This window comes from Bradysia coprophila (genome assembly GCF_014529535.1).
Source record: "Bradysia coprophila strain Holo2 chromosome X unlocalized genomic scaffold, BU_Bcop_v1 contig_12, whole genome shotgun sequence".
Taxonomy (NCBI): Eukaryota; Metazoa; Arthropoda; class Insecta; order Diptera; family Sciaridae; genus Bradysia; species Bradysia coprophila.
Genome location: NW_023503293.1, coordinates 8,098,106 through 8,242,284, shown reverse-complemented (window position 1 = coordinate 8,242,284; position 144,179 = coordinate 8,098,106). Strand labels below are relative to the sequence as shown.

General features: G+C 35.2%; 3 protein-coding genes and 3 long non-coding RNA genes across 7 annotated transcripts in view; 3 read left to right on the top strand and 3 right to left on the bottom strand.

Annotated features, from left to right (window-relative positions):
* The window catches only part of LOC119067176, a 4,431-nt gene extending 1,871 nt beyond the window's left edge, over nucleotides 1-2,560 (top strand). The window contains exons 2-3 of the long non-coding RNA XR_005085883.1: nucleotides 267-270; nucleotides 2,550-2,560. This is a non-coding gene — a long non-coding RNA (uncharacterized LOC119067176). The remainder of the gene's footprint in view (nucleotides 1-266; nucleotides 271-2,549) is intronic.
* Nucleotides 2,561-47,145: 44,585 nt separating this feature from the next.
* LOC119067453 lies at nucleotides 47,146-74,878 on the bottom strand. Its single transcript, XR_005085944.1, has 5 exons — nucleotides 74,867-74,878; nucleotides 56,766-56,772; nucleotides 48,145-48,151; nucleotides 47,533-47,538; nucleotides 47,146-47,246 (listed from the first exon to the last, which is right to left on the bottom strand). It is a non-coding gene; the product is annotated as an uncharacterized LOC119067453 (long non-coding RNA).
* A 1,297-nt stretch (nucleotides 74,879-76,175) lies between these two features.
* On the bottom strand, nucleotides 76,176-79,082 carry LOC119067450 (sodium-coupled monocarboxylate transporter 2-like). Its single transcript, XM_037170434.1, has 8 exons — nucleotides 78,716-79,082; nucleotides 78,358-78,635; nucleotides 77,878-77,956; nucleotides 77,670-77,813; nucleotides 77,460-77,600; nucleotides 77,123-77,404; nucleotides 76,628-76,963; nucleotides 76,176-76,564 (listed from the first exon to the last, which is right to left on the bottom strand). Exons 1-8 carry the CDS (start codon nucleotides 78,913-78,915, stop codon nucleotides 76,336-76,338), a joined length of 1,689 nt encoding a protein of 562 aa, XP_037026329.1. The 5' UTR covers nucleotides 78,916-79,082; the 3' UTR covers nucleotides 76,176-76,335.
* Nucleotides 79,083-92,315: 13,233 nt separating this feature from the next.
* LOC119067452 (phenazine biosynthesis-like domain-containing protein 1) lies at nucleotides 92,316-94,273 on the bottom strand. The gene is made up of 5 exons (XM_037170437.1): nucleotides 93,937-94,273; nucleotides 93,152-93,692; nucleotides 92,984-93,087; nucleotides 92,765-92,920; nucleotides 92,316-92,693 (listed from the first exon to the last, which is right to left on the bottom strand). Exons 1-5 carry the CDS (start codon nucleotides 94,030-94,032, stop codon nucleotides 92,667-92,669), a joined length of 924 nt encoding a protein of 307 aa, XP_037026332.1. The 5' UTR covers nucleotides 94,033-94,273; the 3' UTR covers nucleotides 92,316-92,666.
* A 1,657-nt stretch (nucleotides 94,274-95,930) lies between these two features.
* LOC119067451 (CLIP domain-containing serine protease 2-like) lies at nucleotides 95,931-101,647 on the top strand. 2 transcript variants are annotated; one of them, XM_037170436.1, is made up of 6 exons: nucleotides 95,931-95,942; nucleotides 100,493-100,565; nucleotides 100,619-100,703; nucleotides 100,888-101,153; nucleotides 101,209-101,356; nucleotides 101,424-101,647. In XM_037170436.1, exons 2-6 carry the CDS (start codon nucleotides 100,541-100,543, stop codon nucleotides 101,590-101,592), a joined length of 693 nt encoding a protein of 230 aa, XP_037026331.1. In that variant the 5' UTR covers nucleotides 95,931-95,942; nucleotides 100,493-100,540; the 3' UTR covers nucleotides 101,593-101,647. The 2 variants fall into 2 exon arrangements, with proteins under 2 accessions (XP_037026331.1, XP_037026330.1); XM_037170435.1 differs by lacking the exon at nucleotides 95,931-95,942 and adding an exon at nucleotides 96,426-96,575 and having other exon boundaries at nucleotides 100,284-100,565.
* A 6,327-nt stretch (nucleotides 101,648-107,974) lies between these two features.
* Nucleotides 107,975-120,585, top strand: LOC119067454. Its single transcript, XR_005085945.1, has 3 exons — nucleotides 107,975-108,227; nucleotides 113,746-113,755; nucleotides 120,573-120,585. It is a non-coding gene; the product is annotated as an uncharacterized LOC119067454 (long non-coding RNA).
* Nucleotides 120,586-144,179: the final 23,594 nt, after the last annotated feature.

Sequence of the window (144,179 nt, the reverse complement as noted above, 5' to 3'; positions counted from 1 at the left end):
AATTAAAATGGTGTGGAACTTGAAGAACAAAAGCCAGACGGATTGCAAGCTTCCGCCGACTGTCTGTGTCTTGGAGAGTATAGTTTCTAGCTTTTTAAACGGATCGAATTTTTTTACCGATTTCGATACACTTTGCTTTAATGTACGCTGGTTGCGTTCCGATAAATTTAGAGTCAGTTTCTACAGTTGATTTCGTTGATAAATCACTATAAGTCATGTGTTCGGGTGCACTTCACATAGACAGAAATTTAAGACTAAAATTTTAGGTCCGTGTGGGATTACTTTCGATTTGCTGGGAACGGTTAGGGATTAAGAACGTAATGGCTCACAACATTCAAACACTTCGCATTTTAGATATACAAAAAAAATGCCTCTCTACATACACACATCAGAAACAATTAACTTTACCAATTCGGAGTTTAATGAAAGTAACTCCTGAGAGATTAAATTTTAATTCAAAAAAAGGTTGATCTCCTCGTTGATCTCTAAAAAATTGAAATCTAGTTGAATATTTCCATCTGTGAGCTATGGGATGAATTAAAATGTTTCTATCATCCATCACAATCAGATCAGCTTTCATCTGTTATCGACAACGACAGCAATAATAAACGACAAGGTCTAATTAATGAGGTCTGATATAGCGTGTTCAAAACAAATGAAGTAAAAGATTTCTGAAATCAATCTCTGAAAATCTTCGATTCAGTGAAGAAATAGTAAAACTATTAGTATGCTTGCCGTTTGCGACAGGTTAAAGATCGTTATTTTAATGCCCTGACTCTACAAGAAGGACATCCTTACACGTTACACGCCCTAGCACAAATTCATGGACTGTGTTCAGTTTAATGCTTCAGTGTCAAAACTGTAGGCGATGATTTCGTTCTTCATTTCTGTTTCGTTATATTTTGTAGCTCGCGTTCCGGGCTACCCAAAACGAAGACGGATAAGGCGATGATGTTCGAAACATTTTATTTTTCTTTTCTTCCGTTTCACAAATGAGAACTCATTTTTTTCACCAATATCGTGAAGAAATTTATATTTATTTTTGCATCAAAAGCTTAGCCTTTCGTAATAATGTTGAGAGAAGCTTTACCAGGCATAAAAGAAAGGAATCATTTGGAGGTTTTACGGAACACACAGTCGCATACTTAAACACACGCATACATGAAAGGCGCGTCTATAAAAAAAAGTAAAATAAATAAAAATAAATAGAAGCGAATATGTATGTAGATGACTGAGTGTTCAACTTATATGGAGAAAAAAAAAATCCGAAAATTTTTTTCAATTTTATGTTGCCTGAGCATATAAAAAAGTGACTTTGATGAGAACAAATCATTTTGAAATGGTTTAACATAAGGCAGCTGGTTTGTGTAGATGTACCGTAGATTATACTTGTATGTATGCGAAATGTGTGATGTTTGACGTTTTTATGGGATCATTCAAGATAATGATGTCGAAATAATAAAAGAGCTCAATTTTATGGGGCATGAGAGGTTATACCAAATAAACAGCGTTTCGAATATTGATTTTCTTCCATTCCGTTCACTTCAGGTTTTGTGTTGAAGACGATTTTTATTTATCATATAGACAGCAAATATATACACATTCTTCCCAATAATATCATGGGAAACGGATGAAATATGCAGACCGCATGAAGAACGAGCTTTACATTTCCTTTAAACTAAATAATGGAACGAAAGTCGGATGAAATAGCAATTGATGATTTTAAGCTTATTTCCAGAACACACATAATCTGACATATAACTAATTTTCTGTATCATTCTTGCGAGCAGACAGTTTTTCTATTCGTGAGAAATCTTCTATTTGAACAGAGGATAGCTTATGGCGAAGTAAATTGTGTCACAGGGGACATGAAACGACAGGTTAATACCGTGTAAATGTGGGTAAATTAAGGAAATGGAACTATAGGAAATGTTGGGCAGATGCTGAGAAAATTTCGGTAAATATTGCCGAAATGCAGTGCAGATAATAGAGGAATGGATAATGGAGTAAAAACAGTAAAAGAAAAACAATGGGTGTGAATGTTGTTCCTTGATTTATGGCAGTGTACGCCACGTTATGAATGCGCTTTTGTAGTCTATGTTTGGGCGTTGAGACTGTTTTCGATGAGTTCGTTACAGTTACAAAAGTAGTAAAGTAAGTCAGGCAGGTAGAATGAACATAATGCACTTCATGTAAAAGAAAATTCAAACTTTTGGAGCTTGCCAATCTTCAACTATTGAACTCTGTGTACAAATATCTAAGTCTATACCAACAAAAACACGTACGAGTGTTGCGCAAGAGCGAACGAATAATGAAACTTCCAACGCTCACACATGTACATGTGAGTGTTTGGTTCTAATGTAGAAACACCGAAATATTTTCATTTTGATTATGATTCGCTAGACTTGTACATGCAACAGCGTATGACTAGCCACTTGTGATTAGTTGTTTCCTTGCCACTGTCGCCATAGCCTGATGAGATGTTGGCAAAAATACCTCTTTAAAACTTTTGAGGAATTATGAAATTGCACTGCACTGTCGACTCTCAGATCGAAACAGTGGCAGAAACCATTTCTCTAATTCTAAATCTAACTTTAGGTAGATATGATTATCAGAAGACAAAAGAAGTCCTAAAGGGTTGCCAAGAGCGTAGTTCAGAATTCACGTGAAGCATGAAGACGACTCAAAAACCCGTAATAGTTTTAAGGCTAAATGCGCTCCATTGGGTCTACGTATCGTGCGTGTGCCTGCACAGTTTTATGTCTCGTTAATTTCTATTCAACGCCTACAGACATTGTCTCAGAGACAAAGTCCCTGGGAAAGTCTAGTCTCAGAATAGCTTCCAAACAAATGTTAACACTCCAACGCAAGGAGTTTCGTCTAAACTTAAATCATTTGATCCACAGTATACATCGGCTGTACTTTAAAAAAGGTGCCGTACAGCAGACGAATTGTAACTTCCATCGTTCCCGTAATCGTTGTGTAACTGTTAGTAATATCAAATGAATACAAATTGAAGTCAGAAATAATGATGACAGTTTTAAGTTTTATTTGCTGTACTTTAACGCAGCGGACCATATGTGAATAAATGTCTGAAACAAATTTAATTTCTGATCTATTTAGCTCGCCGTATATACGGTGTATACAATATCGCATAACGAAAAAAATGGAATTAAAAAAACGGAAATAAAATTTGAGATAACCAACAACCTACACACACACACCGTAAAAAAACTCAATTCCGTTTGAAATGTTAAATTGTTTTAATTGGTTTTGTCGTCTGAATAAAATCTACCCGACTATACAACGCTCCACGCTGCCACATGCATTTCCATAAATAATTGTTCACTTTGATCGAGGGGGAAACTACGCGAGCGAATACCGGGACAGGTACTATTTGCTATTGGTGACCAATAGATGGAAATAGTGCGCCAATAGAAGGATATGGCACTCCAACAAATGCGCCAATAGACGCAAGGAAGTCGATGTGGGAAGAGCTTGGTCGCGTAGTTTCCCCCTCGACTTTGATGCATTAAATAAATATTAATTTGTGGTAATCCATTTAGTTTTTCGTTTCAAAAATCATAATACATTTTCTGCAAAAACCGGAGGTTTAAAACTGCAAACCATAATGCAAACCGTTTTAATAAAATTCGTACATGCAATTTGCGAGGGAAAATGTGAAGTTGAAGAAGCAACAACCGTTTCATTTCAATTTTCTGTTTGCATTTTCCTTACCGAGCTTAATTGTTTAGCACAACGAAAATCATTTCTATATTTTGCTACATTTTTGTGTGGTTTTTGCTGGGAAAGAAAATAAAAATAGCGAAAAGGCCGAGTTTGTTTATTTATTTATTTAGTTTAGGATTCAGATTTTATTGAAATATGAACGTCACTCTTGGTACGTTGAACGGAGAAGGGTCGTTGATGATGTGACGACATACCATGTTTTAAGTAAAGAAAGCAGTAGGGGTCGAAATCTATTTATGCACGAGCTACATCTATCAAACCTATTTGGCAGCTTTGGAATGGTTTTGGTTTACGGGTGATATCTGCTTCAATTAGTTCATTACTAAGAAGAAAAAATCGAACTTTTCCTATTCCCTTTCCTTAAGTCATGACCTAACGCAACACTTACAAATGCAGGGCATATTTTTGGGAAATCATTTTCGCATATTTTCTTGAACTATCCCACAGTTTCCTCGATTTTTCCATGAAAATTTGAAAAATTTTCACAAAAAGAGTCCATGTCTGTAGACTGAAATTTTGTCTTTTTACTATCATACAAGTAATTCCTATCAAATTTACTACATGTTATGTAGTAGGTATATATGAGCACTTGGAGTCAATTGTCAGAAAAATTCGATTAGAAATTTTAACATCATTGAAAATATTAATTTATTTTATAAAAAATGTGTAGAGAAATAAAATCACTCCACAAGCAGTCTAAACCAGTCATTACGAAATTAAATGATCCACTTCCAAGACCTGCATTAAATAGCAATGCAAAAGTCACCTAATGCATAATTTCCAATAAAAGATTTTTTTTCTGTGCTTCGGTGCAGGTGCAGACAGAAAATATTATTTGGAATTCGAAATTCGTGTTTTTGCAATGCTATATAAATCCACTGTACTAACATTCTGTCTAAAAAACCTATAGTTACTCTGCAGCGTTTTTCTTTTCTTCATAAATTTAAATTTTCGTTTCGATTGAGGATGCGGAGCAATGGTTTTTTCAACTAATCGTATAGAGGAACATGTTTCGTTTTATGTGTATTTTTACTCAACTTTTACATTAGTTTCCTAGCGTTTCCTCCTCAATCGGAGCGAGAATCGGATATTTTGAAGAAAAAGAAGTCAACAATCAGTCAGGTGTGTTCGGATTAACTTAACCAATATTTTCATCAAATTGGTACAAATTTCGATTTTATTCCCTTGACTGAAAGTCGTGGGTCTTACGGATGATAAACCTTCACTACTATGATTGAAAATGCATGAATGTCTGACAAAAACTTTAAATACATGAAAATGTTTGTCACACTTTGTTCATTTCTGATTTCCAAATGAAATTTCTGAGGATAAGATGGGCAATAATGGAACAATGATCTTAGAGATATACCCAAAAGAATGTTTGTCTTGTCGCTTGATAACACGATAACTTGAGTAATTCTCAACGGATTTCCATAATTTTTTTTTTTATCGACGAGGACTGTAATAACTGAGGCTAAGTTCTTAATGGAAAGTAAATAATTTTTTTTAGTGATTTCGTTGTTTGTATAAAAAAAATTGAACGAGTGTGAAACCACACGAGTTTCATTTTTATTCAATACAAGGGAATGAAGAAAATCTTTTCAGCGCCTTTTATAGCAGACAATACGACTTACGATAGTTTGAAAACGTAAGACACAGTTCGAGTTGGAGTTACAAATATTTGGAGTTACGATCGTGCGAGAAGCCATAATCTATATTATTTTTGTAAAAATCACAAAAATTGATTGAGAAAATCAGTCAGTCAAGGGACATGACCCACCCACATAGTAACGGTAAAGTGATCTAAAATATTTCTAAAATCTAGAGACCGGGAAACCCATTATAATTTCTCGTTAACTATTTCAAGGGCATGTTCCTCATCAGATCGGAAATGTGGAGTGGAAGTGGATTATTTCGAATTCTGACCTAATAGAGTGGTATATGAATTTTGTTTTTCAAGACAATTTAAGAGTAATTGACCCTTTGTAAATTTATAGTCTACATTTAGGCGAAAAAATATTCGTTTTTGATGATTTCTCTGAACCATTTTTTTTTATTAAAAGTGCAGCCCCTTGAAATCACGCAAAAATGTGTTACTTTTAAAGAAAAATTGGTTTGTGAGTGATACTTTATCCCACTTGAAGAAACCTGTGCAAATTACATAAATTTACACAATCAGGAAATGTTTCTCCAAGTGGGATAAGTTATCACCCACAAACCAATTTTTCCTTTAAAAGTAACACATTTTTGTGTCATAGTGGTTTTTCAAAAAAAAAAAGGTTTTGGTTCAGATAAATCATCAAAAACAATTTTTTTTCCGCCTAAATATATGCTAACAATTTACCAAGGTTCCATTTCTCTTAAGAAAAAACAACTGACCAGTATAACATTCTACTTCGGTAAAAAATTAAAGAAAACAGTTTTTGGAAAAATCACGAAACTATTTTCTGAAATAGGTGGCGTTGCACCGAAGGGTCCAGCTAGGCTAAGTCCACATGCATTCGATAAGGTAGAGAATAGTTTACATTTACGGCCACAATGTCCGTTCTGAAATGAGACCACTGAATAGCGTTGGTGAAAATTTCAATGATATACACGGCGATGTCTCTAATTTCAGTATTCACACACATTATTAAGTGTATTTCATCCCCATTTAATATTTAAATTGTTACTTCTTACGATAAATTATCATAATACCATCCAATTTTTTCGATAGATGTTTTACATATTTGTATGTATTTATATCCGTTATTTCTCTGGCGGAGGGTATCAATGATATTTATATTTCCACCATAAATCCATATACATCCGAATCTAGAATCTAATTTTCACTTTTCTTTAAATTTCGTTTCACAAAATTTCTTTCTTTTTTACGTTTTTTTTCTTTTTGTCGGATATTATTTATTCAATCCCAGTGTATAAGTACTTTCGACACACCGACACTCATACAAAAAATAAATAAATTATTTTTTATTTTATTTTTAGTGTTAAAACCATTCAATTGTGATTCATTTTTCGAAGAACACGTGATGTTACGTTTCACACAAAAATGTATCAAATCCTTTCACACATTCACGGGAATTAATTTTCGAAACCAATAATGTCAGTCATTAATTCTCTTTCAAATGGAAACGGATGCGTACACACAATCGCTGTATGATACATTTGATCGGTACAGACAATGCATTCAATAGAGAATAATAATTTTTGTTTGATAATCCGACAGGTATGCCAAAAAAACGTGCATCAATACAACTAACCAAACTACCGTCCGAATCAAATAAAAGTTCGGATCAAACTAAACAACCCCCATAGATTTAGGATGCCTAGTGTATCATCCCCTCATATCATATATCATATATAACGTGCGCATAACACCATCTCACTGTAGTATCAATAATGACGAGTGTGCGTTTACCCAAGTCACGAAAAGCGAACGAGAAATCTGTGTGCAGTTGTGTGTTGTGTGTCGAGTTTTTTTTTCTATCGTTGGGGTAAAAAGGAGTTTTTTCCGATCGCATGTAGTATAGACAATCTATCTAACGACCTTTTTTGTTGAAAAAAAAAAAACAGAATAAAAAAAACTAAATTTTGCTCAACTACCTCGTCGCTGGCTGTATAAGGAACTTGGCACGTTGTTTTTTTTTTATTTGTTTCTTTCGTCACTGCGTTTTGAATTTTCAGGAGAAATGCATTGTCGCTGTGTGGGGAAAATGCTTTGCGTATGTCGTCCGAATGAAGGGGTATACGTTGAGGGAAAATAGAATGGAAATTCATTTGAAAACTTAATAATGCGCACTTAGTAGCCCAGGTTATTCAGGGGGGGGTAGTCGGAGACGTTTAAACGTTCATTTCGTTTCTTTTTCCATTTTTGGGTTAATAGCGTATTCAAATGTAGTTTATTGTATGGAACATATTTGAAAAATAGATCGACATTATCTTGATCTGAGGAAGAACACATGCATGCATAAAAAGGAGGTAAGAAAATATTCGATTGTTCTCAACTTTGCTTGTTACACGTTCAAGTTGAATGGTTGTTTTTAATGTTTCGAACCGAAGGTTTAAAACGATTCAGATTAATACTAGAACGTGTGCATCTTATTGGTATTTGGTGGGTTCTTGGTGGGCAGAACCGGCCTTTCAGTTAAACTTTATTAAATAACATTTGTCTCGTTCGTCATTTGACACCAATACCTTCATTTTGACAACAATTTGCATTTTCATTCGCTGTGTGACGCTAGTAGACACTAGTCCTACACTCGTAAGGGTCTCGTTTTCGTGTGTTTATTGACCTGGGCGCCAGACTGGAGAGCCGCCAAATTTCAGCCGCCGAAAAACGGCGGCTAGGCCCAAAACGACCCGCCGCCGCCGCCGGAGATTTTGGTCGGCTAATTGCAGCTAGCCGCCGTAAGCCGCCGCCAGAGGTTTAGGTCGGCTAACTCGGCGGCTCGTGCATATTTTATCCATAAAAGACAAAAAGATGACACAAACCAACAAAATTAAATTAATTTTTTGGGACAATACCGTTACTTGAGAATACACCCGTACTTTTAATGTCCATTGCGATGCCTATCTTTAAGATATTTTCTACTTTGATTTTCGTATTTTTTTTATTTTTTCTTCAAAACGACATTCCAAGCAAATTGAGAAATTTAAGAAAATTTTCAAGAATTTGTAGAAAATCTTGTCTATGGACATGGTCATTTGTTTGTGAAAATCCCAAATTTTATGAAAATCGTAACAGATGTGAAATTTCATGAAAAGCGCAAAAATTCGTTAAAACCGCGAAAACTTGTGAACAGAGCGAAAATTCGTAAAAAGCTAGAAAATTCGTAAAAAATCGCAAAAATTCGTGAAAATTACAAAAATTTGACATCCAGCCGCCGCCAGCCGACCTTTTTGGTCGGCGGCTAGGCCTAGTCGCCGCCTGAACTTTTTTAACGGCTAAGCCGTACTTAGCCGGCGCCGCCACCGCTTCTTTGGACGGCTAGACGCCGCCGGCGTTTATTTTTCGGCTCTCCACTCTGCTGGGCGCTCGGCTCCATCATATTCACACGAAAACTCTTCTTTTCATCTTTTTATCCCAAGTTATGTAAAAGATTAACTGCTGCACTTCCGGAAAGAGAGTCATTACTTCAACAACACGAGCTGTAATAGTATATTACAGTCTATGCTGTGGAAAAAATTCATTAATGAGGCAAACAGGTGATAAAAACAAACAAGTGTCGTTTTCGAACCAATGAATTCTGATTTGTTGTATTCTTCATTTTGATAGGGATCAAATTGACATGTAACAGTCAACTTTCGCATGGGACAGATAATAGTAGATTACATTTTTGAAGTGGAAATTATTTATTTATATTGATGCGACAAAAAAGACTGCTCACAATAGTGGCGCAGCCAGTAAAAAATCGATCTTTTCATATAAAAAAAAAAATTACAATAAATAAAAATCATCAATTTTCTTCTTCCCTAATGTTCCCAAAATGCAAGCGGCATTTCCACGTTGTATCGCGATTGATAATCTTTGTAAAAGATAATCTTTCGATTTAGCTTCACCAGTTGCTTTTTTCATTAAAGAACCCAATTTGTCTATGAATTTCTTTGTTTCTGGGCCCATACAACCTAGCGTCTCGAAAGCGAGTGGTGTTAGTAAATAATTTTGTTTTAGAGAAATATAATGGTTATGCTTATGTCTCTCAGCTTTGTCTGCTATTGTGCGAGCTTTCTTTGAAGAATCATTAATATAAGAAGCAGCCATAGTATCCCTCACAGTCACATCCCACAAGAGTGATTTACCATGACTCCACGGTATCAACGTCATGCCGTCTGGTCTTTTACCATCATCTCTTGACACACCTGGGGGCTGTATAATATTTGGGACACCTGCACTAGAGAAAGCATGAGCGAAGATGTTATTCATAGTATCATGTCTAGCAAATTTTCCTTCTGCGCATTTAGCGCAAGATAGACCATGTAAACCATCTCTTTCTACCATTTTACCGCAAATACATTTGTGTTCCTCACATAATTTTGAACCTACTCTAAGTCCAACAGCAATTCTGGCAGAGTTGTTATCCAATAACAATCCCAATTGACTCGATGGGATCACTTGCAGCCACTTTGAAGATTCTTTAGTTGATGACGCAAGTAATCGTGCACGAGTCCTAAGATCACCATTTTCAAACAACTCATCGAATTGATGTTTGATCTTCGGAAGATCCCAATTCCTTTGTTCTTTTTTAAGCGTATCGGTTTCTGGAACAAAATTGCGTGGAATTTCATCGATTAATTGTAAAATCTGATCATTAATTATTTTTAAGTTAAACTTTTGGAGTATGACATCACACAATTCTGACGATGAATAAACAGATGATAAATAGGCCGGTATTGCCAAATCCTCAACTCTCCTAATACCTATACCACCATAAGACAAAGGAAGAGATGCCTGATCCCATGACAAACCTTCTAATCTCACATTCGCAATAGCCTCCAATGTCGACCGAAACATCTCATCAACAGATCTAAGATGATCGGGTAACAAGTAGGCTCTAGAAGTACGCATCAAGTAATTAAATCTACAACCACTCAACGACTTCCTGAAAACACACAAAGCAGGATGGACATCCATCAGTTTAAGTCGGTCACACATCAACTTAACTGATTCGGTCTTAGAAGAAAACATCCTCTTTAAACCTGTCTCAAAGATTGGCGTACCTAACAACTCTAAAGAAGATTCATCAACCTTCTTAATACCTGGTAACAAAGCTGATATTTCAGCGTACATATGCGCTTCTTCATCAGGGGTCGCATTTATAAAGAAAACCTCACATTTCTTCGTATTCAGGCGTAGTCCTGAAACGTCATAAAACGATAATACTTTCTGAATATCAACTAAAACAGTTGATAATTCATCACCTATAGTACCATCGTCCAAATACCAGCCATTAAATCGCGACAAAAGGGAATGCGTCATTCGCATTATACCTATACAGAAACCTGTAGGACCTAATGGGTCTCCCTGCTGATAGCCTCTTTGAGACAACAAAGGATTATCGGCGAAATACAGATTTGAAACAAGTCGATATGCTTGCTGTAGCAAGGGAAACAACTCTGGGCAAACATCTTTTACCTCTCCTAACATAAACTTCCTAAAAAGCATATTAAATGCATTCTCAAAGTCAAACTTAACAAGAGCCATCGGCTTATCATGCCTAGTCTTACAAAATTCACGCACAGCGTGAACTAAAGCTTCAGCTCCCCCTTTAATTCCGAATCCAAACTGAAAAGGTTTCAGTTTCCTCACCAACTGTTCCCTAATCTTATAATTTGAAATCTTCCCTGCAACACGTCTCCAAACTAAACCTACAGCAATTGGTCTTACATCGTTCTCTCCTTTATTAAGAGCAGTTAACGATGCACCAAAGAAAACCTTCAAAACATCCTTTTGCACTAGACCTGATCTAATAATATCTATCAAGGAAGACACAGCTTTAAGCAATTCATTAGCTGAATCACCACAAGTGAAAGATGTCAAATCTTTCAAGTGTCTCGGTCTTAAACCCCCTATCCCTCCTGACGAACTTAAAGGGAAGCTCCTAATAGCCTTAACTACATCTCCTACCTCAGTCGGTGATATCTCGAAGTCTAATTTCACCTCTTCGAAAGTACCCCCTTCATCTACTGGGTGTTTAGTCTGAAGCTTAGCAGCAGTCTCAACAGTCTGCGGAGCCAATGACTCATTTGAGCACAAAACTCTCAAAGCACCCTTAACATCTCCCTCACTCACTTTTCTAGTCGCCGTCTTAATGACAGAACTCTCCTTATCCACAGCCTTAAAGCTAAAAGGCACTCCCTTAGTTTCTAAAACCTTAGACAGAGCCTGGTTAACATCAGTACACTCTACAAAAGCAACTAAATTCTTCCTGATAACATTTATGCCATCACTTCCTTTAGACTTACTACTAAGAACGATATATGGAAAAGCCATAAGCTTCATCCAAGAATCAAGGTCGTTCTTTCTAACTAGATCCCTAATAACCCGTGTGAGCTCCTGACAAACTACAGTCCTAACCGATTTCTGTATAACACGAGTCAACGGCACTGACAACCTACACTGATTGAGCAACAAACCAAATTCACCTAAAACATCTGAAACATTAACCTCAACAGAAGGATGAAGCACTTCATCTTCATCTTTCGAAGATACGTTGCTATCAACACTAGCACGCTCATGTATCCTCATATGGATTTTTAATCCACGACTATTTTTCGCTAAAAAACCACATATCTCACATGAAACCCTATCATCTATACTACTTCCAAATAAAAGGCCCGAAGGAAGTGTAACGTTCTCGTTTCTACATTTCCTTTTAGGGCCTCGTCTAACTAAACCTTCCTCATTACTCGCTACTAAGTTTGCCAATCCCTGACACTTTAAATTTGAACAATACCAATCATCTTTCTCACTGATTATTCTGTCATACTCCTCATCTGAAATAAAATTGCATATTTGATGAAATAAAATTTTACATCCCTTGCAAAGAATCCATTTTTCCATTTCCATGTTGCGGTCATTCATATCCACCAAACATAAGCAATATTTGTCCGTGTTTTCAGACATACCACCAGAAGCTTGTCCCATAACGTCCTATGACAAGCGAAAGTAAGTCTATGTGAACGATCAGCACGAAATATTCAATTGAAATCGTTTGTTTGCAATTTGATCAACTTATGGATGGCGATATATTATATTTTCAGCTCAAAATTCGTTCAAATATTAAAATTTTCTTAAAATTTTCGTGGAGCAAAATTTTTGCACGTCGTTTCTCTTGCAACGCCTACCACCATCTTTTGAAACTTTATATTCTGCCATTTATGACTTCGCTAAATAAGAAAAGGTTGAAACAAGAGCGTAAACTACTAATTACCGTTATTGTAAGATAATTTCACTTTATACATCGACGATGTATCGCTTGTCTTTCGACCAAAAATTGAAAACAATTGTTTGTTGATCTGACCAATACTCTCTCTAGCAACCAAACTCTCAGCTCTCTGTGTCAAATTCACACCTTTTTTCTTTGTATTCTACAAACACTATTCTACATTTTGACTGACTACGTTGTAATCTACATGTAAATTCAAAAGGCAACTATATTCTTTCCCCACCTTAATAAAAGTAGTTTGTTTGCTAGAGAGAGTATTGATCTGACTGTTCAATTTTACTGACCATAATCATGGCTGTAAATAAAAATAACAACAATCGTGAACAAGCGGATTTTGAAAAATATAAACAATCTTACGAGATGAACTACAAAAAATAACTAATCCAATGAATTGGCGAGTTTTTTTCAAACTTTTTCGCGATCAAAAATTGTGTTTTGTTCACGTTGAAATATTATCAGTGTTGACATTATTGATAACCAAGTTCATCTGCCAAAACAATTATTACGTACGATGTACGTTGAGGAGGGTTTACACTTGGTGGTTTCGAGTTATTTTTGATCAGAAATCATTTCTTTTCGATTTTAAATACGTCCTCGTTTGGAGATTATTTTTTTTCCGAGACGGAGGTTTGCAGTTTTCCCGATTGGTAAAATAACAATCCCCAAACATTTACAAAGGGCAGATTTTGCCAATAACGGTTGTTGTGTTACAATTTTCAAAAAGGCTGAAAACTCTCAAGAAAAAATGGCAGTTTCAGTTATTAGACTGATCCTTCCTCTATTGCCTCAAAGTGTTAAAAACTTGATCTGAGGCAACTGGTCATACAAAACTATTGCAATTGGCGGAGGTCTGCATTTTTAAACCCATATTCTGCGAAGATGTCCGCTATCAAAATATTTTCTCCGCCAATAACGGATTTGTTCCATAGTTTTTCACGCTCTATCGTCTCCAGCACGTTTTATTCGCTCACCATAGAAACTCAGGCGTCCGCTGATAGACTATTTTACATATTCTGACAATTTACCATCAGCGAATCGCCGAGTTATGTAAGAGGACAACCAAAACTTTCGGGGATGGAAAGAGCCGAAAAAACTATGGAACAAATCCGTTATTGGCGGAGAAAAAATTTTGATAACGAAGACAGGCCGAGGCTCTAAAGTACCAATTCAAAAAAATATACCCATCAACATCCACTAGGCCATTCCTAGAGGGTGTTTTAATGTTACACAATTTTGTAACGAACCAAACCACCAATATCACAAAACGTACAAGAAGCCTTCTGCAAAATAAGAACGAAAAGGGAAGAGAGGGAAGAAAACCAATAATCGGTCCATTGTAGCCATTTCCTTGACTCATCTTATATCCTTTCTTATCAGTGTATCGAAGTAAATTCAAATTCATTCTTGTAAAACTACGGTGAGTAGTCGTACTATTGTAATTTGTTCGTACACAACGGGTAATCGTAATAGGTGTGATAGCTGGATAGCTACTACACTAACTGTATAATAAGTTACGAAAGACGATGTTGGAGTGACTGCTTATATTGTAATAATATTTTATGATTGATATACGTAATGTTTCAGCCTTCCCATTATGTGAATGAATAATTTCAAACAATTACAAAAATTAAACTGTACAAACTACCTCGCATTTATGAAGTTGCATCATAATAATAATTGTAAATAAATGTGCGCCCAAGGAGCACATAACGGAAATAAAATTGCATAATGTAGTTTTGAAACATTGTGACCATAAGCCCCTTATATATATCAAACGTACACACATTAAACAATGAACATTCTAGCATGATTGTATAAAGTAATGTTTGTTCTTCCGTTTGTAAGCAGAACTGAATATATCAGTGCGTACATAGAGAGCAAAAAGCAGCGTTCAGTACTAGATAGATATGCATGGACGGGAAGATTAAAGATGATGCACCGGAATTGAATTTGAAATGTTTGAAGTCGTTGCAATTTATTGACATATTCAGTTCTTGTAGAGGGGTAAACCTATTGTAAGGCCTTTAATTTACCGAAAATGCTATTCGCACAAAGTATTATAAAGCGACTTCTCGTACAATGTGCGAATAGACTCTTCTTCGCTTTTCGCACACTGTAAGAGAAGTTGGTTGAGTTATACTCGAGAGGTGGCATGGTGGCGCTGTCGATCAAAGAAAACCACAAAAATATATGGGAAACCAGACATGTTTAAATAATGACAGCGCCACCTTGGCACCACTCCAGTGTAACTCTATGATTTAAAGTATCATTATGATGATTGTATTCGTATAAATACATGATCTGAAAATGATTGCACAAGGAAGGTATAGCCAAAGTATTATAAAGTAAATCAATGTTGCGAATCGAACTTACCTTAATTTAAGTGAGAAGATGCGTTTGTGTTGTGAATTTTCAAACTCGAATGCCCACCACTCATGTAATAAACTTTTATGTTTGCATTTAAACTCCACGGAACGATAGCCGGACAGTTTCTGTGAATTGAAACAACAGAAGGTTAATATTTTCACAAATTTTCATGAATTTTCACAATTTTCATGAAATATTTTTGCGAATATAGGCACTAATAAGGACTGCTCCCACTTTGTCACAAAAAAATTTTTGACACACTACCCCGAAATTCGTCCCAAGTACTTTTCAATAACCACAATCCTGATGTTTTATGATATGTTACTATATTAGAGAACTTTAGCAAATCACACAATAATGACAAAACCAATAATTTCCAACAATAACGAAAACGATATTGACACGGAAAAATTGTATCATTGTGAATGAGGCCAGTTGTTCACAAATCATGGTGTGTTACGTAGTGGTAGAATTCCAACTTTCTTGTGAAAGTACTTTAACAAAAATTAAATTCAAATAGAAAAATATAATCTTTCGGGTTGAACTTTTCTATACACTGCCGTATGGGATACCGGTAACTCTGATACGAAAATGCGTGTATCTTGGTTGGGATACCGGCATCAGTGATAAAAAATGCGTGTATCTCAGTTGGGATACCGGTCTCCCGGTATAACTAAAAGGAAAATCCACATTTTCTAGGTCGGGATACCGGTATCTCTGATACGAAAATGCGTGTATCTCAGTTGGGATACCGGCATCCGTGATACAAAATGCGTGTATCTCAGTTGGGATACCGGCATCTGTGATACAAAATGCGTGTATCTCAATTGGGATACCGGTATCCCGGTATAAGTCAGGAAAATCCACATTTTCTAGGTCGGGATATCGGTATCTCCGATACAAAATACGTGTATCTCAGTTGGGATACCGGCATCCGTGATACAAAATGTGTGTATCTCAATTGGTATACCGGTATCCCGGTATAAATAAAAGGAAAATCGACACTTTCCAGTTCGGGATACCGGTATCACTGATACAAAATGCGTGTATCTCAGTTGGGAGACCGGCATCTGTGATATACAAAATGCGTGTGTCTTAGTTGGGACACCAGCATCTGTGATACAAAATTCGTGTATCTCAATTGGGATACCGGTATCCCGGTATAAGTCAAAGGAAAATCGGCATTTTCTAGGTCGGGAAATCGGTATATATCTGATACGAAAATGCGTGTATCTCAGTTGGGATACCGGCATTTGTGATACAAAATGCGCGGCGCGAAATTACTAGCTATCGCATTGCCACAGTTTATATAGACACCCGAAAAAATATTTTTTCTTTTTGAATTTAATTTTTGGTAAAGTCTGAATTCTACCACCACATAACACACCATGATTTGTGAACATATTTACCCATCCCGCCTCATTCACAATGATAAAATTTTTCAGTGTCAATTTCGTTTTCGTTATTGTTGGAAATTATTGGTTTTGTCATTATTGTGTGATTTGCTAAAGTTCTCTATTAAAGACAACACACATTGTCAACGGGTTTTTCGCCTAACTGACTGGATGACATTTCCAACGAACAATAACATGTAACACAAAGCGACGTTATCGCTACTAAATCCAAGACGCAACCAAATAACCGATTCAATCAGATGTCATTACTGTGGCCAACAACCTGATGAAACGAATTATTTGTGTTGCGGCTGAGTTTCGAACCCGAACAGCTCGCAATTCAATAATTCAATGTGAAATGTCAACTTTACACACTGCACCATTGAGTCGTATCAGAAGGATTAATCTAGCTGCTGAACTTGCTACAATTGTAACTTTTCTATGTATGGAATAAAAAAAAAGAAAAAGACTTTGACGCAATGTTGCATACGTCTCATTATGCTTTGCATCTGATCTTGATAGAACATTAAATTTTCGCTTTAGGGTACGACGTTACGGAAAATGTTTAAGTTCGCAATATGTTTGCAAAATGACCGTCGTGAAATAGTAAGACCGTTGATTGATGTGAATCCTTCTCGATCATTAGTGATCATTAATAAATTACTTATTTCATTGCTGTCATTCAAATTAAATCTTAAATTGCTCGAGAGATACACGTTCTGCAAAGCTGAAATTATGTTCAACCCTCCCATTTAGAAGGGTAGAATATTGATTTGACTTCAAAGGGATTGTGTTGCTAGAGATTTTGATGACAGCACTGAACAAGCATTCCGTAATTTATGAATGATCCCTGATCCCTACACATAAATCTTTAATACAAATTAGATTGATTGATAGCTGTCGAATAGCCCGGCAGATATCACTCAATATCAACAATGCAAAGAAAAAAAATCAAAATTAGTCCAACAACTTCTTCAAAAAATCTTTCAAATTAACCTTTCCTATAAAAATCCGATTTAGATCGTAAAAGCGTTGCGTCTATGCTATTCGAAATCGACAAAACGATTTTGCTCTGGCATGTGTAACATAATATATACACTTTGTCGTCAACACGTGATAGAAACCTTTACATAAAATAATTTTCAATAGAAAATACCATTAACTGTGTAAACGTGAAAACCAATGAAATCAACATATGTTTAACCAACATCAGCAACACCTACAAATACACATTTTCAAATCCCTCAATCACTAGCTCAAATAAATAAAAAAAAAATCCAACAAAACAGAAATTTATACGAAATGTACATCGTTATCTTATCAAACAGTTTCGTATGCTGCTTTTTTTTCCTTCCATACCTTCTTCTTCTCTTCGTCAGAATTTACCTTTTAACAACAAAATACATTTTATGCAAAAAGAGATTTTCTTGAAACCGCTTTTCATTCCTCAAAGTATCACCTCGGCACATAGATTGCAAAAAACATCGTCCTGTTTTCCTGTTCTACACACCTACCCAACTCTCCCTAAAATATGTACAAATGTATAATGTATAGACGTAAGACATCGTTATCCCTTTTAAAGTTTTCTCTGATCTTTTTAGGTGTTAAAATATGTTCTGAAATGTATAATAGGTATGTACAAGAGTTAGAAAGGATACTTTTTAGCACACTCCCTATGTTCTGTCTGTTATATAAATTCTTGAGGCGATGAAATATTAAATTTTAAAAGATGAAAACTTTTGATAGAAACTTTACGACAGCAATAAAATAAATTTAACAGTTCTAAAATAGAGAAACACCCCGTTCCATCAGAACCAGAGCCATAGGTATTATGTACTTTCTCGGTAGAAAATGAATTTTCTTTTGCAAAAATTGAAAATCTCTTTTTCTCCGTAAGTTCGTTCATTTTATTTTTCATTTTGTTTCATTCATTTTCATTTTCAATTTTACATAAAATTCCGGCTATGGCTTGTCAATTTGTCCAAATTTGTGTAATTTACTTTCAGTTGAAACTTGAATACTTTCTCGGTTAACTATATTTTTATCGAGGATAAAAAAAAACCGACTGCAGGAAATTCTCAAATAAAATGATACATCGCCTCACACATACTCCACGTCGATCCACAACATTACATGTGTGGACTAAATCGTGAGAATTTTGACGAGGGTAACACTCTCGATGGATGCGAGCGTAAAGCTTATTTCTGCGATGCCAAACACACATATACCATACTCTAATACTGGAAAAGATACGTGTGCAGAATAATCTCTCATTTCAGAATGTATTAAAGTATTAGGGACATTTAAATTTGTCATAAAAAAGAAGACGAAGAACGAAACGGAAGAAAAACTGGTTTAAATTAATACGTTTTGTGTTACTTTTTTCATTATTATCACGGAAATGGGTAGTCATGGCTTCGATGGATTGGATTTTTTTTCACCTCTCCTCTCTGTAATGAACTTGAGAAAGTTATTTTTTTCCTTAGAGTGAAATATTGTCCTTATTGATCGACAATGACGGAAAATAAATTATGTGGGAATTTAGGCACAAGTCGATTGCTGTCGGACACAAACACACAGCCACACATACCACTCTAATTAACCAATTCGCATGGAAAATATGAAACAATATTGAGATGGCAGGGGTCATTGGTGTGGGACCAGATCATATTTTCCATAAATATTTTGTTGAAATTAGCTTGGAAATATTTCCTTCAAAGTGTTTGAGAAATGTTCGAGTAAAATTCCACACCGTACTGCACACTACGTAGGTACAACATACCAATAGAGTCTTTCGCGCTAACGTGAACTTGTAGAACTTCCACTCGTGAACCGTTGTGTTTTAAGTTTTCTTGAATGAACATTTGTGCTATGAATGATAGTCAAGCTCTACAGTTTGCAATTAGAAGTATGCGTCGAACCCCGCCTCGAATACTTTCTGACGCAAGTTAGGCGCGTAATTGATATTTCACCTAAATGTAGAAACGACTCGGTGGAATACGAAAGAATCTTAAAGCTCTCAAAAGCCCTTTAAACGCATAGATATAAACGCGATGTTTTGGCTGAACACGGCAGTAAAGTCGTCACAGTTTTCTGTGCCAGTGGTGAACTTTGGAATCTTTTACACCCTAGCGAGTGGCGTAAGCTGCTACTCAGTTATGTTTGATATTGAGCGAGAGGTGTGCAACGATACCAAATATGCCATACGTGAGTTCCGTCAAGCGTCTTAGATTTTCTGCAATAAAATTCCTCAACGACGAAGTTTTCAATGTTGGTCTTTCGAACGTATCGTACGCACTAAACTAAGTACTTTTTTTTAAATAGCCATATCTCTGCAGCCATAGAGTTCGTAGTTCGGAATTTATATTGACAAAAGATTCTTAATATCCCCAGCAACCATTTGCGTAGCAATTTCACTCGTTATCGAGTTTCCCCCATAATTTTCGCAAACGTTTTCCTTTTCTGATTGACACAAAAATTATTCAAATGAAACATATACGTGTCTACAAAATACATAACTTAAGAGGAGTTTCGGGAAGCATGAAATGAACAAATTGTTTCGACCAGTGGTCAACCATCCTAAACTATGAAAGCCACAATAGTACGGTTTTAGTTAATTGCATATAGGAAGGAAGATATAAACCCACACAGAGTATCTAAACCAATGCCTCGCTCTCTCTCTCTCCTCCATTATACATAAATGTTTTCTGATCCCCATGTACGTACGTACGTACGTACGTACATATAAAGACCATTATCCACGTGCTTACATACGTCTGACGGGGGGATAGTTTCTAGTTCTACAATTATTATTATGTGTGCCTGTCTGTATCCTGTATGTATGTTAATTACTTGTTATATATGCCACAATTATAATTGGTTTGGGAATGGATGAGGTGAAAATTTCAAGTTACGTACATATGTCTTACATAGGGTTTTGAGGCTTTATGTTCTACATGAGAAATGTATTTAGGCAAAGACTTTAAGCCCTTCATTGACTTAGTATGCTTTTGCAACATAATTTGTCTTATGCCTGTTAAATGGGTGATAATTATTCGGAAAATCGTGTTTCGGTAGATTTTCCCAATTTTGTTTAATTCTACGACAGGTATTGATGCTTTTTCTCGGGAAAACTACACACACACGCAAGACTAATATTGTATGCATCAATCCGTTTGCCTATAATTCATCCGCCGTTAACGAGGGGTAAATCCATCCACGAAAACCCTTAATGAACATTCAGATTTTTTTTGTAGAGAAAATGAAAGATATTTTTCGAATTTCATTCAGGTTTTAAGTTATGAAATTTGCAGAAAATGTTATGAAAAATAAATTCACAAAAATAGTTTTTCTTACAGCCATAGATATGCCTCACCAAATTTTTATATAGGGCTTCATGGTGCAATTTCTCTATACATTGAAGCATGTCGAATGTGTTGTTGTTCCAAATGGGCTTTGCCCATTTAATTTGTGGCGTGGGTCTACTGATCCGTGCACTGCACAGCCAATGTCTTCTATAGCATTCGATAGTTCCCGAAACTATCTTCACACGCTCTAATGTCGATCAAGTGTTTATCTTTGTCTTTCTAAGAAGGCGTCTCCACCATTTTGTTACGAAATCGTAACGTTCTACTTTCACTAAAAACTCAACTACACACGCCCTATTGGGCAATACTGTTCTTCTATCAACGGGACAAAAACACAAGCTCGCTCCAGTCTCCAGACTGGCTCAAACGAACACCCTTGCCTTCCTCACGGAACCTGAGAACCCAAAGTATTCATCAGGGGCCGAACGTTCTTCCCGGTTGAAGGCTGAAAGCGAACTGATGTCGAGCGCCTGTTAATTCAAAGTTTTCATTTATTAGTCATAAGTTGGAATGTCAGTGGAAATGCAAAGTTTTCTTTCTCTTTCTTTCTCAAAACAGACGAGATGGCTCCGTGGTTACGTTCCAGCAAAATGTTTCGGGTTCGATTCATGTGTCAGACAAAAATTTACACTGGGTTTTACTAAGGAGAGTGCATTCATCTTATCCTCCTTATACTCCTTACTATTTCTTTCCTCCTCGAATTCAATTCAATTCAATTCATTTTTATTTAGTCCTAAAAGTAATTATACCTAGAGGGGACGCTCCGAACAAAATTACGTAAAACATGGGGTCCCAACATGAAATACGAAATGTTTATTTTGTTTAACCAAAATCCGTCGACTCGAAATTTAATAATTTTTCAGTTGACAGTTGTCGTTATACTCGATATACGGATTATACTCAAATATACTCGAGTATAAGATCGCAACCGTGAATACCCTTGATGTTGCAAAATTTTGCCTGACTCGTTTACCCCTCGACACTTTCATCAGTGTGCAAAAAGGGACAGCAAACACAACGAAAGGCAAACATATTTTTGTTATCAAATGAATATTAAGTGATAAAGTTATTATAGAATATATCATATTCTGTCTGTAGTCCTACTTTCATCTCAAGAAACAACTGATAAAAAATAATTCTAAAATAAATTTCTCGTCTCCTAAAAAGCTACAACAAAAAATGCAAAACCTTTTTCGAATCCATATGTAAGCATCAATTTTTTTTCCTTTTTTCCTCCTTGCAAATGACAAAAATTCGTTTTAAACTTACATTATTTCCTAGATTCCCCAAAGGAAAAATCATATTTTTGCTTATGCATAATAAAATATTGACGGAAATCACATACAATATGTACGATACGTGTCGTACAAATACATCTCTCTCTATATATGGCGTGTTAGGTGTATGCATATAAATATAATACAAATAAGAACATATTCTCCAACAAGTACAGGATGATGATGAAGTAAAAAAAAATTGTTTTTAAGAGAAGAAAAGATTTGCATAAATTTAAAAAAAAAAGTAAAGAAAGAAAGAAATATGTGTTCGCATTATGTCACACGGAAAGTTGCAGGAATATTGATGATGGCGCATCTTGTTTCTGTTTAATGGGAAAATAATGTATCGTTTGCTCCTCTCATTTTTCGGAAAATTTATAAATTAGTAATGGAACCAACCGACGCAGACACCCACAAGTAATTCAATGAATTGAATTCTTTGATTCATGTTGTTAATCAAATTAATTTTTCTCTCATCATTTTGCAAAGTCACTATGGTCGCAATCAGATTTTTTCAACGAAGAGACTATTGGCACCGGGTGCCATTAGCCACAGTATTATCAAGGCACTATTGGCACCCGGTGCCATTAGCCACAGTATAATAAAGAAACTATTAAAGCATATTCGTTTTTTCAATGCCTGAGGCATTATGCCTCCTCTGCCTGAAATTCTACGAAATTCAGAAAATTCTAGAATTCTACGAAACTAAAAAATTCTATCAGATTCCAAAATTATACAAAATTATTGAATTTCTGTTGTTTTTCTGAAAATTATGTAAAGGAAACGCTGAAATGAGCGTTACAGAAAAAGAGTATTCCAAGTCTCAATTATATGTTCGAGTATATCCCCTTTTGTAAAAAACTAACGAAGAAGTGCTTTTGGAGGCTATTTTAAATTCGAATACGAACAAAACGAGCTATCACTCGATAAAATTGGTTCAAAATTACCGGAGATACATCGTTTTGAAAGTGATCACTGTTCATACTAAATGCACCAAATTGACCTTTTCCAAACAATCAAAATCCTTCTACTTAGTATGTTTCTATCTATCTATCTTTCTATCGACGGGCTCTATCGGAAAGTAGTCAGTGAACCTTCATGAAATTTTGCAGGAACCTCAGAGTGAACATAAAAATGAAAATATGCCATTACCCCAGGAAAAAAATGTATTTTGTTTTATTGGCCCTGAAGTAGCATTTTACAGGGTTTTCTGAGGGTTAGGAACGGGTTTTCAATCATATTTCAGGTTGCATGGATACTATGACGTTTTATTATAGCTTAAGTGAAAGGTCTTAACGAGATGAGTCTAAGGGAAAAAAACTTCATAAACAGACCAAGTAGTAGGGCAGATAGAGACTAGCCCTACTCACGTTAAAAAAATGTGGTTCAGATCCTTCGGAGGAATGTCGATTTCGTTTCATTATCGGACACTAAACAATTCTCTAGAACATCATAATTGACAAAAAATTGTTTCTGAGTCGCGCAACGCATTCAAAGTTTACATGAAAACGCATAGAAACGCATGGTAACGCATAGAAACGCATGCATTTTCGATTGCGTTGCGCGACTCAGAAACAATTTTTTGTCAATTATGATGTTCTAGAGAATTATTTAGTGTCCGATAATGAAACGAAATCGACATTCCTCCGAAGGATCTGAACCACATTTTTTTAACGTGAGTAGGGCTAATAGAGACCTTGGAATGGTGTTATGGCATGTGAGGTTTTTTTTCGTGTCAAATAATTTTTAAAATTTAATTCTTACTTATTTTCAAGTTTCGTCAAATTTGCGTCACTTTCGTCAAAATCGACTGCTTTTACCTGTTTTTTTTTTACTCTGCCGTGATATACTCAATATACTTACTCGCACATATACTCGAGACTTGGAATACCCTTTTTAAGTAATCAAGACTTGCAGTGCAAAAATAAGAAAGAGATTTTTAGCAGCATCCTCTTTAAAAATTCATAAATTTTACCTGGTATATACATGGAATCGTCAATTCAATTAAAAATTGTGTTTCACTGCTTAACAGATTGAAGAAATTTGTAAAGCTGTATAGGCTAACTTGATTAAAACGTTGTTCCCGTGACATTTGCCGCTCTTTTTTATCCTCATATCCTCATTTCTTTCATTAAAATTAATGTTGCTTGTACCGATAGTTGGTGGTAGCCAAAACGCTAATTCTCCAATCACGGCCAGAGACCTTTTATCTGGATAATGTTTATGCTGACATGAACATGCCAACATTAGTTATACCCCATGCACCAACGGAATAAATAAAACAAGGGAAATTAAATGTCCGTTACACATACATCAAGCTCAACAATCAAGCCGAAAATGAATTTTTCCGAGAAAAATCGTTTAAAAATCAAAACTTTTCCGCTTACATTTTGATGAATTTAATTGGTTGGCAGGCCACCTAACATTTAAATATATTTACCTGGAACAGGGTAATATAAAACTGTCTTTTATCATTAGAAGCCTAACCGATTCCCGCACAAATGTTATTCTGACCAAAGTAATTAAAGTTTTCAATGAAATAAGAACTTAAAATACTGTAATCGAAAAACTTTTTTTTCCTCATGCTCAAACATGAACCGGGCAGAACCTGCCCCCCTATACACCAAGAGCAAACCATTTTCGTTTTATTAGAATGTAATTTTCCACTTCACTTTAACAGTTATTAAAAAAAGTTTCTTTCTGCTCGTCCTATATCGAGACCAATGTCCTATATTTTTCTCTATGTAACAAACATTCAACGCTGGTTACGGAACTCTATACGTTCGGCAGCAACGGTATAATAATATAAAAAAACAACCGTAGAGGCAAGTACGACGAGAAGATGGAGAAAAAAAAAGTTAAGTTCAATTTAGCGAAAAATATAATCAGATGATTACATGCAGACAAATAAAATAATTGGATTTTTATGAGGTTTTCAAACAAGATTTTTATTTAGGCGCACAGAAGAAATGAATAATTTTCCGTTTGTTAATTGCTGGCGGTGAAATGACTTTCTCTCTCTCTCTAGTTTGAAAATTAAATGGAACATAATAATCGGTTGAAAAGTCAATTTTGTATTTTGAAAGCAAAAAGTTTAACTTCCGTAGCCCATCAAAGTAATTGACTGTAAAATGGTTCGATTTCGATAATTTTCTTTAAATATTTTCATTTAAGATGTTTACAGTAGTCAATTTTGGCTTAGAAACTTTTATTCCCTTTACTTTCGTACTACAGTTTCTTAAACCACATATTGGATTGTATTGGATTGTATATTTGTTGATTGAATGATGTTGAAAACAGAAAAAAAATTCTAAGCTTAGTTCATCGGCTAGACCTTTGGAATTCTTAAAAAGGAAGAACTCATCATGGGTCTATTTTCGAGACTTAAAAATTCTGGAAGTTTCTTGCAAGATAATTGTAAGAAATTTCAAGAAATTCAGTTCTCCATAGGCCTCACCTCAGACGAATTGGTTTATCATTTGATTCTATTCTCTCTACTGTTGAAACCTGTGGGTCAGGTTTGTTTTCGAAAATGACCTGACCGGAAATTTTAGGTTTAGTTTATGTCAGAACTGCTCAAACTGTTATGAACAAAAATCTGTTTTTATTGATAGCTATAACATAGCACATTTGTGCTTCTTCTTTTGTGAAATGAAGTTCTGTTTTGGTCAAATGACATTTTTAATGCTCAAATGACAGTTCCTTTTCCTTTCTTGAACGTTGGGAACAGAAAACTAATTAGTTTTCTTTAAGCAATTGGAATGCACCAGATATCAACTGTTATGTAATCTCTGATAGGTTCAAATACTTTGTGCACCCATTCAGTCCAACCAAAATTGCCGAGGAAACATTGGAAATGCCCAATGTTCACACGTTGTAATTAGTTAATTAGTCAGTAAACAGAAACGTCTCGGCTTGGGTATAGCCGTTCATTTGGTAGTTGAGCAAAGTAAAAATATAACCGAAAAAAGTTTCACATGCGTGTCTGAGCAGTTAAATCCTAAAAATAGCTCCATTAATTGAGTGAATCTATTATCGATATCATTTTTACCTCATTTCTCTCGCTACATTGAAAAGCAACTATTCGACGAATTATTGCACGTGATGATGTGTATAGGCAGCCCACTCCCACTGAATAACTAGAAAAACTATTCATTCAACACTCTCACGACAGAGTTAAGTTAACCAGGCAGGAGCACTGCAAGCATTAGTGATCGTAGTGACAGCTGTCAAAATAGAGTACATTAGTAATTTGAAAGTGACCTGGCGGGTAGCTCTGAGGTGTGTTTTGATAAAGTTACTTCAGTGCTTCCAGTCCATTCTAAAAGATCCCGACAATACCCTATCTAGCAACCTAACTGCATTCATTAAAGTATTAGAAATGCAACGTAGCCTTTGCAATCTACTTGCAAAATTAGAAATTAGTCAACAGTGCATGTTTGTACAAGCAAATCAATAAGGTGGTATTTTGACATCATCGAAACGAAGTTTATTTACTAGAGAGAGTATCGATTCGAAGGTACGTTTTTTCAGTTTTTTTGAACACTATTCAATTTTAGTCCTCTATTTATAGTACCACTAAGTGCGTTGATTGATTGCAAATGTTCACACTGTACTTACGCTAGAAAGTCAACTGCATTATTGAAAAAACAATTTTTTTAACTTTCTATAACGTCGCCAAAATGATTGGCTGTAAACGGTTTGGTTTATGTCGATTTTTTTTTTAAATATTTTCTTTAGAAATATTTACCTTTGAAATGTCGCTAAAACAAATTTATCAAAAAAAATGAAGAAAAAAACTCGAGCAAATGAAACCCCAGAAATAATTTATTATACCTGTCTAAAAATGGCCTACCCATCGCATTTTATTAACTTTTGTTGAAAATTTGCTTTGTAAACCTTTTTCGAAATTGAATTAAATATTAACGTTGGTTGGTTTCTATTGCACATTAAATAAATTTATCGTCTAATTTTATTATATTGTTATGAAATTACATGCTATTTATGGGTGGTTATTATTATTTTATTTTTTTTTCTTCTTTCGTGTGGTTGTTCTTTTGTGCAACTTTTTTTTTCACTTCCATTCTGCCGTTCTTTCACGTTTTTCTTCTTTTTTTTGTGTAATGATGTACTGTTCGTAATGGGTAGATATCTCTTTGTCTGTGGAACGATCATAAATACTACACATTAATTTGGTGGGTGGTTATAAGATAATTTTTTATTGTAATTTATTTCATTCCGAAAATTAAATTTTAAATTACAAAACTGGCCCCGCATGATTAGTATCTGCAGAAAGACTTAAATTACCGAATACACCACCAACAACAACAACAACAAAATAATTCAGCAGGTAGCACAGGTAGCATTATACACATAATTATAATTTAGCAGCAATTTCATTTTAGGACGATAAACAAATACACGCGCGTTTTAGGGAAAACTCATAAAAATGTTCCTTTCTAGAAACTCATTCGACGGTTTTTGTGAAAATTCTAATCTTTTTTTCTAGGACAGTTTTTAGCGCCGTAAATTTTATTTTATTTAGTCATTAAAATCATGTTGATTGAAACAACCCACGAAGGTCTGCGTAGGTTCCAATTTTTTTTTGGATACTTCACAGCATAATATTTGCGACATTTGTTTTTGTGTTTTGTTTCAATATTGACCTAAAAAAAACTCCACTTTTCAAAGTAATTACTGTGAAGTTAGTACATGATAGAGTCAGCACATTAAAAAGTGGGAAGACTCTGTCTCTCTAAGTCCCCTTCAAATTACTAACAAGAAATAAAAACGGAGGTCGTAAACTTTTAACCAATTGTATCTCAGAGACATTTATGTATTGAAGACACGGCAGAGTAAAATAAACCGGGCAGGAGTGGTTCATTTCTAAAACGTCAAATAGGGTTCCTAACACAATAATGAACTCAACTGAACACTGACATATATTTAATTAATTTTATTCGCAAAATATAAAGCTAAGGATAATAATATTAAAATATAATTGAGGTACCTAATCAAATCAAGCGCTCCTGCCTGGTTTATTATACTTTGCCGTGATTGGGTTTCCGAACGCGAGACCTTTGACACGAGACTCCTAGCTAGGGTTGTTGCTCCTTGAATTTTTGATCCCAGAAAAGAGCAAAACCATTTCTTTTTAAAGAAACTCTTCAGAGTTACAAATCCTCGACAGGTGCTAATCTAAAGGAAGTAGAACTATCGAGAATAACGAAAGTCACTGATGCTCTCAGAGCTTAATATTTGGGAATAATTTCCAAAAAATTCCCAATTTTTTTATCTTTGCTTGTTCAGAATTTGTAAACGTTTTTGCACTTTTGCTGATGTCCTACGAGCATTTGATTATAAAAATGTAAAGAAAAAAAATTCTAAATGCTCGACTAATGACATTACGAATATTCGACTGAAAGTATTCATTAGTCTATTTGGTCTACCTACTGCACTAGCAACTGACCCGATCCCATCGTTTGTCTAATTTTGTGTTTGAAAAACCTGGATCCGAATCCAGAGGTGTGTCTGCTACTGAGAACACCAAATCGTATCTATCGTAGTATGTAACCATCAGTGCATGTTCAAAAAGGATCAGCCGCTTGGTTTTAATTAAATACGAGGTTAATATACCTCTTTTAACAGTCGACAGGTTACACGGACTAAACATAATACCGACGCAACCCTTTTCCCACCAAAAAAAAACCTAATTAGTTCGATTGAAACGTTAATCAATCGAAGTCAATCGAAGTATGTTTACAACGTGTTGCATATACATCAGGCTGAATGATTTCATAACACAAAGAGGTGCTGATGAAGTTTTATTTTATATTTAAAAAACTGAAATTGCATATTAAACGTGAGGTTGAATATTCCCGAACCAATTTTATGGAAGTTATAAAGGATCGATAAATTTAATTTTGTTGTTGCAAATGTGTATGTGTGTTTGCTAAAATGTGCTAGATTTTTGTCGTGTCTGGACATTGCATCGTTAGATAAATGAGATAAACGAAACAGTCTGAAAAGTGTCACGCGGCAATTTTTATATGATTTATGTCGTAAAGTTTACTTATGAAACAAAATCAACTCAATTTCACATTGATGAACAAAAAGATTTATATCCACCAATGACTGTTATATTCCATCTCCCTATTCTCAAACTTTCTTAGACGGCAGTTATCTGTCAAAACTCTGCCGACAAGATCATATCAGCAATTTTTTTTTTTATTGATTTTTTGATATCATGTTACTTTACGATCATTGCAAACCTTTAGAAAATGGTTGGATTTCCATATGACACGAAATATAATTTACGCACAAGCGTCGAAACAAAACAATCAACATTGATTTAGAGAAGATAAAACCGAAGTAACTGAACTGGCAGGAAGTACCTAAACTTAATATTTTTGACTGTGCCAGTGACATATCGAAAAAATCTTCTCATTTTAACGGGATTTCTTAACTATTCCTCTCATTTTGGCTATTTTGACGATTAAAAAAATTGCCGAAATGAGAAGAATCCTCAAGAAAAATCGCCAAATTCTAAAAAACCGCCAAGAAATATGGACGAATTAAAAAAAATCGCCCAAAATGAGAAGAATCGCCCAAAATTTGAATTGTTTCCAAATTCCGTAATTGCGCTATGTTTTCGTGCATATGTCGTTATATGTTCTTGTTCCCAGTTTTACGAATATAACAGAATGAAAGACAAATCAAAAGATTCCAAATTGAGTTTTTCTTGACTTTGGATTTTTTAATTCGACAAAATTCGAAGAATCGCCAAGAAAATTCGCCGAAACGAGAAGAATCACCAAGCAAAATCAAGAGAAACTAAATTTGAAAACAGGCGATATCTTTGGCAATTCTTCTGATTTATCTTGGATAAATTCCCTATGAACGAACAGAACGCTTTAATGTTAGATTTCGTAAAAGAATGAATTCCCTAGGACTATTCGAAAGATAAATTACGAAGGACCGAACGTAACGCCTTTACGTTACATTTCTTAAAAGGATGAATTCCCTTGGATCTTCTCAAGAAGAATCTCCAAAAAATCGCAAAAATGTGAAAAATCGAAAAAAAAAGATAAAGAAAAACTAAATTTTGAAACAGTTAAGATTTTTGGCGATTGGAAAAAGCCAAATTCAAATCGCCGAAATCGACACGGATTACACTGAGAAAAAATATTGCGTCTAACACGTATAAAGTGTGGTACGGAAGTTATACGCCAGACACATATGCGTGCTAACGTACGACACGTATTGTTTTACATACGTCTTGTATAAAATACGAGTGACATGTTTCTTACCTTAGTCATCGTATATTATACAGGGACTATGTATGGAAATACGTGTCGTGTGTAAGTACGCATACATGACTGGTGTACAACTTCCTTACCACACTTTATACGTGTCAGACGTAATTTTTTTTTCTCACTTCATTTTGGCCTTTTTTTCAAATCTCCAAAGTTGGAAGAATCGCCAACAGTAATTTCAAAACTTTTAAGAATCGTTAGGAAATATCGCCAAAACGAGAAAAATCACCAAGAAAAGTTTGACAATAATTTCTGGCTTTCTTCTTATTTTGACTCTATTTTTTGGCGATTCTTCTGCGATTTTTTTTTGCGAAGTTCAAACGTTTGGCGATTTTACTTTGAAATTTTTAGCCCCGTACGAAGTACAAAGGGGCTTATAGGATTACGATGCCGTGTGTAATTGATGGAATTCGAAGCAGACGGTAAGGGCAAAGTGTTTGCCTATGTTCATAGATGACGAATGTGCAATAAAAATTTCGTCTGTCCGTCTGTCTGTCCGTCACGTCGATATCTTGAGTAAATCAAATCCGATTTCAAAAAATTTTTTTTCCCTGAAAGATAGTCGAAATAGTGAGGCTAAGTACGAAGATGGGCATAAGTGATTTAAGGTCTTTTGGTGATATTTATGGCAAAATAAACGATGGAAATGTAAATGACAATGATAGGTATTGATAGGTATTGTCAATACCATTCCAGGAAAAAAAAGTTTTTTAAAATCGGGTGAGTGGACCGTGAGTTAGGGCCTTAGAAGTGAAATGCTACTAGGGCCCTATGTGTATTTTACATAGAACTCGAGTAAGTTTCATTCGTTTTTCGTAATTTTTGTTTGATTTGGAAGGTAATCGAAGGCCGAATAGAATGTTGTTGAAAAAAAATTAAATTTGGGTCCCTGGACTAAGGCCGCTACTAGGGCCGTATGTGTATTTCACATATAACTCAAGTAAATTTCATCCGTTTTTCGTAATTTTTGTTTCATTTGGAAGGTAATCAAAGGCCGAATAGAATGTTGTTGAAAAAAAATTAAATTTGGGTCCCTGGACTAAGGCCACTACTAGGGCCCTATGTGTATTTTACATATAACTCGAGCAAATTTCATCCATTTTTCGTAATTTTTGTTTCATTTGGAAGGTAATCAAAGGCCGAATAGAATGTAGTTGAAAAAAATTTTAAATTTGGGTCCTCGGACTGAGGCCGATACTAGGCCATTCAAAAAAATAAAATTTTTAGGGCGATTTGAAATTTCTGTTTCATTTGAAAGGAACGTCGTACGGGGCTTCGTAATTGCGCTATGCGCAATTTATAAGATGTACACATTACATAATAATTTTACTTTAACTACATTAACCGGCGCAATAGGCTTACGGTCAAAGTAGGGTGATAGACGCAGTAGGGTCACGTACGCAATAGATATACGGGTTTGTACGGTTCTCAGTCGCAGCAAACGCTCCGACTGTTCTGATGGCTCGTTTTTATCGCCTAACGCATAAGTTCAACCGTGCCAAAATGTGCTACAGACAACAACAAGAACTGACATTTTCAAATTGTTTACAGGTTAATAGATTGTGGAAATTGTTATCGCCACTACCGCAAAAATCAGCGATGGCACTGCCGTCGAGTCGGTCTTCTGAGATCCGAAATTTAAAAATCAAAATCATTTGTTAGGAAATTAAATTTTCGATCACATTGTCCATGAAAATATTGTTCGATGAAGTGACAGAAGTGACCGACTTGCCGACAGCGTCAATCATTGAGAGTCCTGTGAAATAGTGCTCGAATCCACAATATATTGATACTATCTACAAGTTCGAGTAAACATTGCAATCTGTTTACATACGTGCTTGTTCTTCGTTCTTTAAATGTAAACAGGAGTTCCAAAAAACATTGCTATCCACGCTACATTCGTGAGAACATGCATCATGTATACCTACTGTTGAAAACGAGTGTAAACTTACCCGTAAATTGCCATATACATATGCGTTGACGTTGAGCCATTTCTTGCAGTTTTTCAGTATGGTAAAAATGTTGTTATTGTTTTGCAGGTGGATAGGCGAATTATGGTTGGACATTTAACGATACACAATGGACGTTCATTTTTCATTCCGTTGTCCTATCTGATCAAGAAAATTCACACGATAATTTAAATTTTTGAACGTTAAATATGTAACGCGCGTTTTCATTTTATTTCAGTTTTCTCTTTCACATAAAATTATGAACTAAAGGAAATCATTACCTCACAACCCGTATAACCAGTAAATTTTCTTTCCGTTCCTTCACCAATAACTCGAGAGATGCCATATAATAATATAAACTACTCACTTGTAGTCCTCTTTCATTTTACCTTCCATCTTTTCAACTCCGGTAGTAGCGGAACGAATATGATTTAATAACATTTTTAATGTTGCCATAATTTAGTTCATTTTATGCAGGATGGCGTGAAACGAATATAATATTACCGTGTGCACGGGAATAATTGGAATGAATTGCAAAAATATACACACTACATACACACATATACACACACCGTCGACTTGCGATAAAGATCGTTTAATAGAAAGTCAACGTATCTCATCTCCGTATGTCTTGATAAAATCGTCTTGGAAGCAAAAGTAAAATCTTTCAGATGAGACAGTCTTTTGAATATGTTATTTTCGAACCATTATCCTCGTGCCGTTTGGCAGTTCGTATACGAACAGTATTATGTCATTACGTTTTATTCATTAATGAATGGAAGTTTTTATTATGCTTCGGAGAAATATCGTCTGTAATTTTCAAATATATCAGTTACACATTCTGGCTGGGGAATTCGCACCGGTTTTATACTTTCATCGAATTGTTGTAAATACCTTGGCGTGTGTTATGAATGAACTTTAGCTATTTACGTATCTGTTGTGGACGGCAGATTTTAGGCAATTTCACAGGTTTCGGAAAGAGAAAGTGCCCTAAACCAACCATCCACAACAGATGCATATTAGTCATTTTCCTAACGCATTATAAAATGAGAGGTTTTCAGCTCGAGCCGGAGGCGAGTGCTGGTATCGAATTAGCTAAAAAAAAACATTTTAGCATAAGCTAGCAACAACGTTTTTCCTAAACGACGTGGGCAATAAGCGACGAAGTCGCGATATTTTAACACTAGTTAGAAAAACAACTTTTCATATAAGTGGCCGAAAACCCAAGAAAATTTCTGCAAAACCCGCGTTTTCGGCACCGACACATCGAAAGTTTTGTACTTTTGTATTTTGCAAACAAAAAAAAAAAACAAGATAATCAAAAAAAAAACGAATCGATGCAGCGCCAGACGCGTGGGCTTACATATCTGTCACTTTCGGCCCGTGGGTTCACATTTTTTCTTTCGATCCACAGTAGGAAGCATATAAATGAATAGTTTTTCATGCAGAAAAAGGACATATCATATTAGCGAATTGTTAGAAAAATGTAATTTTATAGGCTTTAAATAGGCTGGCAATGTCAATAGAAGTTGTTTGTTTGTTCTACTTCTCTTTTGTCGATAACTTCGAGAATTACTGTTTCAAGCAATAACGAGTGTGAATTAGAGAAAACGCACAATCGTTTCATCACTATTTAGTAGACAGAAAAAACTTTGTCTCTTTGGTTCTCCTTGGTAAGCCCTACAATTTAAGGAGCCCTTCATAAGGACTTAAAGACTTAATTCTGAAAATAGAGTGGAATGCAATAAATGTAAAAGGAAGCGATACTAGTATGTATATGGGACGAATGGAACCAACAAACCTCAAGGGCAGGATTTTTTTTTCGAGAATTTTGGGGATTTAGAAATTTTTCACATCGAGAATTTTCAACCATCAATAGCCTCCAAATTTTACGGCAGTGCTAATCCTGGGAGCAGTGCTACAAAGAAACCAATTACAAGCCGTTACGCTGGAAAATCGGATCTTTAAAAACTCTCTAAAATTGAAATGCGTTTGGTCCTAGGTTTCACTTCTGAAACAAAAAGTATTTTAGTCGTCAGAACTTCAATCGTAGAATGCAGTACGTCAAGTTGGTAACCGCGTACATTTGAATTTGAATGTGTCAAAACAATATCGATGCAATAACACTGTTAAACAGTCATCCCAGTCTTGCTGAATAACCTATAAATCTATTCTCCTGGAAAAAAAGTCAAATTCGAATTCAAGAATCTCTTGCAAATTTGACTATAAATCCTTTTAATTAAGCACACGTTGTTTGGAATAACACACAACCGTATGGTGTGTGTTCAGTTTTCTCTTTTCATTTTGCTTTCTCCGTGCGCTTACTTAATAATGTCAAACACACAGGCAAACATTTTCATTATTATAATCATAGGGTAAGGTGTGTTGTAATCATTTACTTTTGGTAACATAATATGCTACCTATGTACACACTTACTAATTAGCTGAAAGCATTATGATTTGTATATATGCCTGTACACACATCTATCTATAGGTGGCACAGTTTGTTATAGTACACCTAAATTGAAGTTGAATTCGGTGTATTTAATGGTTTTCGCAATTCGCAATTATTTGTATGTGAACATACACAGCACTTGCTACCAAATTCACGTTTTAAGGAGGGGAGAGCAAATATATATATAATCGTAAATCACATGTACACACACTTTTATTTTCAAAATATTTTGGATTTGTTGAACGACTGGAAACACTTTCAGATCTTAATTAGATTCCGTATGGAACAAGGTAATCGAGGAGAGAGAAAAATGGTTTGTGCGGTCTACATAATTTCGATTTTTGGAAAATATATTTAAAATGGAAAATCTTAATAATAATGTCGAGGTGGATATTTGGTAAGCATGGTACATACGAATGGTTTGGAAAAAGTTTCACTTGCCGAAATTATTTTTTATGGTTTTTGGTTAAATTGAGACGTTAAATATGGAAGTCAGAATAGTTTGCATCTGTTTTTGTGGAGAGAGGAGAGAGATAGAAAGATTCTGTATTCCATATTCCATATTTAAGACAGATAGACCCTTCGCAAATTTGTAATCTACATTTAGGCGGGAAAACATCCAATTTTTGATGATTTCTCTGAACTAAAATTCTTTTTTTTGAAAAAGTAAAACCCTTAAAGCACGCAAGAATGCGTTACTTTAAAAAAAAAAATTGGTTTGTGGGTGATAACTTAACCCACTTGGAGAAACCTATGCAGATTACATTTTACACAATCTACACAGGTTTCTCGAAGTGGATTAAGTTATCACCCACAAACCAATTTTTTCTTTAAAAGCAACGCATTTTTACGTGCTTTAAGGGTTTTAATTTTTCAAAAAAAGAATTTAGTTCAGAGAAATCATCAAAAAATTGATGTTTTCCGCCTAAATGTAGACTACAAATTTGCAAAGGGTCCATTTGCCCTTAAGAGGAATCGAAGCTTTGCTGAAATGTATGCTCATTTGAGAGTTTTTTTAAATCCTGGATTTTAGTTTACTTTTGATCATATCTTACCACCAGAATTCAGTTTCAAAAATGTGCGTCAGCAATAAGAACCACGAACGTGTTAGCTTTCAACACAAAATAGATTGGGTAGTTTGACCAGTTCTGAAAAAACTGAGTAGTTTATGAAAATGTCGTTAAACTGCTGACGTTTCTCAGAGCCGGTCAAACGACTACAACCAAGACTAATTTTTATTTGAGGCTAAAACGAGACACACAAATGTAGGCTACAATTTAAGCTAAGCATCGATGCCTCTTAATCAACAATGTTGCATTTCGAAAGTAGAAAATAATAATTAGAATGCGCTTTTAGACCATTTTTGGGAAAATATTTTCCAATATTTTCGTACACTTTTCCACATTTTCCCGAATCTCCGTACATTTTCCATTTTCCCATTTTTTTACATTGGGAAAATAAATGAGAATTCAACTTCGACAACACCTCTTAAAAAAATCGCCCACTATCGTGATCTGGAGTGGTATTTTGTATGGTTCTGAAGCTTAGGATTCGATAAAAAAAATGTCAAAAGAGTCAACAGTAGTAGGTTACAGAAATACAAAAAAAGGTTACAGAAGTATCCAAAGCTCGCCGAGGTTGGTGATTGAAATTTCTACTTTCGTTGACTTTAGCTTTGTAGCCAGGTTACAGGGCCAATTTTTGAGATCTTGATTTCCCATAAATTGGTAAATTTGGCTAGAATTTGGCTAAAAAATCAATTTCACAAAAAATTTGCCAGGTTGCCACGAGCACCCATTTATACCTCAAAACACCGCTCCACTAATTGAAATAAATTTTTGACCTCAATTTGATTCAAATACTAAGTATGGTCATACCGGTCCTCTAGAACGGTTCTTTAAGTGAGCTCTTCACATATTATTCCAGTTTATCATCGTTAATGTACGGACGATATAACAATTCAAAGATGTCACGTCGGTGTAGATTTATTATACCTAACACCATTCCATCCCATCAGATATTGGTTTTAGCAGCTCTAACAAAAAGTAGAAAGTCCTGTTAACATTGAGTAAGTTGATCGTTCGATTGATTCACCTCCCCTCACACGATTGGCTCGGACGGTTAAAATCAAGTTTATTGGCGCGAAATGATATGTGAATGTGTGATCTAATTACGAAGATTTCCGTTCCCAACTTTGAATAAATATGACAATACGCTGAGGAAATAAATTTTACATCAAACTGACGAAAATTACAACTCATTGAACTGGAAGTCAGATATTGTATATATATGGGATGATTGTTTCCAATAAAGCTCCCACATACAATGTTACCTTATACTTTGCACACCTATATATCAAACTGTGTGTTATACCGATTTTTGATCCGTTTGTGTGTTTGGACCATGATAAATATCATTGCTTTTGTGTGATTTTCGAGCCGAGACCTACTAATGCCATGTACATAATGCACAAGGTTGGGAATGTTTAAAGTCAACATAAAATACTATCCGATTGCCAATGGTAGCCATTACGCATTGAACGTATTTTCCATACATTTTGTATATTTCCGAGACAAATTATTTCGAGTATGAACGAACACACACACATATATAGACTCCAACGCACACATCCTAATGCAACAAAAGGTAATGCCACTATGCCAAATTTGCATGTTGTATGGAATAATGTTGTGTTGTGTTTATAATGATACCATGTCTAATATTCCTTTGCCTATCCGAGCCAGCCGTATATACAATAATATGTTGTTTTACCTAGGCCCTCATGCATTTCGTAAATGACCTATCCAATTTTGATATTGAATGCTTGTACCTACATATTGTAGCATGTAATTTCGCAAATACAAAATCTAGAATCGAAATGCCCACCGGGACCAAAATACAACAAATGTTTTCGATTGTTGTTTCGGGAGGATAATGTGCACGGATACTCTGCATATATATAAACATACACGTATAACGTGATGTGTGTACTTATTTGGGATGAATGACGTTTTTTAAATATTGCAAGTACCGTTCATTTCCAGAGCATGAATATGAAATAATCCGATTTTGAAACTATACATTCCGTAATGATGATCACGAAAAATTGTCAGTCGGATAAATGGTATGGAAAAATTGAGCGAATGTCGATTGAGATCCACATTTTATCTCTGGTGACATTTTGTGTTTGACGCATGAATGACTTTTGGTTTCATTCTTGATGACCCAGTCTGACAAAATTCGGAAAACTTTCATTTTCATGAAATTAAAATTTTACAAGTGTTATCCACGCTCTGATCTATGAAAAACTCAATTTGGTTCTCGTTACTCATAGCTTAGCAAAAATTGGCAGTAAAAATTGTAAAAAATGTTTTTCTATATTCATCTGTTATCTATAACGACGACAAAAATAATGACAAGCTCTGGGTAGTAAGGTCCATTATATATAGTAAATGTACGTTAAAACAATTGAAGTAAAAGATTTGAAATCAACAGATTAAAAATAACTTGATCTATGGAAGTAATAGACCCGATAATAATACTCATCAGATGTTTGCCGTCTGTAATAGGTTCTTAGCTAAAATTGTAGCCTACATTTGCATGTCTCGTATTTCATTTTTGATGATATCTTTTCATCAGAATCCTTTTTGTAAAATGTACGACCGAAATAACGACCACGAAAAAGTAAACTAAAATCTAGTATTAAAAAAACGCACAAATGTATGCTTTTCAGCACAAATATAGGCTACAATTTTAGCTAAGCATCGATGCCTCTTAAAAAACGCCCAAATGTATCCTTTTAAGCAAATCATCGATGCATCTTAACTCTATTCAAATGTTTCTTTTGTATCCTGTCAAATTGACAGAAGAACAATTTTGCTTCTAATTAATCGAAACGCACTTCAAGCATGAATGGTGCTCTAAAGTGTGTACTGAAACTTGATAGTGTGTCACATAACTGTAAAAAACCATTTCATACAAAATAGTACTCTATTTGGCAGTTGTCGACTATGCTTGAAGTGCGTTGTTAATCGGCATGAATCAGTTTCATAGAAAAGCCCTTTTTGAGGCATCGTTAAAATATCCACAATGGCGACATCCTGCAACTGGCCGTGATGATGTGGTGAAATTTTTTAGTGGAAAATTCTCAATCGTAGCGTACCACGACGACCAACATTTTATTATATGCGCAGGAATACATTACCTCGACGATTTTACACATTAAAAAATTCATGGCAACGATTATCACACGATGTTAGAGTTTTACATTGGGACAGTCAACTGTATCAAATGTTGTGTGTCACCCTAAATGACCTCTTCAACTTTTTACAGTCTGGGTTTTGTCCTTCATCCACCGATGAGAAACGTCGCAAATGTAAATATTAACCGCGAAGCCAACGGCAGCCCATAGCCCACAATTCTTTTTGTACAAGATAACATTAATTGCGAAGGAAATTATGCCAACTAAAAAATATAAAGAATCAGACGTTGAACGGAAGTGACTTTTTGATTAATTCAATTTGCAACTGTATAGAATTCTTATCGTAGTGCATTTATCATAAGTACTTCAGTAAAAATTGAGGGGGGTTGAAACCGCAACGTAATATACTTATACCTACTCGGCTTTCTAAAATACTTTTTTTTGTATACAAAGTATCACGTGTTAGGGTGCTGCTTTTTTTTCATAATTTAACAACGTCACTCCATGACGCTTACAAAAACGTCAAATGAGCTACTTAATTGTTGTCAAGGCATCTAGAGATATTTTGTTGTCAACATTTTAGCGTGCCGGATACGTGAATCACTTAGGGTAAAACTACGAAATACAATCCTCTGCTGTCTATGATCATTCTACTGTCTTCCTGTTCGTTTGATTGGACAGAACTAAACAACAAAACATTTCATTTGGTTTGTGATTTTTGTACTGAAATTTAATTTATTGAAAGAAAAAAATGTGAAGGTCGATGAAAGGCAACTAAGGTAAAACTGGTCCAGCCTGACAGATACATGCGTTACAATCATCAAAAAGACTACTTATGATAAACGAGAATAGAAAATAATAATTTTTCATCTCATGCTTGTTGCCTGTAATGTTGAGGCAGTTGCTAGGAAGCATAGAAAATGTTCCTTCTACCGTAGCTAATGAAAAATCTGTTGCCTAGTTGCTCAGACGATATATTGAACGTAAAATATAAATTTCACAAGATGAGATGTAAAACTGAGTGTTAAATATGTTAGATGATTGCTAAACTGTGTAATACAATGGAACGTATCGCTTTGTTCGTAACACATTTGAACATTTTATTAGTTATGCTGGAAAAATGATTGGTCATATGGTTGTAGAAAGCATGTGAATAAACAGGAAAATCGAACAGTATCTTGGGGATTGATATCATGGAAAAAAAATTGACTAAGAGATCATTCATATGTAACGTTTTTTCAGTGCTGTCATCAAAGTTAAATATTTTTTTTAACTCGAGACATTATGCTCTCTGCAAAGCTAAAACTATGTTCCCTAATAAACCTTCCTAAATGGGGAGTCTTAACTTCACACAACGTGTATTTCTCGAATAATTTAAGATTTAATTCGTATGACAGCACTGATAAAACGTTACGTAATTTATGAATCATCCCTTCGTTATCTGTTAAATATTTTTCCTGTGTGACGTATATACCTGTTGTGATCAATTATTTTTTAGACATTTTATTATTCTCTTTGTGTGGTCTAACGATCTTATTTTTATTGCTGCAAAAACTATAGTTCAATTTAGTATGTATGGGAGGGACGAGCCCAGCACCTAAGCCTCCAATGGGCCAGTTGTGCCATCGCACAATTCTATTAATTACCATTAAGATTAATTATCATGTCTCTATCTATCCCAACTCTGCGAATTCACAAATCGACCGTTTTACATACCATACAGTGTGAATTGCCAAGGACAATTAACTACATTGCGCACTTCCCATGAATTGAATGAGAATGTTGGATCTATATCTAGATCTACTAGTTGATCATAGATGTCGTTTCCAACAAATTTTGTGGTTTAACCTGTTACAGACGGCTGTCATCTGTTATCGACAACGACAGCAGTAATAAACGACAAGCTCTGAATAATGAAGTCTTATATAGAAACAAATGAAGTAAAAGATTTCTGAAATCAATCTCTGAAAATCTTCGATCAAATGAAGTAATAGATCAGCCAATAATAGTAATAGTAACTGGTAATATGCTTGCCGTCTGTGACAGGTTAAGTGACGACCTGTGTCATTGAAGTGATAATGTTTTTGAAGGTATCGCGTTGGGATTTCTTCGTATTTTCTGCGGACTCGACATGATTAAACAACCATTAGTTATTCAATGTTGGATATTGACTCTGTTTTCTGTATAATTTTATGTAAAGCCCGACTAGGGCATTGTACATTTGGCTCAACTAGAGCTGTTAGGAAACACAAGTGTTATCTTTCTTCCACTTTATCGGTTGACCTTGTTGATTACTTTCGACAAAAGCCGGTGAAATTCCCAAAGATTGAAAATCACGTTTTTGATAACAAAAGAATGTTTGATTGTAACACAGTCTCAAACCAAAGGAATCTAGCATGAACAAAAACAGCTTCAATTATCGGGAAAACTAATTAGTGTCACTTGCAAAAACTATACTTTCGTTTATCCCATCCCCTATCTTGCACTAGACGTATCACTTTTGTTTAAAGTGTTTTAAGTTAAATCTCGCTCTCTGTCAAATAGATGCCACGTCTTAAGATGTCAAATTACGAAATTAGATACCAGATTTTCCGCTACGGAAAGAGAACTACCCTAAAATTGCATTCGAAATCCTGTATTACATAAATCGAATGAAAAACATTAGCCCAACACTATTGCCAGCGTATTTGCGGAACATTTTTTTTTCTTTTTTTCTTGCTATTTGCGTGTGAGAAAAAAGTGCATTTTAATTTGTATATACATCAGCCGGAAAGTGTTAAGCTTAATACCTTAATTTATTATACATCCATAGGCCCGAATGTATTATGCATTTTGCAATTACCGTGTAAGCATTTTGGAATTGATTATATGCTTGTGCACCAAGAATTATGCCTAATTACCTAGATTATCAACATGCCATACTCATTCTTCATGCTAAACAATTCACAATGAAAATCGCATTCACGCAATGCATACTCCTTCAAAGCCAACGTTTCACTATTTTAGAAATGGCATGGTAGAAATTCATTATCCAAATCCTAAGTCATTTAATTGCGTAAAATAATGGTACCGATGATTGTGTGCGAAAAATAAAATAACATTCGAAATGGAATGAAGTCCAGGGCGTAGAGATACACCTGATCTCACGATCAATTGAGCGAGTCCGGCTGAGTATTTTGTAAAAAAAAATTTCGTCACTCACTCTAATGATGAAATGTGCGTTTTTTCGGTACTGCTCACACCAAGATGGCCGCGTCCGAAAAAGTAACTTTTACGGCCGTTGATTGCGTCCGTAAATAGTATGTTGTGTTACAAGTATTGTAATGTTGATTTTTTCAGCATTAGATCCAAGTTTTCCTTGCGGAGCGGAGCGAGTAAGGAAAATTGGGTCGTGTGCTGAAAAAATCTCATTACAATACGTGTAACACATCATGCTTTGTGCCAACCGAGAATTGAAATAGACAAGAGCACAAAAAATCATAATTTTCATTGTAAACAATCACTCTTCAAATTTGATCGATCACATTGCATCAACACTGCTTTGAGTGTTGTAATATCACATCAAACGGGTGCTGAAATAAGTCACTTTACAACACTAAAATGAGTGCTGAAAAGAGTCGTATTTCAATTCTCGGTGGCACAAAGTAACTTTTTCAAACGCAAAAGATGATTCTTAGAATTTCAAAGTAATTTCAACGTTTTTCAACAGGTTAGTGTTCCGTTTCGGTGACACAGGAATGTTCAAGCACGATGCAACCGTTTGCGACTGCGACTGAATAACTGTTACTGTATGATTCACTGAATCAAATTGACCAGTAACCGAATTCCCAGCAGCAACGTCGACCGAATCCATTTGTCGAATCACCGAATTGAATGGAGCAATTGCATGTACTGAACTGACCGGAGGAACTGTAATATCCGAATTGAGCGTAGATGACGGAATTCTTTGATATCGACATTTTCCTTAATCATTAATGTTCCACGCTCCCAATTTCTTCGAAAAATACACTAAAAGCGTCTTTTCATCGACCACAGACGGTGTGTTATTCGACAGGTGCTGATTTTTTAGGTAAAAGGTTCCGAATTACTATCTCAGCCTCCATCTCAATATCAAGAAAGTCGTCTTAGGTCTCGGATCCGCTCATGTTGCTTTTTTTTGCCACACTAAATTATTTTACGTAGCCTTGAGTCGACACTCAAAATTGAACTAGAATGTTCATGCGTCGTTGACGATTATTTGGTTTCTGTGCAACATTGATTGATTGATTGATTGATCGAACAGTTAAGGTTACTGGTACAAATTGTTTTATAACGAACTGATACGTGCTATGGGGCCGTTCATAAATTACGTAACGCTAGAGGGGGGAGGGGGGGGGTATGAGGCAAGCGTTACGGTTCTAACAAAATTGGGTCAAACTTGACCCTTTTAGCGTTACAGACCCGGGGGGGGGTCTGAAAAATGTTGATTTTTGCGTTACGTAATTTATGAACGGCCCCTATGGTATGTAGAGTTAGAACCATCTACTGACAATTGTGTTAAATTGTTAGACTCCTCTAACCAAAGCTCCACATCCAACTAACTTTTCAACTTTTTGAACCACTTAATGTAGAAAAATGATTTAAATAAATGAATGATGAATAAAAAAAAACTTTACAAAATACCACCTTGACCCTGCAGCTATTATATGTAGCTTCAATTCCAAAAAGAAAAATTTCCGAAAAATATTTGTTGAATAGCAATTCGAGAAAGTTCATCGATGGTGTTATTTAATAGTTTTGTCTAAAAAAAAGGTGATAAAAGTCAAATTTGATCATGGACCGAACAAAAAACCAAAAGGATATGTAAGAGCGGGAAAAGAATTCTCAATTTTAAATTCCCAGGAAATTTTCGCTGGTTTCCGGGAAGAAAACATTATTTCCATGCCTACTTGTTCTGACACCTTAGCACCCTATTATACATAGACATTTCAAGTAAGGGGTGGTGGTAAGGGTGTGGTGTGATTTCAGAAAATGCAGCGATGCGGAAACGTTAACTTCATAGGGAAATCATTGACGTGTAAAATCATGTTTTCCAGTGAATTTTTAATTCAGAGAATAAGTATAGCAAGCAGTCAAATGTCAAAAGGAAAGTTCTGTTAATGAGCATATTACCTGAAGAAAAAGCGCTCGATGAAATATTTCTTTGGAACTTTTTTTTATTTTGTCAAGTATGAGAGGGTTGCAGGCCAAGTTGATAAATTCCAAACAAAAAGGTAAGTTTTTTTTAGTGAAACACTCATGTCAATGATATAATGACTCATTTCCCAGTGTTGCAAGAGTGATGTAAGTCATTTTCATTTAGATCATTTTTTACAAAGTCCGTAAATCGAAGTAATAACATCGAAAAAAGTATTTTATCGCATACGGTGGTGTGTGTGTGTATTGAGCGCTATATACACGACGTACATAAGAGTAAACAAATTTACCCTAGAGAGCTAAAGGTTTTGCAAGAAAAATTATATCACTAGAAAAAGAGATGTTTGCTTACTGCGATAAAATACCTCACTGATATAAGGCTGTATATAAGAGACTCGTACTTATACTCGCGCAAGCGCTCTTTTACGTACACGTCTATTATATACTGCCTTAGAGCAGTAATGTACTATTGTACCCAAACACACACACACAAACACTTAGACCGATCGAACCGACACGACGGAGCACAAGGGGAAAAAGAAAAAAATAATTTCATTAATCTAATAAATCCAAGAAAAATCTTATCCTCAACTCGAATCAACAACAAAATATTGCATAAATCCTTCCTGAGGCCATAGGAAAAATTGTATTTACAAACGAATAAAACACTCAACTTGATATTCCTTATTCAACTATTTAGATCACTTGGGTGTAATCTGTAATCTGTAACATTTGCTAATTGATGTTTATCCTATTTTCCTATAAGATATACTTTCCACTGGAATATCGCAACCGTACGTGTATATGTGTGCACACACAAAGTAGAATAATAATATTTTGTAGCGTGTCCCGTATTATAAGATAGATGTGTATAAAACATTCAAGTTCAAATGTAACAAAAACAAATAAATCAGTTCTGTCTGTTTTCTCTCTTGTGTTTTCCTAAGTTTGCCTGTCTTCAGAGCTTTTTTTTGTTGCTGTTGTTGTTGTTGTTGTTGTGAAAAAGTCGTTGTATCTGGAGATATGGTTGGTAAAGCATTATTTTGTAAGTTGGTAATGTGATTGTACATTATTTGAATCAACAGTCTTTCTGTTTTTTATGAATTTTCGTTATAAAACAATTTTTTTTGGTGTTTTATGCCTTTTTCTGGTAAGATGTTTGTCTTTTGCAGAAATATTCACTGTGTGTGAATGCGGCAGATCAAGTCGCATAACACAATCTTTGAACTAAAACTTTTTCTATTTTCCATATAAAATTCTTATCGGTACTTTTTACGTCTGGCATAGCACATCGTTCTGCGGTGGCATTCATTTAATATTGATTTCCAACAAACAAACAGAAAAACACGAAAAGTACGTGGCGTTACACTTGAGTTTAGTAACAAATGTGGAAGTATGAGTCATTTAATTTCAAATAAACGAGAAAATTTGAATGTCTGCGTAGTTTTGTAAACTACAATAAAATGTCATTACGTTGCGCTCAATATGCGTTACAGTGATGTCTTGTCTTGAAAAATGAACCTCGTTACGAATGCAATAGTCCATTGGATGGATTTGAATATAAGTTGGTTTTTCTTCTATGTTTGTAAGGGTTTTACGCATAAGTCTGAATTCAAAGTCATCCGTTTTGCCTCCGTGTGCATGACAGTTGGCATTTCATATAATAGAGCATATTGTATGAAATGACAACTGTCACGTACAAGGACATAAAACGGATTGAAAACATGTTCCTTTTGAAAACTTTTAAAAGCGTTTAAAGAGAAAATATTTTCAATTTTTCCGCAAAGAAGAAAATAGTAAATTCACCCAAAGGTCCGTATTTCTTGCTATTCCCTGAGAGTTTGCGTTACCTGTATTTTTATATACCTTGGACTTGCCGACTGCAGTTTGCGGTTAATACAAAGAAACTTTTGCTCGTATTCTGTATTACATTTTTAAGGGCAAGACAACAATGATACTATATTTCGGACTGAAAATTTAGGACTGGTGCTGAAATCTCTGACCTGGTACAAAATAATATATTTCTTCCTGGAGTTCCAAAGTCACATTCCGAACATAACATAACAACAAAACTTAACAGCACAGTGCAAAAGCAATCCGAATGAATGTGGAAAGCAATCCGTATGACCAGGCCCGGACTGGCCATACGGTGAATACGAGGGAATCCCGATGGGCCTTTTGGATTTTTGTATGAGAATTTTTAAGTTGTGGGCCTTTTAAATTGAGTTGCATGGAGCCCCCGATGGGCTTTTTCGAGCCAGTCCGGTACTGCGTATGACCGCCGAAAGCAATCCTTATGAATCCATTGTCACAAAACACTAAAAAAAAATATTCGCGTGCATGGAACACCTTGACTATCTGGGAAATAATAAACATAAACATGTGATCTAAAATGACATAAGCGGGAATGAAAAGAGAGAGAAAATAGTAGGGGAGAATATTATTCTTTCGGTACTAAATTTCGTGAGAGAATGTGACGCTTTTGGTACTCAAGGATGATTTTTTTTTAAACTCATTTATTAAACAGTTTGTTTGATTCTACTAAATTTACATAATGAAATTTCTTTAAGCAGCAGCTAAGCAAATCAAATGCCTTGATATAGGCGTGGTAATTCAGAGTGACAATTTGTCAGTCGAGCTTTGGAATTTCGAATTTTTCCCTTCGGATTGTAAAAAGTTTTAAAAAAGCAATCAACCTTTTCATTTTTTATAATTTACTGAAAACCTAATCCTAATTTAACCTAAAATGACAAGACACGCCTATATGGTGTGAGAGGTCGATCAATCAAGTATAGAAAGATGCCATATATTGGCTTAGTTTGTTCAATTCAAAAACGTAGACAGATGAAGTAAGCAATGCAAAAGCTTAGATTCGACAAAAATAGTACTATCTGCCTTGAACGATAATATCGCATTTATCGCTCTAGTACAAAACTGCTTATCTCGATATATCTCTCTGCCGTAATTCGCATGTCGGACTTAGTGCAAAATTTAAACAAAGAATTCTTTTGTTTAAATTTTGCACTAAGTCCGACATGCGAATTACGGCAGCTCTGTGCTCGGCAGATAAAATGGTGTATGCACCTCTCTCCAAATTGATTATGTATCACATCACGTCTTCAGCTATTAATACTTTTCTCCTGTCAAGTACAGTAAGTTCTAAATACCGACCACTTATCTTATGCACACTTTGACATTAATTGACATAACTATTATGCCCTTTTTTGAAAGTGAGTGGCAGTAACCTTAACATCCGTTTCCAATTAATCATTTTGCTTACCATTTTTTGTGTGTTTTAAGAAGTCTCCCTTTAATTTCTGCTTGATTTTCACCTGACTCATATCTCTCCTTAAGTGGAAATTTCTTTCCATTCTTCTTACAATTATGGCGCTAACTGTAATATATTCTTGTATGAACTTTTCATTTCGAGTTTTTATTTTCAATGGAACCCGTTCTCTCTTCTCTGTACGTTTATAATTTCGTACATGCAGAATGGAAGAGAGGATACAACAAAAAAAAAAAACATTACAATAAAAAGTTATAACTAAAAGATAGATTAAAAGAGTTTGTCGACTGAAAAATAAGAAAACTTTTAATGAAAAATTCCTTGTGTCATGTAGCTATCTGCTATGTAAATTGTAAAACAAATTGATGATTTGGAACTCGATACGTATACGTATAGAGACAGATACGTTGTCGGTGTATAGTATATTATATAGATCCATGAAAAGTAGCAGCAGAATTTAATAAAAAAATATAAAATTGTAAGAAATTACGTGTTCCAATCGTTTTATGCACACACACTCCCACATACACTTACTTTACACTCCGTAAATATATGACTGATGATGGCGAAAACTCTTTTTCTCCTTTTTTTATATTAGCCACATATAAAGCAAATTACGTTTTACCAAACGAACGGGAATTGCCATTTTAATATTCATATAACAAGCTGTCTTTATTACATCAAACGGAAGAGCTGCGAAGATACTCAATTATGAATTATGAATGTCGATTGTCGACGAATGAAGAGAAGGGGTGAAAACACTTCTTTAACAAATTGTATGGACGTCGAAGAGAACAGCGACATCGAATGGTAAATTGAATATTTAAAAACGAAATGTGATAAGTGGTGACGGTAATGTTTACTCATTGATATTTTTTACTGTGTAAATGCATGCGGAGCAGAGGGAAAAAGGACAAAGGAAATATATAAGTTACATTTTTAAGGGCTTAAAGGATAATTCACACAGCGTTAGTGTGTCTCCGATTTCATCATAAATAAGCGGATGAACGCAAAGCATGAATGCATTTCAATGCTTGCTTTTAAATGACAATACCAAAATTTTCGGACAATTCAAGTGTATGCTACTTCTGTGAAGCAGTTCATCCGGCGGAAAATCGGTTCTGAAATCGGGGAAATATCTAAACAATCTTTGGCGTGGTTTATCCAGGGGCTTAGCGGGAATAAAACATTATTTGTCCGTTCTCTCATCTGGTGCATCGTCTCGAGCTTAAAACAACACGATTTCGCATATTGAAAATTGCTATTCTATTCGATAGTACTATGTCACTGGTGCAATCAAAATATTCGTGCACGAGCGAGTGGTATATATAACATTCTACCCCTGTATTGTAAGGTTCCCATTTCCCATGGTGGAAGAAGACATAAAACAAGAATGATATTTTATTGAGATCTGATGAGATGGATCTGATCTCTCGGATACATAAATCGTCCTTATCGGTGTTCAAGTAGAGCTAGATGGAAAATCAACTCGGGGTCATCGATAACACTAAAGAATCTGACAGTAGACCCAGAGATAGACTGTAGGTTATCGTTTCGCCATCTCTCTCACTTAAACACTTTATACTAACTAACCAAACCAAAATTGTAAACTAACTAAATGTCAAATGTACAAATCATGCAAGGTAAAGTCATTGCAAATCATGAACGTTCTAAAAAACGTAAAATCTAAATGACAGTTTATAATGATTGACGCCGAAATAGTTATTTATGACATCGAGTGCACAGTGTTTTGCACAGTGTTTTGCACAGTGTGTAATTGTGATATATATCTTATTGCATGTCGACACACCGATATTCATGTAACGTTTTATGCAACGTTTTACGCAGATTTCGAACATTATGATGCTGAGTTGCATAAATACACCTTACTCTAACCATACATGCGAAAGAAACCTGTTTAAATTTTTTCTTTTATTCTTCTGTCAAGTTTGACAGTATGACGCAAGGAAATTTAGAATTAGGTCTCTTTCGCAACGCTATGTTTAGCTACAGTAAGAATGTGAATTTGAAGTGAAAGATTGGGTGAACAAATGGGAACGGGGTCAATAAACGCTGCGTTACACTTACCATTCTTCTGTTAGCTCACTGCTCACTTATGGCGTGAATTGAATTTATAGTTCTTTCAATATCCACACACTTGTATGTGAGTGAGGTGCATTGTGACGTTTTTCACTCAACTTAATACAAATCGATGTAATATTGGCGTAAAATGTCTACATACGATTTACAAAGCGTTACATGCATGCCGAACTAATTTTCTTTACAAAAGAGATTACAGTTGTAAAATGAAGCAATATTGAGTCAGTTAAGCATTGGCTATATATCACAGCCTGTAAATGTTTCAAATTGATTATCAATTAAGTCCGAAGTGGTGTAAACACTACAACTTACCCAATTTACGTAATACCCAAAATCTAACAACTCCCTATTCCATATAACATTCCATATTATAATGTATAACAACAATGCCTCCGCTGTATTTAAGTGTATAACGAAATAACCCAATCCTCTATCAGTTTGGTCCGCTCCACTAGCCTTCATATGATCAATCAATGAACCGAAAGTCCGATATTGTAGAGACTGAAGTGATATATGCTGTCGTTTATTTCAATTGGGTTTTCAAATGTCAAATACAAACATGCTTTTCCAACATATTTGGGAATATTTTGCTAATGCCATGTAATGTATATTGTTGTCTAGTACAGACGAAACAGTTATTTCAATTTGCGAAGAAACTTTATGGTACACTAAAACCGATATTGGGAAAAGTTCGGTTGCCTTAATGTGCTATTTTATTTAGAACCTTTTTTATTTACAGTGAACGACATCTCAAATGTCTCACTGTCAAATTTTTCTGAGAATTTTATTGTGTCATTGAAAATTCACAATGAAATTCTTTGAAAAAAATGACAGTGAGACATTTGAGATGTTGTTCACTGTAACAAAAAAAAATTGAAATAGCCAATGCTTCCGTTGCAACAATTTAAAATTAGTTAATAAATTATTTCGCAAATAATTCAATTCAGAATTTTTGAAGCGTGTGGTGTGAACATTTAAACAATTACGAATCGATAATAATGCGTGATGCGATTAGATCCAGTAAATAAATTAAGATCCATCCAATTACTAATTATAATATTAATGAGAGTGCGATGCTGTACAATTCATACAATGTGTTTTAGTGTGGGTAGTCTGGGTATGTTACTTTATCTTGATATGCTCAAAGAGCTGTTTAGTTTGCAACTTTCCGAGAAACAACACAATGTATAGTTTATTGTTTCTAAAATGAAGAACACAAGAGACGTGTACGTGCACGAGAGCTTGTACGAGTGATAGTATCAATATTTTTGCTACTCTCGGCTTTAAATCGAAAGTATATACCGTGGTATTAATGTATAGGATTCAGTAGCAATTAGCAATACGATGCTTTATTGTATATATAAAAGAAAACACATCAAAAAGTGAACGAAACAACTGTTTATTGGAAATTTAGAAATCCTAGGATAATAATAATGACCTCACGCTCATCACAAAAAAAATGCATTTAATGTATGTATGCACATCTCGTACACAATAATAGTAAATTGTTTCTATACAAAATACGTAACTTTAATCCAGTACTTACAGTATTTTCAAGGGCTTAGCTTACCATCACTTTTGTGACACGGCGAATTCGAATCTCTGAGCAAAAGACAACCTTTTATTGTCAAGACATCAAAAAAAATTGTCTGTCTGTGGATACTCTAACTTTTGAAAACTTTTTTCATGTTTTTTATTTGCAAAAGGAAGGTTAAGCTCGTTAGGGTCCAAAAATTGTCGAAAAAATACTATTTTAGGGGTCTGGCCAAGGTTTTATTGCATACGTGTGAGGAACTGTGCAATCAAAAGCAGCTTAACGCATAGTTAAAGAGATCTATTCTTTACACAAATCATGGGGAAAATCAGTGTGAAAATCGGATTACTGATGGACCGAAAGGTATGGTTTACTGACTGAACGTACTCGGTCTTTCAATGATAGGTATTGCTTGCTGCCTCTTTCTCGAGTGTATTTTAACCAATTTTCAAAAGAAACTTCGGAAGGCCTCTAGATAGACCGTGCCAGCCAGAAAATCATGATCGGGTTTTCCAGAGGTGGATCGATTTTCCGACACTCAAGTTTGTGGAAGAAACTATATGAAAATTCTAGAGGTCCACAATAGATTGTGGAAATTGTTATCGTCACTGCCGCAAAAATAAGCGATGGCACTTCCTTCGAGTCGGTCTTTTGAGATACGAAATTTAAGAATCAAAATCATTTGTTAGGAAACTAAATGTTCATACCTGGGACCCGAAAAGTGCGACTTCGACTAAAAGTCTTTTTTATCGTATTCGATTCGAACTTCTCACACGCTAAAAAAGACTTTAAGAACTAGGTACGAAATGTACTCGATCACATTGTCCATACCATGAAAATAAGGTTCGATGAAGTGACAGAAGTGACCGACTTGCCGACAGCGTCAATCATTGATAGTCCTGTAAAATAGTGCTCAAATTTACAATCTATTTTTTTCAGTATCTCATTCTTTCTGATCTTTTTTCTGGTGAAATAACTAACTTCACTCTGGTAAAAAGCCATGAAATGTCATAGTAGTGAAGCTAGTTTACAAAGAAAATTAGCGGTGACATTAGTAATTTTATGACGAAATGTACTAGAAATGTAATCTATTCCAATTGAACTTTAATTTTCAAGCAACATTTCTCTAAAATTTAAAAGGTAATGACGATCGTAAAAGGCCAGTCAAATAGCTCTAACTTTGCAAATGTTTGCTAACTATTAGCGACGCTGGTCTCAATGAATAATGGGTTTTCCCTTCATCTGGTTATTTTCCTTTTGTATCAAAGCGTCATCGATAAAATATTAACAAAACGAAACAAAAAAAAATTGAAATTAATGCGACAAAAGCGTTGAAGTTGGTTGGAAAAAGCATAGTTTGCATGAACTGCATACTAAAAAATTTAATCCATCACAAAATTGTCAAAAATTTCTTCTCATATAAATACAAATTTACAAGGAAAAATGCCGTCTGAAAAAGCCCCCCATGTTTCGGTATTTCGTATTTGTGCGCTCTCTCGTCTTTGGTAAAATGTATGATTATATATGGCGGATGTTTGTACGGTGTGTGTATGGGGAATAAGATAAATTGAAAAGTGACATGGAAAACTAATAACATGCACCTGAGCTGAACATTGAACAAGCCATTGCTTTTGTGTACTTTGAGTGTTACTTTTCTGAGTGGTTTTTACTCCTCCAGCTATGAAATATGAGTGTACATATTACATATTTATGGATATACAAGAAAGTATACGTATATAGTACGTATATGTAAAGCAAATGTACTTGTATTTGCAATGAGTTGAGCACATACTGAGGAAAAAAAAGCATGAGAGGTCAATTCAAATTGTAGCATTCTTATATCACAGTAAATTAGTAGATAACTTGAACAAAGAAGTGCCTAACACAGGCGTTAATTCACTGAAATTGTAGTAAACACTAGGACAAAGGGAAACTATTTACACAAAGGGGCCCAAATCAAAAATTACTCCTATCGGCGTATGATTTGTGAAATTCCAAAAGCTCAGGTGAGCCGCCGCCAATGGATTGTATCATCGAATCAATGTGTGATATTCTTCTTAGGCTCGGAATAGTTCAGGCGGACCAGAAACCTGAAGCTCATTTCTGAATCTGATTAGAACTTAACCTGAATTGAAGATTTTTACCTGACCTGAATTTACCTGAAATCTCCAGACCAATGAAAATTCAGGCAAATCAGGTAATACTTCAGGTATACCTGGAGTTTTTTCAGCTAAACCTGAAAACTGATATGATTTATCTGAATTTCTTTTGATGTCAGATTTCAGGTAAATTTAGTTTAGACTCAGATATTATCAGGCTGACTTGGATTTCAGTTTCTTATTTGGTTTATATACTTAACTTACAGACTTTAATGTCACTGTCAATGTTTTTTAAGTTCAAAAGTGGCCACACTGTCAAAAAAATGTTCCAAATCTCAACTGCAGCAAGTAATTTTGTCTTCAGGTAATCTACATTATCTCCCACTGCTGTAATTTTTGTGTGGCACGCTACGTCTGTGAACCTAGAGACATGTTCACCTCCTCTTTGTCAATGCAGATGTTAAGCCACTCTATCCATCTGAGAATAATGTTTCAAAGAATGTTTCAGAATCTGCGGATAGTGACGATCTTTTTTTTTTGTATAGAAGACATCGTAGATCACCTATGTTTCCCCGTAACTACATGACCTTAGCTTTCCAAAAAAAAAGGTCACTCATCGCCTCCAAAACGACGATCACCCATAAACAACTGCAGAATCGGATTGTTCGCCAACGACACACTGATATACAACACATCAAGACATCATCAACACATCGCAAAAATGAACGATAACTTGACAAGATTAAGTAAATGACTCAATATCAACAAATTGAAACCTAACGCACAAAAGACTGAGTATATGATTATAAGCAATAAGACCGTTGAAGAAAATGTACTCAGCACCAGCGTTGGTGGATCGCGTGAAAATAAAAAAATACTTGGGAGTGATGATAGATAATCTGTTGTGAATGGACCGACATGTTGAGTATGTGTGTAAGAAATTGGCGAAGAGAACGCTTTCTTCAGTAGAATCAGTGTTAAACTACGAACAGAGTGACGCTATATAAATCATTAATATCGTCGCATTTCGACTATTGTGCGTGAGTTCTGTTTATCGGTGATGAAGGTGACTTCAAACAGTTGCAAAACCATCGATGCGAATTATACTGAAATAGTAGGACGTTCGACCACTGTTTCGATCTGAGAGAAAATTAAATACGTCTTTCGACGTTTTGCATTAATATGCAGTTCAAAAATACCATTTCTCATCAGGCCATGGCGACAGTAATACTTGATACAGTGCTCTAGGAACACCATATCAATTTTCACACGAACAAGTATAGCGAATCATAATCGGAATGAAGTTCCAATTCATCACTATTCTTGACTGAAATGTAAAATGAGAACGAGTACAGCGTGTTAAGTTTCTTACGATGGCCTTCATCCACAATACAATACTGTTAATGTATTTTAATAGCAATGCTAAATAAATTAATTCATTCATTCAACTCTGTGTGGTTAGAATTTTTGTAATATGTATGTCCTCCTTCAACTTTTAAAGGTCTATATCTGGTCATCTATGATTTAAAAAAAAAAATTGACGCTGGGTATAAATCTAGGAATTAAGGCCAAATAAGCTTAAAAAAAACGCGTCCTTGATGGGCTGCTTTTCAGACAAATTTATCTTGGAATTTTTGTGTAAAAAAGCTCTGCGTATTTCTAGTGAATCGTAAGCGGAAATAAAAACATAGCTAACGCCGACCCGTACGAAACACCTATTCGTATCAAAAGCCTTTAATGTGAAACTCTTCATTTCTCTTACTTCATTTTCTTCTCTGCTGAAAAACTATTCTTCCATTAAATCACTTACATTATCCACTCTTTGCCTTGTTATCATATACAATTAAATTGCTGGAGGCAATATAGACAGCCCCGTACGAAGTCAAATTTCATAAATTCCTATTTAAACAGCTATATACCGCTATATTTACCTATATTTCACTGTAAATAAACATTTCACAGAGGAATATGCTATTATATAGCTCTATATGCCTGTATATAGCTCAATATAGCTGTATATAGGTATATATAGATGTCCATATATGGAATCCCCGAAACCCCTCACACTTAACACATTATTTTCATGTTAACAGAAACTCTCTAAGCATCATTTTTCCCACTTTATATCACTTTTAATAAAATCCAATATGGCCGCCGGCAGCCATTTTGTTAGGAAACCGAAAATAGTACCGACGCTTTACATTCGTTAATACCTTTCAAACAAAAAAAAATCATGAAATTCGGTCAAAATTTACTCGAGATATTGACAAAATACTCCACGTTCACTGTACGGCCGAGTAGCCAGATAAGAGCTCACTCCAAGAGACCTAGCTCACGCTCCGGAGAACATAGTTTCATAATTTTTTTTTCCTGATTGGTACGGTCAATACCTATCTGATAAAGCTAAAACGAACGAAATATGTTCAAATTTGGCCGACCTACAAGCAAAAACTGCTTGCCGCCCAGTGGCTGTTTCACACCAAGGGGTCTAACTCACAAGTCGGTCATCCGATTTCCATAAACTTTTTTTTTGTCGATCGGTATTGTAAATACCTTTTATTTGACGTATCACTTACAAGTTTAACGTTTAAATGTCCGGAGATATCTTCGAAAAACCGTAAAGCACTTATTGGGCCCCAGCTCAGGAGGGGTCGATCCAAAATCACTCATCTTCGAACTTAGCCTGTCTTTTGACATTACCAAACGGGGAAAAAAAGAATTTTCAAAATCGGATGCGTTTTACTCAAGTTATCGTGCAGACAGACAGACGGACGGACAGACAGACGGACATTTTTTTTCTTGCTGATTTGGCATCTCTGGACAACCACAATAGGTTTCCCCTTACTCAGGGAGTCCAATTCGACGTGTTACAAACGTATGCGTAAACCTATAAGACCCCAGTACTTCGTACGGGTCTAAAAATTAATAAAGAAATAACATTTCTGTGTGGATAGGAGGTTCTAATTTCGTATAGTGCTAACCAGGAGAATTCTCAAATTCTCAATATTCTCAAATATTCTCAAATATTCTCAATATTCTCAAATAATCTCAAATATTCTCAAATATTCTCAATATTCTCAAATAATCTCAAATATTCTCAATATTCTCAAATATTGTCAAAATCTTGAAATGAAAAAAAACTGTATTAAATCTTAGTAGATTCAGGTTCGTGCTTCATGAATGCTTTAAAAAAATCCCGATTTTAATACCCTTGGGCCAGTTCGGAAAATTTAGGGTCGGTATCTATTTCTGATATCGAGGAGAACACGTGAATAACTGATGCCCACACTCTTCTACCGCTGTTTTGCGCGATTAGAAATTGGTCTGTCGATTCATAGTTTATTATTTAGTCAGACCGGAAACCGCCCTACCGCGATTCACCACAGCGTTATCGAGATTAGAAGATAGCGGGCATCAGTTACTCACTAACTGGTCCAGGGGTACAGAGTAAAAGAATCACTTCCCGCTCATCTCTAATCCAGCAGTTAGAAACGATCATCATGCATTTTGGTATTAAAATCGGGATTTTTTTAAAAGCATTCATGAATCACGAACCTGCTTCCACTAAGATTTAATGCATTTATTTTTCATTTGAAGATTATTATTTGAGAATATTTATCGATATTGAGAGTTAGAGAGGATGTGTTCTTCTAAGATTGAAGAAATAAAGGTGATGTGATGTGCGAGAGTTTGAAGTTGATGGATGTCCATCCGGCTTTGTGCGTTTTTAGGAAATCTTTAGGAAGCTGTAGGTTTAACTATTTGTTGCATACTTCTAAGGCATTTTCTATGAATGTTTATTTGAATTAGGTAGATGAAGTTTTTCGTTCGACGCTTGAGGCGATTGCTAATGTTAGGCTGTTAGATTTTTCTTGGGATCAGGCTACCCTGCCGATAGCTCAAGGTGGATTAGGTATTCCGAAAGTTGAGGAATTGGCACTTCCTGCGTATCTGTCGTCTGTGTATTCGACGTCTAGTCTGTCTGATGATATTTTGAGTAGGTTTGATATTAAGGTGGTCGATGATAGTGTTTTGGGATTAGTAAGTTCGATTCCTAGTGAATGTGTTCCAGATAGTGATGATGAGAGGAAGGTGAATGACTGCTTGCGTCATCTACTAAAGAATCTTCAAAGTGGCTGCAAGTTGTCCCGTCGAGTCAGCTAGGTTTGCTATTAGCAAAGGCTCTATAACAGGCAAAAGTTGACCGATTTTTAAACGTTGGATTTGTTCCTTACATCCGCCGTTTATACAATGACAACAAATGAATGAGGGTGATATGGATTTTTATTGTGCGCGAAATTTTTGAAAACGCAAATGATTTTTGTGGAATTTTTTTTATTTTTATTTTTTTAAGGTATTTCAGGTTTTAGGTATTTAGAGTGATATATATTTGATCACCCTAAATACCTAAAACCTGAAATACCTTAAAAAAAATAAAAATAAAAAAATTTCCACAAAAATCATTTGCGTTTTCAAAAATTTCGCGCACAATAAAAATCCATATCACCCTCATTCATTTGTTGTCATTGTATAAACGGCGGATGTAAGGAAAAAATCCAACGTTTAAAAATCGGTCAACTTTTGCCTGGTATAGAGCCTTTGCTATTAGATAACAATGCTGCTAGAATTGCTGTTGGTCTACGTTTAGGATCCCAATTATGCGAGGAGTATAGGTGTGTCTGTGCTGAGTTAGTTGAAAATGACGGTTTGCATGGCTTATCATGCAAGGTTAAGACAGGGATAACGCCGCGACATGATTCTTATGCTTTTTCTGCTGCAGATGTTCCAACATTGTTACAGTCACCAGGAATTTCTAGAGATGACAGTAAAAGACCTGATGGAATGACTCTAATTCCGTGGAGTCATGGTAAATATCTTTTATGGGATGTGACAGTGTGTGATACTTAATCATTATAGAAAACTTAGAGAAAATTACTTATTCACCCCGCTTGCTTTTGAATCTTTAGGTTGCATGGGTCCAGAAACAAAAAATTTGTCGCGAAATTAGGATCGTTGATCGCAAAGAATTTCAATTGCTATTCAAAGAGGAAACGCAGCATGTATTCTTGGAACATTGGGAAGGAATAGAGTGGACGATTTTTATTTATTGTAATTTCTGTTTAAGAAAAGATCGATTTTTTACTGGCTGTGCAATTTCAGCAGTCTTTTTTTCGCTTATCTAAAAATAAAAAGAATATTGATAATATTTGAGAATAAATATTAGGCCCTGGAAGATGTTGTACAGAGTGGGTCTCAATACACTACCTTCTGGAACGCCAGCCAAAGCTAGGAAAATTTTAGACTTGAGGTCGTTCATACACACATAAAAGTAACGCTGGGAGAGGAAGAATTGCTCAATTTTAATGAGATACAAAGGAAATTCAAGACATTTTGTGATGATTCCCTAATAAATTCTTAGCGACGATTTCATCGCATCCATGTTGCTCTAAACTTTTTAATGAGAATAAACCGAAGTTCGGATATGACACATTATTTTTTACCTAGTTCGAGAATTAATTCTCAATATTCTCAAAATTCTCAAATATTCTCAAAATTCTCAAATATTCTCAAAATTCTCAAATATTCTCAAATATTCCCAATATTCTCAATATTCTCAAAAATCTCAATATTCTCAAAAGCTGTTCTCAAATATTAGGCCCTGGCTAACTATTAAATTCCACACCATAACTGCACCAAGAATCTACCGATCCAGCAATAATATCTAAATCTCTGCGCTTGCTATTTTGAATTTAATGTTAGTAACGTAACGATAACTGAAACTTTATTTTTGTCAAATTCAATACAATCCTGGTTCAACGTAATTTTAATGTACATACCTCGAACACACCTAAAAAAAATAATATTCAAATGCAATAAGCAAACACACGACCCACATACATAAATAACCATTATTTGACAAGGAATTCCGTGTATGCAATAATTTCTAACATTTTCGAATGTTGAACATGAACGTCGCAGCGCATACATATATGCACTCGCCTTATATAGTTTTCTTCGGCATAAAACTTTATTTTACGTACATTGTATATGTCACTATGTGTATACAAACTAAAATAATTTTCGTGCATCTTGCCAATATCAGATTTTTGACGACTATACAAAGAAATTACGTTACTAATGGATTTCAACAGAATTATGAACTTTCATGTTTTCAATTAAGTATTACTTGTCTTGGCTGGTATACATGCTAGCTTTTGATGGGGAGGGGGAGAGACGACTTATTTAAGTCGCAAGAAAACAAGCGAACTCTAATGAAAATACACTTTGAAACCCCGGGTATATATTTTGGGAATTTTATTCAAAACGATATGCTTGTGAAACTCAAAAGTTTACAAAATTTTAAATGGTTGGTTAATAGTTGGGAAATGTGCGCACACACTATATATCATTGAAGTTGCTCCAAGAAGTTGCTTTTAATATGTTGATGGCACAATGAAAGACTTCGTCGAAATTGAACATTATTTTCAGAACTTTCGAAACAAGTTCGGCTCTGTATCAACGAGAGTTTTTATGATTTCCACAGAATTTCGGAGATTCCATAAGATATTCTCGATTGTTTTCGGAGTAATTTGTGAAATTATCATATATCCTATTAGGTATTGAGCTGGTTTCCAACTAATTAACTTTGTATCCTATTTTTTCCCGGAATCGTAATTAATCGAATTTCGTGGTAATATCTAAATGCAGATTTAGAACATGGCCAATTAGCGAATTCTGTGAAAAATGAAATTTTCATTTGTTTGACTTGGTTTTGAAAAGTCTGACAAAGTCTATAGATAGTTCGCCCTGTTACAGTGTGGGAGGCACTCAACAATGTTGTTTATTGTTGTAGATTCGGATAGACGACTTTCTGAAACGTGGAAAAATGACTTTTCTGAAAGACGTTTGTTCGCTAAATCTCAATATATCAGCGAATGAATGATCAAATTCTTCCCACGTCGATAACGTCCCGTTGCAGAGCCTTGGTCTGGCAAGAGCGATTTAGGAACGACTGGCAACACTGCAAACGTCAACAAGTTTTTTGTTTCTGTGAAATAATGTCCGGAGCGATAGCGGAGGACTTGACGCAGTCTAATTTCCAAAAAAAGAACGAAGAAATTTTTTTGAGACGCGGCAACTATATATAGGCGAGAATTTAAGATTCTTTCCTTTGGCCTGTATCACCACAAATCCTATTCTATCTTATTCGCGCTTCAAATACGAGCAAAACGAGCTATCACTCGACTATGTAACTTTAAAATTGCCGGAGATACATCGTTTTGAAGTTGGTCATTTTGATAGAAAATGCACCAAATTAACGTTTTCCAAACAATCAAAATCTTTCAACTTACTCTGTATGTTTCTATCAATCTGTCTATCTATCTGTCTATCTGTCTATTTATCGACGGTCGATCTCGGAAACTAGTCAGCCAATCTCCATGAAATTTTGCAGGAACCTCAGGGTGGGCATAAAAATGAAAATGTGATACGCCATTACCCCAGGAAAAACCAGAATTTTGTTTTATTGACCTCGAAGTGGTTTCTGAGTGTGGTTTTCGAGGGTCAGGAACGCGTTTTCGGGTGTAGCTTAGCTGTATTGAAACCTACAGAGGCGTGCGACCCATCAAATGAAAGGTATTCGTAACACGATTCGAACAAAAAAATAATTAAAAAAATCGGGGCAGATTCGTTTGAGCTAGAGTGATTAGAGTGACCAAATTTTGAGCTACTCGAGCGTAGGATGAAAGGACTAATATTTTTTTTGGTTATGAGAGATAGATAATTACTTTCTTCGGCAAAGTCTCAGAGTTTTACGAGTAGAACAGAGGGGCATATGTGAAAAATGTCGAAAGTTGGAAATGGGTGGGTCAATTGGGGTTTTGGAGATATTTCTTGAACGGTGGCAGATAGAGAGTTACTTTCTTCGGCAAAGTCTCAGAGTTTTACGAGTAGAAAAGAAGGGCATTTGTGAAAAATGTCGAAAGTTGGAAATGGGTGGGTCAATTGGGGTTTTAGAGATATTTCTTGAATGGTGGCAGATTTTCGTCACATTTCGAATTTCGTCAAATTTTCGATTTTCGTCAAATTTTCAAATTTCGTCAAATTTTCGTATTTCGTCAAATTTTCAAATTTCGTCAAATTTTCGAATTTCGTCAAATTTTCGAATTTCGTCAAATTTTCGAATTTCGTCAAATTTCGTCAAATTTTTGAATTTCGTCAAATTTTTGAATTTTGTCAAATTTCGTCAAATTTTCGAATTTCGTCAAATTTTCGAATTTTGTCAAATTTTCGATTTTCGTAAAATTTTTGAATTAAAACTGTAAACTGTTATAAAAAGCAGTGTTGACTACACTTCTAAAACGACTGATATCCCAACAAAAATCTCTTCGAGAAAAGTGTGACGCAATCTTTGAAATACAATTTCTAAAATGAACGATATCGCTAGAGTTGACGCTTTCAGCTTCGTTACGCAAATATTAAATTTTACACCCAATTTTAGTTCAAACAAGCTGGCTTAGTTTTTCTCATCATCTGCCAAATAATTTTTACCAAAAAAAAAATTTGACTGGAAACAATCAAAATTTACCAAAAAAAATCTGCGTCGCATGCGGCAGATAAATTTTCTTGCTGATCTGTTCCTGAACATTTGCCACTTTGCGACGCAGATTTTTTTTGGTAAAATTTTGATTGTTTCCAGTCAAATTTTTTTTTTTGTAAAAATTATTTGGCAGATGATGAGAAAAACTAAGCCAGCTTGTTTGAACTAAAATTGGGTGTAAAATTTAATTTTTGCGTAACGAAGCTGAAAGCGTCAACTCTAGCGATATCGTTCATTTTAGAAATTGTATTTCAAAGACTGCGTCACACTTTTCTCGAAGAGATTTTTGTTGGGATTAATTATAGTATCTGTGTGTGTAGAGAATATGTTTCAGTGAATTTTTGGACGTAAGCGGAATTTCTTTGCGAGGAGACATTAGGAAGGCTTGGCGAGATTGGTACATAATCTTCTTAGTGGTGTGTCACTGCCAGGACTCTTAGTTGCTTTGCCCCATTCGCCATCTTTACCCTTCGGCTGGTTTATGGTCTGAAAGTTTACTCACTGATGTGGCTAGGCTAGACCCTATTTTGATTCTATATGAATAAAATGATCCGGACTATTCATAGAGCTTAAGAATTCGGGATATAGGGTGGACAAGTTCGACGGATGGATTGATGGTGTTATGCCGCTAAGAGATGCCAGTTTTTCCCGGCTTTTATTTCGATTTGAGACGACATACATGTATTCTATGTTGTGCAGAACTCTTTGCAAAGGGTCGATATCGTCGCTGTGTCGGTTTGTTGTGATATTCAGTGGTGTGTCATCATCTGGACACGCTGTGATTTGCACCACAAGTCCTCATCTCAAAGGGGGATCGTTCGTCAGTCTAATTTAGAAGTGAGGGCTTTTGGGCTAAATAGTGGGCAAGTTTGGCGGTTGGCCTTTTTAGTGGCAAGTTTTTACCTAGATCGGCTTTCATATTGGCCCACCGCCACTGTACAATTAGGTTCCAAACAAAATTTTTTTTTATTTTTCTTCGGTGCAAAACATTATTATAAGATACTTTGCTTCGTATTATATGCCAAAAAAAATGTTTAATTTTTTTTATAGAACACTTTGAACACGCAAAAAATCATGAAAATTCGAATCGGAATACACTCCGGAGTGTATTTCGTTTCGTGAATTCGTTTTTTTTTCGTTATTTTTTGGGTTTTCAAAATGCTTTATAAAAAAAAGTAAACATTTTTTTGGCATATAATACGAAGCAAAGTATCTTATAATAATGTTCTGCATCGAAGAAAAAAAAAAAAAAATTGTTTGGAACCTAATTCTAGGATTATGTTGGCTTTTCTTGAAAATTTTCTCTGGGAAAATATTTGACTTTAGATGTGACCCCGGGTGATATCAGACGTTTTGCACGTTAAAACATAACGACTTGCGTCACGTTCACTAGGGTTTTTTGACTGGTTAATAAAAAGCTAGAGCTCAACAAGTATTACATTCCACGGAAAATCAGTTGTAAGATCTACAACTTTGACATAGTTTTGATGAAAACCGTTAAAACTCTTTTGGAGAAAAAATGTTTAATTTTGCGACGATAATCATCAGAAATGAAGCAATGGTCTACAAAAATAATGAACAAATCATGGAATAGTCGTCGCTACAAATGTTCGTCAATATTATGGAATTTTTCCTGTTAGCTCGAAAACCGTCAACCAAAGCATATATGGCTTTTATGTATTATGTGACTGTATTCCATGGACTTCAGTTTTTTTTTATCGTTAACCGAAGAAAATACACACAGTGAAAGATGTATTGGGTTTGTTATAAATCTATTTTCAATAAAGCTGTCTCCATAACGGGTTTCTTTATGTTAAGCTAGTTGGATACACACAGTTTATAGATATCATACACAAAAGCATGTTTGCCGTTCAAAGGGCTTATAACATTGAACGACAAGATCTTCTTATATGTGTGTTCCACATAGATATATCCTCGATAGATAGATATATGCATCGACTGTAGGAGCAGAGATTGCAAACGATGTTTGCAACGACATGTATTTTATCGACAAGAACAAAATCGATGTTCGTCAAGTACATTCATGCACGATATCCGAGTGGAGTGGAATTATATCGAAATGATGATAAAGTTTCAATAAATTAAAACTAATTGCTAGACGCTCCGTGCGATTAGTTGAAGAAATCATCGCTCCGCAACTTATGCATTGGTCAGCTAAATAAATTATGTCGCAAGGAATTGTGTGTGGAAATTTAAGATCTATTCAACGTAATGTGCTGCAGGCACATTATGAGCGTGTCGGTTGGAAACTTCCTCTTTTCTACGACCTTGTAATAATGACACAAATACCGTTTTTATCATTTTAGCAACGAAATTTATTTGAAAAAACCTGAGAAAAACCTGTGAAATTGTTTAATTAAGTTAGTGTCCGAACATTGAAATAGATCAACAGAAAAAATACTGAAAACCTACACTTTTCTTACAGAAATTGCTCGAGGTACACGAAACGTACATGGGGGGTGTCATTTGAAGGGTAATTGCATGTTCTTTCAGAAGAAGTAGAGCTTACGGAAGTTTGGTAGCATTTACGATGAATTATGTGAAGTTGAAATGTTTAAGTGCTTCATCGTGTTCATCGTATATGCTACCAAACTTCTGTAAGCCCTACTTCTCCTGAAAAAACATGCAATTACCCTTCAAATGACACCTCACACGACCATGTTCGTTTCGTGTACCTCGAGCAATTTCTGTAAGAAAAGTGTAGGTTTTCAGTCTTTTTTCTGTTGAAAACTCCAACTGCACATATCTCAGTTTGGATGAATTTTAAACCCAACAATACCCTGTTTGCCCTGAAAGTACATGCAATTACCTTTCTAATGACACCCCACACGCCCACACAAGCTTCGAAGAATTTTTTTGAAAGTGGTTTTGGCTTCTGGGGTCGAATACCTTATTGGGCACATATACAAAATTCCAATAGACAATTCGTCCGATTTCGGTCTTCTGTTTTTCAGAAGCTCTGAAAATTCTGTCCCCGACATGAAAAACGAAATATTTGATAGTGTGAGAATTCGAATATTTTACTAGACAAATCTTTCGGATTTAATTTTTTTTTTAAATTATTGGAAGGCTTACCTTGAGGATGAAGTTGGAAACTTTCAGAGACCGGAAGTGTTTTCCAAGAAGATTGATTTATTCCAATGGATTAATAAAATACGCAAGAGGTTTTCGTGAAAAAATATTTTCGAATTCACACGATTCATAAAAAGCACTTGAAAGTTGAGACCTTTTCTCTTCTCCTAAGCCACACTCCGCTCGAAAAAAACGCCTCTACACAATATTTTTACACTAAATTAATGATAAATTGTCCCGAATTTCAAATAAAACCAAAACTTTTCATTCGCGATACTGGATTTTCGAAATACTAAACTGACAACTACCAAAAATGTCAACACCTACTGTTGGTGTAAAATTCTACATAAAATCGTACGAAATATGCATCTTATACAAACTGATGTTGGGGACACCGACACATTTTACCGTACGAAATACATGTCTAGTAATAATTCGTCTAAGGCTTGCTATTGTTTCAACGGCGTGGACTATTTTTGGGAAAACTTTTTTTTTAACAATTTATCAAAACCATTTGCTAGGAAATGTGAGAAAATGTGTTCCAACAAATAGTCCCTGTTAAATGGGCATCATGTCAAAAATTCTGATATTAATCATCTTATCACCGTTTTAATAGTAAGGCTGATTTGCTGATTGTATTGTCAATGAAATGTGTTACAAGCAATCTACACATGGCTAAATTGTTGCCTACATTTGCGCGTAAAGTTATTACTATTGTTACGACCAGGCGTTTGTAACTCAACTTCTAATATCACTGCTGACCAGAGAGTAAAACGATCCGTTTGTAGATTTGCTCGTTTATTGTTCTCAAATCAACTGAGAGCTTTAAAGTTCTAAAACATTGAAAAAACAGAAAGAAATTACAATAATTTCCCTATGTAACGTGGATGCAAATAACAAACTTACGAATAGTATTTCGCGTACACCTGTCGTAAACTATTTTATCGTCGTGCAATCTCTTCGTGTAAATTATCCTATGACCACAACGGGCTTATACAAATAAATTGACCACGCATGCACTAGACTACTTACACAACGCGTTGTGTTAACTCGAACGAATTGAGAATTAATTGTAATATTTTAGGATGAGACGGAATCAAACAAATTTTATTCTATATGATTCGATTTGCACGTCTGCTCCGTTCGACTTTCGATTAAATTCTGTCTTTCCGGTAATGTCTTTGATACAAACAAAATGATTTTCGTTATAAATTTACATGTGGCAACGATCAATGAATCGTCCACAATTCTTCGTTAAATATTTATTTCTCTTTCGTAACAACTATTTTGATGATAATGTTGGACTCGCATCCTATACTTAATTACTTTATCCTACACCATATTTAATTAGGGTTCCCAGATTGAAATTTTCAAAAAGAATACATTTTTGACTTGAAAAAGAGTACAAAAGAGTACGGTTGCCAAATCAGGAAAAAACCATTAAAAATCGTTTTTCAGAAATAGCTCTTTGTAGTTTAATCTCTTTTTTTACGAACCTTCGTTTTATGCTTTAATGTCTTGGCATTTATTGATGATAACCACAAACGTTTCTACTTCTCAATGAAAAGTTACCACCTCTTGACATGTAAAGCTGTCCAAAAAGAATGTGAGTCCAAATTTATCATCGAAAATATAAATTTTTGCGCATAAGTTCAGGCTTCAATTTAACATTCAAATGATTCGTCTATTTCTTTGGCCACTTCCATCTTACTACATACTATCACGTACAATAATTTTAGTAGAAATTTGAACTTATTGCCCGCAGCGATTTTTTTTTACCTTTTAAAGCCAAGTATACAGCCAGCCGGTAAAAAGGAATTTTGACACAAAATTTATGGCCTATCTGTCAGAATTTTCAACTCGTGTGGGAATTTCACTTTCCTATAGAAAAAGAGTACAAAATCAATCAAATAGTAGCAGGATAGCCGCAGTCGGTAAAAGTAGTTGTGATTTCGAAAAAGAGTACGTCTGGGAACCCTTATTTAGTGATGCAAATCCAGTCACAACTGACATCTAGAACAGTAGACACTCATATGTCTCTCTGTGACCTGATGAGGTTTCATTAGTCCTAAATGAAACTTTTGACTGTATTTGCAGAATTTAGTGGTCAAATCGTACCTTAAAACCTAGATTTTAATCTTTGAGAGAGTAATGGTACGCGACCGAATCATTTTTCGAATTAAAATTTAATCTCTAACGAGAGTTACGTTTACTATACATTTCAAACGGTAAAATTAAATTATTATTTTTTTAGATGTGTCGGACATCTGGGGGAGGCAATTTCTTTTATTTATTTCAAATGAAAAAGGTTTTAATGTACAAGAATTTTCACGAACCTAGCGAGAGTTGAGCCAGAGAACCATAGCACACCAGCCGAGATTCTTCACTTCAAATTGTGTTCTTAATCCAATCCGAGTTAATTTCAAACCGTTGTTACAGAGAAACAAATGCGCATTGGATTAAAATATGTTCTTTAATCTCTAGCTCTTCATCTGTCATCTACATTTTTCCTTGAAAGTGCGGTTCACTGTACTTCAGATTCTGCTCTTCATTGAGAAGTTAAACGGCTTAGTCGAAAAGCGTTTTTTTACATTGTCATACTCACAACAGCATCCATATGTGATGTATTATGTACCATTGGTAGCTACACACTTAAATACATATAACATGCTCGCAAGGAAACATCTTTCCAACTTCATTTCTTTTTGTACACACATAACTGCAATTTCTTTACGATTTTTATAGTCCACTTGAACTTGTGTGTTTGTACAATGAAAGTTGAATTGACACTCTTTTAGATCTGATGTTGTGTGTGCTCCCATTGTCAACAAAAGAAAATTTAATTTTGGCGAAATAAAACTTTATGCCGTTTGGAGAATTTTTTCTTCTTCTTCTTCGATAAATCGTTTTACGATGGATATTGGATATACCAAGGAGGTACATTTTCCTCGACCGATGAGAAAAAAAAAATCAATTGGTCAACATTAAAGTGGACGGGATTTTTTTCTTTCTGCTTGGTTCTGCATCGATGTCTGTCTAGACCACGGGTGTACCACTTTACCATAAAAATTGTCGTAAAATACCATTGATCTTAGGCAATGCCGAGACAATTAAAAGTTTACTTTTACTATAACAGAAAATCGTTGTTGCCGAAAACAATAGCATTCAGAAAATCAAAAAAAACGAGTCGATGTTTTTGAACGACATTCAACAGGGCTGGTTACAAAAATCAAAAATGTTCTAAGCAGCGACAATAAAAATTGTTCTAAGTTACACCCCTGTGATTGGTCTAGACACAAGAAAAGTTTACCAGCAGAGAGAAAAGTTAAAGAAAAAATATTTTCGATTATTTATTCGACCATTGAATAATATAGTTTTCCCCTTGGCGTGTGGAATTTAAATTCTTTTACGTTTTATGTGACGTTTGTTTTGAATGGAGATTGTTACCATACACGGTGTAGATATGGTTAGATAGACAGAATAAAGCAAACAAGTCTTTGGGGACTGAACCAGTCAATAAAATAAAGAATTTGAATTTGAGGTTTTCGTTGGATTTTTATGCGGCCATGTCCATATTATATTATGGTAAAATGTTGTTCAAAATAGTCACACGTTAAGGACAAGAACCAGCAATGAAAGTCAAATTGAATAACCAAATGTTGAATGCAACATTTCAAGATTTCCATGTAAAGTGATTGAAAATTGATTCTGTAAATCCGTACCACAATTAAAGACGAATTTGTGGCCAGTGGACAGTAACTGAATCTCTTACAACTCTATTTTGCGAATTTATTTTATATTTTAGGAAATCCTGTAGAAAAGTACTGTTAACGATCCTAGTTATGATACACTGGCATAGCCGCTAATAGTCTAATCGATAACGCAAAACGTTTACAAGAGTCTTCTGCTTAAATCTCATCCAAAGAAACTCCCAAATGTGTCCTAGTAAGAAGAGAAATTTGTATTTTTGCTATAGCTTCCTGTCTCTTCTTGTTAGAATACTTTTAGAAGTATTTTTGGGTGAAATCTAAGCAGAAAACTCTTGTAAACGTTTGTACTGAAAATTGCGTTATCGACTACACTATAATATTCAGCGGATCAACCAAAGTTGAGGGCAGTTTTCCGAAGTGCTCTGGTGAAACAATAAAGCCAGAAAAACGTTAACTCAGGTGTCAAAATCTGTTGTCTTTTGGGACCTAAGTGTACGGTTTTCGAACTTTTGACACTTTGTTTTTTCACAGAAGTTATTTGCATACCGGTATGTAACGTTCACAAGTACTGTCACTAACCATAATACGAAACCAAAACCAAACCATGAATCAAACAACCAATCAAAGACTTATTGCAACGGGTTCTAAGAATCCCCTTGTTCAGAAAGGTTGTCATCGTAGATTACACGCTGCTGGATATAGTGCCAGAACGGATTTTTTTTTTACTAGAATAGGAACGGTACGATCAGGATTCGTCAACAAACGAGATATATCATAGGTAGAATAGCATAATGTTCAGTGGAACTGGGCAGGACCGATCACACAAAAACCTATGGGCACATCACAAGAGCGATGGAGAAATGGAATCGAAACAAAAGGATGGTTTAGCGAATTATAAGAAAAATGAAGTTTCATTCGTTTAGCTTCATTTCGGTTAGTCTGACGATGTCAATCGACGTTTTTAATAGTTTCAACGAAAAATCCAACATCAGACAATTCGAAACAAAGCTTAAGGAATAAATTTTCATTTTTCTTATAATTCGCTAGTGGGACATGTCCCATTTCTGCATTAAATTATTCACTTAACTCAATTTTTTTTAGCAAGAAATCGAGTGTTTGATTTTTTTAAGTTCCACACTTCCATCAATAAATTGTGTGTCATCACTCTCTCTCTCTCTCTATTCTCTCTCTAATACGTATGTAAAAAATCCACTCTGTATACGAATTCAGCAATTTCGTGTGTTCGATCCAAGTGATGTAAATATCTATTAAGACTGAAGTTGTAAGACATCTTATTAAGACTATTTTTACACGATGAACAAACATGAAAGACTATCAAGGAAATATAAAGCCTTCTTCAAAAAAACACTCTTCAACCGAAACTTCCATTCTTATATTATAAGAAATAAACAAAATTTAATTAAAAACATCTATATATCCACAAATTATTTACATATGTATGTGTGGTATCCATTCATTTAAAGCCCATAACCGAAATACCTCACACACAATTTCAAATACTCAGTTATTCCCTTGACTGAAAGTCAGGGTCTTATGACAAAAAATTACCTGAAACGTCTGTAACGCTAAGTTCACTATGATATTTAGAAAATATTCTTGAAAAAAAAAACCGTTAAATTGAGAAAACGTCCGTAACACTTGTTACCGCGATAACTCGAGTAATTCTTAACCGATTTTCAAAATTTTGGTTTCAATCGACAGAGAATGGAATTCATGAGGCTAACCTCGTAGATGGGCAATATAGGAGTATCACCAGAAGCTTAATTCATGTGGCTAAGTTCGAAGATTGGCTTTTTTATTAGACTAGTAATCAGGGATCTAACACAATTTTTTGTGTAAAATTCAATTCTTAACAGTTCAACGAAGGAAGAAAAGTTGGAAATTGCATTTCTAGGGTGTTGTTCTAGAGCGTAGCGAGGGTCACGATTCACCCGAGAAAATGCAGTTTACAACTTTTCTTCTCGAGTTAAACACAATGTTTTTCTTAAAACAATGACTATTTTCTCGCCTGCTGCGTTGTGAAGTAGTATTTTTCATTTGGTTAGGCTTATGAAAGAGAATATTTGAACCAGAGCGAGGGCCGTGATTCACATGAGTCTCATTCATTCAAGAAGTAGGCAAGAAACATGCCATCTTTTCAGCGCTTTTCAGTAGACTCATATTTATTGGGAGTAAATCATCGCTCGCTGGACCTTCAACTCATAGTTCTCTTTGTTTCTTCAGAAAATTAAATCAAATTTGAGTAAAAGCATTATAAAGCTGCTGGTTTGTAAACGGCCAGTGAAAATAAAAGAGACTCAGACCATTCTTGAATCGCTTTTTCATCTGACTATAATTTTGTGATCTTAAAAACGGTAAGAAAACGTATTGCAAAATTTAGTCCGTCAAGCGACCTGACCGACCCAAGAGGTGTGACCCAGTTTTCTTACAAACACTTTTAGTGTACACGATTCCATTAAAGGGAAAAACATAGTTTTCCATAATAATAGATAAAAGGAAAATAATTTCTCTTCGTCGATGGAAAAGCTTCCTTTTTGCGTATAGAAATATCATCCAACTGAAATGTTTTACACTCCACATTATGACGGCACACCAAATGAGTGAACAAAACGACAAAGTTTTCCATGTTTATTCTACAGATATAATTGCTAAGTGAACACTTGTAGCAATGTTGTAGGGCCATGGTTATGTGTTACAGCAGTCATTATTTCGGTTCTTGTCCCAATATCACTCTCTGTGAAACGGATTTCATTATGTGTGTTTGTTTGCGAGTGTGTATGTGTGTGTCTCTTCAAAGGGTCTTTGTTTAACCGAACCCAGAAAATAAAATAGGTTAAAGTGAAAGCAAAGTTTTAAGATTATTTTAAGTTTCAATAAATTGATGTAAACAAAAATGGTTATTTCACCATAGTGTGGTGGTGAAATGTGCGATGTGGTATTTCTCTTCCTTTCGTTTGGTTAAATACTTTTGTTTGAGTAAAGTTTTCTTTGATTTTGTTAGCAATTAGTTGAGAAACAATGTGCATGGGAGATGAACATCACTTGGAGCTATAATTAGTTATGCCTTTTAGTCTTCGAACAACTTTTGATACTGCTGCAAACTTCCCTATAGATATTTTTGAGATCATAATTGTACATTCTGTACTACCGTGACAGAAGTATCATACGAGTAAATGATAAAATTAAAAGTTACAAACGGTGAAAGATTAAAAAGTCACAATTCCATACCAATAACTTTATAACGCTTTATAACAGTCAACGCACTCCAATCTTGTGCCTGTTCTTGGAATGCGTTGGTGCAGTAGGTGATTTCGCATGTGGAATAATGAACACCATCAATTCGACTGTGGGTCTGAATTCACAGTCATCCGTTTTCATTCCGTTTTGCCTCCTTGTACGTAGACACATGACAGTTGGCATTTCATACAATAGAGCATAGTGTTATGATGAAAGAGAAAGAGATATTTTGACAAGTACCCCAAGGCAAGTTATAATAACTAGTCCTCGGTTTTCTCGCTCTGATCATAACAGTCTATTGTTTGAATTGACAACTGTCAAGTACACGGAGGCAAAACGGATGACTGTGAGGCCACCTTAGTCGTTGAAAATGTTCCAATTTTCACCCTCTGTGACATGAAACAGTAAGTTTTTTGGCAAACAGCTCTAAAATATTAGCTTTTTGTAAGCATTAGCAACCTAACCACATTTACTAGGGTGGTAAAAATGCAACGCAACCTTTGCATTTTACATGTAAAATTAGAAATTAATCAACAGTGTATGCGTCCACAAACAAAGGAATAAGGTGGTATTTTGACCAATGAACGTCAACACAAGGTATGATCGAATGTCAAACTTTGTATGAAGCGGAGGACATAGCGATTTCATATAAACAAACTCACCTCTCATGAACAGACCATACCTGGTTTATACTTTCATTGATTTTGACAGCGTCAAAACGGAGTGACTGTGAAAGGGGGTAGAGAACTGAATATTTAAGAGCAAATTTGTAGCCTACATTTAGGCGGAAAAATATTCGTTTTTTGATGATTTCTCTGAACCAAAATCTTTTTTTTAGAAAGTAGAACCATTGAAGCACGCACAATTGTGTTACTTTTAAGAGCCTTCACCCCTTTTTCATAGCACAAAACCGGAAAAATGGGTCTCAAAGTTGCAGTGATATCTCTTAGGGTACAATACAAGGAGGCTTACGGTTTATTTACACACTTAATTTATACGTTTTTGGATGCAATAATGGTTTCCAATTTTTGAAAAAGTAATTCAGTTTTTTGTTTTTTCATCTTTTAAAATGCCTGTTTTATACCAAATTTTTCCGTAAATTGCACAAATTTCTAGTCACACATCAATTTTCATATCACAAATGCTCACTTCACAGATTCCTGCCATTGATTTTGTTGCTTTAATGGTTTTACTTTTGCTAATTAGACCCGTACGAAGTACTGGGGTCTTATGCGTTTACGCATACATCCGTAACACGTCGAATTGGACTCCCTGAGTAAGGGGAAACCTATTGTGGTTGTCTAGAGATGCCAAATCAGTGAAAAAAAATGTCCGTCTGTCCGTCTGGCCGCCTGCACGATAAAAAACTTGAGTAAAACGCATCCGATTTTGAAAATTCTTTTTTTTCCCGTTTGGTAATGTCAAAAGACAGGCTAAGTTCGAAGATGAGTGATTTTGGATCGACCCTTCCCGAGCTGTGGCCCAATAAGTGCTTTACGGTTTTTCGAAGATATCTCCGGATATTCAAACGTTACACTTGTAACTGATACGTCAAATACCGATCGACAAAAAAAAAGTTTATGGAAATCGGATGACCGACTCGTGAGTTAGACCCCTTGGTGTGAAACAAGCACAGGGCGGCAAGCAGTTTTTGCTTGTAGGTCGGCCACATTTCAACATATTTCGTCTGTTTTAGCTTTATTAGATAGGTACCGTACCAATCAGGGAAAAAAAAGTTTTTGAAATTATGCCGTACAGTGAACGTGGAGTATTTTGTCCATATCTCGAGTAAATTTTGACCGAATTTCATGAATTTTTTTTTGTTTGAAAGGTATTAACGAATGTAAAGCGTCGGTAAAATTTGCGGTCTCCTAACAAAATGGCTGCCGGTGGCCATATTGGATTTTAATAAAAGTGATATATATTGGGAAAAATGGTACTTAGAGTGTTTCTGTTAACATGGAAATAATGTGTTAAGTGTGTGGGGTGTTTCAGGCATTCCATATATGGACATCTATATATATATATCTATATTCACCTATATACACCTATATACAGGCATATAGAGCTATATAATAGCATATTCATCTGTGAAATGTTTATTTATAGGAAAATATAGGTAAATATAGCGGTATATAACTGTTTAAATAAGAATTTATGACAGTTGACTTCGTACGGGGCTGTCTATATTGCCTCCGGCAATTTATTTGTATATGCTAACAAGGCAAAGAAAGATAATGTAAGTGATTTTAAAGGGCGAATAGCTTTTCAGTAGAGAATGAAGTAAAAGAAATGAAGAGTTTCACAGTAAAGACTTTTGATACGAATAGGTGTTTCGTACGGGTCGGCGTTAGCTATGTTTTTATTTAGTAGTTCACACAAAATAAATAAAAATAATTGAGACTGACGCCAACAGACAAAATGGCGGCAGCCATTTTTATCAGCTGATTTGAAATTTGTATGGAATTATTGAAGATTTCACCTATTAAACGGTAAACCATGAATTGGTTGTTTAAAAAACTAAATGGATGAAGGAGTTACTATTCAGTATGTCGATAGCGTGAAAAACTTGGGTCTGACGTCAGACAGTCGCATGGGCTGGGAATGTCATGCTAGGAAAATCTCAGCCAAGGTGTTTGCTGGCCTAAGAAACATGTGGCCGAGTGCTCGATTTCTACCCGTCAAGACGAGGGAGTTGCTAGTGAAGGCTCTTTTGTTACCCCGTCTGACTTACTGCTACCCGGTTCTGGGTGAACTCTCTGCTGGGACTAAGAGTATCTTCGAGAGATGTTTCAATGCTTGCATTCGATTCGCTTATGGGATCGGCCGCTATGACTCTGTTGCTGGCCATCTACATAGGCTTCTTGGGAATAGTCTTTTCGTGTACTTGGACTATCTCACCTCCGCGTTCCTGCATAAGGTGATCATCACTAAGGAACCCGGCTACGTCTTTCAAAATCTGAACTTCGGCTCTTCGAATAGGCTTCGAAACCTGATTTTGCCACTCAATAACAGAAATATTGTCAATGATTCTTTCTACGTTCGTGGTGTGGCGAAATATAATGCGTTGCCTGCTGCTGTGAAGGCTAAACTTTCGTTAACTGGCTTTAAACGTGCTTGTAGGGAATATATGGGCTTATGCAACCGCTCGCTTCCTACGTAAATGTTTTCGTTTTTTATTTAAAAAATTAAAAAATAACTCATCATTCACTGCATCATCTCACATATCATGTTTCAGCTGGTCCACCTAAAACTGGAATTGGGCACTTAAACCGAATGGATTGCTCGACTGTAACGGCTTGCCGTGCATAAGTTCGTAATGTGTATGCTTCCAGTTTCTTTCTTTTTCTTTTTTCTCAATTAACTCAATGCATTTATCTAGTCTTTTTTATCCGCAATTATGTTGTAAACGCGTTTGTTTGCTCGCGACTATATGTACCTTAAAAGGTCAAGTACCTTATTCATATAAAATGACAATAAAACTACTACTACTACTAAAGCTCAAAAAAGCTCTAAAATCTGCAATGGTTTCTCCAAGTGGGATAAGTTATCACCCACAAAGAAATTTTTCCTTTAAGATGGATTAAGAGTGATTCTTTTGAAATACAGAGTCTTGAAATCGGACGCATTGTCCATTGGAATTTTGTATATGTGCCCAGCCAAAACCACTTTCAAAAAAATTCTTCGAAGCTTGTGTGGCTAGTGTGAGGTGATCAAAAACCGAAAACATGCACTTTTCTTACAAAAATATCTCCAGTTACACGAGCCGTACAGGGTCGTGTGGGGTGTCATTTGAAACGTAATTGCATGTACTTTCGGGGCAAATAGGGTCTTGTTGGGTTTAAAATTCATCCACATTGAGATATGTGCAGTTGACGTTTTCAACCCAAAAATGACTGAAACTTACACTTTTCTTACAGATATTTCTCGAGTTAAACGAAACGTTCATGGTCGTGTGGGGTGTCATATGAAAGGTAATTGCATGTACTTTCAGGAGAAGTAGAGCTTTCGGAAGTTTGGTAGCAACTACGATGAATTATGTGAGTTGAAATGTATAAGTGCATATATTGCATCGAAGATGCTGCCAAACTTCCGTAAGCTCTTCATCTCCTGAAATCACCTCCCACCAGCCACACAAGCTTCGAAGAATTTTTTTGAAAGTTGTTTTAGGCACAATCACTCTAAACGTGATTGATTGATTTTTCTCTTTCAAAAAAATAAAGAATTTAGTTCAGAGCAATCATCAAAAAACGAATATTTTTCCGCCTAAATGTAGGCTAAAAGTTTGTAAAGTGTCAATTGATCTGAACTGTAACTCCTCACGAGTTGCAATCCATCGAAAAATACAATTCATCAGTAAATCAAAATGTCCGGAATAGACGTGTGATGTGTTACCGTTGGTCTTAATTTTCTTATTTTATTGATATAAAATCGTCTGAGTCTCTATTTCATAATTTCCACTTACAAACGATGGTATTCAGTTCCAATACGCTTGTATGGAAGAAGTAAAATTTCGTCGAAGCGTTTAGCCTTACCGGTCATCAGACTTATCGGATATCCTACAATAAACACTAAAACAAAGCCAATGAAAGCGTAGTACATAAAGCTTATTTCAAACAACCAGAATGGTTCCTCAGAGTCGTTTGTGCCCGGAATGGTAGAAGTTGTGTGGGTATTTCGAGTCGAATTTCTAGAATTTTAACATATTCTAGAATGAAATTTAACAAATTAAATATAGCAGCACGTAACTCACAACACATCACTGTCGGTCCAATTACATCCATCAACTCGCATCGGCAACATTGCATCTAATTTCGAACTTTGAGCACCGATAATTGCTACTCCAACAACAGAAACTGACACCATTGCTCCAGCTATGACCCCTTTAGTGTTGGCGGATCGACAGACCATACCCATTGTAAATATGCCTAACATTGCACCATTTGTCACCGACGATAAAGTCAATGACAATTCGTAAATCGGACCCAACTTATCCACCACAACCACCAGGGCAATTAGAATCAATCCCAATATGACGACAATCAATTTCATTATGTTGCTGGTCTTTTCGTCGGAAGCACCCACAAAACTGAAACATTATTAATAAAAAAATAAAAAAATCGTTGAATAAAAGAAATTTTTTCAACAATTTTGGTCAAGTCAAAGCAATACAACACTTTGTCAAAACTGAAACATTACTTTGATCAGAGTTCAGATCTTTGATCTTTTTGACGATGTGTGCACTTACTGGCTTTTTAGAAAGTCCTCGTATATCGTGCCGGAAAGAGTATTCAAACTTGATGACATTGTTGACATTGCGGCCGCAAATATGCCGGATATGAAAAGTCCTGCTAGGCCAGGAACTGAACCACCAACATCCATAACAAAATACGGCAGGACTTGATCGATTTTCTTCGTATATCCAGCCGAAAATGGATCGCACGTTTCATATCTCGCATACATTTGCAAACCGGTGATGTGAGCGCAAATGTTAAAGAATGTGATTCCGATCAGGAATATGACAAGTGACCTTCAAAGGAAGATAATCTAACAATGCATTTGCGGGCTGACTGATAAACTTATACTTCATCACTTTGCCATAATCCGGAAGCGAAACACAACGCTGAACTACCGTCGGTGAAATGCAAATGCTGGCTATCATTTGAAAAGTCAGTCCGATAGTTACGCTCCAGAAGGATAGGCGTTGAAAGGGGCTTGGATTTATACTAGAAAAGGAGATTTTGATTGAAGTTACTGGGTCGTGTCTACGGAGTCGGATACTGCGGCAAACCTACTCGAAAAAGATAACTCGTTTACCACGATCCGCCGCACGCCACACATCTGCGAATCCCTCCATGTAACTGCCCGCGACGAATATGATGGATAGTACGGCTGCTAGCATCATGAAAAACTGTATGGCGTCCGTCCAGACAACAGCTCTGAAAAGGAATTTCGAGTAGAGGTTTGAAGGTTGAGCATTTCTTTTGATAATTTTCGAAATACTTTAATCCACCGACCGTCGTGTAAAAGATGCAAACGAGACATGTAACCACTAATATTACATAGAGATTGATGCCGGATACTGAAAACGAGAATTACTTAGTTTTCGATAAAATTTGGGGCGTCGCGCAACGTCTTAATCGATAGAGCCCACAAATGCCGGCCTCTTCGAAAGGGGTAGTGAGGAGATTGACAAAAGTAAAACATGCGTGTTATGAGGTATAGGCGAGAGTATAGGAAAAGTGAGGACAAATAGGGAAGGAGTCTAAAAATCTGCAGAAAGGTGAGACGGGATTTATAACAAAATATTAATGAGCAGACCACGACAGTTACATTGGATATTTATTGGGGCTTCAAGCTTAGCAACAACGCCATCTCTCCGCAATCGAAGCCTTTTGCACGCAGAGCGTGCCTGCTGTGACAACCAGTTATACTATCATCCTATTGTCTTCATCTATGCGTTTGATAAGCTTAAGAACGTACCTTGATTGAACGCGATAGCTGGAATATAGATGACCGTTGGAATGAACAATAGCATCGAAATGGTATACAAAAGGCTGACGAAATTTTTCACCTGCTTATCGAATCTCAATTCCAGATACGTGAAGCATGTGGCGCATTGAAGATCATAGAAAACCGGTAAATAAACATATTTCAATGCTAAGCCAACCCCAATCACGGATATAATCGATGCCCACTGTTGTGTGCCATTCGTATAGACCTCAACCGGTAAGCCCAAAAGTGTCATTCCCGAAATTTGCCTGAACAGAACAAGTTTCAAAAATTCAATGTTATCATAAAACTGAACAGCCGCCCGATCAACGCATCGTTTTTAACTCACCACACAATTAACGATATCGATATTGGAAATAGACCGATAGATTTGCCGCCGAGTAGGTACTCGTTTGGATTATTCTGCTTTTGTTTGGCGATGAATCCATAATAAACTCCGATTAGAGCGGAAAATGTTAGTAGAGCAATAGATGTTCCATAGTCGTAGCCGGTGAACTGTAGAATTCCGGCAACACCAGAAGAATTCATTTTCGGATCAGCAGTTTAGCATCTTTTCCGAAAGTGACTGCTCTCTTGCCAACTATCGAACTGAATGTTTTCATTTTTCAAATAAATATCTCAGAGAAATGTGTTCGCCACGCGTCAGCAGTAGCAACCGACATTTACTGGGTCTAGCTTGATTCAACTGAAAAGTTTGTTTTTCTTATTAAAAGATCATGGATGACTTAATGCATCGTCGTGTATACATTATGAGCATTTGTAAGTAGATTGCATTTAAAAACGTATTCTGTGTCATCGTATCTCGCAGCTTATCAACGAACGATAAGTAAGTAATATAATTGTTCCTCACTCGGCAACAGAGTCGGAAGAAGTTACGAGTGATTTCGTATTGTAATTGAGATAACAAGAAACGATTTTGATGAATTTATAAATTCACTTTGCAAATGAAGGTCCTGAAACATCTGCTCAAAAGCTCACTTGTATTCCGTGCAACAAAACTCCGACTCTACAAAACTGTAGTTCGTCATGTATGGTTGCGAGACGTGGTCCATGACTGAACTGCTTCGAAAGGAGAATCTTAAGATCGATATGTGGACCAGTACACGAAGCAGATGGTCGGAGAAGACGAACGAATATCTAATTGTCCGAAATTTTTGGGAAGAATTTCATCACAGTTGCAGTAAAATCAGCGAGGCTCTGATGGGCGAGACTTGTGGCTAGGATGAATGATGACCGAACTGCCAAGAAAGAGATCGACAGGAAATTTGAAGGACGTAAACCGAGAGGGCAACCAAGGAAGAAATGGAGTCGAAGATACTAGATCATTGATGGGGGTTGCAGATTGGAGAAGTCTGGCCGAGGACAGGAACGAGTGGAGGAAGTCAGAAGAGTCACACAAAACCTGATTGAGTTGACAAAGGCTGTTAAGTAAGTAAGTAAGGGCGAGTTTGCATTATTATATCGCTAAATGATTTCACTGGCATGTATGGTGCAACTATTAAAATTGACCGTATTTAATAAATGAATACTGCAGCTTTAAATTTCCACTAGCGTGTTGGATATCGATGTCTCCATTCGAACAGTTTGTGGCAAAAAAATTCGACTTTATTGCGGATAATTTCGGAATTCTTTGTTTGAAACCTACTGTGAAGTTACGCATAGTGTGCCTATAAAAGCATTTGTTTCACTTTTCGTCACTGAGTTGAAAAAATAAAAATTTCAACAACGGCGCTGCGAAAAGTGAACTTTCTCGCCTCATTTGGGTGACGCATGATGGGTCTTTTTTTACTGGTTCAGTGGTGGCTTTACTTTTCGCCACCAGTTACGAAAAGTAAACTATTTTTCACCAATAATGACGAAAAGTATAATATTTTACATGAAAAGAAGTTTTCGTGTGAATTTTGTTGATCCGAGGCGAAGAAGAGGTCAACAATAACACGAAAGCGATACTTTTCATTTTTATCTCGAGTAATGTAATGGATCTTACATGCTGCGGTGGTCGAAAGTTCATGAAACTCGATGAAAAGACCGATTTTCGACCTGCAAGCATGTAAAACTTCTTTTTGTCACTAGTAACGAAAAGTGACGAGATGGATTAATATATTGATAAAATTCGGAATGAATGAGTCAAATTTATTGAAGTTGTCAGATAACTGATGAAATGAATGGAAAAATCACAACACGAAAATATACAGTCATGCAGAATATTTGCTGGAAAATTGAAACAGTTTTGACAATTTAGACACAACCGAATCGAAACTTGAAATTGCATAGGCTCGTTTATTACCACTAGTACCACTTGATTATTTAGACATTCAAAACATGAAAATTAAACGATTTTTAATTGTTTAGCAACGAGATGTATTTATGATACGTATACACGGCCATGTATTTAATTTTTTTTTTAATTTAGTGAAGTTTGCCATTCTAAAGTCCACTTTTCACAGCTGGCTGCAAAAACGTTGTATGCTACATTGCTGCACGTTGCGAAACGAAGTAGTTTTCGTCACAAGATGTGGTTATCAAACTCGCTTCGCTCGTCATATCTAGTGACCTGAACTTGTTGCACAATGGTTATGTTCCAAACGCATGCTAAAATGCCTTTTACACACTACATGCGTCGAAAACCGTACCTTTCATGTTTGAAGCACTAGTCATGTAATAATTTTGACATCCGAACATCGCGCGTATGTGATAAAATACTATTTAGCGAATGAGAGGTTTGATAGGAATCGAATTCGTTAAAAATGCCGTTTAGCATAAGTTAGGAACAACGACGTATGAAATAAGGGAAGAAGTCGCGATATCTTAACAATAGTTAGGAAAAATGTATTTTCGCACCCGAGGCATGACAAAATGGCTTTCACTTGTTTTCCTTGATTATGCTACAATTTCGAAAAAATAATTTTGTGATTTAAAGGCAAGTAAAGGTAATACGGCACTCATCATAGTTTAGCTTTGATGAACGAAGCGAAAACATTGTCTGTCCTCTGACCGATTCCCTCAGCTCCCTGGAATAATACAAAATTGAATCCCAAAACTAAGGTCGTTAAGGTATGCTATCCACGAAACGTATTTACTTCCAGTTGTAACTTTGTTGCATTTCCATTATTTATGTTTGACCTTCTATTTGTTCCTTATAGTATATGCCATCAGCGTAACGAATGGTCGAATGGTTCAGGTCTCATATTACTTAATTTCTGACATTATGACGAATAATTGATAAATTATTTACGAACTAAAAACCCTACGACTAATACCCTATCAAAGAGTATGGAGACACAAGCAATGGCTGGCAAAGTACACACAATATAAACCCTTTTGTCGTTTAATTATGTCAGAGGTTTTGTATTTTGTGTCGCCTAAATAAACACGCTGTAAAATGTTGAGGGAATGGAAAAGGTATGAAATTGGTGGACAAATTCACACATACAAATTCACCACATACACGGTATGTACCACTTTTCCATAGCGTACATTTTGGTTGAGGAAAAGGTTTGCTCGGTCCATGAAATTGGGATTTGCATCATTGTGAACAAAATAACGTTTATGTTCGTTAGCAAAATCTCGATTTTTGTGGCACAAATATTCAGGCATGTGATCGAACATATAAACCGAAATATAAAACGCCATCGATACATATCTACAGTTCGAGTTACTGACAACTTTTTGAACGAAATTCCTTGTAAAGATGTTAGATGTAGGTTCGGTGCAGACCAAAATTATTAACTGCCTTTGTTCAGAATTGTTATATTTAAACGATCTAAACACTCTACGACGTGATTCACTCTAAAAAGTATTGGAGTAGAAATAAGGCAAGAAGGCCAATTGAATAAAATATGATCTTAGACACCAGGACAAGGCTCCTTAAATTGCGAAGAAATGTATGAAATGGTATGGGACACAAGTTTCAAATTAAGCCAGGAATTAAGCTTATTTATGCAAGTCGTATTTGCAAGTAGTAAATATTTGATTTTATCAGGTCAGCGACGTTATGTGAGCGACAAAAGAATTTCAGTTGACTAGAAGGGGTTTGACTAGCACTGCGTTTGAAACTCTCCAGTCTGGCATTTATAATTTACTTTCATTTGAGCGTCGCAACCACTGCAATCATATGCGATTGATTCATCTGATTCATTTCAGCAGTCCAATCGGTAGAGGGATTACGGCACGGCATCAGTTCTATTCTATGTCAACTCGACTGATAGAGTACGATTCACTATTTCACTGAAAGATGTCGCTGTAAGCGGACGAAGAGTGTGATTCAGGAATACCGAGATATATGGAACGATTTAAAGCCATCAAACACTCCAACGATGTTACACGAATAAGACGACAGTTGATCATCCACCTCAATCGTGAATCGTTATTTTTACTAATTTCGCTAATTTTTCGAGATCATATCTAATCGTTTCTACAGCAAGGCCTACAGTCAAAGGCAGTCAATTTTCAGCATAAATTTGCTTCAGCTGTTTTTCAGCTGATCCACACATACAATCGAAACGGTTTATACTTGCTTATAGGGTTGAAGCTGCTACACGCACGCGCATGATAGTGGTAAAACCATATAAAGACGTATAAACGGTGCTGATTGTTTGTATGGATCAGCTGAAAAACAGCTGAAGCTGCTGAAAATTGACTGCCTTCGACTGTATTTTAAGGAAATTAAATTTCCAAAAATTCTTACATTTTCCCATCACTTTTCTTCATTTTATCTAAAAACACAACAGATTGCATCGTAAACGTTGTTTTTACTGCCTTTTTAGCTTTTTAGTTGTTTTTCATATCTTTGAGCTTAACTGATTGCTTTGGAATGAGATCTAACAGAAAACAAAATTTTAAGAATTTTTGTGAAATTTTGGAAATTTAATTCCCTAAAATAGGCCCCGTTCTACAGTGCTCTGTGGAAAACTGTGCGGCTAACCTAGTGACACATAGTGTACTAGGAACGAAATTAGTAGCAATAAGCCGAGTGACAGCTATAACACAACTACAACAAATTTTTGAACCAGCTGTTTCGAAACGTCTGATATTCGGTTTTTTTTCTGTTGCGGTTGAGTGTGTATGGTTTTGTAAGTATGTGTTGTACACTACTTCGGTGTGCTGCTTTCATCTAACTTCTGAAATTTATGCAATGAACAAAGATGGACAAAAAAAATCGTCGTTGGCATCACTTTATGAACAGTTAGAGACGCAGCTACGAGTCCTCGAGAATGGGCTATATCGGAAGAAGTAGTGGCTACTTAGAAGAGGATCAGAAATCAATGAGAACTAAACATCTTAGTTAAAAGAATAAATGAATTTTCTTCGATTTTGAAAGCAATATTCGCATAACAGTAGAAAAGGATGGAGTCTTATGAACCACCAAAGAAACAGAGGAAACTGATCTTCGACGTAGTTTTTATTAGTAGTGGTGTATGACTCCAAATGATATCTTCTTGGGGAGCGATACTAAGTTCTACTGACTTAAACACGTTCACACAATACACTCGCCTACATGACTAAATCTAAATTAAATGGAATTCAATGTATCATTGACTCTAACATTTTTCTTATAATTCGCTAGTGTATCATGTCCCACTACTGCATATAATCATTCAATGTTACCACTTACATCAAATATGAAAAAAAGGAACCGGCCATACGCGCATTATATACTTCTCTTGAAAGATTTTTTTTTTTAAACTTTTTTTTTGGCATGTAACTTAAATGCAACGAACTCTTTTATAAAATTCTGCCAAACGACATTTTTTATGTTTTGACACACAAAAAAAAGAGGAGAAAATATTCACATCTTGTAACATTTTCCGTGAAATAAACTAATTAAGTTACGAAAAGAGTACAAAAAGATTTAATTAACAACACCTGGCGGAGTGTTTTTCTGGCGAATACAAAGTAAAATAAAAATTATCTCTGTTGCTTTAAAACATCGTTGTATTATACACAATACACACTGTGTAGATTATACACCTAATACGTCCTACTTGTTCACCAAAAATTTATATTTTATTCAAATTGTTTTTCTTAGAATGTATACGCGCAAATGTAATAAAACAACAGATCCCATTTTCGGTATTACTAATTGAGTTTGCGTAAAATCTAATTAGATTTTGCTTACAAGCGAAAATATTAAAAATTTAATTGAGTCAGACGGTTTGAATCCGTGTAAAGTGGATAATACGAATGCCGCATTTTAACTGTGAGTATTTTTGTGTCATGCCAATTTGAATGGTCCATTCACGAGATTTCACCATTTCATAGACGTTTACATTTCGATTATGAATATTTCGTAAAGTTGGTGGTCGAATTCATTGGAATCTTGAAATTCATTAAAAAAGGTTTTTCGTCGATTCGGTTGTACACCGCAACCATAGACTCTAGAGCCCAGGCACGAACACTCATATGTGACATGTCAAATATTCCAATGCATCCATATAAAATTGCATGTGTTGAGCGTTTTGTTTTAAAATTCATACAAAGAAAACATCGACCAGAAAGTACCGTGCACGCAGAAAGTCGTCGAACACGTGAATAATAGAGTCGCAAACAATAGAACAATAGAAGGTCTTGCATTCGACGAATCTGAGTGCACGGTATTGGTGTAAAACGCACTCATTTTTATGTTAGTATAACACAAATTGGGAGCGCGTCGGATTCATCTGCTTACATATGCTTTATACTTTCAATCTTGATTTTTTAAAAAATTTTGCGCCCTTTTTTAATTTTTAAAGAATTTTTATGAATTTACGATTATTACTTACACTTAAATTTTCATTAATTTTTCCAACTTTTACAATTTTCATGATTTTGCCTGCGGTGAATATCGGATTACAATGTAAAACGCAGGATAATTGCTAGTGTGTTTTGGGCCTTATGCCACTACACATCAATTCTATAGTTCGTTATGACAAGGAAACGTTTTGAAGGGGAAATAATGCCTTCAACAAAGAGCTTGCAGTAACCGACTAACGTCTAAACAACACGCAAAGAAAAGTTATAATGTTTGTTATTGTAATATATATTAGGTGCGATTATAATTGTCATAACTACTAATACAGTTCGGTGCTTTTGTATTTGCGTGGTGATATAAATTGGTAATGTAGCACAGTTACTACTAACATAATTTTCACTCCCTTCCGTTTAAGTACAATATTTCCTCTACTGTACTGAACTAAGGGAACACTTGAGTTTTTCCATTAACCTCGATTACAATTACATTCCCCTCAAGTACATAATTACATTCCTCTCAACCATAACCGAAAATAATATGATTTTTTGGGTGAAAAGAATTTAGCACTTCCCCCAGGTTGGAAACAACGATTTGTCATGACAGACTATTGAAGTCGTAGATGCGACACCATAGAAAGTATATTGCTGCAGTTGCACTCAAATTTCCCCGAAAGTACGATCGAGTAATTTAGCGTGAATCGTTGAAGTTTTACACTATCTTCAGTGTTTTTGTGGGTTGCATGTGAATGTTTAATTGCCTAATTGCATTGCTATTCGACGCATCACAATCGGATTTTTTTTGCGAAGGCTATCTTTAGATGTGAAAATTGCGACCGAATTGACCCGTGCTGGACCTCAGAGTAGTTATACCTATTATGTAAATTATGTAAAATATGTGGTCCCAACATGAAATACGAAGTGTTTGGTAGTTATTTGCCCTCTTAATTAAGTGGGCTAATCGAACTATCAAACGATTTAATAAGAACATGTATTGGTGTAAAATTGTAGGAAATGTGTATCTTATACAAAGTGATGTTGGCGACATATCACATATCGTACGAAATACCAGTCTAAGATATAATTTGTCTAAGTGCTGGACAGTTTCACCCAAATATAATTTGGCGAACTTTGTTCTAGGTTGTCATGTCAAACTAAGAACCCGATTTGCATTGCTTGTGTGTTTTGGAGAGCTTTCGAAAGCTAGGAGCTTCTTTTGAATTCCACTGGAAAACTGAAATACAGTGAACGACATCTCAAATGTCTCTCTGTCAAATTTTTCTGAGAATTTTATTGTGCCATTGCAAATTCACAATGACATTCTCTGAAAAAAATGACAGTGAGACATTTGAGATGTCGTTCACTGTACTTCAATGGAATACAAAAAAAGCCCTTAATAACAGCTCTCAAAACCGAAGACGCAAACCCGACACGGTGTTTTGGATTAACACGCCAGTAGAGAATTCACGCCGTATGTGCGTCTTACATTGCAAAACATAACGCATATTGGGATATTTTGACGCACAGTTTTTAAAATTTGTGACATGAAGTTCAGCGGTATTTTGTAACTGTCAATTGTTTTTGTTAAATTTTTTGGCGGTGAAATGGCCAATTTTGTACAGTTTTTCCAGTGGAAATTATATAATTGGAACGAATGAATAAATCGTGAATGCTTCCGGTAATTTTAACAAATACCTGAAGACTAGATGAACAAGCGAATGCCGTTTCAGTTCCAGGCGTAGGCGTCACTAAAATCTGCATAAATTGCAAATAACCGATGACACATCTCTCGTTTCATGTGACCACTTCTTTTTGTGGTGTTGTTGTGTTGTCAGTATACCAAAATGCATGAAGAGTAATTATTTCGTAATTTCAAACTCGACCACAAAATGCTTTGAAGATTATTGAATAAAAGAGAAAATGCTTTTTGCCGCAGATGGCACTTCTCGTACTGGGTTGTACAGACACATGTGTCTGGTATAACAATTTAAACGACTCTTCCCTTCTAAAACAATCTGTTCACCTCTTCTGCTTGTAACGAAATTTATTAAATGATGGAACACACTTGACTTTCTATTTTAACTTTTCGAAAACTTTATCGAATTTCACTACAAGTTTTCTCTGTACCCCTAACTCACTCTAATATACATACTTCGTAATGGATTTTATGCAATAAAATTAGTTTTATTACTATTAATACAGGAGTATCGGTTTAGTTTATGTGCAAAATCCTATTTTGAGGACATGAACAATTAAATTAGAACAATATGTGTATGTGTGTATGTGTGTGCAGATGAAAAGTTACTTTGACTACATTTATATATACATTATGCTCGAATGTTGCAGTCTGTCAAGTATATCTATAAGAAGTTATGCTCAATATTAATTAAATTTAACGGAACATTTTAACGTTAAGTTTTCGTAATTTAAATGATCAAATTTACCATAACAAAATTACAATAGTGAAGCACCACCAGCGGTGGTGTTCTTTCAAACAAATAAACGAAGAATCTAGATCAACGTACGGTACTGAAGAAGAAGTAGGATTTATCGCATACGGATTGTGTGTATTGCAAGCAAATTAAATCGCTAGACGGTAAGCTTTTTACTACGTGCCCGAGAGTTGACCATCACAAAGCAATTTGCCCCCTCCGAAAATGATCCATTACGTGTGGACTATTTTCGGTTTATTTTGGTCATTGCATGGGACATGGTAGGTAGTAAACCAGAACACATTGGATGCTGCTACGTACTCCATTACTTCGGAAACATTACTGTGATACAAACAACCTCCCAAGTATGTCGTTAAGCAACTCACTTCAGTGCATGTTTTTCGACAAGTAAAGTTGTATACCTCGACTTCGGCTCGGATACACTAAACTTGTCGAACAGACAGTTACCGACGCATATGTCAGTTTGCGTTTATCACAAAACTGTTACCTCATGTAATGCATTACTTTCGCAGCATCCAATTTAATCTGATAATCAGAGTACATGAAAAATCTTGTCCAGCTTTACGAACTCCTCTTCCCTAAACGTACCCCTACTGTCAGAGGCATTGAAATTTCACCATGAATTTGCTTCAGCTGTTTTTCAGATGATCCATAAACACAATTAAAAGCTGTTTATACTTGTATATACGGTTGAAGCAGCTATACGAGCGTGGTAGTATAAAGACGTAAAAACAGCCTTAATTGTTTGTGTTGACCAGCTGAAAAACAGCTGAAGCAAATTCATGCTGAAATTTCACTGACAGCTGTATTTGATGAAATAGCCATCTTTAAAATGTACATGAATCGAATAGTTTCATAACACCAAGGACCTAGTATCTATTTTCGAATAGGACAATGAACTTTAGACTGATAGCTCTTTGCATCGATTCAATTTAACGTTTTCAGCTATTATATCGATAAAGTTTTAACCTGTCACAGACGGCAAGCATTTTAACAGTTTTACTATCTGATCTATTACTTCATTTGATCGAAGATTTTCATAGATTGATTTAAAAAATCTTTTACTTCATTTGTTTTGAACTTGCTTTTTGCTATATAAGACCTCATTAGTCAGAGCTTGCCGTTTATTATTGCTGTTGTTGTCGATAACAGATGACAGCCGTCTGTAACAGGTTTACGATAATGATTAGTAGTACATTACTGCTCTAGTGAAGTATATAAGATACATTTGTTAATACTCGTTCAAGCACCACCGGCATACATACAATGTATGTCATACATGTCACTTGTCACTTTATCTTACCGAAGAAGGGCCTCTAACGTAAAACCGCAGTGATTTTTAACTCATATATTTATTAGGTTTTACGTCGATTTTCAAGCAAAAATCGTAATCTATCTATTTCTGTCTTTAATTTAAATATTTTCACACTGATGGTGGTACACCATGGTATAAATATTCACCCTCATTCGCCTCGAATCGAATTATAAAATAAGAAGGAAAAAATGAGATTTATAAGTGAAAATTGTTGGTTTTTATAGGCGATAATGAAAGAAATTGTTCGCAACATCTCAATGGACATTTTCGCTTTAATTTATGACAATATATAACCGAAAATAAAATTTGTCAGCTTCTGTCTGCGGTTCCATATTTTATATACCAAACAAGCTCTTAAACTATACAATAATTTACGTTTAATGCGACAATATATGGTGAAAATTGTTGGTGTTGCCTAAATATTAGGATCGTTTCGGTGACACATTACGTACGATAAAAGGGCTGTTTAATTCGATGTTATTTACTTTTTCGTACATATATAGATACGTTCGCACACATATTTCTCAGGCCTTTAAGGATATGCCATCATCATGCAATAATAATATGTTATAGGGTCATGACAAGTTGTTATTTATAATATTGCCAAGATCATTTTCACTTTATATTTTACGATGACTTTGTTTTTGCATTTCCCTCTGAATATAATTCACAACCGAGGAACGAATTAACAAGTTTTTTTTTCCCTAAACGTCCGCAAATGGGTTGCAATTTTTACTGAAATCAAATTTACTGGTGGGTTGGTTTCGCTGTTTCTAGTCACTTTAGCAACGCTTTACTCCTCGAAAATGTCAAAGACTTTTTATTCGCGTTACATTTATTGCTGTCGCAGACGGCAAGCATATTAACAGTTTTACTATTCAAACTACTACTACATTTGATGGAAGGTTTTCAGATATTGATTTCAACAATCTTTTACTTCATTTGTTTTCAACATGCTTTTTGCTATATAAGACCTCATTAGCCAGCCTTGTCGTTTATTATTGTTGTCGTTGTCGATAACTCTTTCTAATTTGATAATAGGTCGATTTACGGTTGTGCTACATTCCGCAATAGTTGTTAGTGCACCTTGCGGCGTGAATTAAGTTGGCGCACTGCGTTGGATGTAGAAATGATGTTTTATTGAAGATATTTATATTTTCGCGTTGACAGAGGTGCAATCGTTATTTGTTCACCGACGGAAACCAAGTTGGAAATGTCGATGTGTTGCCCGATGGCTTTCAAAGTTTTAGTGGAGGATAATACTTAGATAAAAGCTGCTACATCTATTTCATAGCGTCAAATAGAACATTCCAGAAAACACCGTATCGCATGGCATGTGTACTGTGGAGAGCTTTCGAAAGGTTTGAGCTGTTGTTTTTCAGGTATTCTTACTACAAGAATAATACAAAGAGAATTTATTGACAATGAAACCGAAATGATTGAGTAATTTAAACAGACTAAAGTATGGTTTCCACTCAACAAAAAGTACTCCTTGAGAGAGTAGAGTCGTGAGAAAGCAAACTGTCAAGTAAACAAAGCAATAATTGAAAAAAAATTAAATTTTGTCTCTTATGGTATTATGCCTGATTTCCACTTACCAAAAATAAAAAATACTCCGTGAGAGAGACAAAATTTAATTTTTTCAATTTTTTTCCTGGTTTACTTGACAGCTCGCTATCTCACGGCTCTCTCACAGAGTACTTTTTGTTGAGTAGAGACCATACTTAACGTTAGCGACTAGTGAACTAGATTTCACTGAAACCAACATGAGCTGAGCTTATTTTGTATTCCATTGGAAAAGCTTTTGAAAGATCTTTAATACAGATGCGATACGGTGTGTCGGTTTAACATGGGCCGACAATTTAAAAAAAAATGATTCGATAGATGCCCGAAAAATTTTCAGTAATGTGGATTCCAATCCAATGTGGTATTTCCTCACATTTCACATCAAAACCCTAAATAACACAAAAACTACGACCAAGATCAAATACTATATGAATCAGCCGTTTTGTTTGTTTGTTTGTTTTTTTAATTCATAACTGGTTCATAATAAACACTGTAAACGTGATAGCCTTCGAGAGTAAATATTACAATTTGTGTCTTTGCCAAACTCGTATAAATATCGTGTATGAGACGAGAGTAAATCGTGTTACCATATTCTATGCAATATTTCTAATTTTCGAAAAAGAAATGAAAGAAAAGACAAGAAAAAAAAACGAAAAGAATTATTTTTAATGGGAAACGAGGAAAAACAAATTTTCAGTTCATTCGTTCATTTTCACTCCGTTCGTCTTTCGTTCAATTTTTTTTCCTTCCTCCGCCGTTGTACTGTGTACATGTTTTTTAACTTATAAAAATGTACATAATAGGAATGTGCGAGTATATTGGTGTGTCGTGTTTTCCACATGATGAAACCCATAAATACATTTGTCACGTATTATCTATGACAAGACGTGCTCGTTTCGTATAACTGTTAAATGTCATCAGAGACGTGCTTAACAAGTTAACTTTTACTTCCCAACTATAAAAATGATATACAATACGAAATGAATGAAAATGGTTCGGGATGGTTATCGTTGGCAAAAGTTGAAAATAAAATACGCACATAAATATACACACGGTACGGGTGTGTATACTTATATAAATATATTGATATTTACATTCACACATAACTTGGGTGACACAACGAGGGGTGTAAAGGTGAAATAACATTTATTTATATAACTTTTGGCATATGCTTCCTGGACATGCTGCAGACGAAATCATATCGAAATACTCGACCTCACTATATACGGGAGGTTATCGTACCTCATTAAAGTTTATCTCCAGCTAGAGAATGTGCAACACGGTTTACACCATCTAATAGGACTTTGCTGTAGGTCGTAGACAGTATTGTTTGAGAGCGAATAAGATTTCAGGTTTCCCTATCTATATTGGTTTTGATGACAACTCGTTCACCTAAAAAAAACGAATTAGGTTTGAACTGCAAAAAAATGGGGCTTCGTGTGTACCCTCTTTAGCCGCATGTATCGACGTTAAGGAGACCTAAAATTCAAATATTTTTATTTTGGCCCAGTTGACCGTTGATGTCGGCCAACACACTGCAAACCAAGCACTAGAACAGATTTTTTTGAACGGTCATTTGACCCCATATTTTGGGGTTGCAGTGGGAAATTTTGACTAATACGTCGAGCAGAGGTCCCTTGTTGTACAATGCGTTGGTTAGGTCTCGTTCGCGTATCATTCACAATAATTGATAAAATGACACATTTTGTATAAGGAAAATGTCACTTTGTGGGTTATTGTGGATGACGCGGCACGAAATTCCTCAACACCATTGAATTCGTTGAATTAGCTTAGGGAACAAAAAAAGGAAGGGGAAAATTTTTCTCTATAAAAAGAAACGTCTGAATTAACAAGTTTAATTCGACTGATTAAAGTCTGCATCTAACATTTATCGCCAGACCGTCAGACAATCGTTATCGCATATTACATTCCCATTTATTTCTAATCTTATCTCACAAATGTTCCGCAATAGAGAGATTGACTCTTAAGTGATGTAAAATATCATTTTGCTGAATTTTTCAGCTCAAACATGTACACATACAACATTGTGACATGTGCTGGTAATATTTTCGATCATTATTTGTGATCCAATGGGAAGAGGTGAAACACAGCATTTAGTGCGCCAGTTATTGTAGTACTTCATTTATTTATTTTTTGACACATCCTTGTAAAAAAGGCGCATGTAGCTTCCCTTAAAGGCTCATTTAGACCGAATCCAGTCAAACTGTGATATCTCCTCGCACCACCTTAGATGCCATGTTTAAATATGAAATATTGAATATAAAACTGAAGGAATTAACGAAACGTAAGAACTTACAAGTTTCGATAAGCCCTCGAGGCGCACTCTTCCCGGCTCGTGCAATTTACACCACACCAATCCTGATCGCTTAGAGCATTGTTTTCCGAGCAGCTCATTCCGTTTATATTCGTCTGACCAATAAGCGGCTAAAACGGTATGAGCTGATCCAGTAACCTTTCAATGTGAGCGTTTATGGAATCAGTACAGAACATGTCATCCATCGAGATATGTACTTACTGGATCTTCGTTCAAGCCAACCCATGGAGCGAAGTAACGCGAATAAAAGTCAATATCGCCGGATCCCTTCACTGTAACAATGATACCAAGAACCAAGTTGTTGCCTGCAAACATTTAGTGTTTGGAAGCTGAATAAAAATTCACAAGAAAAGTACTCCAACCGAATACCTATGACGTTAATGAGTTCGATGAAATTCGGATTCAGTTTTAAGAGAGTGGAACTGCTGACACTACTTTCTTCCACGTCTCCACGTAATCGAATCAGCAGCTTTTTCGTTAACGGCGAATAATAAACACAACTTATTTCATCCACATCCAATGAACCCATCAAGTGGCTGAGCAGTAGCGGTAAGCATTCAAGCTGTGAAACGGTAATTGGACTGGAAGGTGCCAATGGAAAATCAAGACTAATTCGATCGCTTGACCAGTTCATCGTCGCTGTTAATGTTCCTTTACTTTTCGTCTCAAATTCCAGTGTTGTGTCGGCGCCAGTCTGTCGCTCTGACTGCATTGTTTCGAATAAAGTCCGTGCCGTTGCGAGTGTCGCATGGCCACATAGAGGAACCTCGACATCGGGAGTGAACCATCTAAGTATCAGTTTGTGATCGTCATGTGGATCCGTTTCGGTCCAGCCTCTGGACACAAACGCCGTTTCGCTTAAGTTTAGCTCGGCTGCAAGCTTCTGTTTTACTTCGTCGGGCAGTGAATCCTGTTTTTTGTTTTGTTCAGGAATTATTGGAAATTCTGAAATCGAGGTGTTAAATGTTGACTTCATTCAGAATTTGAATGACGACAACATTCAACTACCTGAAGAGCCGCAAGCTTTTTAAATCGTTTCCCAAATATTCATCATCATTTTTTATACAAAATTTAATGATTTTCTCGCAACATTAAAACAAATTGCAAAAACTATCACAACTCAAAGGGCATACATTCACTAAAGATCGACTTACATCCGATGGAAGTACAACTACAGCCGCTTGATTGCCAGTAAATGCTTCGTTGGGTACACAGAATGCGTCGACAATTGCGAATGGAAAAGAAGACATCGTTCCGGATTGTGTTTTACTCGGCAGCGGACATCAACAGCAAAATACAAATTAAATGCTCAATGAACGAAACATTAGGTCTTCTTGCTGTAGAACGTCTGTTTTATACTTAAGCAACACAACAACAATGAACGCAATCTAATCTTATCAATGTAACTGTAGCTGTGGTTCAGCTGAAATAAGTTTCGTTACAAACTTAAGTGAATCGCATTTTTGTTGTACAACTCGCAACCACAACCAGATAAAGATTATGCACGACTAACTTATCGTTTTCTTGGTGACACATGATTGTTTAAACTTATCTAGAACTTATAAAGTTTGTTGGTCTGATTGAACAACGCGCTAATTATAATTTTCAGCTGCATGCGTTGTTTGACGTATGCATTTTGTTCGTTCGTTTACGTGTAATTATGTAAAGTGTGAAAATATATTTGACGCTTGAGAATATTTTTGCAGCGTTGAACAATAAGTACCATATGTGCTGAGCGTCGATTCTCGTAAATTCGTAACTCGACAGTTGCCGAGGCAGCTCTCTAGCAATATCACACCTGAATTTACGAGAATCGACGCTCAGTACATATGGTACTTATTGTTACACGTGCAAAAATATTCTCAAGCTTCAAATATATTTGCGAATTTCATTACGTATTCTTTATATGCACTTACAGACAAAAATCCTGGATTAGATTTAAATCTTTTTCGGATTACATATAGGACCAAATTTATTTTTGGATTGAAATCTAATTTTTCCAAAGATTACTTGCATTTAATCTTTCGAAAATAATCTGTCGATGGATTAGATCGAAATCTTCCAAGAGATTTCAATTTTTTTTATTTTGAAATTAAAAAATTTTTCCAAAATTTATTTGAATATTGGAGTAAGACTTATTTGTTTTATTTATTCTGAAATTGGAAATTTTATTTGTTTAATTGAAATTAAATGTTTTTTTTTTACTTACTATGATCAGGATTTGAACTCGTTCACCTCGGTATCTCCGTATCTCCAGTCCTGTACTTTACCACTGAGCTATTGGGTTCTTAATCTTAGCAAGATTATTTTCGAACCGTTGTTGCGGAGATTTTGCTCTTTCAAAGATTAAAAAATAATCTTCTGAACGAAACCTTTGTACCAACTGAGGTAACCATCATAGTAAACGAGTTCAAATCCTAATCGAAAGCAACATTTTTTTTTTTCATTTATCCAATTATTTAATTAACTATTATCATAAATCTGTATGAGCAACGATAAGGAAGTTGAGCCTGGCAAAACTATTGAAAAGTATCATAAGCGTATGGAAAATGTTATTGCTACTATCAATTTTAGCCATTTTAACCCGAAACGCAATCTATCGAAAGATTTAATTTTTGTAATCTTTGAAAAAAGATTGAAACGAAATCTTTCAAAATATTTAAAATATTCGTAATCTTTCCGTAGATTAAACATTTAATCCGACTTTTTTCTTGTGTATATGTGATAGGTATATGAATGTATTTATTACAAACACATAAATATATAATATATAATAAACACATAAGTGCACATAACAAATACATAATGAAATTCTCAAGGCACATTGAGTTATTTTAGGCCTCCAAATTTTGTAAACAATCGGTGTGATATTGCTAGAGAGCTGCCTTGCAGTTGCATTAAAATCAATGAAAGTATAGACCAGGTATGGCCTTTTCATACAACCAGGAGGACATAGCTATTAGTGATTTCATATAAACAAACTCACCACTCATGAGAGGTGAGTTTTTTTATATGAAATCCCTATGTCCTCCGTTCCATACAAAGTTTGACATTCGACCATACCTTGTGTTGATGTTCATTGTATAAAATCCCATAAGAACTGTCAAGTTACGAATTCTTAACGTTACGAACGTTACGTGTTGGTTAAAATCCAGATTAAGTGGAAGCCCACCACATTCCCGCATGTGATAGCATGTTTGGTGATGAAATGGTGTTGAAGTTTATTTTCATACGAAAATGAACTAACATTTCGATTATGATTCGCTGGAGATGTACGTATACAGAGGGATTCTTTTGAAAATCCACCTATCAAAATCGGACCCATTTCGTCTGGGATTGATATATACATGGTTTGAGAGGTCTTTGCCAGTAGACCTCAAAACAGGCCTCACACAGTCTCGAGCAACAACTGGTTGCTGGTGGAAGATTTCCGATGTTGGAAAAATAGTGTTATTTGTCCGAAATTTTAGGCCGTTATAAATGATGAGGTTTGACCTTGACCTTGAGGTTTGTCATTTCCTTATACAACTGTCGCCAGTCGCCATGGCCTGATGAGAAAGTGGTATTTTTGAACATAATTTCAATGCAAAACGTCGAAACACTTTTGCTGATAACACATGATGTTGCTGGTTCGGTTTCCAATTGTGATAACCTTTAAGCGCGTCTCTTCATCTGCAGCACATCTTTATTCAGTCATTCACAAAAATGTTTTGTGCGAACAGTGTGCTGTTCAGTGTATTTTTAGTCGCAATTTTTAGAATAGTTGATAGCGAAGTAAAGGAAGAATATCTTGGTAAGAAATTAAACGAGTAAAAATTGTTGTGTTAAATGTATCTATTAACTATCACACAGTCCATTCAAGGGCTAAGTTCCGGTTGTAAAAACTTTCCTACATATTTCCGGACTCCAGTAAATGCAGCAATTTGAGTGAAACTTAGCATGTGTTAGGAAATAGTATTTTTCGTACCAAGACAGGAAATGACGATTTTTTCAGCACCAGTCCTAAGTTTAGGATGTGTGCTGAAAAAATCGTCATTTCCTGTCGAGGTACGAACAACGTTTTGTGCATCGGACAACTGAAATAGACAAAACACATCAATTTACTTGAAAACAAACACACTTCACATTCACCATATTAAATTTAATCAATCGTATTTTGCGGTCACCCATCCAAGTACTAACCGTGCCCATTGATGCTTAAACCCGAGAATCCGACCGTCACCTATGTTGTGTTAACTTTGTTTGTTCTTAAACACGTTCTTATTTCGAAGCGTTGATATCACAATATAAATTCTGCAACTATATTATGCGGCACACAGCCTAATTCAAGTGCAGTTTTTTTTTTATAATTATGTACCTGCTGCAATATAACGAGCATTACACTTATGTACATAACACGAACGAGCGTAGCGAGTGTGTGTGTTGTTACGTACAGAAGTGTAATGAGAGTGTGTTGCAGTAGGTGTATATATTATTTTTTTATCACATACGCGCAGTGTTCGGATGTCAAAACTACTTACCTAGAAGAATAATTCAAAAAATACACTTCAGTTCTATGTTGTTGTCTCGTTTTCGGCAAGCCTCGGCTTCTTCGTGACAAGTGTGTAATATAGGTATAATCACAGAAGCGAGACCACGAAATAGTACTGATGGCATTTCAAAAATACTTTCTTTAAAGAACTGGTGGCCGAGTGGTTTAGATGACCGACTTGCGATTTGTTTTAATTTTATGATCCTGAGTTCAATTCACGGTGGGCACACAATTTTTTTTTTATTTCCTTTTTTCATTTACAATAAATTATCACAAATTGTTTTGGATTTAATACAATCACTGCACAATAAAACAAACAAGAAACATTAGAACAACCGTATATAGTTATAGCATGTCGTAAAACAATTTCAATCTGATTTAAGGCATTTGGAGTTTTCAATTCTATTGCTCACTAGATTGGTTTTAAACAAACACATGTACACAGACTCTATTCTTTCTTATATACTTAAAGTGAACCCGATTACTATGCTCTTAACACTTCACAATAACATTCGCTCATGTTAGAGATGTAGTTAGATCAGTGGATTGATCGTTGCTTTCGACGCAGAGAATCGGGGTCCGATTCTCGCTGGGGTCGATGATTTTGTATAAGTAAGCGAAACGCAGAGTTAAGTGAAACTCCCTAGAAGGTATAATAAAAATTTAGCTTCCTAGCCGCTAGTTCGCCTACTATTAAGGTATTAAGGAGTTTACATACAGATACATTATCAATCATCAAAGTTTGTATGAGAAATTTTTTTTTTCCATACAAACTTTGATGATTTTTCCGGACCACTAAAATGATTCTAAAAATTAAACAAAAAATATTTTTGAGGCGGTTTGAAATTGAAATTTTCAGACATACGGCAAAAAACCACTCTATTCACTGAATATACTATACACAAAGAATAATGGCATTGTTCGTTCCTGGACTCAATACAAATAGCACAACTTTAGGATAATTTTTGATCACAATCAGACTTTAACGCCGTTCGTTGAACTCGAAATTATGAAAAAATTGGTTAATTTTGGGCAACTTTTTACTTCGTGCAACTTCGTGGCCTGCAACACAATTTTTCTGAGATTTAGTTTACGTGGGATGATAGTGAGTGTGTCCAGCTACAACACCCCATAGTCGATTTCACGGAGACGTTCTGTTGCAGGCCAGCAGTACTGTGCGAAAATCTACCATACTTTCATTGTTTACTCCCAAACGTACAGTGGTACCGACTCGTGCTTATACTCTAATGATAGGTCTCTTAGAGGCGCACACTCGCACAACATTTCAACTTTTAAAAAATCGTCTACCTCGAGTTAATACTAAAAAAAGTGTTTTCCCTACCCTATGACATGTGCCTGCATTTTACCAATTTACACCAAGAGTACACAATTAATAAAAAAAATGAAACGATACGTATTGTCTAGAATTGAAAGGCGAATCCAACGTGCTATAGCTCGCCCGGATCGCCGAACCTTAGTATTGATTATCCCCAAAATTGGTTCAAGTTTTGGTGATATCACTCAACGTAAAGGCGGATTGTTCGATCCTGAGGAATTGATCCTTTACCGAAATGTAACGTAAAGGTAGTTTGTTCGATCTTAGGGAATTCATTCTATTAAGAAATGTAATGTAAAGGCGAATTGCTCGATACCTTTACGTTACATTTCGTAAAAGAATGAATTCCGTCTGTCCAACACTTCTATCTTGAGTAAATCAAATCCGATTTCAAAAAAAAAAAAAAATCCCTGAAAAGTAATTGAAATAGTGAGTCTAAGTTCGAAGATGGGTATATTCGGGTCCGCCCCTCGTGAGTTAAGGCCACCTAAGCGTTTTAAGTTCTTTTGGGCATATCTACGGCAAAAAGTTCAGAAAAAAAAATTTCATTGAAATCGGTTGAATAGACTGTGCGAGATAGGCTCTAAAGATTAATTATAACGTTAATTTGCGTATTTTCATTTGTAATTATTTTCCAAAACTGATAAATAATGTAGCTGGTCAGGTACATCTGTACGGTCAGCTATACCCTCGCTTACCTTATTGGTTTCCATGCATTGCTTAGGACCAGACCTTTATCAATGTTCATCAATTGACCTTGGTGCTGTTAAATAGTCAAACCTTCTCTGATTTTTCGTAGATGGAAATTATTTTCTTTGTCTATTAATTTTGAGTTTTGCCAATTAATTTTATGTCCTTTATTTCTGATTGTGTGCCTCGCTACTGCTGACTTGTTATATTCATGACGACGGACGTTGCCTTTGTGATCTTCTAATCTTTGGACGACTCTTTTTGATTCTCTGATGTATTGCAAGAATTACATGGTATATTGTATACCCCAGCTGGTTCATTTTTCTCTTTATCCATTAAGCATGTTTTGGACTTTTATGCCTGGTGTAAAGGTCACTTTCCATTTTAGCCTTTTTCTTAAGAATCCACCGACTTTGTTTGATATGTTTCCAATGTATGGCAGAGGGACCCAATGTTCTTCTAGTTCTTCTTCATTGGATGTGTTCATCGTTAAATTTTGTGTATTTCTTGGATTTATGGTTTGCAATGTGTTTGGTAAATTATTGTCTGGGTTATTGTTTTGTGTAGTTGGGTCAACAGTTGTGAATTTTGCTCTCATTCTTGCTATTATTGTCTTTATGAATTGCATTGGATAATTATTTTGCATTAAAACGTTCGTGATGTGGTCATCTTCAAGATGTATTGGACTGCAAATTTTGAAGGCACGTTTTTGTTTTTGTTTTATTTGGATGGTTATAGAAGGCCGAATAGAATGTTGCTGAAAAAAAAAATAAATTTGGGTCCTTGGACTAAGGTTGCTACTAGAGCCCTATGTGCAGCAAACGCTCCGACTGTTCTGATGGCTCGTTTTTAATTCACTCACAAAGTTATACATTTCATCTTTTTGTTTAGTTTTTCGAATGTTTTTTGTGTGATAAAAACCATATCGTCACTATTGCTTTCAGCTCGAAACTGTTCCGCTAATCAAGATTGTATTCCTGTGACAACTTGTACAACTCTCAACTATAATTTTACATCTTTATCTGAACGCGACCGTAGCCTATATTTAAGCTCGACCACATGTAACATAGCTGAGCAATGGATATGCTGTTCGAAACCTACATCCAAAACTGATGTTCCAGACATTGATGTCTGTGGCGAAAATTTAGTCGAGGAGAATATTTACGGTGGTCGCAATACCAGTATTCAAGATTACCGGTGGATGGCTTTACTGGAGTACGCGAGCCGTAAAAACTTGTCGATTGTTAGAGAATCATGTGACTTAATGTAATTTATTTAGCAAACACCTATCAGTGTGCTGGGTCGCTAATCAATAATCGTTATGTGCTAACGGCTGCACATTGTCTTGCCAAGAAAGATAAATTGTAAGTCAGATACGGACTACAGCCATTTGGATCTGTGGTAGTACGAACTTTTGAGATAGCTTAACCGTCATCCGATTTCCTCATTTTTTTTAATCATTTATTTTATCATTCCATAATAAACATTTCGCGGAATTCAGTCTCATGTTACAGACCAGACAATATGATTTTCATAATTTCGTTCTAGAACGCAAGTTCATCTTGGAAAATATTCCTCGAACGCTCATGAAAATTGTGTGGACGACGAATGTGTGCATCCAACAGTTACAGTCGGCATCGACGATGTAATCATTCACGAAAATTACACCGCTACGACGAAATTTAATGACATTGCACTTATTCGCCTATCTACCATAGTATACTACACAGACTTTATTAAACCGATTTGTTTACCGTCGACGGTAGGATTGATACCCAACGATGCAACACGTGAGATAAGTGGCTGGGGCAGAGGTTAGTCAGGTAATAAAAGATATTTCGTTCGAAATAAACCTGTTGATCATCGTAGGCGCCCAAAGTTCGGGCAAGCAAATGATTTATATTCCGCGCAACAATTTCACGGCTTGTGCCGAGAGAATGCACCGCCTTAGTACTACTATCCATGAAGAAACACAAATATGTGCTGGTGACATAGCAAACCGAGGAGCATGTGCTGGGCAAGTTTAATTTCCTTTGTTCCTGTCGGAAGAAGAATTGAAATAATCGAATTTCACTCAATTTCAGTGACTCAGGTGGCCCGTTGATGGCAGTGTCAAATAACACGTATGCAATTGAAGGCATCATATCATCAGGATACGATATTTGTGAGAAGGATAAAAATTACAGTTATCCGATCATATTCACAAAAGTGGCGGCCTTTGAGTCGTGGATAAAAAGGAAAATTCTTCCATAGGAAAAAGATTTATTGATTTCATTAGTTAGGCCTGCTCCGTGATGTTGTCCTTCGTCATAAGTTTTTTAAATAAATATTTCAATTGAAGAAATCTTGGTCGTATATGGCGTTAGAGAATTGTAATATTTTTGGAAACAACGAGAGTATCGCAACATCAAGATTCAATCTGATACTTCTTTTGTTTTAAGCTTTATGATTGTTTTGATAAAGGAACAACTGACCACTGTTTCGATCTGAGAGATGATTTAGGTGCATTTTTCAATGCTGTTCAAAAAAAACCACATCTCATCAGGCCATGGCGGCAGCGGCAAAGAAATGACCAACAACTAGAGGTAGTCATCACTTTATACACGTTATTTTTTAGTGAATCATTAGCGAAATGAAGAAATAAAGCTCTTCAAAATGCCTCATCACCAAAAAATTTACACTACGTGCTGAAGTACTGTAGCTATAGCCACTATAAGGCATACTGCACAGAAAAGCACATCAGAACGATGTGTAATTGTTTTGCTGTAAAATAGAACGCTAGCTCTAGAGATCTTCATTGATACCCTTGTCATGAAAAGTTAAATAGTTTCTCAAGTGAACGAGTAAATGGTGCATTAGGGTGGTTCAAAAAGCACTTCGTTCTACTTTTTTTAGGAATTCTGAAATGCCATGGCCAGAAGCTTACAAGATTGACACAATAAAATCAAAAATCGACCTCTTTTTGGGCTAGTGCAAAATCAAAATGTGAAAATGGTGCCAAATGTAGACGTCCCAAAATCGGAATTAAATTGACATTTTATTGAATTTTTTAAATTCTTGAATGGTCTTAATTCATTCACTAGAGTAGAGTCCAAAACAATAAAAATCAAAAACACACTTGGCGACATCCGACTCTCGAATGACAGTGCCCCAAAAAAATTTTTTTTTTTTTTCAGAGAAAAGTGACTTCGCCGAATTTATGATGTCGACAAGTGTGTTTTGAATTTGATTGTATATTTTGGACTCTAGTGAATGAATTAAGAGTGATATCGCCAAAACTTGAACCAATTTTGGTGAAAATGAATACCATGGTTCGGCGATCCGGGCAAGCTTTAGCTCGTTTGAATCGTCTTTCAATTCTGAGAAATAGGGATCTTTTACTTTTTCTGTTAGTTTCCCATTTTCGGAGTGAACTCGTGAAAGTAATAGCATGTCAATGGGTCGTGAAAACAGTTTTTCGGTGATAGCTCGAGATAGAAATCTTTCTAAAATGTGAAATGTTGTAGGAATATAGGCCTCTGGCAGACCTTCAAAACGAGTATATACATCGGTAAGGATAGTCACCCGTTCTGGACTTATGACTCAAAAAATGGTGAATGTTTGGACAGTGCTGCTGGCTTGCAACAGAACTTTTCCGCTGAACTGACTATAGGGTGTTGTAGCTGGACTTACCCTCTTTCGTTCCACGTATAATACACCCCAGAAAAATTGTGTTGCAAGCCACAAAGTTAGTCGAAGTAAAATGTCGCTCCAGTAGACCCATATTTTTCAGTGTTTTCAACTTGTTTTTGGTCTTCAAACAGACTGGAGCGATGGGAATGAAATAAACTAAATCAAAATTACATGTTCAGCTCGAAATTGTCCTGAACCGAGTGATCATTGGCCTTGAAAATGTTGCTTTCCTCCTACTTCGTAGTAGGTGGAAAACCTCATTTCTTTGCCTTCACAAAATGAACAGAAACTCAATTGTTTGCACCGAATATGGGCTTATTGTAAAGCAGAGATGCGCATCGTTCATTTACAGTCAATAAATGGTCACCCAAGATGTAATTTGTACTTCACAAGAGGTCACGACCGTTCCCAGCTATGGAAAATGTGTCAAAAATCCAGTTTTTTTTTTTACAAAAAAAGTTGTTTTAAGAATACATAGCTTAAGACCTTAACTAAAAGTAGTTAAAATCTCCACAGAAAAAATATTTTTGTAAAAAAAACTGGATTTTTGACACATTTTCCATAGCTGGGAACGGTCGTGACCTCTTGTGACCTCATTACATCTTGGGTGACCATTTATTGACTGTAAATGAACGATGCGCATCTCTGCTTTACAATAAGCCCATATTCGGTGCAAACAATTGAGTTTCTGTTCATTTTGTGAAGTCAAAGAAATGAGGTTTTCCACCTACTACGAAGTAGGAGGAAAGCAACATTTTCAAGGCCAATGATCACTCGGTTCAGGACAATTTCGAGCTGAACATGTAATTTTGATTTAGTTTATTTCATTCCCATCGCTCCAGTCTGTTTGAAGACCAAAAACAAGTTGAAAACACTGAAAAATATGGGTCTACTGGAGCGACATTTTACTTCGACTAACTTTGTGGCTTGCAACACAATTTTTCTGGGGTGTATTATACGTGGAACGAAAGAGGGTAAGTCCAGCTACAACACCCTATAGTCAGTTCAGCGGAAAAGTTCTGTTGCAAGCCAGCAGCACTGTCCAAACATTCACCATTTTTTGAGTCATAAGTCCAGAACGGGTGGCTATCCTTACCGATGATTATACTCGTTTTGAAGGTCTGCCAGAGGCCTATATTCCTACAACATTTCACATTTTAGAAAGATTTCTATCTCGAGCTATCACCGAAAAACTGTTTTCACGACCCATTGACATGCTATTACTTTCACGAGTTCACTCCGAAAATGGGAAACTAACAGAAAAAGTAAAAGATCCCTATTTCTCAGAATTGAAAGACGATTCAAACGAGCTATAGCTTGCCCGGATCGCTGAGCCGTTGTTTTGAAATTGGTTCAAGTTTTGGCGATCTCACTCTTAAGACCATTCAAGAATTTACAGAATTCAATGAAATGTCAATTTAATTCCGTCTTTTTTTTTTAATTCATTTATTTTATCATTCCTTTATTATAATGTGGGGAATACTATAAGCATATGCGTCCAATTTTGAGACGTCTACATTTGGCACATTTAGATTTTGCACTAGCCCAAAAAGAGGTCGATTTTTGATTTTATTGTGTCAATCTTAGTTTCTGGTCATGATCTTTCGGAATTTCTGTGGTTACACAATAAAGTCGGTAAGAAAAAATTTGTATACAAATTTGAACCACCCTAATGCATTTTGAAGCCTCTGATTAAATACCACACAATCGAGAAAGTGATCCGATTTAAACCGAAATACTGAAGTAAAAAATATGCTCGTGGAACATCGAATTCAGTTAGCGTTTTAAAAATAAAGAAAAAATGTTCGGCGTCTGTAAACATAAAATTTTTTATTATCCTCAATACCAGCGGAAGTCGACATATTTTAGAGCACTTTTTTTCCTCTGCCGTTTTATTCTAAGTAATAAAATATTATTTTTCTGCCGCAATTTTGTAAAATGATTCCTTTCCATCGCATCGTGGAATTCATTCAGGAGTGAAATTTTTATTTCAATTTAACTGGTGAGTCGCATTTTTATGTTGTGTATGGGTTGAAGATTGATGTTTTTTCATTTAATGCGAAATTAAAAAGAAAGTAAGAAAATCAGGCGTCCCACTCGGTTCCGCCTGCACTTTAATGATGAAATAGCTACTTTCCTACGAATGCTAAACGGCTTTTTTCTAGAGGTTCCGGCACGAGCCTGATGCGAGATAGGAACAATGTTTGTCATAAACGACGCGGGAAATAGGCGACGAAGTCGCGATATTTTAACACTGGTTAGAAAATAGTTATTTTCGCAACAAGTGACGAGAAATAGGACTTTCTTACTTTATTAGGTTTAAGATGTGTCGTAATATACATCGTGATTCGTGAGCCTAATAAAGTACTTTGCATCGAGCTGCATACAACGTTTTATGCCACAGACATAAATTTTGCAAATTTTGCATGTTATGTTGCTGAGTTCCATAAATATTATATATTGCAGTGCCTTGAGTGCGGCCATTTAATGCGATTGGAACTAACCAAAGGCTCTATAGAGCCTTTGAACTAACACGTTCTGTTAGTCCACAAATGTTCAACGGATCACTAAAAATCCGGAACCAAAGTTTCTTGTAATCTTATCACATTTCATTTGGAGCGCTAATGATTTCTATAGAATTGATGGAATGTGATAAAAATGACAGCATGAATGTCATTGCACTCGATTTCCCCCGAGCCGTGAGTACGTGCTTGCATTTTTCTTTCAGTGGTTTTTTTTTTCACTTTGGTCTACCTCTCCCACAGTTTAAAGCCTTAGATTTAAGTGCCCGCAACGAATTAATACGACAACAACACGATGTGAACTCACAATTAATCTCGGCATCGCCTCAGCTTTACACTTTGTGAAATTATTTAATTTTTGAAATGAGTATTTATGCAACAAGTTGCGAAAGGGTTGTGTTTTTGGCACTCGACATGAATCCTAGCGAAAAAACTCGAACAACATTCCACGGTTTTCACGTTGAGCTTGCTAGGTAGCTTATTTTGAACAGTTGTCTCATTATTCATTTCGTTGTAAACGTAGTTCAAATAGAATGTCCGGTGAAGACGTAATTGGAATTTTACAAGCATTTTCTAAAGATGAAACGCCGGGATAACCAGAGAAACCAATATTTCAGATTTGTTAAATTATTTTATTTCATGTAATTCAAAAGTTCCTTTGAAAATATAATGACGAGTTCTATCGAGATCAGCAGGTGTCACAAAAAAAAAACACCAAATAATATTCTACACTTAATTTATTGCTAGTATTTATTGCGTTGAATTGCGATTGAAATGCGTTGCAGTAGGAAGTCACGAGATCTTGGCTCGCCCGTTTTCTGTTTCATTAATTTTCCCAGCTTCCTTATGAAAATGTCCGTCTCCGGACCGATAGCACCAAAGGTCTCAAATGCGAGCGGTGTGAATTCGTACTGCTGTTTCAGATCGATGTGATTGTTGTGCTTTGACCGTTCAGCCTGATCTGCCGCCGCTCCGCATTTGTTAGGTTCAGATGAGAAATAGCGGTTGTGTTGACTATCGTTACGTCCCATATCAGTAAAGAAGCGATAGAGATTTCATATAAACAAACTCACCTCTCATGACATTCGACCGTACCTTGTGTTGACGTTCATTGGAATGCGTGTAAAAGTCCTGATATGTTCTTTCACACTAAAGTTAGAGTAACCAGACACTCAGAGCCTATTTTAAGGAATTTAATTTCCAAAAATTTCCAAAATTTCTCAAATTTCACAAAAATTCTTAAAATTTCCAAATTTTGTTTTCGGTTAGATCTTATTCCGAAGTAATCAGTTAAGCTCAAAAACAACTGAAAAGGCAGTAAAAACAACATTTACGATGCAATTTGTTGTGTTTTTAGATAAAATGACGAAAAGTGATGGAAAAATTTGAGAATTTCAGTGATTTCGATGAGATTTAATTCAGATTTTGTGCGTAAATGTGCTTCTGTGTGGTTTTAACAGTTCACTTAGCGGTTGACTTCAAACATTCGTCAACGTCACCAAAATGATGACCAATGATGATGTGTGATGACCAATTATGTAAACAAACAACAATATTGTGGTTTGGTGTGATATGAGTTGTGTGAGTTGCAGAAGAGATGACCCAGTAGAAATAAAGTGACGGCGTTTATCTTAAAACTAACGTTTTAGCGGAAACGTTTTAGTTAGGGTTGGGTCACATCGCTCACAGTGTCCGCAAAATTGTGGTAACTGTTCGAATTTTTTTTAATTTCCCTTTATTATTGTCCCTTTTTCTAAGTGTGGAACACAATCATTGGAACAATCTGCATGCTGGAGATGGATTACGACATCAGTTCTCTTTTCTCTATTCAATCAAAACTCTACCGATAGAGAACGATTCACTATCTCATTGAAAGATGCAACAAAACCAATGTCATCAGAAAAATAATAAATTTTTACTCGACGGATTTTAGTCAAATAAAATGCCATCGTGTAGCACATGACCTCAGGAGTCTAGAACAGCAATTATTTTTTAAATCGGTTCTATATCGGCTTGGCGATAAGAGTCTTAAAAAAGGATGTGATGAAACGGCAGCAAACGTTTTTTCAGACCCTTATCCCCAAGCCGATATAAGGTCGATTGAAAAACTGATTACACAGATAAAAATATGGACCTAGATCTAAATCTTTTTGGGATTAACAGCACGCGACCGAATCTTTTTTAGAATTTAAATTTAATCTCCTCAGGGATTACTTGAACTTATCCCCAAATAATTAATCCCTAGAGGAATTAAATTTTAATCTTTGAGGCGCTAACGTTTGGCGATTGTTTACTATGCGTTGAAACGAAAATCTCATTTTAATCTGATCAAAATGTTATTTGTAGTGCAAAAAAAATTCTAACCCTTCCTACTTTCACTTCAGAAAAAAAAATTTAAAAAAAGTTTTTTTTATCTGATATTGTGTGATACTACAGTTTTTAGCTAAACGTCTGATATGAGAAGAAGCTTTTTTGTGAATCTGGAATGAGAAATGTTTTTATTAAACAGATTTTTTTTTATTTACCTGACGAGATTTAAACCCGGGACCTCCTGCACTTCAGTCTATGATCTTATCACTGCTGCAATTTGTTCTTAATCCCAACGTGGCTTATTGTGAACCGTTGTTTCAAAGAAACTAATTCCTCGTGGGATTAAAATTGGGATTAAAATGCAAATTGCCAGCTGGCAAGATCGTCACTTTAAACCTCGATATTTTTTCATGATTTTCATTTTTATATTCTCCTGTAGTTTCCTTACCATTCTTTATAAGTATTTAACCATTTCAATTCAAAAATGTTTGTTTTCCCATAGTGATGCGAAATAGTTCGCTGCTAAAATTGGCCTTACTGCCATTTTCAATCTAGAATATCTCTACACTATCTTTAACCATATCCATATTAACTGGTAGTATCTTTACAAACCGACTTAAAATTTCTATTCTGAGCCTGGTATTGTAAGGCAGAATAAACCATCGGTAGTACCATTGAAACATTTTAACACCAAATAAATGTCCGTTTCAATTAATTTTTCTCACATAACCATATCTTATTCGTAAATCGTGTTCGAACTAAATTAACACAAAAGTGTGATTTCAAGACGATTAAATTATAGACGGAAAATTCTAAGCAGCAGTATCATCGTTCAATCCTCAATATTATTGTTTAGTCCTACTTTTAATCCCTGAAAGAATTAAATTTTTTCAATTTCTGGCGAAGATTAAAAATCTAATTCCGAAAGAATTACTTTTTGAAAGTAATCCCCTCGGACCTAAAAATTTTAATCCCATATTTTTATCTGTGTACTGACTCCGGAGTCCTGAGATCATGTGATACACGATAACATTTTATTTGACTAAAATCCGTCGAACAAAAAATTAATTATTTTTCTGATGACATTGGTTTTGTTGCAGCGACATCTTTCAATGAGATAGTGAATCGTTCTCTATCGGCAGAGTTTTGATTGAATAGAGAAAAGAGAACTGATGTCGTAATCCCTCTACTGTAGAGAAACGTTTTGCATACAATAACGTTCTGCGTCGAAATGGTCGAAATATAGCCGTACTTAATTATTAGTATAGGCTGGGATTAAGTACCTCTGGAAAGTAAAATATACTTTTGAATTATATTACTTCCGAAAATATTATTTTTCTTTATTTGGTTATACTGTCGAGGCATAAAACGAAGTATAACATGGAAGCATAGGATATATAAAAATAAACATAACTTAAGTAACAAATTTCCATCATATTTTCTTTTCTTTTTATCGAATTCGGACAGTATGTCTTATTTTTATTTATATTGTAATGTTATCATGTTAACCATCGTTCCATTTATATACATTGAGGAAAATCCCGAAAGAGAATATCAAGTAGAAGAAAAAAAAAAGAAGAAGAAGAACAAGACACAAAAAAATGGGAAAGTATAAAAATAACCAAAACAGTGTGGTACAACAAAACTTTACACTTCTGTACCGCTTTACCATCTAATAGAACCACCAAATTTCAGAACCGTTTTTGAATTTCATTCCAACCGTTCTGAAATGTTTGTTCCGTTTCGCTGGATGAATCTTTCTATCGTTCATCATCAGCAATCGAAGTGTATAACAAAATGATTGCCATTGCAATAAACGACGTTTTTTAAAATATTTATTGCTAATTCTATTTACGAGAAACCTGGAAATATTTATATTCTCATCTGACCGATTCAGCAAATTCTTTTTTCGTGCCGAAATTCATGCAAAATGAACAGATTCGTAGCTTCCCAAACGTCACCCGGTACTATTATTACGTAAACAAAATAGGAAAATTCAATTTGGATATGTATATTGGTTTCGTAAAAGTTCGAATAAATATGCACATATATTTTCCCATATAATAGTAATTCCAATTTCTACATTCGAACATAAGAAAAGTTTTTCGCCTCGTACGAAGTACGTCGTAATGTGTTAGAATGAATGTGTCTAACACTACATACTACACAATCCGTCTATATGACAGTTAAACAAAAGTGGGTGAATATGTCAACTGAACAAGGTCGTGTTCAATTTTTCCTTTGTTTACCTGACAGCTGTCTATGCAAATGAAATGCTTTTTTATAAACGGAGTGAGAGCGATTCCCGCTTTAAACCAAGGCTCTGAAAAAACAGGTTTAGACATGTCTGAAAGTCAGAGTCAGTCATGAAGGCAGTGGCTTCAAAATTTTGAGTTAGTTCGCTTCATGTCTTTCTCATAGGCTTCAAATTTTTCGTTTGCAATAGTGTCAGACTTGACTGAAGAACAAAAGAAGAATCTGAAATAGGGCCCTTTCGCCTCGCCATGTATAGTAATAGTAACAGTTGGAATTCCGAGCGGGAGTTGTTTTACTGTGTGCGTAATCTCCTCATATAAAAACTCCGTAAAATGATAAACTAAAGTAGCTCTGTTCGTGATAAGACCATAAGTCGACTTTAAAATAATTTTATTTTTTTATCTGTTTTGGACGATGGATTTTGTTGTGCGAAACCATCTAAATCTAAAATCAAAAACTGTAACAAGCAAAGAGACCAAATGTCATTGATACGAAGGAACATTTAAACAAGATTTTTACAGCCGTGATTGATCGCAACTGCAGACGCGATTCCTTAACCGAATGTAATTTATTATTTGTCTGTCTAAGTTTTTGTTAGGAGTTTCAGCCATTCATAATGTTAGTAGTGAAGAGGCAGAATATTTGAAGTTCATTTGAGCTTTATACGAGTCGAAACAAAACAAAAAAATTTGTTAGCGGTCATCAAACACCCTAATTTTAATACGATTTTCATTCGATCTTCATTCGATTTTCATACGATCTTTATTTTGGAGGTGAGTGAACATTTGAATAGTAAACCGCTTTAACCTGGCCTTAAGATTAATTACGAAATGTACGTAGTACGTCAGTGAAATTTAGACATGAATTTGCAATTTGCTTCTGTTTTTTAGCTGTTCCACCAATACAACGTCTTACGAGTAAAAAACCATTCTGTGATGCCCGGACGGTTTTTTGACTTTGGTATGAATGAATGCCAATGCCAATGAAAGGATTTTCATTTTTCTTGTGCAGTTCTGATCTTACAATGTTTGATTTACACCTCATGTTGGCTTTGAGTTCTTCTTTGTGCTAATCGTACTATAAGGTTAGTTTTACGTACACTGTATATGTTCGTGCGGGGCAATCGGCGCAGCGATCTGCAATGTTTCCAACTGTTTTTTTTTTCTTCTTCTCTTCACAGTTTTTGTGGTTATAAAACAATTTGTTTTATGTTACAATGTGTATAAAAGAAAGTTATATTTGGTTTTGGTTATTTAACTTGTTCCGGGGATTCATTCCTACGAGTGGTAAAAGAAAATAGCCCCAGTTACTCACAGAACTTAATTATAGTTTAGGAATAATCGAAATCTTATTCTAACATTCGACCATTTCGGTTCACTTCTTGAATGAACATAATTCAGATGTACCGTAAAAGCAATTCCTGTCAGCTCACCTTTACACTATCAATTTTTAGATATTTCGATGATTACACCTGGGGAATATATTTGTCATTTTGTGGGTTAAATGGGGATGTCATTTTCCAAGGGAGTCATGTTTTCCTCAATTGTCCTTCATTTTTCCGAATTTTTCGGAAAATTTAGGAAAATGTGGGAAAAGTAAGGAAAATATTGGAAAATGTTTTTGAAGAAACAGACTTTAGAAACGAGCAGGATTTTCTAATTTTGTAGAGGGAACTGGCGGACACGGCTTAGCGAAAAAGGATTTATAGGACTTGGCTGATAAATAGACGGCCCACTCGAAATGAATCTCCGAAATATGTACTCAGAATTGAGATATGACTTCAAACAAATCGACTGGAAATTTGATAGATTTTGGCGATGTTTAAATGTTCCGACTTCTGACTAACATTTCGTTTTCGTCGCACCCTTTCATTTTTTTTTGTAACACACAACCACAATCCAGTTTTGCGCTTTAGAAAAACTTTCTTGTAATTAGTCGGTCGCTACCCACCCGATTTCCGAGAGACTGCTCACACCATTCACCTGCTACATTTTACACATTTTCTAACTTATGAGCTTTCAAAAACTCCTTGGAACTTTCTTCGAATGAAATAAAATTTCCAAATTTACGATTAAAGTGAGCATAGTGATTCTGGTGTGGCAAAATAATAATGTTGTAAAATTTTCGAATTCAATAAATTAAAGAAAACTTTATTGGGTACCCACCTCTATACGAGAGAAATTATATAACCTTCACTGCACAAGTTGTTATAGTGTTATGTATACGGCGATTTATACAACTCGTGATTTTATCCCCGGTATACGTATACATATGGTTATACGGTGATGGTGTAACTTTTTTAACGAGGACACCCATCGGATGAAAAGTTTTTGTGGCAAATAAGAAAAATTGATTTGGCAGTATGCTTCACTATGCCATTGTACGAAAGTACCAAATATTGAATAAATCACTTTCAACTAAGTTATGTATGTTGTATATACACACCTCAGCTGTATAAGCAATGGTGGAACTGTGTCTTTGCATTTTCATGCCTTTTACCATATTAAAGTTTGTGTACAATGGACGTGCTTGCCAATGGAAGACTGGAAAACAGCACAAAATGTCTTTGATTTGCGTTGTTGTCAATACAATTTTAACAGTCACTTTGTAAGCGTGATGTTGTTGTCGAAAGTTGTGTTGAGCGCAGAAATGGACATTTAGAGTTAGTGATTCGCGCAGACTGAAGTAAATGGACTTTGAAAAAGAGACCAACTTTTTTTTGTTCAAAAACACCTTTAAAAGAGACCAACAGCGCCATCTACATCCGGTTGAAGTTTTCGATGCAGAGGTAACGTTGATGAAATTCTGTGAAGCGCCCATAGGTGATATTGGGCTCAAATGAAGGCTAACGTCTCAAATTTTTTTTTAGTGCACACAAATTTTCGGAATTTTCCTTTTTCTAATAGTATTTCCGACTTTTCTTAAAAATGAAGTTTTAAATTTGAGGTTAAAATTAAATATTTTTTTGTTCCAAAACTTTTTTCTTCTGTATTATCGTTCCGCATCCGTAACTGTAGCAACTAGTTTCACTTTTCATCGAAAATTGGACTTATATGGCGAATTTTTTCCGTCATTTTTTTTTTCTTTTTCATGAATTCTAGCGGCAATATTGTTGGTATTGCTAAAAATTATCTGAAAACCATATACAAATAAAACAGTTTTTCGATTTTTAAAAAAATTTTTAGGACCTAAAATCTGCTAAAATTTTCGAGTTTTCCGTCTCGGCGAACTTTGTCATCCGCTACAACTCCTATAGACTACTATCGTCGAAAATCGAACCAACTCAATTGTTAAGCTAATTTACAATTTACGGATGAGTAAACCATTGGTCTTATCGTGTTTTTGGGGATTTTATCCGTATGTTGAAGTACACTTTATTCGTACATTGTTGTACATTTAATCCGTACTTATCATGGGACAGTTCAACTGTCACAGTTGCAGTTGTGAATTCTATATTTCAACCAATTTGACCTCATTCCGCTCCTCAGATATCTTTTTTGCAATTATTTTCTTAGACAACAATAATTTTTATTTGTGGAATTAAAAAAAATTAAATGAAAATGTTAAAAAAAAATCTGATGCGGGTTTGATTCGATATTACGGAGAGGGCAGCCACATCAAGAATTCCTAACTTTGATCTGATGAGGCTGATCAAGGTGATTGATAAATGTAAGGTTGCTCGTAAAATTTGCAGCTAGTTTGTCTACCATTCCCACTTAGGTTAAAATGTGACTACAGGCCTGAAGCACAACAGACGTAGGAAGTAGAAAAAACTATTTGCTGATGGCGGAAGACTGTCATTTGGCAGGTGATGTTAATGACTGACAAGATGTTATGAATTTTGTCGTGTCAGTTTTTAACATGAACGTCATTTTTTAAAAGATTTTGCCAACTTCGATTTGAAATTATACTTTTTGGATATATAAGTCGGGAAATATTTTAAAACGAAATAAAACTTTTACAAAATCGTCGAATCTGAAACTAAAAAAGCACCACTGTGCCAATCAATTATTTACTTTACTTTTTAACCGTTAATTAGAAGCCGGTCGAAATTCACGTTGATTATCTCAACGGCCTGTTAGCTCAGCAGGAAAGTCTTAGCCTGACGTGTGAGAGGTACCCGGTTCAAATCCAGCTAAACTTGTTTTTTTAGACCCGTACGAAGTACTGGGGTCTTATAGGTTTACGCATACGTTTGTAACACGTCGAATTGGACTCCCTGAGTAAGGGGAAACCTATTGTGGTTGTCCAGAGATGCCAAATCAGCAAGAAAAAAAATGTCCGTCTGTCCGTCCGTCTGTCTGTCTGCACGATAACTTGAGTAAAACGCATCCGATTTTGAAAATTCTTTTTTCCCCGTTTGGTAATGTCAAAAGACAGGCTAAGTTCGAAGATGAGTGATTTTGGATCGACCCCTCCTGAGCTGGGGCCCAATAAGTGCTTTACGGTTTTTCGAAGATATCTCCGGACATTTAAACGCTATACTCGTAAATGATACATCGAATGAAAGATATTTACAATACCGATCAAAAAAAAAGTTTATGGAAATCGGATGACCGACTTGTGAGTTAGACCCCTTGGTGTGAAACAGGCACAGGGCGGCAAGCAGTTTTTGCTTGTAGGTCGGCCAAATTTGAACATATTTCGTTCGTTTTAGCTTTATTAGATAGGTATTGACCGTACCAATCAGGGAAAAAAAGGTTTATGAAATTATGTTCTCCGGAGCGTGAGCTAGGTCTCTTGGAGTGAGCTCTTATCTGGCTACTCGGCCGTACAGTGAACGTGGAGTTTTTTGTCAATATATCGAGTAAATTTTGACCGAATTTCATGATTTTTTTTTTGTTTGAAAGGTATTAACGAATGTAAAGCGTCGGTACTATTTTCGGTTTCCTAACAAAATGGCTGCCGGCGGCCATATTGGATTTTAGTAAAATTGAAATATCTTGGGGAAAATGGTTCTTAGAGAGTTTCTGTTAACAGAGAAGTAATCGGTTATGTGTGGGGGGTTTTAGGAATCCCGTATGTGGACTTCTATATATATCTATATACAGCTATATTGAGCAAGATACAGGCATGTAGAGCTATATAATAGCAAATTCATTTGTGGAATGTTTATTTATTGTGAAATAGAGGTAAATATAGCGGTATATAGCTGTTTAAATAGGAATTTATGAAATTTGACTTCGTACGGAGCTGTCTATATTGCCTCCGGCAATTTATTTGTTGATGATAGCAAGGCAAAGAGTGGATAATGCAAGTGATTTTGAAGCGCGAATAGCTTTTCAGCAAAGTAGAGAATGAAGTAAGAGAAATGAAAGAGTTTCACATTAAAGGCTTTTGATACGAATAGGTGTTTCGCACGGGTCGGCGTTAGCTATGTTTTTTTTTATTATTTATGCTTGTAATCCTTTTTCCAAACTAAAAAACAGATGATATGATATGATTGTATCATTACCAATCGTTAATTAGCTTTGATCTATTTTTAAATTGACAAATAAACGTCAAAGTCTGTATGACACTTACTGTACGTTTTCAATGTACATGGTGTACGGATGAGTAAACCATTGGTCTTATCGTGTTTTTGGGCGATTAAAACGTCGAACTTTTTTTTGGGTGTATTGTTTGTATGCGTTGGAGAGCTTTTGGAAGGTCTTCGCTTCTCAAAGCTCTCGAAAGATCTTGAATGGTAACGACACAAATGCGATACGTTGCTTTAGCTTAGCATGGCAGTTCATGACCGGGTGTATCTTATCTTTTTGATACAGACAACCAGTTTTTCAATTAATAGTTCCATCATAATAATGTAAACTTAATGCTCGGTCCCACTATAACTTTGTGCAACTTATTTTATGTAAAATCCTACTATTGCCAACGCGCCTAGCATAGTATTAGCATACTGCTTATGTCAAACAGAGGAATATTTACCTAACGGCTTGCTTAAACCAATGCAAAAATGAAAAATGATATGGTAACACTGTCGTATTTCATTAATCTATTTCACTGAGCAGTATGCTAGGAATATGCTAGCGGTGATTTGCTATTGCAATATGTTAACTCAATGCAATCCTTTTGAATATTAATTCAGATCTAACATGCATTACCCGACTGAATGCCTGCTTTTACATTAAAGGGATCATAAAATAAAGGCACTCTTTCATGGTAGTAGCTTACACTGAAAATGAAACTCTGTTGGTCCTGCAAAGATCCGTGTAGTTCCTACAAAATTGCTGGGTTGATTTGGAATGAACATTGCTACTCCGTTGATTTTACAAAATACTTGGTATTACCAAAAGTTAATTCAACAGTGAAATTGTTATGTTTACGGTTGGTTTGTATTGATTACTGGACATATCTGTAACATGCGGGTCTGTTAATTTCTCAATTTGCTGGTAATGTTAACAGAACATTTTGCTACCATTTCAGTTCGTAAATGTTACGAATTTTCGGTTTTTTACGATTTTTGTTGGTTAGCAGCATTAGGAACAACTATAATTGGAAACCATTACAAATTTTCTGGACCGATTACGAATCTCTCGATACTCATATGGCTTCCGAAAGGTCATGACGTCACGTGACGACATCATAGTTTTAACATAAATTAACAGAACTTAACAATTTGGTATATGAAAAATGGCTTCCGATAGGTCATGACGTCACGTGACGACATCATAATTTTAACATAAATTAAAAGAACTTAGCAATGTGGAATGTGAAAAATGGCTTCCGATAGTCAATATTTATAACTTTTCGTTAGGGTAACAATGTTCAGCCAGGGTTGTCTCGAGTGTATTTTGCACACTGAAATGTACTGAAGAATTAGATCTGAGTGTACAGAGCCTTGATTCTCATGCGTTCGTAGCTTAAAATATTCGTAACTTGACAGTTGTGTGTGTAAAATCCCAACAGAACTGTCAAACTACGAATTCTGGAAGTTACGAATGTATAAGAATTGAGGCACTGTAAATAATATAGTAAAATTTTAAAATATTGATATAATATCAAACGAACGGATTGATATATAATAAGTTGAAATTGAGTCAGGTAATATCACCAGGAACCGGTTAAAGAGCCCAGAGTTCGAAACAATCCGCCTTGCTTCCATTCAATATCTATAATATAAAGTTTAATGTTTGTTTGTTTGTTGGTTTGCCTGTTTGTTTGTTTGTAGCTATATAGGAGCCCAGACGCAAAGTCCTCCAGACTTCAACGCGTGAAAAAAAAAATTGTGGAAATTTTTTTTTTGGCTAGTAAAATAATTAAAATAATCCCGACCAAAGCCGGGTACTACAACAGTTGAGTAATACTATGCATAACCACTAACGGCTACCTGAGATCACTTATAAAACATTCGATTGATATGGATTTGTTGAAAATATCGATAATCGATTGTCGGCAAATAATCGATATTTTATCAATCAATTGATTTATCGAACATGCCTAGCGCCGATTCTCGTTACTTTAAGAATTCGTAACTTGACAGTTCTTCTGGGATTTTATACATGCAAATGTCAAATTGCGATATCTTAGTGTTACGAATGCTACAAATGCTCGTCCCGGTCATCAATCTAAGAATTCGTTACTTGACAGTTCTTATGAGATTTAGGTTTTATAGACGCGACTGTCAAGTTACGAAATATTATTCCAGCTTTTATTGAACTTCAATGATGTACTATAATCTACTATTAATCGAAAATCGGTTTCAAATTCTCTGAACTTGTGTTGCTTGCAGCGCCTCCTGTGTGTATGCAATCAAGGAAATATTACTGCTAAAACCCTGACATGCGAGAAAATGGTTAGCTGCATTCGATTTTTTTTTCTGTGTCATTATCATAATCTACAGTTCATTTCAATGGTGTGTGCTCCGAGCTCCATAGAAACATAAATATATATGTAGAAAAAAATGTGCTGTGCCCAGCTTGCGTGTTTTACGAAAATATCGTTTCAAAATTACAATATTATTATTCGCGTGAAATCAAACAGCAATTATTTCGGTTTTTCTTTATGTATATATTCCACCATGTTATCATCATATTTTTTTGTTGCTCTTCTGTACGCATAGGGTAACACTTCAGGATACGAGCAATGATCACTTTTTTACGAGCCTCCAAATTCTTTTGTTCAGAATACGGGCCCTCTCAAATATTATATTTATTATGGTAATGATCACGTCATCTTTTGTTACTAGGCTCAAAGTTACCGGGATACTCGTATTTAGATGTTTTACCCTATATTGTATCGAGTACGTTTTATATAGATATGTTGTATAATACACCTCACTCCGAACCATACTCATAGAAGAATGTTCAAGGAAAAAAATGCGTGATAAAAATAATAAACGAAGATATAGTTGAAATAGAAAAATTGTGTTATGTAGGTTAATTGATTCCTTTTTGTAAGTGAGGGGTCGAAATATGAAATAAAAGAGGCATGAGGGTGAATGACTGCTGATTTATTTTGGAAAATCATTGGATTGTTGTGATTGAGATTTTATTGGGTGGTCGAAACGAAAACGATGATGAATCCGATGCGGATGTTGGATGCTGGCGCGCGGAGAAAACAATTCGGTCTCGGTGTGTGTTCGGAAATGTTCTTTATTTATTCTCCAACGTAACCAAGTACAATTATAGAAATCTGCCAAAAATTCCAAGTTAACAAAAGTGTGTTGTCAGACGCGGAAATTTCGATTTTTTGTATTTTAATTAGGTGAGTATTGTCGTTTTCAATTTTCCCGTATCAGATTGCACAATGAATTAATGAAATTGGATGCCATGATAAGTATTAAATAAAAACTTCCATCTGCTTTTCAGATACAAGCAAGGATACAATCAGAGTTTTCTAAATACGAGCATTGCCTATTATTTTACGATAGTCCCCAAATTCTTTTGTTACTAGGCTAGATTAATTGAAACTGTTGGAGTTTGTGTCTAACATCACTGCGTCTCAGTTGTTATACAATTCGTTATACCAATCATTATACAATTGTCAACTGTATTAGTTTTGTAAGTGAAACCCTTAGTCACTTTCGATTTCTACTTCGGACAGTCGACACGGCTGTACGGTTTTAGTTTGAATAAAGCAAATACTGAATCCTAACAACTGCTTATTACTCCAACAGAAACAGTATTACTTATGGTAATGATGACGTCATCTTTTGTTACTAGGCTCGAAATTGGAGATGTGTTATCCTATTAATCTAATTTTGAGTAACACTAGATGTAACACTGCGCACTAGATATGATATTAGCAGAGTTTCCACTCTTCCTAAAATTCCAAAAATGTACCAAACCCTCCTAGAACCTCCTAAAACACAGAAAATTTCTAAAATGAGCGCATACGAAGAAATTTATTAATAAAACTGAAAAACTAAAAACGCTAAAAACAGTTAATTTGCTTTAAATTCCGCGGCAATGAATTTGAACTTCTGCATCAAGACCTGAGTCAAGTGGCGAAAATGGTTTCCTCTTTGAATCTTGCAAACAGCTATCCTTACTGTGGATTTATCGAAAACAAATATATTCTAGATGATCGCAGGTTGTTAGAAGATGCGACTATCGTCATAACATAGCATAACCGCCACTGACTTCCCAATGAATCGACGTCTGTTCCAGATGGGCTCCAATGCGCGCCAAAAATACTTTACTTTTGTCGAACAACAAAAATTCGATAAGGAACTGCTTCATAAGAATGAAGAGGTGAAGAGGAAATCCCAAAAACTTTCCGATATCGAGAAATCGTAATAAATGATGGAAACAAAATTATGGTGAATCTTGTTAAGTCGAAACATTTCTAGTATTTTACGAAGTGTATGAAAAAAAGAGAGATCCCAGAGCTGCAAAAACTCCACCGGTTACTAATAAAAGCTTTTTCAAATATTCAAAAATTCCGCCTAAAATTACCTTTAAAATCTCCTAAAATACCTTTCAAATGACTTAAAATTCCTAATTTTAGGAACCTTCCTAAATCGTAGGAACTATGATTACGGGCGAAGCGAGTTCAACAATACATCGTGTGGCCAAAACCCCATTTACTAACGTGTTCCTAACAAGTTTCAATCTACTGCTATGAATATTTTCAACTCGCAGTGAAAACACAATTTAAGATTTATTAGAGCTTTTAAAGTCATCTATGTTGTCAGTCAATTATGTGATACATGAAGAGTACTGTAAAGATAAGCCATCATGACTTCAGGGTAAAAAATCGATTTTAAGAATGTCAAAACCACAAATATTTCAAACTCTAAAATTTATAGCAATTTAAAAAATTTCCAGAATTTCCACAAAAAAATCTATAAAATAGGCCCTGGTATATTCAGAACATTCAAAATTCCTATGAATCTGTTAAACAAAAAAAAAAAACGATTCAAAATATGCTTACTAGCCAAATTGTCTTAAAAACAATTAATATTGAACTCATTACCATTCACATTTTCACATGGTATACACATTCTTCCCAAACATAACCTATGTGTACCAGCTGAACGAAAAAAAACCTCGTAATCGATTTTCTATGAAGTATCCAAATTCATTTATTTTGCGATATTAAACCTATGCTACCAATTATTCGGAAATAGAGAACATATAATATAAGTACACAGATTGTATACAATGCGTGGCACATATATAAGGGAAACTAGCATACACTATATATATATACAGTACACCCATTCCATATATAGCCATTATTATAGGTTACATATTTATGATACCATTCCATAATTGCATAATTTAATAGACAATCTATGTAATATAACGAATAACGGTAATTTTATAGCAAAATGTCAATTTTGAATAAATTGCTAACATTTCCAGTCGGGACGAATAAAATACGGGGGTGGGGTCCGGGTAATTTGTGAATAAATTCCATTCAAATGTGTTACACTAATTTTTTTTCTCATTTTTTTTTATTTGTTCGATTCGAAAGCAATAACGTCCTTCTGATTGATAAGCATCATACATTATAATTCACCGTAAGTCATCTGAAAAATAAATATATTTTTCTCTTTGAAACGGATTTCTCCGGTATATCTCTCCATAATATTGCAAGTTTGGCGTCTGATTCAGACTCCATAAAAATAATATTTTACAGCTCGTTTTACGGCCGATGTCCACTAGAGTTAATAATTCAATATCAAAGAGCAAGCCAGAGAGAGAGAGAGAGAAAGTGGATGGGGATATATATATATATATATATAAAATGTGTGCAAAAATGTAAAGCGAATCGATTTTATTTTTTATATCTATTTATATCTATAACAATGTTGGTCTTAACTTGTGGTGCACACAGGATGCTGTATGATACTGGCATGTCGATTCAGTGTTGTTGTTGCTTTTTATTGTGAGAGTAGATATCTCATACAAATTTATTTTGATTTTATTATGGTCATAACAATTGATGTTTGTTCCGAGAGTTGATACAAGATTGATAATGGAGTAGATTTACTAGTTGTGTGTTATTGATATTGAGGCGATAACGGAAAAGATGTGAATAACATCTCGAAAAAACTGAATTAGACAAAACGAAAATTGGCCTTAGTGTAATTGCCATATATATGTTTCCGTATGTTCGATGTTATGGCTTTATTTTCGGATTATTTTACGCTTATCGTATGAAATATGTTGGCTGATAAGAGTCTGGCTATTTAATCAATTAATTCAATGCTTTTCAAAATTTGAATATTTTCATGTGTGCGGTGTCCACCGAGGAAAAAGAGTTGAAAATCTCACCTGTAGCTGGTAATTTTGGCTCCAGGTAACCTACGACAGCTACCACAGCTGTAGCGCCGCATACAAAAAATACTACCTGGAGATTTTCAACTCTTTTTCCTCATTGTCATTAACCTTAATGTCACCACTCAAAAAACCATTAGAAATGGTTATTTGTTAACCAAGGGAAGAAAATAGGAAATTCCAACAATGGGGAAATTTGTGCCGTTTTTATCAACAAAACAACACACCAATTTGTTTCATCATTTTTCAAAACCTAAACCAACTGACATTTAAAAAAAAAATCTCACCCGAATTTTCATCAGATAGAACGTCAACAAAGTACCATCTTCTCCCATTTGAGTGGAGAAAAGGTTATTCACTCTGCAAATTTGTTTTGACAGGGGAGACAATATAAATCTTCTTTCCCCAAGTATCACCTTTGCTTTTGTTTTGAAAAATGGTGTTTGATCTATTTCGTTTTGTGGTGAAAAACGGTTAATTCACACCGTAACTGCGCTAAAAACTCAAAATGAATAGTTTAATTAACACAGCGTTAAATCACCCCCGTTCACGATATTCTCATATAAAAATTAATTTTTCTTTCATTAGTTAATCACTAAACATTCAAATGCTGCGGCGCATTTGCAGCATGAATTACATCGCTTATATATGAAAAACATATTCACCTCCTGAAGAAAATAGGAAATTCCAACAAGAGAGAGGTTTTGCATCCAGAGCGGAGCGAGGGTCGTGAACCGCTCGAGCTGGAATTTCCTATTTTCTTCAGGAGGTGAACAGCGTTTTTCAAATGTGCGAGATGTGATTAACCGTTTTTCTCCACGAAACAAAAACATCAATTTGATAAACCAATTTTCAAAACGAAGGTGACAGCTCGGGCATGTTCTGCCCTGTCAAAACAATCGGGGAGATAATAGATATTGTCATCATCAGACGAGGCGCCAACAAAACGTCATTTTCTCATGGTCTTTTGAGTGGAGGGCCTATTTTTTAGAAACATGTTTCTAAAAGTTTCTTAAGATTCTCAAATGTTTTTCAAAGTTTCTAAAGTTTCTAGAAATGTTTCTAAAATTTCTCAAGAAAAAATTCGAGAAACTTTTCAGAAACTTTTGAGAAACTTTAGAAACTTTGAAAAACATTTAAGAAACTTAAGAAACTTTTAGAAACATGTTTCTAAAAATAGGCCCTGCTCTCTCTAGCAAACGAACTCTCAGCTCTCTGTGTCAAATTCACAACTTATTTCTTTTTATTATACATGTAAATTCCAAAGGCTACTTGAAGCTTTCACCATCTTTATAAAAGTAGTTTGCTAGAGAGAATACTGCTTAATGACACCGTCCATGTTAAAAGGAATTATTACTAATGTGCTTTCGCCCAAAAGATAAATAAATTGGCTAATTTGAAGTACCTCCATTTAGTTAGGAGAAAGTCTAATTGTCCTTCTTAAAGCATTTCCTTACGCCAAATAGAGTGTCCCTTTGCACTATGTTAATCTTTTTGATCTGGGCACCCTACTGGTGACCCTACTGGTGACAGAAAAACGACAAAAAAAACAAATTAACATTTTTGCAGTGCACTGAATGAATACACAAGAAACTTTGAATAAAGAAATCATTTCAATAAATCAAACAATCAACATGTATATAAACGTACAGATTATTTGAAAATTTTGTCAGCATTTCAAGCATGTATCCGGTTTTTCCATCACAGAACTTATATCTATACATCTTTTTTATCGGAAGACATTCTTTTACTGAATCGCAAAACTTTGCGACTAACTCAAAAATATTTTGCAAAAAGCAAACAAAACGAGAAAACAATCGAAAAGGAAAAGAAGCAAAACTATAACCGGAATGGGTTCAATTCGCTTAAAAAGCTTTTGATGTAAACTACAATAAAATCGGATTAAATATGGAAAATGTCACAGTGCAGACAGACAGTTAGACAAAATGAATTTTATGTACATAAAGTACAAAAGAGGAAAAACTTCTTTCCAGTTTTTTTTTGTATTATTTTCTTCTCAGCAACGAACAAACAAACAACAACAACAACGAAAATAGAAGAACAACAAGAACCCAGTCAAAAAAGATTCTACAAGAAAACTGCATGATATTTAATATTTAATTAAGTCGTAATAATGCCGTACATACAAAAAAAATAATGTTTTTTGTCGTTGTTGTCGAAAACGGATAAAAAATATATTTAAATTTGCATTATAACTCATCGTTGTCTATTCTTATAAACTCTTCATATCAAATCCATGTTAACTCACCCTTTGCTTGTTTAGTAGGGACTCATGCAAAAAAAAGCGAATGGTTCAGTTGAGTTAAGCTTGCCAACAAAAACCATAAAGTTGGAAGGAACAAAAAAAAAACATAAATCTGCAAATCGGATATAGAAAACCTTCTTCGTGCATGTAATAAAAATTGGAATAGTAGAAAATAAAACTCACCACTAAATCGGCCCATATTACATAAAGTACGACCATGGAGTATGGATTCGGCCGATTTTATGACAGTCTAGTCTAATTGAGCTAAAATGTATACAGGATCACAGATATTGGATAGCTCATGGCGTAAAGAGAGAGAGAGAGAGAGACGATAATATACAAAAGAATGGATGTGTAATGTGTATCGATGTGTGTATATGTGCAGCATGTGTGTAACGTGTTGATTTTTATGCATCGAATTGTAGGTTACCCACATTTTATGTTACATTTACTATGCAGTAAAAATAAATCCTTGTTTGCCTAACGGACCTAAGATACAATAAGGAAGGATATTCGCTTTGTTTATACCATGTGATGTGTACATAGTTGTTAAGCTACTCCAAATAAAACAAGTTTACAGTTTTTACTTTACGCATTTTGTGAAATCCATTGAGATTTATGTTTATTAGCTCATCGTAGAACTTATGAGAAAGGAATTAGAGAAAGTGCTGATCGTCATTCCCATGCATTTACTCTTCAGAAATTTAAGTAGAATATAAGCACACAAATTGCATTACCGACCGAAAAGTAAGTGGACCACAGGTTCAAGGAATTACTTTTCATCCAAGACCTTTTCCGAATAAATCTTTTTTTTAATGCATGTCTCCCTCCGGAAAATTCACATTAATTGTATGTATGTATGTATGTATTGAAAATGTGATAATTCGTAATTTTTCATAATTGGGTAGTTGCATACCTCGCCTTCGACTCGGATATGCAAACTCTAACTCAAAATAACAGTTTTCAAACCACACACATTATGAGTTCCGCTCGTATCACAAATTGATCCATCATGTAATGAACTACCTCCGCAGCACCCAATGTGACATACTATTTCTCGTAAAATTCCAATTTAGGGCACATGAAGTTAAAATGTAGTCCTTCACTTAATCACTTTCTATTCTGCCTGCCGTCACAATGATTCATATTCAACTCGTAAAAAGTACCTACTTTACTTATGAGGTGAAAAGGGAAATTGCCATATTGAAAACGAAAACCGTTTCCATTCAGATTTTCCAAATTCACAACCGAAACGTTTATCGAATTTCCGTTGAAAATCACCCTCTCGAAACAATACCGAACGAAAATGCAGTAGATAATTTAATAAAAAAGAATGATTGTTTGAAGTTACAAAAAAAAGTTTCATTTTAAAAAATATTGAATTCTAAATCGGTATTCAATGAAACATCATGCTGGGAGGAGAAAAAAAAATGTAAATCATTGAAATCAACAACAAAAAATGGATGTGAAAATAACGAATTTTAATATTTGTATTATTATTTTCGCGTCGAGTAACACATACAACCTTTTCGAAAAGAATACAGTTTTTTCGGACTTTCAGGAAACGCAATTCTGAATTTATCAGAGTTTTAAGTCATCGATGTTCCGCGTCACTTAAGTGATATTTTGGCGCAAAATTTGAATTCGCCAAGGGATATTCAACTTTTGTGCAAAAATGTCATACCCTGGAAATCCTTTATCGACAGGGAACATCGATGACATTCAAAACTATAATAAATCTGAAACAAATATGTTCAGAACTGGGGTTTAAAATTACAATTTTCGTGTACTTACTTACTTACTTTGGAGGGCACTACAACCTACTATTGGTTTTAGCCTCTTCCAGCAAAATGTCTCAAATGTTCGTGTACTACACAATCAAAACTACCTGACAACTATTTACAGCTGTAAAATATACGAAATTCTATCAGAGTTAAAAATCGTTTCTGCAACTGCACAGCGAAAACTAAACGTTTTCATGCTTGATTTGGGTTGGGTGGCCGATCGAAAGGTCTTTTTCTCTATTTTTCTATATTTTACTTTTTCCTAGTGGTGAAATGGATTTACTTTTCACCACTCCTTCTGAACATCTGAACCATTAACCGTAAATAAAGATTCTGTCCTGAACAAATTTCGAACCCCCGACACCAAAACCAAGTGCTTATCGAGCAACACCTCTATCCATTCGGCTATTGAGATATATGATCGCAGTGAAACAATTTTTGAAAAGTACATAAATGCAGTTTGCTTGATCGTTCACACAATATTTCGTTCATACAGTAGAATGTATGTTAAAGGAGAGTTAAGTTTTGCATTTCAAAAGATCATTTTTCACACCTGGTTGCGTAAAATGTTCATGGAGAAAATGTGATCGCAAATTTAAATTTCCTAACAAATGATTTTGTTTTTTTTTTTGAATTTCGTATCTCGAAAGACCGACTCGACGACAGTGCCATCGCTGAATTTTACGAGAGTGACGAGAACAATCTATATAGGGTACATAATGTTCCATAGCTGCCAGGGTTCATTTTAAAACTGTTTCGACCTGAGAGCAAATAAAACCTGTCTTTCGATGCTTTTCATTATATGCAGGTCAAAAATACTCATCCGGCCAGTACATCAGTGGTACTTGATACAATACTCTAATACCACTATAACAATTTTCACACGAACAGGTCTAGCGAATTATAGTTAAAATGAAAAAGCACATACGTGAACATATCACAGTTTTTCTGAAACTTTCATAAGCTGAACATACCCATGCAACTTGAGTTTTTGACTCTTCTATGGATACGTTCATCCACCATTTTCGTGGACTATAAATTAATTCGGAACTTTGTTCATAAAAATTCACGTCCATGTAAAATAAATCCAATTAATTGTCTAAATTGTTCGTCAACTCAGAACGCTTTGTTAGTCAGTGAAACGAAGAGTTTACAGTTTTCTAAAAAAAAATGTTCTTTGCAAACTCAACTTCCAAACGACGCGTCCTTTGAATGACACGACACCGTAAAAGGTACTGACGATTGCCAACGATCATTGTGATTCGGATACAGTAATTCATCCATAATCACTCGTTAATGAATTCAATTTTCTTTTTTGATGGAATAAATAACCGGGAAAAGGAGAATCGAATGATTAATTGATTAGAAATTTAATTAAACCATAAAATATCTCTTAATATTTCGATACAAAGTTACACTTATTGAATGCTCCATCTCAATGATTAAAAGACCATTATGAAGTCAGCCCACTAACCCATAACCGATAAATCTACTCACCCATAAAATCTTAAAACATAATTCCCGAGAAAACTTTTTTGCAAATCAAATCTATTAGAAAATTTCTATTTTAGTCTTAAGTGATTCAGACCATTGCTCACACAATATAACATTCATTTATACACAAAATATATCTGCCGCTTCGTTCTGAACGCAGTCCCGGCTATATAACCAAAGACCCAAGACAAAACCATACACACGAATGGAGAGAACCCAATCCATTAATCATTCCTCATCTCCTTGTGTGTGTAGTGTATATATACGTTTGTTCCTCCTTCTTATGTTTACAGGAAAATTATTTGACCAAATATATGTTATCTGTTGAATCTTTGTTCAATATTCTCAAGCCACGTCGATCAAAAGCGTCTTAAGTATATAGTTTTTTGTGTCGGTGCCTTTTCTCATCGAACAAAATATATATTTATTCATAAGTAAGGCAAAAGATAAGATAAATTCGATGGATGACGAATAAAACAAGCATCTTGACTTTCGTTAACGATTTTCCACTTCACATCCGATGAATAGTTGCTGTGTAATCTGTACCCGCTACTATACATATATACACAAAATCTATATGATAAACGATTAGAATTTCACGGGGTGTGCTTATTTGAGGTTGTGAACAAATCCGTCGCAATATTATAGGATATTTTCTGAAGGCTATTTGAAGACCTACTTATTTTAGAATAACCATTCATCCAACGGTCCTACATAATCGATTCGCTTTCAAAGGTATTTATTGAAAATCTGACGAATTGAAAGTTATACCATAAAGTATAGAGTTGCGTTCCCTTCTTTCGATATTCCGTTTTATGTTAATTGTCGCCGGTTTGAATTAGTTAGTGCTTTGGTGGATATTATTTCGCTGAGGAGACCTTTCACAAATTACGTTTTCGCTCTGTATACGACTGAGGGTCGTATCTGACCTAAACGACTACGTTGTTTTTCACTTTGGCCGGGGAAAGTGACAGCGTGGTCCGAAATTTTCCATTTTCGAGACTGCACAAAGAGAAATTTGGGATAAAATATTTGGGTCAGTGTGGGATTACTTTTGATTTGTTAGGGACAGTTAATGATTAAAGAACGCATTTTAATCCCACGGGGGCTTTTTTTTCCTCTGTAACAACAACTGTTTGAAACGAGGTGCGAAACAAACTTTGACGGGATTCAGAAAGCAATGGATAATTGAGAAGATTCTCGGCTAGTAAGTTGTAGGTACTGCGTCTAAATCTCATTTCAAATAAATAAATTTATAAAAAAACTTTCCTACACGTAGTGTATGTGATTGAGATAGTAAACCGCTTTAACCTGGCCTTAAAGAGTAAATATGACGCAAGTACTTTATCTTACTTACAAAATAGCTGTAACGCCGAGGGTGACGCATTCTGAGCCTGTACGAAAAAGTTTTATCAACAAAAAATTGACCCAAAATTTTTTTTTAAAGAATATTTTACAAAAAGAAATTTGCGTCACAAGTGGCAGATGATTCGGCTTTCTTCTGTTTACATTCTTTCAGTACACTTTTTAACCATTTGTATAACATGAACTTCGCCTTTCTGCTAAAAAATATTAAAAGATGAGCCTTTTAAATTTTAAGATTAAAGTCGAGTTGTTTGAAGAACATCAGTTACTTTACCTTAAGTTTGAATTTCGACAAAAAAAAGATTCATTTCAAACAATTGTTCACTAATCTAAGGAAATTCCTACTTAGGAAAGAATTACAAATAAAACAAATCCTATTGGTTGGATTTGTCGTTACAAATTTGCGATATCTCTCGCTCGATGTTTTAAATTTTAAGATTTTTGCATGACTAAGTTTGACGACAGGCGTTATTTCCTCGTGTTTTATTATGTTAACCCAATTTGAACGTGACGAACAGACTTCCTGATCGACGCAGAGCCTCTGAGACAGCAGGACCAAGGGTGTTAACTTTTGGGAGGTCACGCAGATCGCCACGCGGGAACACACTTTTTCCATACAAACAAATTCACCAAAATCAAATTTGTATGACGTTGGCGTGGTGAACTTTTAGCAAGAAACGTGGTGTGTCACCCGTATGCATCTGCCTGCATGACCTTTGCAAAGTTTACAGTCTATAACCTCAGCTAAAACATGTTCTTGAGTGCTCAGGTTAAACATAGAAATGATAACGGCAGCTCAGCTCTGACTTTGTGAGGTATTTGTAGTTTATTTTCGAGAATTTTATTTCTGAAATTTCTGAAAAATTCTGTAAGAATTCCGGGAACAAAATTCAAAATTTGTCGGAATTTTCAGAATTACAATTCTTAAAAAAAGTCCTGAGCTACACATAGCGAGGCGAGGGGAACCAATCGTTGCCGGGAAAAATTATTATAGATAATGGTGTCGTATGTCATAATTTTAAGTTATTTTATGAAGACATTTCACTCAAAGTGAAACTATCGTCTTGGATTCGATAAGTGGTTGACCGAGTGGAAAATCTATGTTGCTGTGTGTATATATTATGTTTATTTGCACAGTTCGAAACATTTCGATCATACAACGATGAGCCTTTGATGTTTCCTCCGCTTCGTTGTCATGTCAAGTAAAGGCATATCATTCATAATATACTCTTGAATGAACAGTCTCTGCATAACAAAGAAATGTATTATTGTGTATTGTATATATATCACTCCCATACGCAAAAGACCTCCTCTGATGTGGAACCACTTTTTCGCTTTTGTTTTTAATTGAAAATAAACAAAAACAAATACACAAAATAACTGTGATAATTAATCAAAAAATGCTCTCAACCCTCTCAAAAAACTGGAATCTCCATGAAGTGTATACGCATAAATAAATATAAATACGGACAATCAAACAAACAGCATTAAAAGTGACAAGCAAACAATTTATTTCATAATGAATACGGTTTTTAGGTGGCCCCATGAGAGAGAAGGGGAATGACATAGACAAAAAATTTCCATTTAATGTTTAATGACCGATGCTAATTAATGAATGGATTTTGCTGCGTTGTATGTGAATACATTTGATGTAAAACACCTTTTTTCGAAATTTATTTTTCTCTCTGTTGTCCCTCTCTTCCAGTTTTACGAATTTTTTTTTTTATGCATAAAACATTAAGTGGATGCATGAGTTTGAATATTATACGACGACGTCTGAGAAAAATTGTCGAACTGAACACATTTCGACGAAAAAGACCAGAAATGTAAAACTTTATTGGAAATGGATGTTTGCTTACCAAGAGCATGAAAATAGAAAATTCAAACATGAGCGCCGCAATTAACTCGAATTGAAATTTCCAATTTCTCCCCCGAAGTGAACACATAATTTTTCATCCGTGCGTGGCGTGGATAAACACATCAATTTGTTTCAAAACAAAATGACAGTTGATAAGATAGAAGAAAACCTCTTGTTCATCTCATGGGAGGAGAGGTGAGAAAATAAAAAATTTCTCACCAGAACTGTCATCAGAGAGAGCGTCAGCAAAACGTCATCTTCTCACCGCATTTGAGTGGAGAAAATATGGTTATTCACTTCACACGGATGAAAAGTATTTAAGTCCAATTGGTTCAAGTGAAGGTGTCTATTTTTAAAAAGTTCATCCGGTCAGTTAGGTAGGTATATTTCGTTGCTCTTTTTTATTTCAAATTAAGGGCTAATTTAAAAAATTAATTGAATATATCGATGGTTCGATGCTTCGAAGCTTACACTATAAATATCGTTACCAACATTACATTATTACACCGAGAGAGTTAAATAAATAATTTCCAATATATTTGGTCTGATTTTGGCACACGATTACGTAACACATACAATTGCCGTTACAAAAATATTGTCTGTGTTGGCTGATAAAGGTTCGTGTTAGTCTGTAATTGTTACAATTTATAAATAGTAACCGGTAAGTTCACATTTTTCATTTTTTTTTTGTTTTGTTCATAAATATTATCAAATAACGAACGGAACAGATATAGCTATTAATTCAATAACGCTATCCAATTGTACATTCGTTTTCACACATCAATTCCATACTTAGCTTCGTTGGACAATTCCTCTCGGAATATGTACATATGACAGCCAATTATAATTTTTCAAATTGTGACTAACTCATGAAAATTGGGAAATCACAAGTTATTTTTCATCGGCGTAAGACATTATTTTAAGCTACAGTGTAGGAAGGCTACCTTGGCCTGTAGGGGCGCCAAAATTTTGTAGTACTTAATTCTTTGCGCTCTACTTTCTAGTAAATATCGATAAAATATCAAAAATATTTATGACTAAATCTATTATACAGCCTGTAAATATTTTTCATATGCACACTGAGCACCAGCTGAATATCACTTTTAGCAATTGTGTTTCAGCTGTAGTTTCCATACCGCAATTCTTACAGAGGAATTTTTTTGAAAGTGGACCAGGCCCTGTCGGAGCTAATTTTTAGCGACGCTTTGGTAACATGCCCAGATTGCCCTTGGCCCAATAGTCTAAAACCGCAGTCGTTGAATTGTAATATTCTTTTATTAGTGAACTTTCACCAAAAGTCAAAAAAGGGTGTGTCTTGTCCGTGATTTACTGCCGCTTCAGGCTATGGAAATACGTGCGTGGGGGTTCATTGAATAGGTATTATCCAGGAGATACGGGGCAAGCACAGATATCTTACATGTCCTGTACCATTGTTCGAAAATAAGAAAAATATTTTTTCAGTCAATGGCCGGAAATTTTGAAGAAGTGACAGGTTCAGGATACTTTTTTGGGTACAAAGTGAATAGTGTTCCTTCACTCGAAAGCAAAACTTTAATTTTCGATTAATACATGAATTATGCCGTTTTTGATGTCTGTATCCTGTGTATCAGTGATCGGTATAGATCAGTGATCGGTACATCAATCTGTCGTATTTCAATTCTCGGTGGCACAAATTGTTTTACAAAAATGATCATGTTTAATTATGATTCAATTAGTGTGATTCAAGTAGCCTTATTTTCTCCAATCAAAAGGCCGGGAAACTTCGGTGAAGAAAATGTCTACCATCTTGTTTTGACAGGGGAGAAAATAGACAGTTTCTCCACCGAACTGTCAACTTTGACTTTGTTTTGAAAAATTGATGTTTTTGCTTCGTGGTGGAAAACGTTAATCACACCTCGCACATAAAAAAAACATCGCCTCTGGTGGAAAATACGAAATTAAAACTTTCCTATTTTCTTCATCAGTAAACCAATAACCAATCCACTTTTTGACTATGGCTATGTATAATTGAAATTGCAAACAAATACTTGGAATTATTGTTGTATTTTTAGCGTCAAATTAATTTTAAATGAAAGTCATGCTTATTTAGGCCATATTGTAGAGGTATTTCTTATCCAAAATATCATTCTTTATCGTAATAAATTCCGTGTTGAATGACCCATTTCTATTTCATTGTATTTATTCTTCCATATTCAAAACAAGCTAGAGGTGGCGACTTGCCAAAAAATCAGTAGGACGGAAAAAAACAATTTCCAGGGAGGTGTGGGTATGGATCGGTTTTGTTTTACGAATAATATATTTTGCAAATGTCGTGGGGCTATAAGGTTTAAAGAAACAAAAAGAAATCGTTCACATCAGCCTTAGACGATGCAAAAGTAAACAAAACAAAAATCCTTGAATTTCGATTACACCTGGATGGCATTTTAATAGCACCTTAATGCTGATGATTAAAAAAAAAGAAAAAGGGTCGAAAGTACACTCATTATAATTACTGATAAATTTGTTCAGTCTCACATGTAGTGTGTGTGTATATACAGCAATAAGCATTCCGAGTATTTTCTGGAACTCTGTTTGTTGTACGTCATTGTTCATTAAATCCATTTTCAGAAAGGATGGCAAATTTCTAATTCACTAATTAATGCATTGTTTTCGTCTAACAATACGATTCAGTGTGAGATATACGAAAATGGAAGGATAGGCATTAAATTTCTATAACATGGTGTGGTTTATACCTTGTGCAAGATGAATAAGAGGTGTTATTTACGAAAATGCATTCTCATGTTTTTCACTTGAAAATGTAAAGTGAAAGCTTAGCCACATGAATGAGGTCAAATTCTATTTTCCAAATATAATTTATAGGATTGAATTGGGAGATTTGTGATCTTCTCGTTGTATAAATTACTGCATACGACTTAAGAGAGTTTTCGGTTAAACGATGATTGTGTTCAACAACGATAAATGACCATATACGTATAACGTTACCATAATACACCTATACCTTCCCACCTAGCCTACCTTCGAGATAATTTAGAGTTAATATGAATGGAATTGGTGTAACATTTAAGGGGATTAGTATTATCTGCCATTACTAATAAAGTACTGCCGCCTGAGAAATAACACACATTGGAACAATTCGTATGCAATTGAAACGGTCATACACTTATCGAATTTCAAATGTCCTTAGTTGGTTTATGTGTTGCGAGCAAATGTGAGTATCACTTACGTGCATTAGTAATAATGAATTATTGATATAGTGCTATGATGAAGTATTTTTCTAGCTCTTTTGAGTTGATTTTGTCACACTAGAGCTGAACAGATGTTTTTTGTAATTACCTCTTTTAAAACTGAAATAAATGAAATGAAATAAAACAAAGCACTTCAAGCAAAAGTGATCATAGTCGACAGCTGTCAAATAAAGCACTATTTTTTATGAAATGGCTTTTAACAGTGTCTTGCAGTTGTATGACACACTGCCAAGTTTCCAGGGGCTATTTAGTTGAATTAATTTGCCGAAATTCGCCAAAATTCGCCAAAATTCGTCGAAATTCGCCGAAATTCTCCCAAATTAAAAAATTCAAATTTTGAAAATTTTCTTCCAAATTTATGTTTTTTGAAATATTTTGCTAGTTTTGTGATATAGCATAACAAAAATATGCAAGAATCTACCAAATTCACAAATATATGTAAAATTCACAAAATTAGGACATTTTTCATCGTTTTTCCAAAAAAAAAGCCATCATGGCTTCCCGGTTAAAAATAGATTTCTAGAATGTCTTGGCCAAAAATATGTAACTAAGTTCTACGATTCTTTAAAATTTCTTAAAATAATGTATAAATTCACAAAAAATCGCCAAAATTCGTCAAAATTCGCCAAAATTCGTCAAATTCTCCAAATTCGCCAAAATTCGCTGAAAATTCAACTAAAGTTTCAGTACCATATTTAGAGTACCACTCATGCTTGAAGTGCGTTGAATGAAAGGAAGTATATAAAAAAAGTGCTAGTACGAGTCTTCTATATACGTCGTCATTATATCAAAACGGTATTTAATCGCATATAGAGTGGGTGTATTGGTGTAACGTACACGACGTATGTGAGCTTATTTCGCTAGAGTTTAATTTAAGACTCGAGCAAGCACTCGTTTACGTACACTTCTGACGTCATACATCCATCAACATGGTGGAGCTGAACGAATTTTTAATTAAAGGTTTAAGTTTCAATCTCGGGTTTTATTATAAGTTGAGTGTTGGGGGAGGAAAGTGCTGGAGGGAACAAGTTTTAGCTGAAATCCCCTCAGCTGTTTCTGAGAACCAGCACCAGCGTCAGCCAGAGCTTGTGAAACAGTGAGGACTTAAGACTGACATTGGAATTGATAGAGGGACGAATTCTAAGAACTGGAGAAATTATTGCTCTCAGCATTTTCTTCATATAGCAATAGGAGCTGAAAGGCAAAATTTCACAATGTTGAAAGACCAATTCTTCTAAAAGTTTGTTGCAATCAGATTTTCTTGTAATTTTGTCTCGAACAACTGCGTTCATGGGTCAATATTTTTTACCAAAAGAATGTTATTTCAACGACACTTCTTGCATTCTTTGCTCGATGCATTAGACAGAAAGTTAAAATGAAAACAAGACAAATTTTATTTGAAAGAACTGTCAACTTGAAATAAGTCCTAAATATCCCTAGTGTAATGGAGTTTTTTGCAGCGGGTAATAGTCATGTAATAGTCAATTTTCCCATTGGATAGGCAATAATCGTACATTACGTCCTTGTTTGAAGATTTTTATTTTGCCGAGAGGAAGGTTTGTATCCTGAGAAAAGGGTTATAATCCCTCGTGCGAAGCACTAGCACTTGCACTGCGAAAATGAAAACTATCGCAAGTGTCAACGGTGTGCCCCTTGCGAAAATTGCATGTTCGCAGAGTGCTGCAAGTAAAGTACTTTGCACATTGTAATGCTGAGACCTTTTTAAGCTCACTATTCAATGTCATTTATGGCCCTCCTGTCATTTATTGTCACGTGTAAATTGTCAGATATCACCTCTAATAAGTAATCGGATCAATTTTAATAAATATTTTTCGGTAAAACATTGAAATTCCCTACGTCGTCATCGGTCCGCTAAAGTATCATCTTAAACAAATTAAAAATAATATTTCACACATCAATCGAAGTCATAATAAAATCGTCCACTTCAAAACCCTTAAAATTTACCAAGAGCATAAAACCAACTTAAAGCTTTTGAAGAACTCTCAAAGTCCCATTCAGAGCTTTTCTTTCAAAATTAAATTCTCTATTGCTTTCCTTATCAAAATATATTCAAGAAGAAGAATATAAAAAAAAACGCTGAAACAACGTATTAAACACCTTCCTTTCATTACAAATGAAAGAGACTTCACCCACTGACTGGTGTATAAACCTTCAATAAACAACATGCGTTGTGTTCTAAATATACAGACAGTACAATTCATGTATATATAGAGATGGTGGGTATGCACACATTTATATATATGTAGCTTTCACAGGGAATACACATCTATATATATGGCTATATTTTCAGAACGATGAAAAAATACTGTTATAAATATATAAGCTTCGAATTAAATGAGATAAAGTGTGTTATAATGTTAAAAATATATATAAAATTTTATCAGAAAAGCTTTTTATTGGCACTTTAAAAGTAGATAAAAAGTATAGACACTTCTTTATGTAAGATGAAGACGAAGGAAAAAAAATTGTGACCCCCACCCCCAGATGTGTTTAATGCGATATCTCTATATATCTGACTTCTTTACTAATACAATAAATAATGAACTTTTAGTTCCCACCGCCTTGGAATTATCAAATTTTATTCTCAAATCTCAAATTTACAAAAAGTAAGTTCAACCACCCATTTACATTAAAAGTAAAAAAAAAATTATTCCCGATATACTGGATTCATGAAAATTCGTTAAGAGGGCAGACTAGGTGTGAAGTAGGCTATATATTGAAAAATTGGTTTTAAAATTAATGTAGACCATTTAATGAAAATCTGTTCCAGCAATTAGATGAGCAATATGTTTTTCTATCTCTAAAAAATAAAAAACGATTTACAATAAGCAACAGTTGGAAGAAAACCGATTTCCAAAATATGAACGTCGCTTAAAGTTAGGCTATGCAATATTTTTTTGGAAATCGGTTTTCTTCCAACTGTTGCTTATTGTAAATCGTTTTTCATTTTTTAGAGATAGATAAACATATTGCTCATCTAATTGCTGGAACAGATTTTCATTAAATGGTCTCTACAATTTTAAAACCAATTTCTCAATATATAGCCTACTTCACACCTAGTCTGCCCTCTTAAGAGACACCGGTACTTAGCTAAAATTGTAGCCTACATTTGTGTGCCTCATATGTCATTTTTGATGATATCTTTCCATCAAAATCCTTTTTCAAAAATGAACGACCGCAATTCCGATCACGAATGTGTTAGCTTTCCACAGAAAATACATTCGGTTGTAGTCGTTTGAGCAGCTCTGAGAAAAGTGAGCAGTTTAACGATATTTTTATAAGCTTCTAACGTTTCTCAGAGCCGGTCAAACTGCTCTATGAACAGGAGCATTTAAAAAACGAGCCCCGTACAAACTCGTATATCTATTGCGTACGTGACCCTAGTGCGTCTGTCACCCTACTTTGACCGTAAGCCTATTGCGCCGGTTAATGTAGTTAAAGTAAAATTATTATGGAATGTGTACATCTTAGAAATTGCGCATAGCGCAATTACGAAGCCCCGTACGACGTTCCTTTCAAATGAAACAAAAATTTCAAATCGCCCTAAAATTTTAATTTATTGAGTATAAATACACATAGGGCCCTAGTACCGGCCTTAGTCCGAGGACCCAAATTTAATTTTTTTTTCAACTACATTCTATTCGGCCTTTGATTACCTTCCAAATGAAACAAAAATTACGAAAGACGGATGAAATTTACTCGAGTTATATGTAAAATACACATAGGGCCCTAGTAGCGGCCTTAGGCCAAGGACCCAAATTTAATTTTTTTTCAACAACATTCTATTCGGCCTTCGATTACCTTCCAAATCAAACGAAAATTACGAAAAACGAATGAAATTTACTCGAGTTATATGTAAAATACACATAGGGCCCTAGTAGCATTTCACTTCTAAGGCCCTAACTCACTGTCCACTCACCATATTTTAAAAAACTTTTTTTTTTCTTGGACTGGTATTGACAATAGCTATCATTTGCCATGTCATTTACTACATTTCCATCGTTTGTTTTGCCATAAATATCATCAAAAGACCTTAAATCACTTAGGTGGCCCTAACTCACGAAGGGCCGACCCGAATATGCCCATCTTCGAACTTAGCCTCACTATTTCGACTATCTTTCAGGAAAAAAAAAATTTTGAAATCGAATTTTATTTTGATCGACGTGACGGACAGACGGACAGAACGACAGACGGACAGACAAAATTTTTATTGCGGATTCGTCATCTATGAACATAGGCAAACACTTTGCCCTTACCGTCTGCTTCGAATTCCATCAATTACACACGGCATCGTAATCCTATAAGCCCCTTTCTACTTCGTACGGGGCTAAAAATATATAAATGTAAAAATCTTCTTCTGAATAAAATAAATAGTGAAATCATATAAATTCTTTATATCTCCATATTAATGACATGAGCGATTAAATCTGTAAAAAAGGAAAACCAATGGAAAAGGTAATGTTTGGTACTTTAAAGATAAGATCAGAACAGCAATCAACTAACCTTGAACTCATACAAGCAAAACTAACATAGGACCTTAGAAAAAAAAAATCTATTTGGTGTTCGATTACCTTACAAATAAAACAAAAATTAGGAAAAACGTATGATATTTTACATTTTTTCAGCAACATTCTATTCGCTGTTCAAGTAGCAGCCTCAGTCCCAGGACCCAAATTTAAAAAAAATTTCAACAACAACATTCTATTCGGTGTTCGGTTAACTTCCATATGAAACAGAAATTCGGAAGAACTGATGGTACTCGTGTTATTTGCAAAATACTCATAGGGCCGAGTAGCGGCCTCAGTCCAAGGACCCAAATTTAAAATTTTTTCAACAATTTGTATTAACCTATATTTACCTATAAATAAACAATTTTGGGATGCTTGAAACACCGCACACACATAACCAGTCACTTCCCACTGGATCAGTACCTTTTTGAGTATCATTTTCACCGATTTATATTGTTTTTACAAAAATCCAAAATGGCGGCCGACGCCATTTTGTTAGGAGGTGGAAAGTAGTATGGCTGCTTTACAATCGTTAGTACCTTTCAATCAAAAAAAAAATCATGAAATTCGGTCAAATTTTACTCGAGATATTAACAAAATACTCCACGTTCACTGTACGGCCGAGTAGCCGGATATGAGCTCACTCCAAGAGACCTAGCTCACGCTGTGGTGAACCGAATTTCATAAACTTTTTTTTCCTTAATTGGTACGGTCAGTACCTATCGAATAAAACAAAAGTCGTCGAAATCCCTTCAAATTTAGCCGCCCTACAAGCAAAAACGGCTTGCCACCCTGTACCTAGTTCACATCAAGGGGTCTAACTCACGAGTCGATCATCCGATTTCCATAAACTTTTTTTTTGTCGATCGGTATTGTGAATACCTTTCATTTGATGCATCACTTACAAGTGTAGCCTTTAAATGGCCAGAGATATCTTTGGAAAACTTTAAATCACTTATGGGGCCCCAGCTCGGGAGGGGTCGACCCAAAATCGCCCATCTTCGAACTTAGCCTCACTATTTTGACTATCTTTCAGGGAAAAAAAAAATTTGAAATCGGATTTGATTTACTCAAGATATCGACGTGACGGACAGACAAAATTTTTATTGCGGATTCGTCATCTATGAACATAGGCAAACACTTTGCCCTTACCGTCTGCTTCGAATTCCATCAATTACACACGGCATCGTAATTCTATAAGCCTCTTCGTACTTCGTACGGGGCTAATTAGGAATAGCGTGAATAGTGTCAGGCCCGTGGCTACAACCAAATATATTTTCTGTTGAAAGCTTTCACATTCGTGGTCGGAATTGCGGTCGTACATTTTTGAAAAAGGATTGTGATGGAAAGATATCATCAAAAGTAAACTAAAATCCAGTATTTCAAAATCGCCCTAGTATGCTTTTCAGCAAAGCATCCATGCCTTTTAAGGAAAGGGGTTGGCTCGACGTACTGGCCTTCCACCAAGAAAATCCGGATTTATTCCCGGTGAGGGCAAATTTTGTATAGGATTTCACCTCGATGTGTAGCATGAACGTAACGTTCCTAAGCGTGTTTGGTGTCCTCGACAAAACGTGCACAGAAGAATGACTTGAGTGACGTAACCCATTCACAATGAATTTTGGTATATCAATTTGCACATGAACAAGTATAGCGAATCATAATCGAAATGAATTCAAATTCATCACTATCCTTGCAGACTCGTGGCGGTCTGTGGTTGAGCCACCACAAAAGCTAAATCAAGATTTGGCTTTTGTGTCCTATACTATGTGAATGTCGACGGTGGTTTGATTCTTCCATAGATACGAAGTGCAATGTATCTATATTTGCATTTAGCATTCGATGTTAACCAATATAATGATGATCGGTTCATCTTTTGGTTTAACAAATTCAACAAATATAGATACATTGCACTTCGTATCTATAGAAGAATCAAACCACCACCGTCGCGTCGTCATATACATGTACGACTTACGAAAGTTTGAAATTTTTTTCCTAAGTTTCACATCGTATGAGACACAAAAGCCAAAACATGTTTGTATTCTCTTGACTGAAAGTCAGGCTCGTACGGCCAATTTGTTCCGATTCTGTAATCACGCCCTACATGAAAATTTTCGTCGATATATTGCTGTTCATTAAACCTAATGGTATTTTTATCTCCTTATGTGTCTCCATATTTCACAAAATAACTATTACACAGAGTGATACTACCGAATACCTACTGTAACACCAGCCCTCTATTGTCTTTTCTTTCGTTCGTTCGTATGTGCTCATATTCGGTAGTTTTACCCTATTGATATATTTTTGGAAATTTGTCTATTTTTAAGTGAAATTTAGCAGGATCCACAAAATTATTATTTTGATCCAGTTGCAACAACAAAATCAATGATACTTTTACTTAGGTATGTGTAGTATGGACTATAATTCTTGCTAATATATGATCTTGGTTCAATATTTTCTGTGTTAGTGCTAGAAGCAGTGCTACGGCCTTTGGAAACCTTCGGTTCTCGTTCAAATTGTTGACTAACTTCTTTCTCCTTTAGTGAAAGAACGGAATGCATATGAAATTAGAAGTTCGATTCCATCTTACTGCAACACATAACGACCGATAACCACGGTACCGATAATAATAAAGTACCGATAGAGAAATTCCAGAGAACCGATAAGAATATTCACAACTGGCGATAACGATTTATCAGTAAATTATTGTCTCATATTTTCTTTGAAATATCCTGACAGCAGGAACGTGAGCCAGTGAGCCATTGAAAATTAGACCTTTCACTTTAACTTACTTTGGCTTTCAGTCAAGCATCGAGCTGAAGAATGAAATTTTTGCTCAGCTTAGCATTCACCTTTGTCTCTGTACCTTCTCCAATGGAATCTCTGGAATCAACAGAAAAATTCAGTAGACTTTCGTTTATGAACGAACGATTAACGTTTCGGTTTTGATTTAATGGCATGTCTTCATCAAAAAAAAAAAACTTTTGCAATTTTATACAACCAATAGGATTGAAACGTAAGAATCACAAAAACAGCGAGTCATATGAATTTTGCTAAATATTTTGAGGTTAGTGTGAGTGAGTTAGTTTGCATTTTAAGATGACGGAAAAAGTATGAAAAGCGACTATGTATACGATACGTAAACATGATAGCCATTACCCATCTGTAAGCTTATACATTGCAATTAAATAACGTACACACGAAGGTCGCGTCACGAAAAACTGACAGTTAAAATTGATGTTGGTTTTCGTTTTATCAACTGGATAAAGTGCATGTCGCGTGTTTACAATGATTGTTTGCACTGATACGTTTTTATGGGGGGTGCACTGTATGTTCACGCGCTATCATACTGAAATGACAAACAAAACCAGGTGTTGAAATAGCATATAACGGTCTACATCGATTATCTGTTAGTATGCAACTCAACTTTATGTTCAATTGTTACGCTTCAGCATCGTCTATAGCACTGTGAATTCATACAGTTGAACTATAGCTTCACACAGTGCGTCACTCGAATGTAATCCGTGTTTCGGTCGAATCATTTTCACAATTATACACACAATGAATGACCGAATAAACATTCCGTTAAAATGTTAATCCCTCAATTAATATCATTTAAATTAATTATCCAAAAATACTCATATAATATCAACTGCCACCGAAATACAAATATTCCCATTTATAACAATGCTCAATAACACGAACAACGCATATAATACCAAGAAAAGAAGGAATAAAAAAAACCCGAAGATATTTCTTATGTTTGGATGTGTGTGTGCGTGTGTAGTACATGCACACAACATTTACCTTATTCAAAAAGGATCAATTTGTCACAGACGATAATCAATCAATGTTCGCAACATCATTAGTTACATAACTTGTTTGAATTTTCGTATATTATTTCGTATTACATTGGAGAAATACACGCTTTCTGTGTATACCTGTGTGCGTTAAATTGATGAAAATCATACTACATATACACACGCACTTGGTAACGTTTATAGTATACAGCAAAAGCTGCACAAAATGCTTGACTTGAAACATGGTACATCAAATTGTTGGCGCAAAACGTTTCTCAATTGATACCGTAGGTGGTATACCAATCAATATCTCTTTAATGAGCTTAAAATATTATTAAATTCTGATAAGAATACCGTCATGACAGAGTACGAGTACATAAGAAAGCAGAAGTGGCCGATTCGACAAAGGATCCGTAGTATACCATTGATGAAATGCGGTTTTTATTTTGTCTGTTGAGCGCCAATTTCTCTAAAATATACAAAAGTGAATGAGAATGATCAACGCACTTCAAGCAAAAGTGCCTTCGAGTGACAGCTGCCAAATATAGTACTATTTTGTATGAACAATTTTTACAGATTTTTTTTTACAGTGCCAAAATTTGTTTGATGTCCCGTTTCAGTATTCTATTTAGAGTAACACTCAGGCTTGAAGTGCGTTGGAATGATTCATTCATTCAATTTCCCTATCTCAACGATCTTTTGTTGGGCTGCAAAGTTATAAACTCGTAACATTTTTATTACTCTATTTTCCCATATTTTTTTCTAAATTTACCTAGATTTACCCAAATTTTCCCAAAAATATTTTTTGAGAAAATGAAGGAAAATGTGGGAACATTTTGCGATAATTCAAGAGAACATGAAAAAAGGTTTTCTCATTAATAGATCCTACTGTAAATTATAGGTAACTATAATCTTCTACATTTGAGCTTTAGCTTCCAGACCGCATTTTCCTATTCTCTTGCTTTATCCTGCCTCAGTATAGGGCTTTTTTTAAGAATCTTATTTCGAAAAATTCTGATTTTTTGGTGTGGTGTGGGTTTCTTACACTAGCAAGGATCACATTCGCTTGTTTTAGTTACTGTTTGACTGAAGACATCTGTTGATTATAAATCGTTCCTTTCATGTCCACTCATTATGAGAAAAAGAAATCCGCATCGACTACGTACATACTATGGACATTCATAGTGTAAGACAGTAAGACAATCAAATCTGTAATTAATAACTCCGGACATAAAAGGTTATGAGTTCTCAATAAAGTTATTTGGTTATGGAACAGAAGGACTCAGTGCACGATAAACGAAACATCAAAGAAACCTGTCCATTGTTTCACTGAAAAGGGATACTAGGAACAAGAAGACGAAGAAGTACAAAACATCACCGCCAACAACAACAAAAATTTATTCTGTTCCACGAATTCTGCTGTTGTAAAGTATGAAAGGTAAAATTTAAATTCATTTCTTCGTTTTTAAATTCACCACAAGATGTTCGTTTCTTGTTCCTTTGAGTCTCTAATTTAATATTTCATTATCTAAAGAATAAATATGAAAAAGGATGATCTTCGTCTTCTTTTTGTGCATACTTTCTTATGTACATTTAAAATATGAAAAATAGAAATGGTTTCCAAATTGGATTGTCTTATACTTGACTGGGAAATAATTAGTTTTTTATAGCTTTTGTGTTTCGCAAAATTTAAATGAGAGTTTCGTACAAAAACCGAGCACAAAAGGCTTGGATTTATAATTTTCTGATCTGAAGATGTTTGTTTTTGTTCATTTTCTTTCAAAATTGATGTTTTTCGTATACATACCGATGTTGTCTGCAATTCAATTTTTTTTTTGAACTCATTCAACGCTATATAACTTCAAAATAATAACAAATCAATTATGCTCCGATATTCGGATTGATTTAATAAAGTTTACCTCAGCAAATTTATCTCCGCTCTCTTGTACGAATATTTGCACAAGTCTGGCAATCCATGATAAATTTTCATCATAAATTAATAGTGATTCATTT

Coding starts and splice junctions, on each gene's coding strand:
- LOC119067450 (XM_037170434.1), bottom strand. CDS start 78,915: ATGAATTCTTCTGGTGTTGCCGGAATTCTACAGTTCACCGGCTACGAC. Junction 77,814..77,877: donor ACGACGGTCGGTGGATTAAA/GTATTTCGAAAA, acceptor ATTCCTTTTCAG/AGCTGTTGTCTGGACGGACG. Junction 76,565..76,627: donor TGGACCGACAGTGATGTGTT/GTGAGTTACGTG, acceptor TTAAAATTCTAG/AAATTCGACTCGAAATACCC.
- LOC119067452 (XM_037170437.1), bottom strand. CDS start 94,032: ATGTCTTCTTTTCCATTCGCAATTGTCGACGCATTCTGTGTACCCAAC. Junction 93,693..93,936: donor TAGTTGTACTTCCATCGGAT/GTAAGTCGATCT, acceptor AACAAAAAACAG/GATTCACTGCCCGACGAAGT. Junction 92,694..92,764: donor TCGAGGGCTTATCGAAACTT/GTAAGTTCTTAC, acceptor ATGGCATCTAAG/GTGGTGCGAGGAGATATCAC.
- LOC119067451 (XM_037170435.1), top strand. CDS start 96,488: ATGTTTTGTGCGAACAGTGTGCTGTTCAGTGTATTTTTAGTCGCAATT. Junction 101,154..101,208: donor GATAAGTGGCTGGGGCAGAG/GTTAGTCAGGTA, acceptor TGATCATCGTAG/GCGCCCAAAGTTCGGGCAAG. Junction 101,357..101,423: donor AACCGAGGAGCATGTGCTGG/GCAAGTTTAATT, acceptor ACTCAATTTCAG/TGACTCAGGTGGCCCGTTGA.